At 41.1% G+C, this 121,896-nt stretch overlaps 1 protein-coding gene across 4 annotated transcripts; it reads left to right on the plus strand.

The window, feature by feature from the left end:
* Positions 1 to 58,866: 58,866 nt before the first annotated feature.
* Positions 58,867 to 116,457, plus strand: runx1t1 (RUNX1 partner transcriptional co-repressor 1). Of its 4 annotated transcripts, none has more exons than XM_065470905.1 (11): positions 58,867 to 59,404; positions 93,791 to 93,928; positions 95,383 to 95,624; positions 98,413 to 98,502; positions 102,639 to 102,820; positions 106,078 to 106,340; positions 106,910 to 107,007; positions 107,300 to 107,495; positions 108,259 to 108,327; positions 111,099 to 111,331; positions 112,151 to 116,457. In XM_065470905.1, exons 1-11 carry the CDS (start codon positions 59,377 to 59,379, stop codon positions 112,472 to 112,474), a joined length of 1,863 nt encoding a protein of 620 aa, XP_065326977.1. In that variant the 5' UTR covers positions 58,867 to 59,376; the 3' UTR covers positions 112,475 to 116,457. The 4 variants fall into 4 exon arrangements, with proteins under 4 accessions (XP_065326977.1, XP_065326979.1, XP_065326978.1 ...); XM_065470907.1 differs by having other exon boundaries at positions 111,141 to 111,331; XM_065470906.1 differs by having other exon boundaries at positions 106,910 to 106,998.
* The last annotated feature ends 5,439 nt before the right edge of the window (positions 116,458 to 121,896 follow it).

Consider the following 121,896-nt stretch of genomic DNA (forward strand, 5'->3'; position numbering starts at 1 on the left):
ACATACACATTAAGCAGGGAAAACGTGTCTGAGCAAGCATACGTGCACATACAAACACCGACACAGGAGCACACATTCTCTCCATTGCCCCAATGCTTCCTCAAAGCAAAACAGAAGACGTTTGACTTGTCTGCAGCTTAACGCCTGCTGTTGCCTCATTTGACAATTCCTCGTTGTGCAACAGATGATCTATATATTGTGACAGAGAACACACTTGGTATGGCTCACGGCTGTGGGTTGCTAGGGGTTGCCTAGATCAGACAGACGGTTCTCCAAAAAAGATCAAGTTGGTTTGCATTGTAACTACTTTTCAGCCAACCTGTGATAGCAATGCAGCATCCAAGGTCATATCTGCATCTCTAGATTTACGTGTTCTGCTCTAGCGTTGCATTAAAATCTTTTCAGCGTGGACCTTTCACAGTTTCACCGCTGTGTTTTGATTTGTGTAAATTAAATTCAATTTGATCAGACAAATCAAAGATTCATCTTAAAGTCTGAAGATTTGCACATCCCCTAAGACTGTTGTAACCTTTCTGGCCTCTGTTGATAGATACTGTAACCTCATAAAATCATTTTAAATTGCACTAACATATTGATTTACTGCTCACAAGGGGAAAAAGCTCGGGCTAAAGCCAATCAGCTGTGCATTTGCTAATCAGAACCCAGAGGGGGAAAAAAAAAATCATGTTAGAAAAGTGAGATGGAGACGTGGAGAAAGTTGCCTGCGGCAGCACCGCCACTCGCTCACCGTCTACTGACTGCATAATGCTAGGCTATAGATCTGTTTTTGCTGGCTCTGACTGACAGCTTACCAACGTTGTCAGCAACCTTGCAGGAGCTCACCACTCCTACATCTTTCACAGACCTATCAATGACCTTCAATTTCACACGCCAGACAAAAATATCAACTGAAAACTTCCTTTTATCAGGTGTCAGTCTCAGAGTGTTTCCCCTTGGAAAAGGATAATGCAGAAAGCATAACAGGTCAGGCTAGTCACTCGCTCCCATGACTCATTCTCTGCAGAGAGGACCATCTTTCAACCCTTGTGATGTTTCTGATGAAGTAGTCAAATCCTGTTAAGTGTGGGATCTTGCCTAGCTTGGCCGAGTCTCCCTGACCTCGAGAATTCATGACTGCCACATGTAAAACTTTTTCGTATACTCCAAATCCACACAGAGCCATCATTTGTGCCATATTCTCTTCTATGCTGTAGCGTGAAGAAAAATATTACACATATAGTGTTTTGCTCTTGATTTTGTTTTGGATTTTGAATGATGAAGAAACATCTGCATAAAAATACATCTTAGTTAAAAGGATTAAAGTCTATCTTACCCCTGAATGAGAAGTCCAGGTCCTCAGAGGAGTTTCTTCACTCTCCGATGGATGTCAAAGCAGATGAATGAAGGTCATCATTGTGCGCCTAGAAAATATAGAGCTCAGAAAGTCTGTCTCAAAATGCATACAGATAACTCCATCACTGTCCACCTGCATGTCGTTTTGCCCACATACTTTGTTGAATCATATCTGTCACTCCCGGCCCTTTTCCTCATCACTGTTCAAATCCACCTATTGTGCTTTTTATAAACCGGATATCGCTTTCACTCTCTTTGTCTGCCCTCTACCTGACTTTTCTCCCATCTTCTTCTTCTTTCCTCTCCTCTCTTCCCGATCCAAATATGTCCGTCCTCCTCAATAAGTGTCCAGAGGTCTCCAATGAGGGAACACTCCCATTGTCTGTTTCATCTCCAAGCATGTGTCAGCTTGCTTGAAATCACATGAATGGCCTTAAAATTGCTCCAAAATAAAAGCAGCTACAAAAGTACAGATTGTAGTAATATCAACGATTCAAACAGGGCTCACACATCCAAGGCTGCCAGAGAATTTATTTTAGTAATGAGATGGAGAGATGCCCTGCGCATATCACAGCTTGGGCTTTGATTTATGCCGCTGAATGAGGTGATGCTGTAATTTGTGCACGAGGGGAAAACACACACAGCCATTTAGTGATGGGATCCAGCACTGTTCAGTGGCACTCTCCCAGCCCATCTGGCTTCATTTACAATCCAGTTGGAGTCACACACGAACATTATACTTGGCTGTCTTCGTTTTTATTGGTCAGCCTTGATTTATGACCATCAAAGTCCAACATAATTGGCTGACACTAGATGTCTTTTATAAGTCATGTTCAAGGGGCAAAGCTTTGGCGGCAAAAAAAATGCTGGAAAATGAGTGAAAACAGAAGGAATGCATGACGTGATGCCTTGAGAAGGAGCAGCAGAGTCTCTGCAGCCGAGGTTCCACTTGTGTATTTTTATAACAGGCGCCTCCTTGCCCAGCTATGTATGGCTGTGCCAAGCACTTGTGTACACAGCAATGGCCAAGTCATGTAACTTGTAGACGAAAAACATCTTTGTAGGATAGGTTCAGTAAGTAGGGAAAACACAGAATATATGTACAGGAAATATGAACACTGGGAAAAAACATATTACCTAATGTCTAATTTATTAGTTTAACAGCAATTTGAAATCACCTTATAACCTTTTGTTTATGTAAGGCGACATAAGTTATGACACCCCAGATAATATTAATATTATAGATAGATAGAGATTGATTGATTGGTAAATGGCCTGTATTTGTATACTGCTTCACTTAGTCCCTAAGGACCCCAAAGCGCTTTACACTACATTCAGTCATCCATCCATCCATTCACACACTGGTGATGGCAAGCTACATTGTAGCCACAGCTGCCCTGAGGCGCACTGACAGAGGCGAGGCTGCCGGACACTGGCGTCCTCTGACCACCACCAGTAGGCAACGGGTGAAGTGTCTTGCCCAAGGACACAACGACCGAGACTGTGGGAGCTGGGGCTCGAACCGGCAACCTGACGATTACAAGACGGACTGCCAACTCTTGAGCCACGATCGCCCCATTGTTTATGTAAGGCGACATAATTTATGACACCCCAGACAATATTAATATTATAGATAGATAGATAGATAGATAGATAGATAGATAGATAGATAGATAGATAGAGATTGATTGATTGATTGATTGATTGATTGATTGATTGATTGATTGATTGATTGATTGATTGATTGATGTTTAAAAAAACATGATGACTTGGATGACTTCAAACTGTGAAGAAATGCCCCAAATGGGTTATTTGCTAGGCAATATGATGATGTCATAACATGCGATATATTAACGAACCTTCAGAGGCCAAAGATGTACCTGTGTGATAAGTTTGGCTGATCAGCTCATGATAGTCTAGGAGGAGTTCAAAGAAAGAAACACAGACAGAAATTTTGTGTATTATGATAAGAATGTAAGAAGTATTTAATTTCCAGTGGATATTTGATTTCATGGCACAAATTACCACTAAACTTTAGTCTCAGTCATGGTATTTTACAACAGGACCAGTGCAGGTCTGTCGCACATTATTCAAAGAATGGAGGAAGCAACTATTAGCTGTGTTTCACCTATGATCCTGTAGTACTGATGGCAAATGCTCAAAACTGAAAGATAGCGCTCCAGCTACAGCACTTCTAAGGAAATTAATATAATCGTACAGTATAACATACCTACTACCACTGAAAATACAAAGTGTTTACCATTGCATGCAGTATCTGTATATCAGTGATACTAATCTTAGGCCTCTAAACTAAAAACAAAATAATACTTGGTTTATTAATATGTGGATGTTCAGGATTTTGCCCCACATTTTTACTTTCAGTTTTACTCTTACTTGTTTACTTCATCGTTGTTGAGACATGACTGTGCATGGATACTACAGTGCAGTCCACAGTTAAAACCAAATCATCTACAACACAACTCAAAGGTTCTTACAGAGACCCACAAGGATTCATCACAGAGACTGATTGCTTGTAGCATAAATCAGCTGTGAAGTGAACCTACAATAATTGACGGTTATATTGAGTGTGACCAATGCCCGTCACATTCAAAAGAATTAAAGGTGGCTTTCAGAGTGCATGTTTAACTTGTGATTGCAGTTTTATGGGATGGCACATTCTTCTGGTAAACTCACCGAGGGAGGAAGTGAGATTTTGTGTTTCTGAACTTGTTTTTCAAATTCTTTCTGTTTTTCTAGTGACATGACGCAAAGTCAAGACTATCCACATGGGTGTTCCTTCTGCAAATCACAACTAAATGGAAAGCTGCATTATGTCTCTTTCAGGAATAGTAGAAGAGATTAAATGACAGAAGGAAAAAAAATATACAAAAAAAAAAGTAATAAGACAGCAGAATGAGAGCAGGCGAGTTCAGCCAAGCAGAGATTTTTTTTCCTTCTTTTGCCTCCGTCTTTTTTTAGTTTTTTGGAAGGCAGCCTAAAAATGTGCCTGTCGCAGATGTTTGGACAGAAGGTGTTTGCATGCTGTTCGTTTATACGCTGCCATACGGGACACAGTATGACCACCACAATAACCAGTAAGTAACACTCTCCATGTGCACAATTCCTCGCCAACTTCTACCTTCTGTTTTTGGAGGAATCACATACCCCCATGGATTGAGATGTACCTTGAAGCTCCTGACTTGCCCCATAACCACAGTTAATGATGCTGCACCCAGTAAATGATTTTTTGTGTTAGCTTGGCTTCGGGAAGGAAAACAAACTGTTTCATTGAGATTTCACTGAATCGCTTCTTGTGAATATGCGCACAGGTGTAAACTTCAGTGCGAGCACAGATTGCTGTAGATCGGGGCTTGTCAGAACTCCCACTCATGTAAACTTCTTCTTCATGACGTGGTAGTTTTGCTCAGCTATGCTCTACTGCAGAAAGCTACCCGGGCCATCTGTCATTCTGCCCGTGAAGGTGAACAGACTGTGTTCCTGAACCAGTTCCAAGTTTCTCATGCTACCACTCCCACTACATATTGCAGGGGTACAGTATCACTGTCACCAGCTTTGTGCTGCATATTCATCAGTTTCAGCACTTTGTCAAAGTTCTAGCGTCAACATCGCTGACTTCCTCTCAAAAAGACACCCCAAAATACAATCCTGTTATAAAAGGAAGAAAACTGAAGGATCCCGATATGCTTTGTGAAAATGTGTTGATTAATGGTGCAGACAAGTATCAGAAATTTGCAATGTGGGGAAACTACTTAATGAGAGTAGCAGCGTGTAAAGTGACAACTGTGCCGTACAAATCAGCTCGTATGTGTCCAGCTATCAGAACCATTTGTCTTGTGTTTGTTTAAATCATCTCCGCCATCACATGCGAGGAGAAAAAAAAAACTTCACTTCATTAATGCAGCTCACTGGTACGATGGAGATGAGGCAGACTGATGCAGCTCCAACCATATGCTGTTCATTTTTTATCCTTGAGCCACAGCTTCCTGCTTTTTTTTTTTTTTTCTTTTAGCAGAGAGGGGAAGAGAGCTGGTTTAGTCATAAATATGTGTTATTAAATCTATACAGTCTCCAACAAATTCTGCATGTGGGTTCCACAATTCCCTGGACACATAGCCTCATTTTGAGGCTGAGAAAACACACAAGTCTGCTAGCAAACATTTAAAAAGTAATTTTTCTTTGCTTGCCACCAGTTATTTGCTCTTACTGCTCTGCCCGACCGCTTTCAACGAGCTGAAACGTTAGCGATTTGCACAGCTCTCAAGTCTTACCCTGGCATTACTGAGTTGTGGATTCCTGGCTCAGTTGTTACTCTAACAGTTAGAAATAAGAAGACGTGAGATGGTTAAAGCAGCTGCTTCTGCTAGCACAAAAGTTCAGAGTCCTGCTCCATTGCACGTGTCCTACTTCATCTATTCATCCTGAAATATGGCTACATCTCTAAATCTTGTACAAACATAGAGAGTGGATACAAGCTACAGTAACAAACAGCTGGCTGGAGTTTCATATTTGCAGAAAAACCCAAGATCATAGCACAGATCACCTCATCTTACTGTCTGAAAATTGCATTATAATATTATTGTTCTTTTAAAAAAATGTTCCTTTAACTTGTTGGATTTAAGTAATGGGAGATTAAATTTACTGGGAGTCTTTGGACATTTGCCAAGAGATACAAATTTGCTGTACAGCACACGGCACAATATGCACTACTTCCTAAAAATGAAAAATCTACTGTATAATTCATATTACCAATTTTTTTATCATCTACAATTCTGTTAGGACATATTCCCATTGAATGAAAAGGTAAATTAAAGAAGAGGGGACAACTTTTTTCTCTCGTCTTAATCAGATGGGTAATTTTTCTCATTTGTTGGTTGGCTTTCAAAGCACTCAAGGCCAACTTGCAACACAAAATTTGGAACAACATTAAAAGAGATTTAAAACCCAGGAATAATATGAACAGATGAGTTTTGATTTGTGTCAAAGAGCCTATTTGATGAAGGTGAAGTGGTAATAAGTTCCAAAGACTTAAGCACAACTAAAGGCTCTGGCCTCCGTGGTGTTACGTCTGAAGAGAGGGGCCATCAGGAGAGAGCAGCTGAAGCTGAGCAGGGAACGTGGGAAGGGATGTTAGGATGAAGGAGGTCTGAAAGATAGATATGGGGGTACCAAATCATTGAGGGCTTTGAACGTGAGAAGTAAAATCTTGTATTGGATATGGGGTGATGATTTTTTGCTGCAGAATTCGGTGCTATTTGCTACAGAAAAGGTTTGCCTACCCATCCTCCACAACCTCAAAGAAACAACAACCAGAACTGGATTTTAAAAAATAAAAACTGACTGAGAGAAAACGGAAATCTTCAAAATTTTTTCAGTTTCTTCCATTCATGTATGGAAAACAAACAAACAAACAAACAAACAAGCTGTTGTTTTAACAGATTTTGAAAGATGGCTTTAAGGTGACTTTACTGGATGATTTAATATCACTGCAGTTTTTCTTTCTTCGCAGTCTTACTGAGCTCAGCATTTAAAGAGAAAAACCTACTATATGTAACTGAATAGACTCTGCCCTTGAACAACCACTGTGTCAGGATAACATAATTCATAATACCGTAGGTCTCTGAATATGCATGGCTCTGTTTTTGGAAGGAGCAAATAGGAGAGACAGTGACTAACATCCTTTGTCGAAGGAGCGAAAACCTCTCACAAAAACTTGTTTTCTGAATTGAATGAAAGACTTTGACTAGAAGAGTTAGCAAGTCAACATTAGGTAAGAGGTGATTTTTCAGCCTTTTAAGCAATGGAGAAAAGAGTTCATTTCAATATGAATCTATTTTATTAAGTATTCTGGGATTAAACATAAAAGCAGCATAAAGTAACATTTAGGTTTGAGCTCTGTGAATAATAACAGATGTATATGACCGCTGGGCTAATTTTTGTCAACAACACCAGTGTCATCATTTACCCACTTTTCCATAGGAGGAGAAGAAAAACAACCATCAGGACTGGACACATTGCTTATTTGTTTACCCCCACATATTTCATTGACATGCAAATGTGTCTCTCTACCCCCACTCTTCACAAAAAAAAAGAAAAGAGAGAGGAAAATCAGTTATTAAAATTCAGGTAATGTATTCCTGTTTCTGAATTCTATTTGAGAAACGTTATTAATTTCATATATCAAGTTTGGAGCGGCCATCTGTTCGCTGCGCACCGCTGCACCTCCTTCCATCTGCCCCTGAGTTCCCCACGCGCCGTTCTGCCGCCGCCAGCTCCAAGTTTTTATGCACTCTGGCTTTTTGATTTGTCACTTATCGCCACCAAGGCCCATGTGACCACCTGAGCGCGCTCGCTCCAGGATGGCAGCGGCCTGGCGGGGGCATTCAAAAGGATCAGCGATGGTGACTGCTGAGGTTTAATAAGTGACTTGCTGAGCCACAGCCATGGCTGCTACCTCCTGATGCTGCTAAAGCCAACTATGGCTTTTCTGTTCTCCTTCTATTTACTTCTCCATTATTCTCTGGATCCACAGCCCCATACCCCCCTCTCTGCCTGCTATGTTTTTGGGGGTTTTTTAATCACGCTTCTTCTCCTTTTCTTCTCTTCTTTGTTTAACTCTCTCTCTCCTCCTCAGTGTTCTCTCCTCCAGCTACAACACCCCTTTCCTCCCTCCCTCCTTTCTGTAAGTGGAGGAAGCAGATTGTGCAGTCGGCACAGTGCGACGTGTCCCTGCCACAGTTAATTTAGCATCTGTGCCTTCATGAATATGAATACATTTACACGTCCAGGATATAATTAGGTGGTGGAGTGTGGAGAGGGTTCATGACACTCCAGGTGGGGAGAGAGAGAGCAAGGGAGAGAGAGGGAAAGAAACAGAAACGAGAAGTTAAAATAAATAAATAAAGAGGAGCAGGTAAGGCTACAACAATCTCCCAGGCAGTGTGACCTCTGTTGCCCAGCTAAGCACTCACATCAATCACACAGAAATGGCTACAACTGCATGACTGAGGCGGTTTACATGCCTGGCACAGAAAGGTAGGTGCAGATGCAGGCTGTGGGGCCAGTAGTGATATAAGCTGATGATTACCATCAGTCTCCACGTCTTTGTGTCGCCACACTCGTATGTTTATGTGTACCTTCAGAAGCCTAATGACATATTTTAGGCTTTAGGTGCAGCAATCAGACTTTATGTTAGCACTACTGTGACATGTAAATACCCATGAGGACTCAGGGATGCTCCTTTGTTTTTTGAAGATGATATAGTCCTTTCTTTGTCCGACTGTGGCAGTCGGAGTGCACTGGCATGGGCCGCATTGTTAAATGGTTGTAATGAAGTCTGAAGCCAAAGGCAATTTGTTCTCACTGGACTGAAAAAGAAATTATCAGAGTGTAAAATAGCTCCATCAAGTGCATGCTGGTGGAGTTATATTGTTGTTTTCCTAGGCTGTTATGGTAAAGAAAATGCTGAGGTTGAATGTATATTTTGCAGTGCTCAAAGGTGTTCACGCGTTTTGAGCAATGATCAAGAGGAAGAAAAAAGAGTTTGCAGGGGGACAAGTCAGGGCTTGGACGAGGGCTCTGGCCTACCGCTCGATAAAGCAGAGTACAAAGAGGAGAAAACAGTAGAGATGGAATTGTGGAACGTTTCTGAAATTGTCAAATAATTTTTTGATTCATTTCTAAACATTGGCAAATAACTGCAGACTGCACAGGTGCTTACTCTTGAATCTCAGCAACAACCAATGAAAGCGCAGGATAATGGTAACTGACATATAATTGGATAGGAAATAACATTGCTTGTTACTTTTCTTAAAGTAATTTGGAAAATGACCTAATTATTCGCTGGAGAAAGCAATTTGTTAAACTACTCGTTACATTACTTTTGCATTACTTTGCAAAATGGACTGAAACTCACCATTTGTCACTCAGGGTTCTTCGCCAGCTTTGTGTTAGCATGCTACCTGAGGAGATGCTCGCAAAGATGCTAACATGTTAACAGCATGATGCAGCAGTTTCTGTCCTGCAGGGACTTTAACTTTAACATTGTGCTCATGTCGTTTAGTGCAATAAAAATAAAATAGTCACTGAAGGTGCAAAATGATCAAGAGTCAATGTCAGAATTCGACATTGAGCCAACTGAATTCAAGTTGAAAAACCACTGAACTGCTGTTGATCATCGGTCGTGGTTTCGATGTTTGCTGACGGTGCAAAAGTGAGTAAAAATCCATTTCAGACTTCAACACTGATTCAGTGAAATTTCATAATTGAAATTCCATTGAAGTTCAGTTCATTTTTTATTCATCATTTCAACATTATTTCAGTATACATCACGGGTACAAAACTGATGAGGCTGACAGTACAACTTCGATTTAACAGTTTGAAACATTTTTTAATTAATCTGGAACATCAGCTAGCTGTAGCGCGAGTGTGCAGGAAGAAAAAAGGGTGTTTGATGTTGTTTTCCACTTTCGATCGACCTGTCGTGCATAAGTGAAGATCCTGAAGAATGCAAGTAAAGATATGATTGTAATTGTAATGCGATTACTGAGTTTATACGAGTAACACGTTACTTTGGAACATATTATACCAACACTGCAAGGGGGTTACCTAGACAACCAAAGCCTAGAAATTAGCAATATACTGTAAGCTACAAAGCAATAAGGGGAACTCTTTCTATATGGAAGAGTCTTAAAGAGACAACTGAGCTGACCTCTGAGATAAGATTTTCTTATACTTTATCCTGAAGAATTTCTCTAAAAACAAAAGCGAAGCGAGAATGAATTTTGGATGATTCACACATATGCATTCATAAATACAAAGTCTATGTAAATCTGAACATGTGCATTTGCTGTAATTATATATTGTCGAAATATTTTTATATTAAGATTACTCACATGTGGCATGTGTGTACATTTGCATGAGTTTATAATGCAGATTGCTCTCATTTTATGTGTCGCTTTGTTTGTCTCAGTAAAATGAAGCTCAGCTTGGCATGTGAGTCCATAAGTCATTCACACTGCGTAATGGTTTATTTGCCAAAGCGCTGTGCTATTTAGGCACCAGGGAGGCACAGTCTCCAAAATGTTTAATGTTGTGTAGTTTAGCCATATGCCACTGTTTTACAGCAAGCATCGCCTGTGTCATTACACTCCGGTGCATTGGGTGCTTTCCATAATGGATCCATAACGAGAAGTTGCTGCAAATGAATAGCCAAACATCTTTGGGGATGTTTGTTTAACACAGGTGTTACCCTCATGCACTTAGAAATGATTTTGAGATTCTGCTAGCCTGTCAGGCAGCGGCTGGCGTTGGCGTGTGTGGAAAAGAGACTGCTTTTTTTCACCCTGCAGTTATTTTGTGGAGTCAGTAAGCAAGGATAGCAACTTGTGGCTTTAGAAGTCAAATTTTGCATTCATCCGTTGTCTCTGTTCCAAGCTGAATGACATGACAATCAGTTCTTCTAACCAGCTTTCAAATGAGGGGATGTTTGAATTGATAAAAGAGTCTCCTCATCCATAAAACACTACATCGCTCCATTATCAGAGATGTCCTTCAAAGCAAGAAAACAACATTGTCTTTAAGGTTAGAAGTTTGTGATAGAGGCTGCACACTGTGCCACTCTGTTCCTCGCCAAATGCTCGCTAGGAGACCATGCAAGGTAATTGATTTTGGATGCAGTCATGCAGTGGTAGTCCCACCAACTGTAGATAAGAAAGAATTTCAAATCAAAATTATGTCTGCACTATGCATATGAATCAGATCAGACCTAATAAAATAAAGGTATTAGCAGCGAGGGAGGTAGAGAAGTAATTAAAGCAGCTCACCAGGCACGTCTTTCGTTTCGCTCTGGAGGTCTCGGTACCTTGGGGTAAGTTAGAGAACTTGCAGCTTTTAACAGGAGGCACAGAGGTCATCTGACTTTGACTTCATGCCAACTTTTCAACAAGGGTTCATACTGTGGTTCACTGGTGTGCAACCTATATTATGTTTTATTAAATATGTTATTCCCCTTCACATCAAATGCTGTGGTACAAAATGTATAAAAAGACTTTCAACTCGGGAGTAAATAGAATAAGTATAAAACAGCTATGCCAAAAAAATTGCTGCCTGTCATTTCTCTATATTTCACTTCCAAACAGTCAGACTTTTTTTAAAGCGGTCTTGAGCAATAGTTTTCCATTCTTTCAGAGGGTCTGTCAAATCTATTTTTTGGACATTGGCTGCTTTTTCACTCATTTTCAGCCCAGTCCTTGTACCTGACCACTTTCAGAGGAATGCTTTTTGTTTTGTGTGTTGGTAAGGCTCTTAATAAACACACTTAGTGTCTAGACATAAGAGATAACTTAATAAGGAACCATGTGGCACATTATTACTAGAAGCCTGTCACAAAAACACAGACTTTGTCCCCATTTCTTTAGTTACATGTGCAGTATGTCCTTAAAAATGTTGAGGAAACTGGAAACATGGATGATGCAAGGAGACATGACAAGCTTAAAAAACATCTATAGTAGATGGACAGCATTTGATAGTCATGTCCTTAAGAAAACAAAAAAACAAAAAACAGAGATCCAGCAAAGACCTTACACCATCTGATTTTGATCCACCATGCAGTACCATCTGGAAAGTGTATGGTTGGCAGCAGCTTCATTTTTCAGCATGATAATGAGCATGACAATGATCCCAAACACGGTGCCAATGCAGAAAAAACACACAATAGAAAGCTATCAATCATGGATTGGCATCTTCAGAGCCCGGAGCAGTGTGGGATCATCTTGACAGAGAACAATACAAAAAGTTACGCAACATCCAAACAACAGCTTTGAATGTCCTTCAAGAGGCCTGGAGAACTATTCCTAAGACTACTTATACAAATTACAAGAAAGTTGCCTAAGAGAGTTCAGGCTGTGTTGAAGAATAAAGGTGGTCACACCAAACAGTGATTTCAAGCTCATTAGAATTGTACAAACTCTGTTTTCACCTTAGATGCTGTATTTCCACTTCAGTAAACTGCTGCACATATTTTCCAAACAAAGAAACAAGTAGAAGCTCAAGACCTTTTCACAGCACTGTACATATCATATGTAGAATATTGCATGCAATGCACACTCAAGGTTTTTATGCATTTGATAAAATAAAAGAAAAAAAAAGCCCACCTGGGCCTCAGCTGTATAAATTTATTTCATGCATGTTGAATAGACTTGAAATGAATGTAGACGGGAGTAATTAGACTCTTTGTAAAATGTTGACTCTAACAGACACAAGAACACAAACATTTCCCACAGCATGATATGCCACAAATTGACAAGCAACAGTGGCTGAAATGCCTGTGTCATTTTTCACAGTTCACATTCTCTGTCACACACATTGTTCTCAGCAATCTTTTGTGCACACTACATTACCAGAGCTAGTTAATCCATTTGGAACCAACTTGGGCCTGATCTCAGTTACCAGAAAGCAAGCGAAGTAATGAAGAAAACTAACAGACATATTGTTAAATGTATGCTGGGGGGAAAAAAACATGCTGTGTTTCTTCATTTACATACGAAGGATTTTGTCCATCCTCTACAGGAACACCAGGGGTCAAACTATAACAACAACCTTTGACCTAGAAGAAGTTAAAAGTTCAAGCGCTCTTGATAAAAACAGTAGCTACTTGATCTATGCTTCTTTAAGTCTGTGCCACCAGCCACCTCTTTGTAAAACCCACTCCACACACCCTGCACTCACTCTCTCTTCCTTTACTCTCTCCTATCAGAAGTTTAATTGAACAGCCCTTTGGCTGCATGGGTTGGGGTAAATCTGTCTGTCTCTGCTATGGGTTGTGGGTTCTCTGGGGGGAAAAGGATTAACCCCGGCAAAAACTCTGTGCCCTCACACACCTAAGGGCTTCCCTTTGAGTTTGTCCCTGGATGCTCTTTCAGTATCTTCCTTGATCTGGACCTCTCTGGGGTGCTCTCTCGTTCTCATTTTATGTAGGTGTGTGTGTGTTTTGGGTTTTTTTGTCCTTTCTTCCCACCAATGTATCAGTTTCTTGTGGTTTCTGCTATCCAGCTTTCAGTTTAAGTTTTTGGTTCCTGCTTTTCTAGAAAGAGGCATACACACAAAGACATACGATTTTATTTAGTTACTGAAACAGGTGCAGTTGAAACATAGCTTAAGACTCAGTCTTTCCAGCTGGAGGAACTAGTAGGGCAGCCAGGGTCGCAGAAATGGCAACATGACTATTTTTTAAAAACTTTTATTTAAACAGGAAGCAAAACTCTTTAAGATTTAGGATCTCTTTGGGGAGAGTCAGGAGACCAAGACAAGCAGCATTAACATAGCATGTTTTTTATGACTGGAGAAACTGGAGCTCGCAGTGAAAAACTGCACAGCACACGTACAATAAAACTAAGGATCCTTTTCCTGTGAAGAAGCAGTGCTAAGCGTCCACTGCATCCATCCAGTGATTTTCATCTGCTTTTTCTTCTGCTATCCAAGCTGTCATGTTGAGAGGTGTGGTACACCTTGGATCTGTGACAGAATCCTGCACAACTTACATGCACAACTTCCTGACTTCCAACGTCCTAACAGAAAAATAACTTGAAAATATTACAACAAAGAAAGATCAGCAGCGTGCCAAGATGTTAGGGAATTCTTGTATTTGCATAGGTATGTACATGTGTCTGTGGATGCAAAAGGCTGCAAGTTCCATTCCTTTTATTTACATTCAGCTCAGGGTTTTTTCTCACTTTCTTTTCTCTCACTCGTTATATTGCAAAATTATATTATGAGTGAGAAAAAAGGAAGAGTATATATACACACACAAAAACATGCACATCTTATTCTATGCGACTCTCCTTTTATCCCTGCTGGATTTTATCTGCTGGCTCCAGAATCAGTCCAATCCAATTTGTTCTGTCCTTCACCCTCACAGAGTCATTTACGCCTACTCTAATTTCCGTATCATTTAATTCTCCTCCCTATCTTCATCTCTCCAATCTTCATCTCTCTCCATTTTCTCATGACACCACATTTGGAGTTAAAAACAACTCTGCTAACAACCCCCCAAAAAACAACCAAAGACTCAATGAAGACAGCGTGGTTTATAGCTTTCAAGACAAGTGACCACTGAGAGGCACATCGGTGTCACAAGAGGTTTTACTGCTGATTTGATACTAAAAACTTCTTGTTTACCTTAATTCACTTGAAAGCTATCAATTTAGCAATCAGCTAGCATGCATGAGCATATGGAATCTATTTGCAGGTAAGTAAAGCTCAAAGAGGGATTTTCACTTCTTTCCTTTCATAATTCTGTACAGCAGCTATCACGATGGCACATTTAGGAAATCAGATATTTTGTTTCGTCTCTCTGACTCTAGGTAATTTAATTATCTCATTATTCATCATGACTACAACTTTTTTTCCCTATGTATTCATTATTTGCCTTTTATCCAAATATAATACACACAGTTTCCATCTGTATTTCACTTGTACTGCTATAATAACTAATACAATAAATCGTCTTCTTTTAGTGTCTCAAGATGCCGCTGATTGTACCTTTATACTGTTTAATGGTATATGACTGTAAGCTTATTTTTTTATAAAGTACAAGTTTTTAAATGCTCCTAGTCTTGGCAGATCTTTGAAACTGGCATGCAAACTCCCAGTTTGGTACAAGTACAGCTGGTCCAAGAACATTCAGATGACCTCCAAAAGTTGCGCCTTTGTCCTGAGAGAAAATGATGTGCCAAGTCCCCTGTCTGTATGCCCTGCAAGCAAACGCAGACCTGGCAGCGATGCCAGTCCAGATATGGGTAGGAGTTCTGCAAGCCATCTGGGAAAGCTCCAGGAGGATCCTGGGAGGGCCTGGCACTCATGAATGGGTTCTGGGACCTGAAAGTGCACCATAATCATAAACACAACTGCTTGAAGAATAATGGAGCACAGACACACGCCTTCAAGTTCACTTGTTTTGCTTAAGCAATGTTAAGATTTATTTTTCCTATTCAAAATATAGAAAACTCTCAAATAAAGCTTAAAAATACTAATAGAGTGAAATATTTTTATATATATATAAAAAAAGAGTTGAGGCTGATTCACTTTGAAAATACATCACTGAACAAAACTTACACCCCTGATCTACTTTGGCTTCCCAGTGCACTGTGGTTGTTTTTGCTTCATAGATTTTTTTCCCCCCACAAAGCCTTGCCTCAATAAATTGATCACATGAAAATGATTCAAGGGATGAAAGAGAATTTTCAAGATGCCAAACTAATTTTTTTTTTCTCTTAATGGTCAATTTACACAGTACTTACGACTTTATACCGCTTTGAAGTCTTTGAAATTTTAATGATGACCTTGATTCTGGTGTGGATCAAATGCTTTAACGAGTGTAGAGTGCACATCAATGCTTCACGCCCTGCACATAAACCAACGTTGGTTGTCCAACAATGTCTCCAAGGACTCCAGAGTGTGGTGAATATACTAATTAATCAGTGAAGATGTAAGCATTCTTTTAGAAGTCGTGTTTTAAGCAAAGCAGGCGTTTGTGTTTGTTTTGCCTCGATGGTTGCAGCTCATTCAGTTTATCTGACCTCTGGATTCAAAGGAGGCACTTTTCATTTTTAAAAAGGAATCTGTAGAAATTGAGAGCACACCTTTACTTTCCCAAGTGTACATGCATGACAGTCCCCTAGATGTTTTCACTCATAGTTACAGTCTGTTTATCTGTCCCATTAAGATGCCAAAGTTAAACTATTTGTGCATTAAATCTTAGGTTTACTCTTTCATCTCCCTCTCTCCCTCAAAGGGTATATTGATCATGCAGCTCTGTGGTCAATGTTACAACCATCCCACACCTCCCCGCCCCCTCCCACTTCTTTGCTTAATGTAGTCAATAATCGTAATGGTGTGATCAGTGCGTCCCCCCGTGAAATGGCTCCGCAGCTGTGACTGCTTCATTTGACTACTGGGTGAGCTGGAGGAGGGGAAGAGGAGAAGATCGGAGATTCAGAAGAGGGCAAAAGGCAGCAAAATTAGATTACGGGTGGCTGGATGGATGGATGGATGGATGCTGAAGTGACTGAATATTTGCACATGTGGAAGCTTGCAATTTAATTTTGAAAAGTGTGAAGTAATAGAAAAGTTGCCAGTTTACAGCATAACAGATGGGAGGATTGATGGAGTGATGGGAGCGTGGAGGCAATAAGGAAAGAAGGGTGGAGGAAGGGGGGGGGGGGGGGGGGTGGAGGACTCTTAAAGTATAGCAGCATTCAAGGCATCCCAGTGGAAGGAGATTAATGGCGTGTGGCTCGCCGTTGTGTGGCACATTGTGCTGAGTGCCCCCTCGTAAAGCGCACCCCACACATCTGGCACTGTTGTGGCATGGGGCATCCATCCCCACTGTGTCGCCCTTTCTCTGGAGAAACTGAACTCCTCATAGTACTGGTATACTGCATGTTTATGCTGCCATTGGAAAACTTGATACTGGTAGAAAATTGGTTATAAGGCCTCCCAGTTTTCAGTGTTTTAACTACATTTTGTAATATTTCCATGTGATGAGGACCCTCTTTGTGAGGTTTTTCAGCGTTCACCAGATGTACCTTTGTCAATTAAAGCACTTAGTAAACAACCATTTGGGAATGGCATTTCAGGTTACCCTTATAAAGACAGTAATACAATTATCTTGTTAGTCACTGATAGGATTACTCTCATACTGAATACAAATGAATACAATAACATGATTGGGTACAGCTGTATCTTCAATCAGCAGAAAGGATTCCATCTCGTATTTTTATACTCCTTATTTACTTTATCAGAGACACCTTTATTACCATTATTGTTGAGTTTTCCACTTGTAATATTCTATTTTCTTTCAGAGTTGAATGGACAACATACCACAACTAATTCACACTTTTACGGAGTGCCAAGATTACATCACAAGTCTACCTTAGTTACAATGCTGTTAGAGGTTCAAGATCACAGGTGGTAAATGTTTAAAAAGCCAGTGCATGATGTCTCCTGCTTCAAGAACTATTCAGGAAGGTAGTTTCTGAGAGGATGAAGTCACTTTTCAAGTTCAGACACACAATTCTGTTTATAGTTGCTCACAAGCTCAACGTGTTGACTCTGAACAAAAGTTGTGTGACAAAACATATAACGTCTGATAAATATGCCAACTTTAAATCTATGTCTAGCTCAGGAGAAGAATTTTTCAGATATGATGGATTCATAGAACCATCATATCAAGCATAGTGTTTAGACATATCCTCAGATCAGCTGATCTTAGGGTCAGTCTGGATCAGCTAGTGTGTCAGCTGAGATGCTTCTGCACATCCAGCTTGTAAATCGTATTGGGGGCACTAGTGAAACTGCTTTGATGTCGCTAAAATTCCTATGCACATGCAAGCTGCCACATTTTGCCATGATAATACAAGTAGTTTCACAAGGTGAAAATATTACCCTCCATACTATTTCTGAAAATTATTTTCTCTATTACCGTTTTAGTTTGTTTTTTTTAATTGTAAATGCATAGCTGTTGCTGTTGGTACTGTATCACCAGTATCCGACTAAGCCAAGTGATGCTTAATGATCTGAACTCTCTACAGTAGCCAAATGGCAACTTGTCATTTGAGATTTGAGTTAAATTCTGTACAAGAGGTGCTGAAATGAGTGTGATTGGTGGTGAGAGGTGAGCAAAGGGTTGCCTGTATACACATGTATCAGTGTTTGCATGTGTGAGATGGGTTTGAGGTTTTACAATACTAAAACACTTTGGATACTGAGCACAGAATGTGTGTGCCCTCGCGGCCATGTGTGCGTAACCTATCTGAGAGTTGGAGGCAATCAGTCTCTGGTGAATTCCTGTCGGCGCTGGAGAGCTGGAGCATTTGACGGATCGGCCTCCCCCACACTCAGGACGCTGCGTTCCTACACAGATGGCGTAATTAACGGGAGGCGAGCCAGGGAGGGAAATTTATCTTTGATCAGCACCTTCGCGCCAGATTGTCATCTATGTTAATATGATGATAGCATCAGTGCGCACGCGCGTACACACACTCACACACACACAGAGGTAGAGATGGATGGTGAGAGAGTAGAGGCTAGGCAGCAGTCAGCCCTGAGGATATAGGGTTATGTGTGCAGTCACACATACACCCACACATGCGCGTGCACACACACACATACACACACACAAATACAGTCTTCTCCTAGTCCTTTGTTCACAGCATGAGGCTGCGCTACCCTGCTGTGAGGAGAGCTGTGGTGATCTTTGGAGGGTGCCTCAGACAGAATCAAACGTACACACATACCACACTTCAGATATAAAATTATAAATGTGACTTCAACTTTCAAGAGAATTTCATTTGAAAATGCAACTTCAGAGCATCAACAAATCATGGCAAAAAATAACTCGATCCACTGCAAAAACAGAAATAATATCCATCAATTTTAAAAACGTTGCCTTGATATTAAGAATTTGAAAGTGGCGACCAGCTGAAGATTGGATCACACCAACACAGACACATAGAATCACGAGGTGACGTGATACCAGCAATGTTGTCATGACTGGTAAACATTAAGGTGAAAGCAACACCTTAGTATGTGTGTGTGTGTGTGTGTGTGTGTGTGTGTGTGTGTGTGTGTGTGTGTGTGTGTGTGTGTGTGTGTGTGTGTGTGTGTGTGTGTGTGTGTGTGTGTGTGCACATGTGCCTGTTACCATTTGAAAAGAGCTGTCACAGAAGAGCTTTGCCATGAGCGTGCTTTTGCCCCAGTGAGATATTAGGACTAATGGTGTGTAGGTGTAATGGCATGTGCTGTAACATCTGGGCTATTGGCAGAGAGAAAAGGGAGAGAGAAACACATGAAAAAGCTGGAGAGATGTGCGATATACAAGTTCCCCAGGGACTTTAAGTGCTGTGGAGGTATAGGAGGAGGATGAAGCAAGACAAGGAGTAAATTAGAAAGGTAATTGTGAGGTCAAAGCAGGAGAGGACAAGTTTAATAAGAAGAAAGGAAATTAATGAAAACTGGTATAAAAGGAAAAGGAGAATAGTCAGATGAGATGAGAGAGATGAGAACTAAGGACATGGAAAAGGAAATGTAACAAGAAGAGACAGGAAGAAAGGAAGCAGTGGAGTTTGGAATTAGCAGTAAACAAATGAAGGGAAGACATGAGTGTAAAAGAACATTGTTGGTGAGAGTTAAAACATTTCTAAATCAACCAACCAGCAGGGAGACAGACAGCAAGGTAGGGAAACAGTAAGACAAAAAAGACCGACATTAGGGAGAACAAAGGCTGTGTTCCTCCGCCTCGCTCTGCTGCTCCCCAGTCCATCTGCTGCTTCTGCACACAGCCTCCGATCTGTTTCACACTCATTTTCAGCTATCTCGCTCCCCTCCATCCTTCCCTTCCTCCGTCTTACACCTGATCTCTCCTTCTCTTGCTATACACACATTGCAGTTTGCTCATTTTCATCTCAAGCTTGTGCCATCTCTCTTGCCTTTTCCTTCATAGTTATGTGTCTCTTCTTTTTTACGCCCGTGTGATATTTATTTAAGAGTTTCTCACATCAAACGGCCATTACCTGTAGAAGACGAAGGCAATCGTGAGTCATCCGCGGAGGAATTCAGTTTGTAGTGTTTCCAATGCTGCTAACCAAATATTTCACTACATGAAAAAACAGCAGATGAGCTTGTGAAATGCATCGATTTAAAGTTTTAGGGCTTATCAAAAAGATGATCTTTGTTTACAAAAACACAGAGACACAACTTGCTTTTTTGTTAATATTCTTGGTTGAGTTTAAACATATATAACTTGGGTGTTTGTTTTTTTTTCATGTAGGATTTTTATTTTTTTTTCTCTCTTAGTTTAATAGTTACATGTTATCAAACCTCAGTCCTGATAAAGCTGATAAGCTGAACTGTGCAGTCAGTAAACAATTCAGACGGTTTTAAAAATGATGGAATTTTGCAAAAAATCTGGGCATACTTGAGAAGTGAACCCAAATTTCCGGGGATTTAAATAGAACTTCTTAAAATCTTTGCTAAACTAGATGAATTTCACAAGTAAGTTATCACATTTCATATTAACAAGACAGCACAAAAGTTGAAAAGTTCCCATCTAACCTAACTTTTCACTATAAACTCTAAAGCATCAAGACATTTATTTCTACAGTATAGTTTTATGTCCCCATTAGATGTATTTTGTCAACTCTGTAGACCCTTTAAGAAGACTTTTCTCTCTTTAATTGCTATGTCGTTCCAGTGTTTTTTGTGTGAGTAGTGAATGTGAAGTTATTCCAATTATATCTCAAAGATTAAAAAAAAAATGTCACACTGAGAAATGTCATAATTGCTTCTTTTTAAAGCTTCGCTAGGCATTCGGATGGGGAAAAAAAGCCAATAAATCACTGGTCAAAAAGAAAGAAGAAGAGCAAATGAAAAATTCCAGCTAACTGTAACAGGAGCAAATGCACATCAGTACCTTAAAATCCTTCTGATAAACACTTTGAACCATTTGCCTGTCGGGATACATTTGTTAGGTAATTTTCAGATGTGTTCAGAAAAAGCCTTAAGTAAGATAAAGATCACATGTAAATTCTAAATCAATAGAATAATCCCTGATTGATGTTTTAATCACAAACGTGTCTTCTACAAATTCCATTGTATATAACAATATTTTGACAGGAAATGGTTTTTATTGGACTCCTGCATTTCAGGACTCCTGTATCACCAAACATCACAGTTTTCCAGTGTAACATCTGTTCTCCTAGTATAATATTGCAGTGACTACATTTGAGAGAATGAATGCCAAGTACTCACCCAACACCTTACCAAGCACCCTTAGCAGATGTAAATCTGTGCTCTTGATTTGTATTGCACTTGTACAGTCCTGCTAGATTTGCAGCTCATTCCCACAGATTTTCTAAATCATGTGCACAGGTCTGAGGTGGCTTCAGGAAACAAGGAGTCTCCTGCTAGACTAAATGGAAAAAAGCTGTATTGGGGGTGAAAATCACAAGACATAGAATATTCAACAATGTAAGCTTTAACACAACTATTGCAAAACACAAGGCAGCATTAAAACGATTCTTTAAACAGAGTCAGTGTAACTTACTTGGCAACTGAAATGCTCCATATCTTGTTGTCTTGGGATACATACACATACGTTCAGGAGCACGGAAATCTAGAGTTTGGATTTACACATGACTCTTTTTGTCCGATAAATGTAGCTTATCAGCTTGAGATGGTGGTTGCTAACAAACCTTTAGTCACACAGCTGATAGCATCATCCTTTGTAAGGAGCACCAGCTTCACTTACATCAGTGCAAACGTTTGCATGGTTTGCATTGCAATATGGAGAGATCATAAAAAGCTGTGCATAATTCAGGCTCAAAAGTGTGTGTCCATTTTCATCTTTGTATATATTTGCATGCTTTTGCATCATTTTATTTAACTCCACTTATATTTATATAAAATCATTTTACAACAGTTATTTGTCATCACTTTACATTTTAAGTTAGAGATATTACAACATTACATAGCAAAAACCAGTGATTCCCTCTGAGCAAGCACTTTAGCATTTAGTTGTTGGTCACTCTCCAAACAGGGCTGCCCCAGCACATAATACAGTGTATAATAATGGAAGATTTGCTTTCATGAGCTAAGCTCTGGGAATGTTTGGACCTCCCATTAAGACTCAACAGGAGCTTGGCACCAACTCTGCACAGGTGCAGACTGAGAGAGAGAGAGAGAGAGAGAGAGAGAGAGAGAGAGAGAGAGAGAGAGAAAGAGGGTGAGTGAAAGGGGGAGCGACAATTGGGTCCTGTGAACAACATTCAACATCTGTGTCAATGGCTGTTGCACAAATTTTCACCAATAAAACAGAAAGCAAGGGGAAAGAAGAGAGTCAAACAGAGAGAGAGGGGGATAAGGAGTAAAGCGGGGATTCAACATCTGTCAGTGTCTGTTATACTTTCCACTAAATTGAGAGAGAAACAGAGAGAAAAGGAGGCAGGAGCTTAAAATAGCAGAGGGAGAAAGTTGGTGGCTGGCCAAGTCTGGATGAAGCATTCCACTTCCAGCTGTTGTAGTATTTGTGTATCAGAGAGAGCGCAGGAGGGGAGGCAGAGAGGACAGGGAAATAAGATGCTATTGAAGGTGGAGAATTAGAGAGTGATGAAGAAAGAGCAGAGTTAAAGTAATCACACAAGAGGTAGCAAGGACACTGTGGTCCTATAGGTTAGATGTACTGGTAAGAATAAGCAAAGAAACTACACGTTACATACAGTCATCTCACTCCACCCGTGTATGTGCCTAGAATATTCTGCATTCTTTCATTTTTAGAGTGATGTCTTTTCCAGATCTATGGATTCACACCTATAAGCATTTCGCTATTTAGCTACTGTGATCAGAATTTGTTACTTAAATTGAACAAACCAAAGCCTTCCAAGCTGAAACCTAAGTCAAAGTCTAGTTTGACCCTCCAGGCAACAAAAGAGTTTCAGCAGCTTTGCCTTTGTTGGATTCCAGTCTGATCTGCTCTTTATGAATGCACCTGACCAAAACTTCCAGAAACCTAATACCGTGCACTGCAGCTCATACAGGTAATGAGCTTTCACGCAAACATGTGCAAGAAAAAAAATGTAGGTGTGTAAGTGTGTGACAGGCAGAAGGCGTGAAAGGTATTTGTGAATAGATGAATGTCTAAAAGCATTCAGAGTGCTCGGTAAGAGTAGCGCTATATAAATGCCAGTCCAGTGATTATATAGTTTCATGGTTTATTTACAACTCTAGACTAATGCAAGGCAAAAAGCAACAGATTGGTGTTGACTATTGATTCAATAATGAAAAAAAACTGGTGAACTCAGCATGTGCATTGTATATGCACATCTCTCCATAAATAACATCATCATTAAATGTTTAGTCAGGCTATAGTGTAAACAGTAAGCATCAATGCCTGTCTTTTAAATTCAATAGAAGAAAATCTTTGAACTCTACATTAATTCCATGACTTTAAATTTAATTAGTACTTACTGAAAACTTCAGCCCCAAGAAGATAAAGTGATTTATCTAAGCAAATTGTTATTAGTTATTAGTTATTTTTATTGTATCAATCAACACACAATCTGTATAAATACACATGATTCCACCTTTTTTTTTTTACATCACATCCTTTATCATTTCCTTAAACACCTACAACTGGATATTTCCCTTATACAAGCGTTATCTGTGACTGATGTATTTGTAGATGTATGTATGGAATTTTCTTTCAGCTGTAGGTGTGGAGGTGGAAATGGGGGGTGTTGCTTATGCTGAAATCAACAGGCTTTTGAAATTTGCCAAATTGACAAGCCTGAATGTGGACCGAACAGGTGGGAAGTAGTGCACTCTTAATGTGATTGCATGCGTCAGAATCAAAACCAAGCCTTTTACATGAAGAGGCAATTTATTTGAGATGTTGCATTTTGCAGTCAAAAGGCTCAAACGAAGCAATTTTCAAGCCGCGTCGAGGGTGTGGGAAGGGGGGTGCGAGGGTGAGTGGGTAGCCACTGCAAAGAACAAATTCCCGCCATAAAATGCAAAAAGGCATACCCAACAATTTGCACGTTTTTATTGAAGTTACAACTTTTTAACTGGGCCACATCAACAAGTCAGAAAATACCAGAAATAATGTCTGTTTCGAGTCCCCCCTTTTTTTGTTTGTTTGTTTGTTTCCCCAGACCTGAAGTTGCTGTTGCTGCTCGGAGTCCAAACTTATTTTCCACACTCAACCGTGATGTTGTCATTTGGTCTCAACTCAGTCTGAACAATTTTCTTTGCTTCGAGCGCCATGCATCCACAATAAAGATTGCTTCCTGGCTGTTACCCATGCATAGAAAATGCTGCCGCAATGCTGTGGATCGCACCCAATGCATAGAAAGTAGATATGAATATTTTTTTTAGCATGTTTTGAAATCTGTCAATACCGATAATGATGCCAGCCTTTTGTAGTCAGAGAAAAGTGTGTTTGTGTCTTTTTCAGGGAAGCATAGAAATCATTTTATTTCCACCCAGAGCAGACCGATATTTGTCTGTGTAGTTTGTGTTTTTGCTTATATTTAAAGAACAATAAAACTGCAAAGATGAAAGAATTTTTTTAACCAATTCCAATACGGCAGGGAAAAAAGTTTTATTTCCAATAACTCCTGAGAAAAAATTCAAGCAAATAAAGAGAGAAATTGGTTGAGCAGTTGTTGATGGGCCAAATAAAGGATTTTTGTACTGTGTTGACAGTGGAGGAGGATAAAAGTTTCTGTTTTGTTTAAAAAGCCAAAAGAAAATAAATTGGCCTCATAACAACCACAAGTTCTACAAGTGCAGGGAAATGGATGGACTGATAGTCCAGAGTCATATGAGCTACATTGTATTACTTTGGGGGCATTTATGCAAGCACACAGACAGACCCGAACATGTCTCAAGTCTCACATCTCACTAGTACTGCCTCCTTTTAAAATACATCTTCATTTGTTTTCATTTTTTCTCTGTGTCAGTGTTTTATTAGGATTTATTTTCCATTTAAGATGCACATGGAGCAAATGGTAAATGAGCCCCGCCTCACACTTCATCAGTTTAATACACGGCCTCTCTCAGTAAGCAAGCTCATGGATCGCGCCTCGCTTTAAATGGAAAGAATTGGCTGAGTTCATTTTATTTTAAAAAACAAAATCTTATGTGTTATTTTACTGTTTTTTTCTTTTGCCAAATGTACATCCATAATATGTTACTTTGTCATTTCATGCACATGCTGATCTGTGCATGCGTGTTCTTTTCTAGTACACACTTCCTCCGGTCTTCTACTCAGGCTATTAACCTGTCTGCTTTCTGCAGAATATCTATAATTTGGCCGTCAGCAGCTAAAATTCTACCTGCTGGCACGTGGAGAAAGAAAGGTCCCGAGCATTCATTCTGGACACCGAAAGGACTGACTGCTAACACAGAGACTAATGTGAATGTGACGTCCTGGGTACTGGAGATTTGACACTGGGCTTAGCACACTGAGTGGATAATTGTATATGTGATGAGAGGGGTGGGTGAAATGGAAGGGTCGGTGTTTTTGCTTAACAGCACGAATGATGTAATCGTAGGCCAATAAAACAGCGACCAGTTGTGTTACTGTAAATGGGTACAGTCAGCCATTTTAATCTACACTGTACACATTTTGTACCTTAATTAAGTTTGAATATCTAAACGAAGGCAAAGTTATTGATAAAATAGATGTATGGGAAATTATATTTGCTAATAGTAGAGCTGTTCTTTCTAGTCTAAGGAAATTAAGAGCCGTATAAATATTCACTTTACCTGCAGGTGGCACGAGTACTAAAATTACAGCAGCCATCACTGTCTTTGCCTATAGAGGAAGCATCGACATGGGCACATGTGCATATTACTTTCTTTTCTTAAGGCTTGACATGACCAAAGAGATCCCCCACCATTAGGTGCTTTGAATGTAATAAAAGTATTAATTATGAGCGACTTACAGGCACAAAGAAGGGCAGAAACCTAAAGGAATACAGTACTTTAACATTACAGAAAAATGCTGTGACACCCCAGCGTTTCTGCAGCATATCATTTTAAAAAGTTTGCTTTTGGTACAGCTCAAACAATGATATATAATCACCCGTGAATTCCTTCCATAAAGCTTATCAACGTCTAAGTCACAGGGGTAGCAGTCCAAGCAGAGCTGCCCAGGCCTCCCTCTCACCAGCCACTGCCTCCAGCTCTTCCAGGGAAAATACTGAGGCTTTCCCAAACTAGCCAACAGACATGATCATGTACTGGGTTTGCCTAGGCTTCTCTCAAAACACCTGACCTTCAAGGTGTCCATAAGCATTCTCATCGAATGTCCAAATCACCTGAAATCAACAGCTTTAGGTCTTAATCTACACTAATGATGACCCCAACCCTAATTCTAGCCCTTGGCAATCACCTTGTTTCATCTGTGTTTTCATTCAGTTCCCCTCGTGTTGTGGCAATCAGGGAACAAACAAAAATCATCAATCTGACTGATGTACATCAAATATATATACACAGTTCTTCCAAATAAATCTTGTCCAAAGTAGAGCAGCAGCTCTACTTTGAGTTCCTCCCAAAAAACTAAGCTCTTCACTCTGTCACCAAGGATGAACCGTCACCCTTCAGAGGGAGTTCATTTTTGAATTATCTTATTCTATCACTACTGACAGCTCATAGCCACTAGCATCACTATCATTCCTGCCCTGATCTACCAGCCAGTCTCCATATGTCCAATATTTACAAACAAAACTGAGAGGTACTTCAGCTCCTCCACTCATCCCCTCATCTCATAAACATGAGATATTTATGCAAAGTAATTGTCAGCTCGTTGCTAAGTTTGTGCTAAGCTGGACACCTGCTGGCTTTAACCACAAAAAGCTAGAATGATAAGATTTATTCATGAAGTCTAAAAGCACAAAGAGAAGAAACATAGCTGACGTGTTTTGGAGACAAAAAAAAGTACATTTGGAAAAATAGTGTGTACGTTTTGTTTTGTGATAGGATAAAAGGTTGGAATTCTTTTTCTGACTGCCAAGACTTGGAAATACAATTTAAATGCTTAGAAATCACATATTCTGACAGCATAGATTTAGGACTTTGCAGTGCAGGACCTCTAAGAAAGAGATTATATGTTACCTGACTTTCCCGAGCTTTTCAGATTTGTGTGATTTTGTGCATATGTGAGTTTATTGTTTATTGATATGTTTGAATCTGCATTCATCATTCTCTACTCTGAAGTAGTGTGGCCATTTTAACTTTTCAGTCCATTTTTATATATTTACCAAGCTGAATTTTTCCCCAGCAACTTAAACAGCAGCAGGAGTCTATTGTGCTTTTGCCTTTGAATGGCAGATAGAAGTTGCACAAGTAGATGCGCCGAAGGAAAAGAAACGCAAGAAAAACATAATCTAGGCGAAACCTTAAATTGCTGAGGTTAGTGTGCAGCCTGTCAATATGTGTAGGACTGCGTGGTTTTTGTGATCATTGTGTTTCTATGTCTCCAAGATTATGCCAAAAAAAAAAAAAAAGAAAAACAGTACACAAACCCATTTTGAAAAGGATGAACATTTCCCTCCTTCCTTTCAGGCTAATATGAACCATACACTCACCCACGACAGCTCGCCAAGAACAAAATGGTAATGGTGGAACATTGAGGGGGTGCTCTTGATTATTTATTTGTGTTTCAACAGGGGTAACCGGAGCTCCGTCACCACTATGAGGCTATGAGTCATAAAAGCCTGTTTATTTAGAAACCAGAACTTGCTGCTCGACAGCGCGTTACATCTGGTGGCAATTATATCATTCAGCTCTCCGATCCAAGCGCTGAATTTAAGTCATATGTGGGAGAATGTGCAGCACTGTATATGTGTGTCCATGGGTTATGCATGACTCACGACACAGTTTAACTTGTGATACAAAAGCTAAACACATTTTGACTCGGTAGTTGCAAAGTCTAAAACTTCGTATTTTAGGTGTTTCTTTGAGGACGTCTTGTCTGAGTCAAGAATATTTCCAGTGGGTTTTGTCACCAAACTAACAAAGCCGAGCTGGTTTTCAGAAAAAAAAAATGCTGAACTTTCTATTGTGACTTCTTTTTTTATGGGGGCTCCAGTTCAACAGCTGCTTCCCACCTTCACTAAAACACCATTTTGGCTCTGAGATGGAAAACATCTTGTTTCATTTTAGCCGCACTGTTGTTGGGAGGACTTGGAGCACTAGCGCTCTCATCTTCTCTCTGCTCGTTCATCCTCCTCCCCTCTCTCGCCTTTTCCTCACCTCAGGTCCTGTCAAACCTCTCGCTGGGGGAGAAATGGAAGGTGTGTGGCTTCTCGACGCCGTGTGTGCTTTTATGCGTGCTCGTGAATGCCTGTGCATGCGCACACCTCGGAGTGCGTTCGTGTCTATTCGGTCAAGTGTGTGCATGCGTTTCAGTGTGACTCAATATGTGCCGTGTTTAAACCCACTGTCTCCAAAGCCTTACAAGACTCCCCATGTATAATTGGTGACCTATTACTTTCTGCCCATTGCATTTGACAGTTATGAATTGGAGACTGCCATGCAGACATGCTGATTAATGACAACCACAATTGGTACCTTTTAATTGCCAAGGATGAGGAGTCAGGCACTGCAGTGAGAAAAGGAGTCAGAATCACGAGCAAATGTATACTTTTTGCACACATCTATGGCTGAAGGGGTGTGTCTGAGTCTCATCTCTGAGTCTTTACAGGCAGGTCATTTATCCCTTAAATTGACCAATGGTAGTGTACGATTGAGCCAGCTGTTTGCATCCATGTGTCTGTGGGCTTTTTTTTATGTATGTGAACCTAGAGGCTTAGGTCTGAAGGGGGGTGGCAATAGTAATGTGTCTGATTTAGCACACATCTGGTCAAATGCACTCTGCATCAGAGGGGAGACTTATATTAGCACACAGCGCACACACTGGAACAGATCTCCACACCACCAATTAACCTGGTGTTTCTCAGAGCCTCTGGGCCCGACTTTGCTCCTGCCAAGACAGACGTGGGTGGCTTCTCGACCTAAATCAACCTACACTAATTGCTGGTCTACGTTCCCCTGTGTCTTTACCTTGCTGCCTATCAGCATCATATCTACATGCCTGATTTGACAAGTAGCTCCCACATATTCCTCTTCTTTAACTCAAAGGTTTTGGTGTTTCATTCTGTATTGTCAGCATGCTGCAGAACTGGCTGCATGCTTATCTAGGATCTCTTGCAGCCGTGTAGTATTTGAGTGAGGTGAAGTCATATGTTGCTGTGTGGATGGCAAGATTAGGACCCAATATGGAGTAATCGGAAGCGACACTGGGCTTAAAATACAGCTTTATTGCTAGACTCACAGGGATCAAAAATACAAAAGGACTTTAACTGGGTAGATACTAAGAATTTGCTAACTAGGAAACTAAATGTGGAGACGCTTAAGTACACAAGCTGAACTAAATCAGGGAAAACAAAACAGAGGGAAGCAAAGCAAGTTAACAGGTGACAGACACACAAATACAAAAACATAGACATAAAAACAGAAAGGTAAACAAACACAGAGACGGGACAGATGCAGGGGGAGAGAGAGAAGGATGACAAACAGGATGACAAAATATGCATATTACAAAATAAGATGAACCAGAACATAAACAGACTACTGTATGAACAAAGAATATATTAACTGCCAAACTTAAACATAAAAAATCCTTAAAACTAAAAGGAATCCCAAACTCATTAAAAACTTAAAATACTGGGTCAAAGACCAGGACCATGACAAGTAATGGATGGATAAATTCATGACTCCTTTCAGCTTGCAGTTGCTAAACTTTTCCTCTTCCTTTTCTTCTTTTTTTTTTTTTTACTGTATGCCTTTAGTGTATAGTAATTTCTGCCAGGGGTTCATGGTAAGGTTGCTAAAACTATTCATCATATTAAGAGCGACAAAAAGCCTCTCTTTTAAGTAGCACATTGATTCAGTGGTGGAAACTGTTCACTTAGATTTAGAGGTCAGGTTTGGAGAAGAATAAGCTTTTGGATTTATGGGTAGGTGAGTCTACACTCACAGTTTTCTGCCTCTTTTACAGCTACTTTGGCAAGCTAACTTATTCTTGTCTTAGATGTCTGTGATCACTTACAGTCACTCCATCCACCACTTGCAACTAGGAATGGTTTTGTCATCAATAAGCATGTTGCCAGAAACCTCGGGACCTAGAATAGAGGTGGAGCCAGCTGAATTTATATGTAGCTGAGCTACTCCTAGATACCAGAACCTTAAAAGGAAATGTGGATTAAGTAACTGCGCTGTGTAATTTCCACAAAAGCAGCCATCTGTCTTCTTTTGGCATTTCTCTCCATGCTGACAGAGGTCGTGAGTTTATGTTGTGTAAGTATGAAGTTAACGGTGATTCTGTCTAACTTAGTGCCATGACATGAATATGACAGGAAAAGCATACAACCTATAGTATCTGGAAATAACAAGAGCTCATGCAACATTAAGCTTTTTTATTGTTTTTTTATTGTCCACAGAAAGCCCTTCGTGCCTTTTCACCAATAGTATGATATATTTCATATAAGAACCATAAAAGAAAGGTCAAAAGATGAATGATAAAATTATACAGTATCATTTACCTGCTGGGAGCATAATTATTCAAATGTGTGTGATAGGAACAGTCTCCCTGCCATTGGTCTTTAACCCCAACCCTCGGTTGAAGCTGCACTTTAAACAGCTGTAGGAGGGTGAAAGAAGGGATACTGGCAGGTGGGAGTGTGGGCACCAAAGCAGAGGGAGCGAACTGTGTGAGCTGCAAATCCATCAACAATATTTCACTGAGGCTGGCAGCACTAATAGACGCATCTAATTAAAATTTTATTAAGTGTATGATTTGTGGCTCAGCTCAGGGACAAAGACAAGGGGTACTGTGATAGTCATACCAGGCAGTTAAACGTGGTTTGCAGTTCTGAGACAAAGTGTAAAGTGGCAAAAGATACTATGTTTTCTGTATTGCTGGTGCTGCAATGAAGTAGTCACTGTAATTAATGACTTGAACAATTTAGGGCCAGATTTATGAAACTGTAAAAATGCGCCAGTTAGAGGTGAAAGATCTGCAGCTGAACTAAAAAATGCACAAATTTATGAACACAGCATGCAGCAAGCTCATTTCAGTGACGGCCAACACAACTGACCAAGAGCAGCCCAAATTAACGGGTCAAAACCTGATGAAATAACACAGAGTCAACCACGCATATCTCTCCAGACGCATGGTGGTAATTCAGATCATGTGAGTCAATGTTCTAATATGAAGGCAAAGTCTGTTGATGGACACTGTGTGGCCGTGTGGAAAGCTGTTGTCTAGATAAATCAGAGAGCTTAGATGGAGTGCTGGATTCATAGATCATGGCTATTCAACTAAGAAGTTAGTTGGGCCAGATTTTCAAACCGAGGAATTTATCTGGGCCAGATATTTTTTTTGCAGCCAGTAAGCAGCAGATCATGATCAATTTCAAACCCACACAACTGTATTGAAAAACAAGTAACTTTTTTATTCCTTTTTCCCCTGTAAATCTGGTGACCTCTCACAAATGCACACCAAAAGGTCCATTTTAAAAAAAGGGAGCTATAACTAAACTATTTTTTTGCACATTTGAAATAATAATAATAATAAAAAAACATTTTGATAATTCCCTTTCAAATTAAAATAAATATTTTGCTGACCACTCACTTTTCCTGCCATGGATGGAGCCCCATCCATCACAAGTATACAGACACGCTTCATATCCAGACCATTTTCCTCAAAAAGAGCTGAAATCTTCTCAAACATTATTTCGCCAGCTGCGTGTCCCTCTAACGGTAGCAAGCCGAGCAATTTCCCATCCAAAAAAACGGACATATACGCACAACTGTGCATTGTGGGTGGCTGTGGCTCAGGTGGTAGAGCAGATCAGCTACTGATCGGAAGGTCGGTGGTTCGATTCTTGGCTTCCCCGATCTGCATGTCAAGTATCCTTGGGCAAGATACTAACCCCAAATTGCCCTCCGATGCGTTCATCGGAGTACGAATGTGTGTGAATGCAGGTTAGTTTGCACTGTGTTTAGAAGTGCTTGTACGAGTGGGTGTGATTGGGTGAATGAGGCATGTTGTATAGAGCGCTTTGAGTACTCCGGGAGAGTAGAAAAGCGCTATATAAGAATCAGTCCATTTACCATTATCAGTTCTGTCAGTGAACCCATCTCCTGCTATAGACATTGCATCAGTTTTCTTCAGGTCATCTAACAGCATTTCAAACTCGTCTGACACCAAAACTTCAACTCTACAAATATTTGAACTGTCTGACAGGGGCACGTTTTTAATAGCAGATGTCACACTTACTTTAATTTTTTCGTCACTTTTCACCGCATCCACCACGGCCAGCATGCAGTATTTCACTGTTTCAGAATCTGTGAAAGGCCTTTTCTTCTTCGCCAAGAAGCAAACACGAAGGGAAGCTGCTGCAGCTCTCTCTTGGGCTGTACAGGACCCTCACCATGGTAGTACAACTCCGGTTGTAAGATTATTAAACTCGCAATTAAACTGTACTTTTGCAGCCCTCTCCTGAGATTGCTCTGGAAAGTTTGTGTAGAAAGTCTGGTGTTTGTCATTGTGGTGCCTTCATAAGTACCGCAACACACTCACTGCAAATTAAACACATAGGTTTGGCATTTGGCGGTAAAATGAATAAGTATTTGTCAGTCCGGGCAGGGTTAAACCGACGGATTTCATTGTCAATTTTACGCTTTTGGACTGAGAAAGACATGCTGTTGTCGCATCATATATTACGATGATTGTTTAATATGTTTACATCACGGTGCATTGTAAGTTAAATATTGCTAGGCTACTAGGAGTGTTGCATTCACAGTCTACACTACGCTGTAGGAATTTTTTTTTTTTTTTTTTTTTTTTAATTAATTAATTAATTAATTTTTTGCATTTTCTCTGTGTTTCTGCCAGGACCACAGGCAGGGCCACTCGCAGGTTGCTTCTGGGCCGCATGTGGCCCGCGGGCCGCCATTTGAATAGGCTTGTCATAGAGAGTAAGACTGATTTATTGCAAACTATTCTACTGTAGAAACCTGAGATTTGTGTGTAAGAGCTTATCTATAGGATGCATAGAAGAATAGAAAATACTTTATACCATCATTTACTGATCCTGACCAAGTAGCTTGTAATTGAAGTTACTGCATCAGTGCCGCATGCATAAATTCACTATTCTTGTTTTTGTTTACTTCTGCAAGACAACTGTAAGATGTTTCTAGTCTAAATCATATTTGTTGCTGTATTTTGACAGACATTTCCAATGTTTAAAGAGATGCAGGTATTTTTGTGCCCTCTGCAGATTTCCTTATGGACACTTTTTTCTGGAGAAGAGTGTCTGAATTGTCTTGTTCTTGCTGATGCTCCTTATTAAGTTCCCCAATCTTTGCTCTGTTTCATCAAAATACAGTTGTGGATCAGGGCTCAGCTAAAAACATTTACAGCGACACGACAAATCCAGAACCTCGACACTTCACTCACAGCATGGTGCTAGTACATTGAATCATAAGCAGTAAATAAAAGATGGACATAGCCACTGTGATTCAGATTCAAATATCTTTATTGTCATTCAGTCAGTACATCATTGGTGAACGATATTATGTGCACAGAGAAAAACAAGAAAATCACCCAGCGGTTTAAGAACGTCCTAAAGCCTCGACCTTGAATGTCTTGTTGTTTTGAAACCAGAGATGAGCAGTAGGTGGGTCTGACAGGGACACTGAGGATAATGCATACTCATGTGGTAGCAGCTCATCAGTCAGAAAGTAGGCCTCTCCTAAAGTATATCCTCCTTTATGTCTCTGATGTCAACCATAATTTATGAATTTATGATCACCTCATTGTAATATTGTATTAACTAGATCCCGACTAGAGTTGCCACTTTAGCTCACCATTTACTGTGTGGCATTCCCAACCACTTGTTCCCTGCTTTCAGGTCTAATCTCTACACTGTGCTCACAAATAAAAGCTTAAAATGACTAAACTAAACTTTTAAAAACAAAACTATGTTTAAAAAAAATAATAATTTTTTAAATTTAAGAAAATTCTTGAGTGCAAGGTCATATGTGTCGACAGGTTGTTGTGCCATAGACTTTTTTACAGTCAGACTAGATTTTAACAATCAGATGAGTCACCACCAGCTGGATAACAATCCAGCATTTCCAGATTGGTTTCAGACTCAGATGGGACATCCATCTTTTAAATACAGTCTATGTGATGGATATAGTAAAATCGCCTGAGTCTTTCATGTATGGAGAAAAAAATCTCTCTCCCTGTGTGTGTGTGTGTGTGTGTGTGTGTGTGTGTGTGTGTGTGTGTGTGTGTGTGTGTGTGTGTGTGTGTGTGTGTGTGTGTGTACTCCCACATGAATAACATTGCCATTCTGGGCTTTTTCTGCCTCATAGACTCACAGCTGCTTTCTCCCATTTGAGAAGATTTGCCAGGTCTGATACATAATACAATCCATTTTGATGTTAATTCACAGTCCAGAAAGCCACATAAATAAGAAGGCAGATGACATCACAGGTGCATACATAATCACACTCCTATATCTCACATGAACGCAATCAGATTCACTTGTTCATGTAAAATTATTTGCAGAAATACAACCGTGCCATCATCTGCATGACAAGGGTGATGATAATATGGTAATACTTATAGTCACATTACAAAGAGTATAATTTGGGGACATATATGTTTTATGATTAAAAAACTTTATAAAGCAGTCCCCTTGTCCACATCATTGCCTAATGTATTATCATTAGCGGCGTATAATGAAACTGACCAGCATGGAGTGAGGTTATCCTCCATCAAACCACCTTGAGGCTGTCACAGTCCCAGAAACCCTTCTAAGTCAAGGGGACTGTGAACAGCTCGCATCAGGGGGGTCATGGATGGATGTATATTGACTCCAGAGGATGACTGGAAGGCAGAGAAAGACAGACGGGCTTTGATATGGACTCTGAACCGGTCCCTTGTCATCTACTAGATGGAGGCCAGAGAGAAATACAGGAGGGAGGAGGGGTGAAACAGAAGGAGAAGGGGAAAGAAGGCCTGGGGAGATTTTTTAAAGTGAATATAGTTGTATCACAATGAAAGAAAGGAGGAAAACAGAAGGGAAATAAAGGGCAATGAAACCACCAGATTTTTCTTTCTTATTTTTTTAACACATTCAACGTTATGAGATATTGCTAACTGTTTATACCTGACTTGCATTTTTTCAAACCTGAAAAAAAATATGGCATAAAAATTAGAAAGTCATAGTGTTATATTTAGGCACTTTGTTGCTAGTAGCATGTTCCCCAAAATTTCCCAGTTCTTTAACTGAATCTACAAAAACAGCAAAAATAATACAGTTTCACAGGCATAAAATGGTATTTTTGTGCCAACATGGTGATTTTCAAATGGCTGTTAGGCAAAAGCCTGGCATATCTTAGTATGGTGTGCAGTGTCTCCTTAAACTGATGAAAATGGACATGTGAAGGATAAAAGAAAAAGTGGCAAGCTGGGAAAAAAAATATCTACAATTAAGGAACAGTACCTGAAAGTCATGTCTTGAGGAAATAGAAAAAACATCCAGCAAAGACCACACACTGGACCTTCAGGTGAGCCACCTACTGTTTACTGAAGCCTCATCAGAAATGGCCTCTCTGGCAAGGAAGCTGTCAAGAAGCCATTCTTAAGGAAAGGAAACAGGGCAAAAAGGCTGAGGTATGGCTTAGGTATTACATAATAACTTTTCTGAAAAGCAGTGGCAGCAGGTCTTATCAAGCAGTTCATCCAAATTTGAATTTATTTGGTTCACATGAGGTCAGAAGAGAGTTAAAACAGTCAGTAACGTAATGTAAAACACAGCGGAGGCGCTGTCATCGCTGAGTTATTAACACAGAAAAGTACCATCAAATATTGAGCCACCATGCAATACCATCTGGAAAGTGTCTGATTGGCAAAAGCTTCATTTTTTTAAGCATAACAATGATCCCAAACACACTGCCAATGCCGTAAAAGCAAACCTGGATAAAAAAGCACATACTATTACACTCAGTCATGGATTGGCCTCATCAGAGTCCGGACCTCAATCCACATACCAAGCAGGTCTGGCCCGGATCTGGTATCAAGCCGGCACTGCTGGCTGACTTCTGGCATGATAAGACGTATGTCATCCAGATATGGGCCAGGCCTGGCATAGATGGCACTGTCTATGTAATGGCATGCCATATCTGGCTCGATTGTGGTTTGGTTTATGTGGCCCAGGCTCATAGAAAACAGGTCTTACTCATCTTCGGGTGGCTGTAGCTCAGGCAGTAGAGCAGGTCACCTACTGATCGGAAGGTTAGTGGTTCGATCCCTGGCTCTTCCAGTCTGTACGTCAAGAGTGTGAATGTGTATGAATGTAGTAAGGAAGCACTCAGTTAAGAGAAAGTGTGTGATTGGGTGAATATGGCATGTTGTATAGAGCGCTTTGAGTAATCCAGGAGACTAGAACAGTGCATGTAAGAATAACTGTCTGAACAGAGTTTCGTCATGTTACTTTTGCACTGTTTAGCATGTTCTGGTACATGTTGTTATTACATGGCTTGATTAAGGTACACATTAGGCTGACATCTCGGGCCAGAGTTGAAACTGTTCTGGTCCAGTACAGGGCCAGCAGTGTGTCTACACCTGGCCCGTGGCTGCACACCACTTACAGATGGCCCACATACACAATGACGGCCCTTTGGTGGCCCACATCAGGTTTGCCAGAGGTAATCCACACATGGGCCAGCACAGGACCACCAGTGTGTATGCAACTGGCCTTGTGCTGGCCCATGTGTGGGCCACCTCTGGCAAACCAGGTCTGGGCCACCAAAGGGCCGTCATTCTTTGCGGTATGTGGGCCATGTGTAAGCACATTGTGTGGGCCAGAACCGGACCATACCAATTTTGCTATGTGGGAACCTTATTGAAGCAATGTGGGATTTATTACTCTTTATATTTGCATGTTTCAATAATTCAGTAGTTGCAATTATTTCCCATTTTTTTCCATCTAGATATATAGAAATAAGTGTTGGCTCAAGACATTGAGCCAACTGATAATTTGCAGTCGTGAAAGGAACACCTTCGACTTTATGTTAAAACAAGCCATTTTCACTACGTCAGTAGTGTGTGTGTGTGTGTGTGTGAAATGGAGAAATCTATCACTGGTTTTCTGACATCTGTTTGGGGTGAGAGAGCTAAATGGGCCTTGGATGCGATCTGTGACCAACTGTCTGTCCCAAAGCACAGACAGCTTGACTCTGTGACCAGTAAGTCAGCTCCACTGAAAATATGTCATCTAGACTAGCCTGTGCATGTGTGTTTGTGTATCTTTGAGTGTGCTCTTTGTATTCTTTTATATAACCTTAGGATTCAAATCTGTCCATGTCACAATGGGTTAATGAGTGCCTTTGTTCCTATCTAGGGAAACAAGAGCGAGAAACTAAACAATTAACAAAAAATGCAAAGCTAATGATAGTGTGTCCCTATTTGACTTTACATAATATGAAATAAAGACGTTAATGGTAACGACAATAAATGTATATAAAGCAAAGAAAAGAAGGCTTAAAATTGGAGAGTATTCCTTAAAGAATTACACATGATTTCTCTGTTTAAATGCTTCCTTTTCTCTTGCCCCCTCTCTCATTTTCTCTCCTGTGCACTCATTTTCAGTGTGAGCAGTGGTGGTGGGGGAAAATGTGAGATCCAGATGTTAAACCCTCAGTGCAGATGTTCTCACTTAGACGCCAAGAAATGCTGATCGGCATTGCCGTGCACATGCACACACGGTGGCATCAAAGTGAACCTAAAGATTTAACATAGACCCATATTTTTATGAAGAAAATCAGATATACACTCGTGCAGACAGGAGTGTTTGTGAAATTAAACCCAAACAGAAAATAAATAAATAAATAAAATGAAAAGCGCATGTCAGATCAATGTAAAACTCCAAAGCAGACCAGCATACAAAGAAAGAGGCCTAAAGGCACAGCGCTCCCTGTACATCAATGATTTTGGTACAATAACTCCCTGCTCTGTTTTATTCACTTAACAGTCACTAAGCTCTCAGTACTTACCAGAATGAAACACACATGCATGCGCACAAACAAGCCTTAATGGTTTTCAAAATAGCTCCAAATATTAATGTTTCCTCTGTTCACTACTTACATGCCATGTAGCCCATTATTGTAAAAACAAGCTGCATTTGGAGGACCTTGACTATTCTTGTCCAAGGACTTGATGCTAATGAAATGAGGAGAGTGCCAGCATTGACCTGCTTGCATTAAGACCATTAGAGAGAAATAAAATATGGGAACAACCTGGCAGAGGAATCCAATTTCCAATTAAAAAAGAAATTATAGTGTTAGTGCTTCAGAGATTACAAAATACTATGTTTGGGTTTTTTTACATTTAACTTTTTTCTTCATCAAAATTATTTAGGAAATGTTACAGACTTTTTTTTACAATTGATGGCGTTGTTTTTTCTGTCTACGTTCATGCAAACCAAACAAAAAAAGAGGACATCTTTCTCTCTCTGTCTCCACATTTTTCTCTCCGTGTTTCCTTCCCTCTAATGTGTATAGCACATCCATTTATATGTGGATTCAGAAAACAACATATTGACATCATGTTCGTGTGTGTGTGTGTGTGTGTGTGTGTGTGTGTGTGTGTGTGTGTGTGTGTGTGTGTGTGTGTGTGTGTGTGTGGCATGCACACTGTTTGCTCATTATTTGTCCTTGTGTCCTCCCGGCCAATCGGTATTGATCGGACCATATTAAGTATGGAGAAGGCTGCTTATGGCGGCAGCCTGACTGAGTGTCAAGGGAGGCAAATGGATGGAGGGGGGAGGACTGGTGTGGGGATGCATGTGAATACTGGTGAAAATGTTAGAGGGTCAGCTTAGCGTGGGAAGATGCAGAGTGGAAGAAATTAAACTGCACATGTGTTAGAAGGTTTCAACATTAGACTTTCTGTGTGTGTCTGTTACAGACATTCATCAGACCTTGTACCCTCCCGTGCAAAGAAACACACCTGATGGGGCTCCAACGCAAGATTTAAGAAAACCCACTTTACTATCAATATAATGCAATACATCCAGATACCTAAAGAACAGAATAGGTCAATTGCCGATGATTGGCAGAAAGAACACATATCAAAATTTTTCATACTCTAACACTTTTAGCGAGGCAGTGTGAAGGTCAAACATTGCATTATGTGGTAGAGGGTGTGATGGCTGAATTACAGATGACTTGTAAACTCATAAATCAAGCAAACTGTGCTTTATATTACTCTAAACATTAGCTTACCTCAAAACTATCCAGTTTCACGGGCAACAAAAATAAATCACTTCTGGGGATCTTAGGAAGAAAAAATGTGTTGATATTTCATACAATAAAATAAATGCATGTCCAAAAAAACTTCAAGAAACAAAATGAACAAGAAGGAATGCTTCCGAGCAAAAATATAACTATGCCTAAATAACTGATGTGCAATAAAATGTAAATTGGAAACACAAATGTAAACTGGAAACATATTTTGTTTTAACACTGCTGTAATTATGGACGTTAATGACTTGCAGAAATTAATATTTTATTCTTCTGATTGAATAATTTCCAGCACTGTTTTGGGTAATGAGAAGCTAATGCTAAAACTATAGTCAAATGTCTCCACTAAATTTTTATCCTGGTGGGGTTTTTTTTTATGTTTTTAGTCAGTAACACAATTTCCAAGACAAATTTCCCCTTGAGATTATGGTTACTTTAGAGTAATTCATTTAAGCTTTATTTTATTCATTTAATTGTTTTGTTTTGTCTTTGTTTCTGAAGTACTAGCAGTCAGGCTATAGTTCATTTAACTTTCATGTTGGTGTACAAAAACACCATCCATGATAAATTTCTCTCAGGTTAAGTTGCTCCTTATAGCCTTTTGCTAAATGCTAAAAGCAAATAAATGCGGATTGCTGTACAGTGTGAGAGGGAGGTCTGATGCATGGTTGAAGGTGAAAATCAGTCTTGAAGCGCTGTTGTCAACATCGCTATTTGTACACTTGAACATGAGCTTGTCTTTGAAGAAAATGAGTCTCAGTATAAAGCAATTTATTTTTCTTGCCTCGGAGAATCTCTTTTAACTTGAAAACCTAAGCGCAAGATCTCTTTTGAATTGTTTATTTCTAAGAAAAAGCTGAATCTATTTATTGCATCTATTGAATCCATTTATCTCTCTCATTGTGGTTGGATTGCTACAGATAACAGCCCAGTATTCGTTCTGTTGGTTCAGGATTTGGAGTGCTGCCTGTTGGCTTGCATCAGTGCCCTCCTGTTTGTTTTCTCCACAAGAGTAGATGAGTCAACTGATTGGCAGTCAGACTACACGCTAGACGATAGTGCTAAACCTTGGCTGGGGTTAGCTGTTCAATTATTCACAGAAAGAGCAAAAGAAAGAAAGAAAGAAAGAAAGAAAGAAAGAAAGGGGGAGCGTGTGTTTCATGTCCGTGAGTAAAAGGAAAGAAATGAATGACAGAGTCAGGAAAAGAGAATAAAAGAAGATGAACAGGTGAAAAAGAACAATTCAAATGCTTAAAATCAGCTAATATAACCAATCGAAAATGTCCACTTCTTTTTATCACCCACCTTCAGTGGTGCAAGCTCTGCCTAATGCCTTAATCATGCTACTAGCCACTGTCACCCACCACACCGTAGAGACACACATACAATAAAGCACCGCTAGCTCTGCCAACACTACACACAAATGCACCAACACACACTCCAAGCACTCCAGCATATGGGTCAGATCTAATCGCAATAATTTCATTTCCCCCCTCATCAGCTCCAAGCCAGATAGACTAAGTCCCATTTGTAACCACTGCAGCGCTACTGGAAGGAAATATGACAGATAAGAGGACTCTTGTAATAAGCCGGCTGTGTGGATCTGATAAATGAAGAGAGCTTTTGCCAGTTAGCTGGAGAAATATATTGTAGAATGGTGAAAACCCGAATGTGGTAGCTTGAGGATTCATAAAAATAAATGAAGAAACAAATTAACTTTGTTGATTAGCGGCAAGACGGAGGAAGCCGCTTGGAAACAGCTCAGCGCCACTTGGGATATCTGATATCATGGAGAAAGCAAAAACATAGATGTTTAAGATACAGTAAATCCTCGAGGGCATCTTTTCAACAACAGTCGCTCCTCGTTCACACATGCACAAATACACACTTTCTGTCAAAAACAAAAAACAACCTTTTCAGCTGTTCCTAGTTAAAACAGATGTGCAAGGCTAATTCTGATGAGAAATTTTAATATTTGTTTCGAGCTTGGGCCTGCACCGTGCACATATGGTTTTCAGGGGTAGAGGTGGAGTCGCTCAAGCGGAATTTGAAACATAAATAGAACAAAGGATTGTGGGAGGTGGTTAATTTCAGCTGTTTCCATGGCAGGTAAGCTCCGTCGGCAAGGCTCTGATGTTTATTTGTGTGCTAATGTTTCTCTTCACAGCATGTAAAATTATGTTTGACATGCTTTGCACAGTTCAAAAATATGCATGAAAAAGGGGGGTTTAAAAAAGAATCAGCACTAAAGGAAAGTCGCACTTTGAGAAAATTGCAGTATCACACAAAGATTTTAATGGCTGGATTGTTTAAACGGGAGGAATTAGGGTGAAATGTGAAGCAGATTGAATGTTATTTGTGCAGTACTGTTCAACATCTGATCCGTTTCTCTCGTGACTGAGAATTTCAAACCTTTTCTGAAAGGCATATTCCAGTGAAATTAGGTCAAAAGCAAAGTGAAGGAGGTTATCCACGAGCCAGAGAAATGCTTCAGTGCATCTAAGAAAATCACCCATGCGAGACCCAGCACATAAACAGCCACCTTGTCAATCACCTTGTCAATCAGTCAGACACTAGGTCATCAACTCGGTAGGCCAGTTCTGCATTCACCCCGCGACCCAGTCATCCATCTTTGTATTGTTCTCTCATCTTTCCTTCCAACCTTCCTTTATCCTCTCACCACAACTAAGCTCCACAGACCTATAATGATCCACTGTCTCCTTCACTTACTAATGCTTGGTCGAGTCAAGCCAAGACCTCTCCCCTCCACCTCCTACTTATTTCAAGATTTATTGTTTATCAAGGATTTTTATGTTGTTGTTGTTCTCTTTTCTTCTGTGAAATTAGTTTGTCTTCTGAAATTTCAATAGGTTTTAGCTTTATTTGAGCTTGAGATTCTTAAGATTTTCTTTCATTAACTACTGATGTCTGTCAAACTTGCCGATTTAACGGTACATCGTCTTACACGTTAAGGTGCAAAATTCTCACTACTACAAATGAATAAAACCCTACCAAGCATCACCTGAGCAGCAGATGTGTTCCAGGTTTTATACAATAAACATTTTTACTATTTAAGGCGCTTTCCCCTCGCTGCATATTGATTCATCATCAAAAAGGAAAAAGGAGAAATTGTTTCTGCCTCTTTTCAGCTCTTTTGAAGAAAAAAAAATTAGTGTGCTTGTGAGGCCACTGAATTGGTATAATTACATGGGTTTAAATGCAAATTTACAATGTGCTTATTAATTCTATTCTGCTCATTTCAAATGACTGACTGCACTTAATTAAATCAGATTGATTAGACCTTTTCTAGACTTTCCTTTTACAACCACATAATTATGACAAATAGAGCCACTTGACACCAAATCTACAGCAGAGGAGTGAGCTTTCTTTTCTCTGCCATTCAGCGTCTTTCAAGTCCTGCGTGGGGATCTATGGGCGGGTCACAAGACGGTTGAAATGGGCCCGCCACATAATCCTGAGGGAATAGTGTTTATTTATACAGCGATTTAAGGCCACTGACCTGTTGTTCACATTTTACCAAACCATTCATGAAAACATTACATCAGCCATTACCTCTTCCCACACACCACATTTCAAACACCCCCATTTCAGCCTCAGTTCTCTGGACAGACTTTTCCACTTTATTAGTTCCTCATCAGCACACCCACATGACCTGAAGAAACGGGAGACCACACTAGTCAAAATATGTTAGTTATATGATGCTTAATCTTCCTATGAGCTCCTAAATTGAAACCAGGCTGTCAAAATAATACAGACGATGGCAGAACTACGTATTTCCTTTAATTTGATACACTTTCCCAGTCTATGCAGCTACAGTGGCTCCTTTGGCTCTGTCCTTAATGACACAGGCTGTCTGGACTCGTTGCATTTTGTTCCACTCGCGCTTCCTGAAGTCTAATGAGCACACAAGATTAGTTGTTTTTCACAGTGCCACAAATCTAGGTGTGAGACAGCACTAAGAAAATGGCCAAACTTGCAGTCGTCCTGTAAATATCATTCTTTGTCTAAGAACATGCAAGAACTGGAAGAAAGGTGATTATGTGCATAAACTTTCTAGTATTCTTTTGTGAATGCGTTTACTCAGCTTGAATATTAATAATTCCCAAAAAACAGTGCTAATGGTGCGTTGAGCACAAGGGGAAACAGGATTAATAATTAAGAGTGGGGGGAAAAAAAACAATATGCAAAAAACATATTCAAAGAAATGTAATATTTAAAAAGCAGCACCCCAGGACCTGGCGAGTTAATGGCTGAAAGAGCTCCTGCTCCTCAAGTGTTTTTCTGAGCTTTGATTGCAATTTGGAGAAAGAATTATCTCATCGGGGTGCGTGGGTGGAGGGAGGTCGGATCTGACTGTGAAGTGCTTGTCATTACCAAGATCTCTCCCCTTCTATTTTCGCTTGTTCCCTTTGTCTAACTCTTTCCCCTTCTCCCCTTTGTCTCAGTCGTCGAGGTTGCTCTGCCTCTGTAGCTTGGCAGAGTCAAAATATTAGCGAGTTTTACAGCACAAGACACATACAGAATATTTATATAGCTTTGTATGATCCATGCAAAGAAGACATATTTGGATAACTGTGCAAATTTACTAAACATATTTGGAAAAGCAAAACTTCAAAACTCAGACTGTAAACCTGACGGTCTATAGCTATTGGATTCAAATTTATAATCAGTGCATCAACACATCTGCAAGTCCATTTGTAGATGCACGCTGAAGCTACTTCTCTCATCACTCATGCACCCCATCAAGACAGGTTCATTTTCCACATTCCTTCTCCCTCCCTCTTCTCCATTGATTTGACAATCACTGTGTAATCTCGAGCTTAAATGACTCTTTTTAAAAATGCCGTGGGCACTAGGGTCATGATATTTCCCCTTAATTACTGTGCCACATTATCACCGTAAAGCACTTTCCACCTCTCTTGCACTTCTAATTACATTGCTCCGATTGCCATGACACATCCTTTCATTTGCCGATGCACTTTGCGAGCTTATGTGTGCGTGAGCGAGAAAGGAGTAGTGAAAGAGCAAGGGCAAAAGAGGGAGAGACAAGCAGCAGCGTGTCTTCATTGAAGAAATATTTTAAATCCTTTTTTCGCACTCACAATTCTGTTTGGAAGCCTTGACATTTAAAACAGATTAATACAATTTATCTGAACCATCGGAGATGAATACACAGAAAAGAGTTTCAAGCAAAACAAGTCAAAGAATAAGACCGAGAGCAAATACATACTGAGAACACAGCAGTGGTACGCCTGTGTGGTTGAATTTGTGCAAATATCAGTTGTGTATTATTGTCAGAAGCAGCAATTAATCTTTTTTTGGAGACATTTCCAACTGTCAAAGGAGTCTTTTTGCTTAAATATAGTTTCCTGGTATTTGTGCTTCATTCGTCAGTATTGGGGAGACGGAAAGGGGGATGAGATAAATGACTAAAGATTTGATATTAATTCGTTGTAATGGAATCACCTATATACATTCATAAAAGAAACTGCATTATATACATATATATATATATATATATAGAGAGAGAGAGAGAGAGAGAGAGATAGATAGATATACACAAAAAAAAGCATCAGAGCATCAGTATTCACTTGGCAGCTGAACGCAGCCATGCTTTCAGTGAAGTACCGCATCAAATTTTGCATTAGATGTGAAAAAAACAAAAGGTATAGTCAGTGTCTCGCTACCTTCTGATGGATACAGAGAGTTAATGAATTGAAAGGGAAGTTATGCACACAGCAGCTGGGGCCAGTAGGTATACTGTAACAATCACTTATACTAAATGGATTTACTGTACTTATATAGTGTTCCACTTAAGGGACTTTCTTAATTATATTAACATATAACACTTCATACCAGTTCTTTGTTCTTATGCCTAAACACTGGGGAGAAACTGAGGGTTCAGTATTTTGCCCAAGAATTCAAAGATGCAGACTGCGGGAGACTAGGATTCAACCACCAACCTTCCAATGGAGTTTTTCCAAAGGAAAAACTGAAAATAGCAATAATGATAATGCATTGACTATATTTGATATAGTGTGAAATTTTTCAAAAACAACTATTTTCATAATAATTTAATGTTTATATCTAAAATGTGTCTATAAGGCTGCTGGAGATATATCTAAATGCATTTGTTTCCCAGATAAGTAGTAGTAGATGGTAACCCTTGTGGTGTCCACGGATCAAAAATGGTCCCTAGGTGAATGGCAAACAAACATATGGGAATCCTGAGGACACCACAGTTTGATCTTAATGTTCCATTTTCTTATTCTTGCAATGTCTAGAAAAGACACAGAGATACACCGTATTTGTTTTATTGTAACAATAATATAATCGTGCTACAGTGGGATTTAGTTGATTGCTATTTAGCTTAGCATTGAAGGGTTTTGTTGAGAGCATCTCTGCAAACTAACACGTAGTGTACCAAAGGACAATGACCGATAAGAAATTCATCTGTGACTCATATTTTTTAAAAGCAGAAACAAAGCATGAACATGAAACATCAATTCAGAGCACATATTTAGCACAGCCAGTGGCTGAAATGTGCCCAGCCTTCAGCTGAGCTCCTAAGTGTAGTTTCCAATGCCAAATTTACAAAGCCAAAGGCATGCACCTCCAAAAAATGATCACTTTTTAACTCCTGTGGTCACAATTAGAGAATCTGCCTCAGCTTTTTATTCACACACAACTGCAAAGCTGTTACACCTTGCACAAGAACTGCATTGTAATGATCAAAAGCATTTGACTGTAATCAGAGATTCCTGTGCCAACTAATTCAGACCTGTTAAATGTCACCATAAAAAGTTACGACACAATGTGTACAAGATAACACAGTGTAACTACACTGATTCAATATTTGGCTGGGTTTTCCCATTTTAAACACCCCACTTCCTACCAAAGACCCATTTTACTTGTCACTGTGTTCACAAACCATTATGAGGTCTTTTCCACTGGTTTCAGAGTGGGATGGGGGAGGGGCACGGGGGATGCAGTTTCACCAGGTGGGCTCTCTGCTAAATAGCCGCTGCTCACTTAAGCACTTATTACTTAGATCTAGCTACACAGACAGTGTTACATCTATGTCCATTTTTGAGAGCAGGGCTCGGTGGTGTAAATGAGCCTTTTTACATGTAGTGTTTCATTTCCACTTTAAAACTGATTTTATATTATTTCGTCCAGAACTGGTCACAGTATGATCAACTCACTTTCAATGTTATACACTTTTACTGGGATCAATTCTGATCTTTTAGACACCTTTGATTAAGAGGTTAACGCATAGATTTAAATAAGTCTTTTACATTATTTTATATCATTTGACATCATATTTTGAATAATTCAAGGAAAAACTCGCTGGTGGTTGAGCTGACGACAGATTTGCATGCATGCATACAGCATGATAGGAAGTGTCTAATCTTTGTGCATAATCTGTAAGCAAAGGATGACTCTAGGCATTTTTTTTTTGTTTTTTGTTTTTTGCTTTCATTTATTTGAAGTTTGTGTTTTCTCAAGTCTATTTTCTGTAAGATTTTCATTCATTTCCCTTCTTGCTGAGGTGAACTCCATCTGGTACAAACATGGTGTCATCATAATATCTCAGGGAGGGATGTTCAATGATTAAACCTCCAAAGGAATGAACTGCCTTTCTCATGACTGAGTTTACAGTTTTCCTTGATGTACTTTGGATTTCCGTACCTCCACACTTGGCGTTCGTTGATGCAGGAATATATGATTGTCATGGAGGGGAACTTTGCATGCAGTTCAATCAGTTCTTTTTTCATTGCAAAGGAAAGTTCCAGGGCGGATATGAGTCCCAAGTCATTGCCGCCGGCATGAACGACCAAAATATCAGGTGGACTCTGTGACAAATATTTTGCAGAAATCTGTTTTATTCTTGATTATTTTAATGAAATACACAACTTTTAAAACATTGACTTTAATGTGCCCATTAAAGGCAGTGAAGTGGTGATACTGTTGGACAACCCTTTCCTGTGTGAACACTATTTGAACCCTGGTGTGTTTCCATTGGTGGTCTCCATTTCTCTTACTCTCTTTCAAGTCAAACCTATTATACCCTGAGTCCTGCAGTGTGATACATAAGTCTTCAACACTTTTGCCAGTGTGTTTGAAGTGCCATTACACAGTAAACTGATGTTGGTTTATGTTGTAGAGGGCAGAGACAAACGAGACACGCATGGTCATTTATCAAATAAAAACAAATTGTGGCACTTTGGATTTTAATAACCTGTATACTTTATACATTGTGGCACCTACACAGATATGCACAATGAGAAATAAATTAACGTAAAAACCAAAGTAAAGTACTTTAGGTGTTGAGCCATTTGCATTGTGCCTGAACAGTTTCACTGAGCCTTCACAATGATTTTAATGTGGAGTGATGGATCACCATTTCTCCTAAAGAAAGAAAGGTGGAAAAGAGTGTTGTTTCCTTCAGTGTTGATTTAACAGAAATATGATAACATAAATAATAGAAAGTAACAGAAATACTCTGACAATTGTACAGTAGCTGGAAGTGTGGGTGATGTTCAGGCAGAGAAGTGCAGTGGATGTTTTGTGGAGAGGTTTGTATGTGAATAAGATCAGAGAGGTAGTGATTGACTTCAGTAGAACAAGGGCAACTGCAGGGCGCATGGCTGTCCTGGGACAGGATGTTGTCTTAGTGGAAAAGTTGAGATCTTTCCACATGTGCACCGAAATGATGGAGTTTTCTGTTGCTCAGCTACAGCGAGCGTAGTGTGCATTAATGTGGTCTGCTGGAGGAAGCAGCATCAGAGCTGGTGATACTCTGACAGACCGAATAAAGAAAGGCTGGCTCTGTAAACAGCTGCAAACTTGAAGCTGTAGTGGACAGGAGGTCACTGAACACACTGTTAGCCATCAGGGATAATCCTGACCACCCCGTGCACCACTTACAGGACAGACACCGGAGGACCTTCTCTAACAGACTGGTACAGATACAGGAAACCTTTCATACTGTTAAATCTTTATAACACAACACATCTGTTTGACAGATCTGGCAGAGATTTTATTGTCATTTATAATTCAGTCTGGCTTTGCTTATTTAGAAATTTTTCATTTGTTTAGTCTTGACTTATTGGTTAACTTAATAGCTTAACCTGTCTTCATTTAGCTTGTCTTTCATTGCATGGCCAACATTCATTTCAACAACTAAATAAAAAAAAATGCAGAATCTGGATATATCTCCACTATCTCTTCTGTGAAAGCCACAACATTTGTGATTATTTCCATTTTGTGGTTTCGTGGGTGTCAAATAAATATATATTTAAAATATAATATGACTAACATAAAACTGGATGTAATCTGCAACTGACTGTTTCATTTCTACACTGTACAGAAGAGTGTAGAAATTACCTGTAACATAAGTGCATGCCATGTTGAATTAAAAAGAGGCAATCATCTCTCTGTTATTGTTAATGTGCTTCAGGTTAAGTAATTGACCCAAATATGGAGTATAGTTCCCTGAACGCTGGCCAATCATAGTTGACCTAAAGATAAACAGATTAAAGCTCATTATTTTTGCACAAGGCTAATTCTTAACAAGCATTAAGCAGCCTAATTAATGAGAAATAGAGTTCCTAACATGCTCTAATATTCCAAAATTCCAAGATTCTCTACTCTTACTTTACATCAAAAAAGTGTTATACAACAGATTACTTTAATTCCTTGGTCAGAGTGTCGTGTATTGTGTATCATCACTGGCAGTCTCATCTATACTGTATATCTGCATATGCTGCATATACTGTTTATATACTGTTTGTCTCTTTTTTATTTCTATGTGGTTGCATTTTTTAACATGTTCAAAATAAAGATTCAGTTCAAATTCAAATATAGTAACCAGTTATCCATCAACTGTAACAATTTATTCCAACATCTTAGCACTCTGCACGATTGCATCATTGCACATATGAATATGCTATACATGTTGTTATTGTGTGTGTCATGTTACTGTACTGTACTGTTTCTCTATTCTGTTTACATTGAGAGGAAAAACATAACTCGCTGCCCAATTCCTTGTATGTGAACACATCCTTGGCCAATAACGCTGATTCTCACTTTGATTCTGAATATGTATTTACTAAGTATAACCTCATGCCATGGGTACTGGTTGTATGCACAATCCCTTCTTCATATGATACAATCCTCCACTCACCACTTTTCAGTGTGCATTTTGGCAGAAATGAATCAAGATGTCTGTGTTTGGGACTGCGTGTGTTTCTGCATCTGTGTCAATGAATTTGAGTTGGTTGTGTGTCGCTTTCAGCCTCTGATGACCTTTGCGTGTTGCTGCTGTGAGCAGAGTGACCCGGCTGTACTCATTAAAACCAATGGAACGGATCATTCCCCGCTAATTGTTTTCCACTGACAAATGGCTCCTCTGACTCCCGAAGACTGCTGCAGGGACCCTGCCTGCCTAAAGCATACTCACTTCACTAATGAGAAATGCCTGTCTGCAAGTATTTGTGTGTGTCTGTGTGTGCGTGTGTGCGAGAGTGAGAGTGAGAGAGTGAGAGGCAATGTAAACGTATGTCTGTAAATGCACAAAAGTGTGCATTTGTGTATACGATATTCGTCGTGCCTGTCTCCCTCGCTGTGCACTGCCATGTGTAAAGTCGGAAACACTGCTACATTAGGCTCAGCATAAGCCATTAAGGCATTTTTCTCTTGTCAGTCACCCTAACACCGAGATATTATTAACAAGTAAAGTCTTGTATCTAACTGCTTAAAAAGTCAAGATTTACAGTCAGACGTTTCATGCAAGGTGTGGATGGCAATCATTTTAGTACAGCAAAGGCAATTTTTTCCTTATTTACACCGTAGGTAAAACATTTTCACCATGGCAGCTTTAACAAAACCAGCCAGTCTTTCTGTTATCACATGGTATTTTTAATTTGTTTCAGTAAATATGCAAACCATCAACTGTGTGCAACACATTCATGTAAACTAAAGGTAAACTCAAGGACAAAAGATAACTGGCACTTAGAATACAGGAATTTGTTTTTATTTATAATCTTAATGGCAGGACCAAAATTGGTACAAAATACTGTTTTGAAAGAAAAAAATCTTTCCTGACAAGGTTTGTTTAGCTACAGCGCTGTGCCACTAAATGACAGTGTTAAGGTTTAAAAGAAGGGCGCAGGAGGGGTTCTATAAGGCCACACCTGGTGCTGCTATTACAGCACACACACACACCTTTATTTCTCTCTGTTGTCCCTTTCTCTGGTTCCACCTGTTCCATGGTCCACTGGATGACTGTGAATCCTATTAGGGGACACCCTTCAGCACCCCAGCCCCTCCCCAGCTTCACTACCTGGCACTAATCCATCAGAGGGGCAGTCAGGCTGTGCGCCACCCCTCCACCACCCATCCCTGATTCCTGCCAGTGCCCAGTGCTGCAGCAGAAGCCCCAGCTGGGGGACCGCCAAAGCTTGGTCGTTATCAGATGACGGATAGCTTCATATCAGGTGGGTAAAGTGCGCTAGCATTGGAGAGGGCCATCTGGCTGATGATTTGGGGGAAGTTGGGAAGTCGAGTCTGCAAGTGAGGTATAGCAAGGCAGGTGATGATGATAAATGGGGTTCAGAGCATAACCGCCAATCACAGTGTTCTTTGGTAGCTATACATGTGTAGATGAAACAGTTTTACTACTAAGACCATGCAGGCATGAACAGTAGCACTGTAGCACTATTTATATTGTGTATAAATTTCTGCTTTCTTCTCTCCTTTCATTGCACTGACTGCTGCTGTCATGCAGTGTCAACATTTCAGAAGTTTGATGAATGTAAGCACAGCAGAAGTGTTATTTAGTAAGACAGTACAAGAATAGGAAGTGTGATGAGGACACTGACACATCAGCTGCTGATGAAGGCGTTATTGCTTCAGCTTTAGCATCAGTCTTGGATAGTCATCTTCTATGACGATTAAAAATACATTAAAAAGATATTTATTCACAAATATCATAGCTAGGCTCTGTTTTATGTACTCAAAATCTTTGCGGTTGTCCACACTGATATCTGCAAAATGGATGTGCGTGTCCAGATGCAACCAGTTTGTGTCTGTGTGGGTTGCTGTATTAATGATATAGAGATCAGTGAAAACAGCTATAGTGGTAAAGCGGTTTTCCAGAGGTCCTTCCATCGTTTCCTCTACAGAAGCTGCTGTTCTCTGTGCTGACCTCCACACTGCTGCTAACAGCAGCTTTGATTCTTCTAAGCACTTTATGGTTTTGTTCTGTATTACATTTCAGGTGGTTTTCAGTCTCTCTTTTTTTTTCCAGAAAAAAAAAAATTTGAATGGCTGCAGATTTGTGATGTTGTCACCGCTGGTGTGTCCAACAGCCAATGAGGTAACTATAAAAGCAGCTTAAGAATTACAGGGGTCAGCGTTCAGAGATGTAAAAATGCATGTATAGCATTTTTAGAAATTACTTTTATGTAACTGAAAACTATGAGTACGTTGTTGTCTCTTGTATAATTTAGCTCTGCATGTCCATTAACTATTAATGCATAGTTTTTTGAGTTATGGTGCCCATAAAATTTTAAGGATAGGTATCTAGGTTTTTTTGACTATACAAGAGAACTTTTCATATGAGATGTGTTGTAAAGTTGTCATTGAGCGCATTTGCAGTTGTTAAAACATGGTCCTGTCCTGGCAAATTAATCCACTCCATCATCCCAAGAGTAAAATCCAGTCTAAACTTTCAGAGGTTTTGCTTGCTTAAAAAAAAAAAAGCAGACATTCTGTCAGACCCACTGATGAGGAAAGCAACAGAACATTTCTCGCATCTTGTCTCTAGTCTTAGCTGTCAAGTCTTCTTTTTTCTTTCCACAACCAGAGGGAACACAGAAGTGACAAGAAAAGGAGGAGATAGATGCAAAGACAGAGAACGTGTGGTAGCAAACAAGCAGGGAGATGTAATCTTTTCACATGCTCAGATCAAGTGCACTTGGAAGACAATAGAAACTCAAAGGATTGTTAGCCCAGGCAGAAGTATGTATCTGCCATTTTGGGTGCTGATGCACACAAAGACAATACAATGATGCTAGCAGGATAACTAAAGGCAATTTAAAGTCCAATAGGCACTCACCAATTAAGACTTAAAAACTGAGCATACACATACACAAAATTTCAACCAATTATCACTTCGGAACAAAGAAGAATTCAGCCCACTCAGTGTGATCTGTGTCAACCATCAAACAAATTCCAGAAGGGGGAAAAATATCAACTGACACAGGAGCAGGAGAGGCACTCTTCATGCTTCCTTCTCGTGCAGTCTATTGTGTCTATGTGCACTGTCTTGGTTGACTCCAAGGGATTAAGGGCTAGGAGGCTAATAGGCTGGTGGCAAGCAACTTGGAGGCATCTGGGGTTCTGGTTAGAGGGTAGTTGGCTCAGAACATGGATGAGGCTTGTAGACTTGATGACAGTCTGCTAATGTGATGACTCAGGAGTTAGACCAGGCAGAAGACTAGTCAACCACAGTAAAGTACTTTTTAAGAATCTCTCATTTAGAGCCTTTACTACAGCTGACTAGTGTCGTGCCTGGTCTAACTCCTGAGTCATCACATCAGAGTGTGACCAAATCTGCAAGGCTCACATAGATTCTCAGACAAGGCTTGAAGGATGTTTCCCTGCAAAGTACTGTGGGAGCAGTTTCTTTGTACTCCATCCTAGAGGCCCCTTTACAATCACCATAAATAAACCCAAGGGCACATGACAACTCAAAAAAGTCTTTAAATAATGATTCTGCTCAGTCCACAACTGGCCACAATATACTGATACACTGTCACACACTGTGTGAGATGTCCCTTCTTTTTTATCTTTTCGCTACTATCCATTTCTTCCTTAGAGATAAAGATTGTCCTTTAATATACCATGACACAATGAGGTGTCAGTATCTGTTGTGTGATTTGAAAGTTACTGCCTTGAATGTCTGCATGCTGTCAGGATATTTAAACAGTCTCCCATAGAAGTTAGAGGCACTCATTTACAGTCTCATGAAAGAAAGTGGGGTTGTCAGTTTTCGCCTACTTAATTCTTCTCCTTGCTATGAGCCAGAAGGCGGGTAGAATTCCATAATACCCAAGTGAGTGTGTAAGATGCCTCTCTAGACAGCGTACCTGCATAAGATGCTGCACTGCAGCTGATATCCCATTATGCAGCTCTCTCTTTATTCCTCCCTCTCACAATGCACTTCCATCTCTATCAAAGGAGAGATCTGAATTTTGTTTGTTGGTTAAATTTAATTTAGCGTTTTCCAGTTACATTTTCAATTGCAAAATAATGTGCATGCCATGTCATATCTAAGTATTTGAATGTTTTGCTAAAGAAAAAATAACTCTGTGTGTGTTGATAAAAATGTGAGCAGCATCTAAATGATGGAGTGAAGGAGTCATGCAATATGTCAGTAATATTTCAGGTTTAGCAAAATATCCCAAAATATTTTAGATATTAAATTTGAGGCAGTTAACAAAACGCCTGACTCTTTTAATGTGCACATTCCAACCAATTAAACTCACGAGGGCATTCAACAAAAGCCATGTTCTTTTTTTGCCTTGACAAGTTTGCACTCCCTGCCTCCATCAATGCCACAAATTCATCAAATATTCACACGATGCTGAATCACTTGAGGACAACTCTAAAAGTTACTGTTACCTTGGACATGACTCTACAACAGAATTTACTTGCTCGCGAACCCATTATTTCTCCTGTAAAAGAATTGTTCACAACAATCCAATCTGCAGAGGAATTTTGCTATTCATAAAAGAACACAAATTAAATCTCTCTTAGTCTCCCAGTCTGATCGATGTTGTGTGAGTGATTACAGTACAAGTATTGTGCAAAACTGGACTGGAGTCCGTTTGTGTTGGTAACAACACAAGAAACTATATTGATCATTTCACTTACTTTGGATTACATTTGATGAACACATTGACATATATTTGTAGGTTTAAAGTTAAGGACTGTAGTTTACGTTATATAAACCATGGCTACAGCATGCTTTTAAATACACACAAGTCGTGCTGCTTCCTGCATTATCATCAAGTCTTGTCACTGTTACTCTATACTAATTATTGCTATTGTCAAACCAATGATCAATGTTAGGTAAAAACTTGGAAGGCTGTATGAATTTTACTTAACTTAAACTACATGAGAAGAAAACTGACCAACATTATACTGAGCTGATTATCTCAAGATTCCCTATCAGTCCAAGACTGACTTGACAGCAAACCTCCGATATCTGTCCATTTTATGCTCCTTATCAGGTCTCCAGATCATGAGGGTAGCAATTTAATCAGAGATACCCAGAAGTCACTCTCCCCGGACACCTCCTCCAGCTTTTCTAGTGGGACACTGAGGTATTTCCAACCTAATATTATCTCTCCTGAGCTTCCTGGGTAACCCTAGGAGATCCTTCTAGTTGAACATGCCCAAAACATCTCACCTATAGGAGAAAGCCACCTCCGCTGACTGCTTTTAGTGTGGAGAGGTAGCAGCTCTACTCCAAGCGCTTCCCAGATGACGGAGGTCCTCACGCTATCTCTAAGGGACAGCCCAGATATTCTTCAGAGAAAGCTCATTCCTCATTTGTCTATCTATCTATCTATCTATCTATCTATATAGATAGATAGATAGATAGATAGATAGATAGATAGATAGATAGATAGATAGATAGATAGATAGATAGATAGATAGAAGCCTTATAATCATCAAAACTGTTAACTTGGACTCCTTTGCTGACCCACTGTAGCTGGCTGTAGCTCAGGAGGTAGAGTATGTCATCTAGTGATCAGAAGGTTGGTGGTTTGATCCCTGTCAAGTATCCTTGGGCAAGATATTAACCCCAAGCTGCTCTCTGATGCATCGGAGTGTGAATATACTTAGAAAGCACTTTGTATAGAGAACATGCTTGTGAGAATGGGTATGATTGGGTGAATGTGGCATGTTGTATAGAGCGCTTTGAGTACTCCGGGAGAGTAGAGAGTGCTATATAAGAATCTGTCCATTTACCATTCACCCTACCTGCAAGACTGAGTTTGTCCAGTTATTTAAATGGAAAATGAAGCTGAAAGATAACTGTTTTGACTCAGTAGAGAATCATATACGGTGCATCATAGAGGCGAAACATGACTCAACAGAATCAAATAAAACGTCCAGAGAATGCACTGGAATAGCAGCCCCACTGGAAACTACCCAGACATGCATGTGAAGATGCCCTTGATGGAGAGATTGTTGAATTTTAAAGGGCCCCTTTACCAGAACATTTGGTTACCTGAACCTGATTGGATGTTTTGTGTTTTATGTGTATTATTGATATTTACATATATATATATATATATATATATATATATATATATGTGTGTGTGTGTGTGTGTGTGTGTGTTTTTTTTTATGTGTGTGTGTGTGTGTGTGTGTGTGTGTGTGTGTGTGTGTGTGTGTGTGTGTGTGTGTGTGTGTGTGTGTGTGTGTGTGCTTGCGGTTTGTGTGTTTATTAAGCAAAGCCATGTTCTCAGGAGAATTCTTGCTTTTCACATAATTTAAGCACATCCTTAACAAGCAATCCCATTATATAACCTTATGGTATAAAAGGCCCTCGCCCTCAACCTGTTTATGTTAATGATCCAAATAAGTCTAAATAAGTCAGCTACTTTCTTTTAATTGGTTGTCTTCCTTTTATCCTCTTGCCTTTGTCAGCAGCTATGTTAATGATGTTGACGGTGGCCTGCTTGGCTTCGGGCGTTGTTGATCAAATGCCAGTTAATAAATGGGATTTGAATAGCACTTGTTTACTGTCAACTCTCAGCTTATATCTGCTTCATTCTGTCTTTGTCCCCAACTATATGTGTGTGTGTGTTTGTTTGTAAGAGTTTGTGGGTGTGTGTGTGACTGTGTTACAGGTGGCCGCCCAGTAGGTGGGAAAATGCAGGAAGTCTGCTTGTCTGTGTCCACATGTATCAGACGCAGCATGTTTTTCCCTTTCAAAGGCGAGGTATCCTGTGTGAGTATGTGTGTGCGTGCATGTGTGTTTATGTATGTCGCCGATCACGCTGGGCGGCTGACTTCCAGGAACCCCTGCAGCAAAAACAGGCACTGTGTGTTTCCTGCTCTCGCACACCATTATCACAGGACACACACACACACGCATACACGGATCATTGCCCTATTCTCTTTTCCCTTGCAGGTTTCCTCAACGCCTATCCTTGTGCCTCCGGCTGTCAAGATGTTTCACTGTGATTGTCATGAGAGAACTTGCTCTTTGGGAGCAAACTAGAGAACACAAATAGGCGAGGAGTGACAGCATCCTCACAGCTCTGCCACTTTTTCTGACCACATTAGGTTGCTCACTTCGAGTGGGCACCTTTCTTCTGCACCTATTCTGACCTTTGGTGTATCTTATTCAGCTATGCGCTCACAACAGAACCTCCTTCCGTCATTTCATGTGTCTCATTATCATTCAATATCACTTCCTTACCTTTCCATTCCTCACCTTCAGCATATCTATTCGCACATCCTATCACTCGTCTTGGCCCATTGCCTTTGTCAGAAGCTTGTAAAAGGACCTAGACGGGAAAATGTAAGTACAGCACAAGTGCTAGTGACACTATCTGTCGATATTGCCTTTGAGAACACAACCCACTCCTGAGACAGTGCAGATGACAAGTGAGAGATGAGAGTATGAAGAGAGAAAAAAGCGAGAAAGAGAAAAACTCAAAGAAAAAACTATTGCAAACGATTGCCGTTAATGGCATCATTTTTCCCACACGGTGATTGCATTGAGGAATTCACGAGCTTCGCATTAACAATTCGCTAAATGCTTTACATTCAGCACACAACTGACAAATGTAGTAAGTTATGATGATGCTCCAAAATCCAGATGTTTGCCATTAAAAACGCACAGACTGAGATTTTGTTATTCAAGTGTAACTTCTGGCCCATGATTTAAACCTAAATCAGAATGTGACACAACACAACATTACACTGCACGTCATAACACACTGTCTTCCAATTAAGTGATGCATAGAAGAGGACAACAAGTGTACAAAAACTGCAGAATAAAATAAAATACAATGGAAATGATTACAAAAGAATGCTTTATGAGATGTTGTGAACAGGCAATGGTGCATGACTTGTTCAACCGTGCAGTTCAAGTCGCCCGGTTGTTATCACCGAGTTGTAAACGTAGCTTCTGCTCTGTACTTTCGCTGGCTCTGCGGGCGAGATGATTTCCAGATGGTCCCGGGAAAGTGTTTGCCTTAGGTTACTGCAGGCCAGCCAGCTTGTGCCTTTTTCAGCTGAGAGAAAGATGGAGGTGCAGTGTGTGTGTGTGTGTGTGTGTGTGTGTGTGTGTGTGTGTGTGTGTGTGTGTGTGTGTATGAAAGAGAGACAGAGAGAGCGAGAGAGAGAGAGTGTACATAAAGTGGAGACATGGCTCACACAGCCCTACTTTTTTTTTTTTTTTGGCTTCAGACATCCACACAATAGTAAACTAGGTCCTCGAGCACCCAGCTGGCTGGATTTGGTCCATGACACTCAACTGTGTGTGTAAGTGGTTCAGTGGTCAAAGGGCTCCCCAGACTAAAAAACACAAAACTAGATCATTTATTTAGAAGATAAGAAGAATTAATGCATGTTTCTATCCCCTACCGTTAATTGAATTTTGATTCCTCGCTGTGTGCCCTTTCAGCAGAAGAGGGCTCAGTGATGACTCAGTTAAAGGAGCACCTGCCAAACCTCCAACAAGCAAAAACAATGCAGAAACCCTGATGGAAATATGGTATTTATTTTGTGCATAAATTCATGAGAGCTCTCCTCATTGGTCGAAACATACCTAGAGTTTTAATGTGGAAGTTTCTGTCACTTTCCCTGTCAAACCAGTGGAACTATGTTTAGTAGCATTACAGAACATTTTCCACGTCAGTATAGCAAGATTTTTGTTTTGTTTTTTCCTTTTGAGATTCTGACATTTTCACTTGGGTTACATTTTACATGCAAATTGAAAATACAAATTCAAAGTATTTTTAGCATGGTATCCTAACAAAAACTCGGAATTTTAAGCACTTGGATGACGCCTCAGGGATATATTTTTAAAAGAGTAGCCTACACTGGACCGACTTACCCTTTAACTGAACTATGAAAGAAGCTAATCGTGACTGCAATGGCTAATGATGCTGTTGAATATACATGTACGGGCATATAAATTACGACAGACTTGGAAAATCACCTACCTATCCAGTAATGACTAAAGGACTTTAGAAAAGGGTTTTTAGGGGCTACCTCGCTTCAAGTGAAAATCCTTTAATGCCACAGACACTCAAGAAAACACTTCTGACCTGAAACTGCTTTTTCCAACCTGTTTAGGGCACACAGATGCTGGCTGCTGCCCAGTCGCCCCCACCTCCTCCTGCTCCCCTCCTCAGCAGCGCTTCAGTCCCGCCCATCGCCACCTGGCTCTGCTGCGCACCGCCGACTGGAGGCAGAGTGTCGCTACTCCTCTTCCCCACGCCAACGGAGAAGCAGAACACAAGGAGCCCGAGTCCGAGGGTGTGTGGATGATTTTTTTCTCACATATAAAAACTGATTTTTTTTTTTCCGGAATCGAAACTGACGCTTAAGGGATTTCGGAGGAAAGTAAGAAGACGGGTTTAAAAAAAGAAGAAGAAGAAGAACTCAGACAGGGTGCCCCTGCGCAGTACAGCATCCTCCCTCTGCATCTGTTTCTCATCTCTCCTCCTTTGCCTCTGCGCTTTTTACAAGATTCCCGATTCTCCCACACTGCATATCCCCAGTGACTGATCACTTATTGCAAGCCGAGAGGTGCCCTTTTTCTTTCTTTTGTCGGAGTTTGAACCACATTTCTGAGCTGCTGGGAGTATACCACCAGAGCCCCTGAGAGCTGGCTGGACTGTAGTTTTCGTCTTCCCGATACAGGCGGATCATCGAGGGGACCTTGCGCGGAGTCAAAAGGACTGGAAATTATTTAGCCCTCTCACATCGACGTGCCGCATGGTGGGAATTTCTGCCTCTTTTCAGTGTAAGTGTTCTCTCTATTAATAATAATGTTAATATTTCCCAATTCACGCCTTATTGGAGTGTTTTGTGACTTCGTATGCACACGTGTGCGCCCGAATTACGAAAGATATCACAAAATACCCAACACACCAAACTGAGATTTTGTTTTATTTCTACTTTGATATATATTTATATATTAATGTAAATTAAGCAGACTGCGCTGCAGTCCAAACCCCCCTAAAAATTATAATACAATAAATACATAATCGCCAGGGAGTGCATTTCTTTTTTGTTAGAGAAATATGTTTTTATTGTCCGAGATTATGTGAAGATCTGTTTCACATAGAAACAGTGCGTTTGTTTTGTGCATAATCGTGTTGTGTTGTTTCATTCTAATGGGAGAAAAAGACCGAGCAATCAGCGCTGATGTGTCTCACATTTATCGCTCAAAAAATTAGAGAAAGTGAAAATACTCCGGCTACTGCCTGCTAATTATCTAGTAATGTAATTAATGAAGACAGTTGGCTTTCTAGTTTGTTTAAGCAGCGTGCTGCTGTCTTAATAAAAAACAGCTCCCAGTTCACGAGCTTGTGCCCAAGATGCGCAGCTGTTCTGGGGCAACAGGCAACTTAAGTTTACGGACCTAGTCTAGTCATCACCTTCGTTTCAGGTGGAGCAATCTTCACATTAAGTGGTGATCTTCGAAAGATATTACACAACGTCTTGGGAGTTTAAAAAATAAAAAGTCACAATTTTTATTATTCTCACTGCAGAAACGGAGACAAACATTACAAACATTTCCTGCAAGTAGTCAGTAATAATCCTACTACTGACTACTTTATGTTTTTGTTTTTTTGTTTTTTTTTGGGGGGGGGGGGGTTGTTTTGTTTTACTTTTGCGTGAGGATTTTGAACTCAACCTGAGCCTCTCAGTTCTGTTCAGTGTAGAGCTGCTCCTTCTAATCTTTGCCTGGGAGTCCTGGAAAGCATTTCTAGAGAATTTGCATTTCAGACTTTGAATTTGGGGTACAAAAAAAAAAGAAAAAGAAAAAAAGGAAACATCATCCGGAGCGCTGACACAACTCTCAAACGCATCTTCTCAAACCCATGTGAAGTTTCCTTCTCCACCGCTGCGACTTTGTCATCATCACATAACCGAAAATCTCCAAAAACGGAAAACGGATTCCTTTTCTTCCCCTTTCTTTTAATGGAGTGGCATAGGGTTGAAATTAAAGGCTTTGGGCTATATTTACTCCAGTGGGAATCTTTTCCCCCGACTGGGAAAAGAACAGACATGCGGGTTAGGGAGGGAGGCTGCTATGGCACAACATGCTGTCGATGCCCGACTGTTCTCACGGCTCAGATTAGAGAGAGAGGAAAATATCTTCTGGAAAACCATAGGGCTTTGGACATTTTTTAAGGCATACCAAATGCTCCCACACAGCATCATACACATTTGTAGACGTCCAAGAGAGCGCTTGTTAAGTCCTGTCAAAGGCATGAAACAGAGCAGAGGTGGCTTTAGATGAGCTAAATAAGGGCGACCGGGTACAGAATGAGCAAGAGGCACTGATATATACTGATCAACAAGAAAACAAAGTATGGCAGCAGTTTAAAAATGCTCCTCTCGAAGAGATATTTTATTGGGATATCATGATGCAGGTGTATCCTGTGTCTGTTATACTTTTAAGTCATTGAAATGAAGATTCAGGATTATTTTTCATTCTGTCTTTCTTTCTTTTAAATCCTTGTTTAGTCTAATAATTTACTGCAGTGGCCATGCCAGGTGACGTGGTTGTTCTGGCTGTCATTTATTATGCCATCAGTTGTTTGTTTCCCATCCTTTTAACACTGGGACTTCCATTAAAGTAGTGACTTGACTGAAAAGACCATTACCTGGAGTGTGTGTGTTTACAGAGATAAGGGGGGGGGGGGGGGGGGGGGGGTAAATGAAAGGTAAACAAAGCTGCTGATGAGGGGAGAGTAAATGATAAGTGCTGTTTGCAGGTTATCTCTGCGTTTGTGTGTGTGCGCACGTGATTGGACATGTGTGAGTGCGTGCTGCATGTGTGTGCACTGTATAAACAGGCTTGTATTAACGATAGCTGCTAAGTCTCTGCGGTCCATGCTCTCCGGCATTGCACTTCCAGGGGCCATCTGCCCAGCCACCAGCCTGCCTCACACCTGTTCTCCCTCCTCCTCCTTCCTTCCTTCCTCCTCCTCCTTCTCCTCCTCCCAGCTCTTAGGCTATAGGGTCAAATGCATCAGGCCGCTGCTCACACACATGGACGGCCTTGCAAAAAATGATGGCAGCCATTTTATTCTCGCCTTCACACGCAGCCAGAGAATCACACGTAGACGTACCTCTGGTTGGCAGATTGAACAAGTGATGCTGAGAAAGGCTGTGTGTGTCACATGCACACTTTCACAATGTGGCGTGGATATCGTACACACACACACATATGCACACACACTCTTTGGTTTCACTGTTTTCCCTGTTTTTTTCATGTTAAGCACTGGTAATAGCTTCCTAGCAATTTATACTGCATATTTAAATCACAGCAACAAACAATGAATTACTGCTTTTAAAAAGAGAGAGCGCGAGAGAGAGAGATTTTTTTTCCTGTCTCGCACAGAGTTACACTGAGACTCCAGGGCTGTGATGTAGTTACAAAGCATTTCTTTTAAGTGTGTCACACAGACGTTTGGATGCAGTCCAGGTTTGCTATACGGTGAATAAGTGATGATGACTCAACACAGTTCATATGCTGACTGTCTCTAGTTTAATACAATCCACTTCAAAAGCAGCGCAACCCGGATCACCTGTAATTTTTTCGGCATTCTCAATTGGCTCTATCAGAGCCAGATTCTAGTATACAGAACTTAACACAAGCTCCCTCATTTGTATACAGCCTACAGTATATGCTCTAAATTATGTATGCTCTCAAAGATTTTTGGTTGTTTGGTTATTGTATAATTCAGTGCTTAGAATAAGTGGGCTTTCCTGGCGCTACTACTACTTGGGATTTTCACATAACTGCTGTGTCAATCTAGAAGGTCTGTTCTTATCTAACTCCACGAACAACATGAAAACTTTACAATATTCTTCATTCTTTTCACTGGGTTTTAGTGCACATTTACCTCAGCTGCTGTTACTGCAGAAATGTGTATAAAGATCGAGATGGTGGAGCCTTGGATACAGATTGGAACTGAAGCAATGCAGTCAGGGGGCAACTATCAGCTGCCGAACCGGATACTAAAATCAGTGTTGCATGCACTCCTTTAAGATGTATAGATCTCTTCTGATTATTCAGAGCTGTCTGTTATCAAGTCCCAGAGTGAATTATAGTGTGCGTGCACGTGCATGGGCATGCACATACGCATGAATGCTTTTGGAGATCGATAACCCCATTGATGGTTATCAGTGAGAGGGCAGTTCTCCTCACTGCTTATTGAATTTCATCGCCCATGAAAGAGCAGCGGTGGTATAAAAAGGACTTGCAGGTAGGTGTGTTTGTGTGTGTGCGTGTGTGTCCGTCTGCATTGTATACGCGGCGCTTGTGTGTCCACACTCTCTTGTGCTTACAGAAGCAAGAGGTCTTTGTTTTATTGTAGCTGTGAGATGGCCTTTACAGGGTCTGATTTAATGTCAAAGTGAACGGTGAGCGCCACAAACTGATTTTATTGGCCTTGTTCGTGTTTTTACTCTGGATAACATAAGACTTATAGGTCAAGTGAAGAAGAGGCCGACAGGGAAGGGCCTTATAGTTCATAATTTTTCATGGAGAATTTTACCTTTCTAGCATTTTTTTTATTATTATTTTAACTTAATTTTTCACCTAGCCAGAACTGATAATAGATTGGTTCCAGAGCAAATCTAAAAGCAGAAGTGTCATGGGAGATGTACTTTTTTCATATGTTTAGGGTAAATGGTTAGCTGTATCTATTGCACTTAGGTATCTGGGGCTTAAAGTACACACTCAAAATAGACACGTCCAGGACAATATAAACCCACACACTGTCACACATGCAGAGCGCTTCCTCAGTCTTCTGTATACAGATGCGGATTGAGTTGCTAATTAACTCTACTTTCTCTAACTGTATCGCTCACAGACAGACCTCCACACAAACAAATGCACACATATAGAACCTCTCTCTTAGGCTTCTTGTCATGATGTCTGTCCCCTTGCTCTCGCTCTCTCTCCCTCGCTCTCTCTCTCTTTCTCTTCCACTGTTTATTTTCCTGCCTCCATCTGGAGTCGGCTGATATTGTAATCGCCCTAATGCACATTGCCTTCCCTTCTCTCTCTCTCTCTCTCTCTCTCAGTCACACACACACACACACACACACACACACACACACACACACACACACACACACACACACACACACACACACACACACACTTACTCAACACACATACATACAATGTGCCATCCTGACAAGCCCCTTTTCTTATTTCAAAAGATAAGCAACTGGACGTGATTGTGTGTGTGCGTGTGTGTGTGTGTGTGTGTGTGTGTGTGTGTGTGCGTGCGTGCGTGTGTGTGTGTGTGTGCAGGTGTCTATACAGTATGTCCAATGAATACAAAAGGACATACCCACGACTGTGTTTCCCCCTACACTCTGCTAAAGGTAATGATATTGAATAGGCGCTTCTTAGTGATGTGGAGCAGCGATAAAGTGGCCAAGTGAAGATGTTACCCTTTATCGCTCACCTTCTCAATATTCACCTGTCGCCCAATTTACATTTAAAGATTAAACAGAGGACCTGGTGGGCTGGGGGTGGTTTATGTCTTCTGTAAAGATTCATCTGAAAAGGAACAGAGTGTACTGTATGTAAGAGAGTGTGAACTGCCATCTCTAAGCTTTTCTTCGTGATTCAGCAGAGGTTTGAGATGCTATACGGTGGGAATGTCTACAAGCACAAACAGACACACACACACACACACACACAAACACAAACGCTCGCACAAATCCCGAGGACACACAGACAGGTTTGATTGATGGGAAGTATGAGCTGTGAAGCTGTGCGATTAGGAGCCTTTTTTCTCCCCAGTTCACGAGAGGACAATTGCTGAAGAATGGACCAGTTTGCTTTGCTACCAGTCCATAAAACCTGACCATAAAAGTCGTTTTTGTGTGTGTGTGTGTGTGTGTGTGTGTGTGTGTGTGTGTGTGTGTGTGTGTGTGTGTGTGTGTGTGTGTGTGTGTGTGTATTTGAGAAAAGAGAGAGAGAGGCGGTGGAGTGGGCACAGACAGACAGCGCTTAAAACAAACAAACAGGCAGGCAGAAAATCAGACAAATTGACAAAGAGAGACACAAAGAAAGAGGAAGTAGATAACAAAGAGAGTGAGAAACATCATCTCACCCCTGTCACGCTTTAGCGGTTTTTATCACCTAAACTGAGGTTGCTTCCTCTGTAAAAACTTCACATTGTTAACGCTGACCTAAATGAACCCGTGAGAATAATTCTCTCTTTTTTCCTTTTCTTTTTTTTTTTTGTTTTACGAAAAAGGACTTATGTAATTTACGATCACCACCTCGGCTTATCAGCTTGGGTATTTGATTTACAGCTCGGTTCACTCTCATTAATTTTGATGTATGGATTTGGACAGTACATTTTATGAAAAGGGCAGCCGCTAGATTGGAGCCCTGGCTTGGTAAAAAGAAGTGTAATTAAGATCAGCAGACAGGGAGAGAGAGAGAAAGAGAGAAGTGTAGATCAATAGATGCAGACAGTGGACCCTCTGTTTTTTTCCCTCCGAGTATTGATTGCTCAGTCAATTACATCTAGAGAGTAGAAGAGAGAAGAAGAGATGGGGATGTGGGAGGCTGTGTGTTCAAAAATGCATGTTAGCAGACAGGAGCGTGTGCGTTATATATTGCGGTGGTCTACTCTGGTATTTGTATACAAGTGGAGGTGCAAACAGCTAGCACCAATCTGTACTGTGTTTCTTTAATATTCATAATGAAATACAATCGGCACCGGCAGAGCAATCACGTGCACGGCTGTTTTTTTGGACATCCAGTCACTGTCAGCCTTTTATGTCCCATGGGCAGACACAACTAAATCATTGTTTCCTCCCCTTGCTGGTTAAAATCACACCACTACAGCCAAATAATGAGGCCCTTTTCTTTTGTGCTTGAATTTGACTTGCATGATGGGTATTGTAGGAAGAGAGGGCTTCCAGCTGTTGTCAGTTAGTGTCACAGACAAACAGGGAGATGGGACAATGGGACGACGGCCGGTCGCTCCATCTGATTGTCTTGTTGTCAAACCAACAGCAGGTGCCTCAAATGATAAACGCAGAGTGTCAATTATTTCAAGGGAGAGCCATTTTAGAAATTGGTTCAAAGAGAAAGAGGGAGAGTGGCAGAAGGGACAGTGGGGGTTACATTAAAAAAATGGAAGGAGCTGGTCCATTTTCTCCAAATGGGGCCAAGTAAAAAGCCCCATTTTGTTTAACTTCTAGTGCGTCCTGTCCATCCTGTCCATAAAATTTCGGTCCCTATACATGACCGCTCACTGCAGTCTAACCTTAAATGGCCCGAATCATTGCTTCATTGCTAGCTGCCGTGCTAAGTGTTTGTTTGAACAGAAACAAAACAAAACCACAGTCGGTTTAATCTTAAAAAAAAAAAAAAGTATATTTAATGGCAGTTGTATCCACCCAAAAATTGAGAATTACACTTACAGGCTTCTACCTCACTGCTGTTTCTCTCAAAAGGGATAAATGTCCAGACTTTCTCTCTGAAAATGGAGAAAGCTCTCGCAGTTCAGTCAGACTGGGAGATTAGTTGTGAGGCTGTAGCTGTGTATCGATGAACAGATAGAGATCTGTAGAGCTCCCTCTTCTCACAAGTGTCCATGTGAATGTGTGTGTGTTTTTATATCTGCCTACAGTATAAAAACATATATCTTTTTGTCTGGCTTGCTCGCTGTCTGTAGTGTCATCTGATATACATCCATGACCCCAGCTGCTCTTATGGATTTGCGATTGACAGCCCTTTAATCAAGGCATCTGTTCCTCCCCTCTGTCGTACTCTAACCATATGGACATGCCATCCTCAGCTGCGCATTTCATACTAGCAATAGACGATGGGTCTCCATGGTAACCGAACTCCGCTTTTAGAAATGGGATATGAATTATATGTTTTTGGGCCTCACATGTGCAGGGATGTACACACATGCATCTATATTGCAATGTACCTTGACATTTATAGTGTTTCATATCGAGTTAGTCTGCATGATTGTGGACCCCATCCCGCGGCACTCTCTGAAGTTTTATGGCTCCAACAGTGTGCAGACGTGTTTGCCTTCTCTACATGATAAAGCCATTTGTGAAAGAATCCAAGCTTTTTTTTCCAAGACTTAAACAGCTCCAGATTGCGGCGAAACTTTTTAGTCCTGGTAACACTGAGAGCAGCACAGCACAGGAGGGAGAAATGCTCTCACGGAGCAATGAAAATCCAAGATAGAGGGAGAGCATAAATCCATCTCCTTTTGTAAGGGTACCTTTTTTTTTCTTCTTTCTTTCTTTCTTTTTTTTTTTGCAGATGTTTCAAGATGTTTGGCTCAAGTGATGGTAATTTTTTGCCCATCTGTCTTCTCTCCTCCCCCTATGTCTCTTTATCAACATCTGGTTTTCGGTGAGGCAGGGAAACAAGTATCCTTTATAAGCCAAGGGTTCCCAGTTCCCCCTCTGCTTGTGCTATTAACTTAACCTCAACTACTGCTCTCTCTCTCTGTGCACACATATTCACATATGCTAACCATTAGAAAGTCATACCATTCAGAAAATGTAATAACTTTCAGTTAGAGGCGGAGATAAAGTATTTTAGCTTTTTTTTTTTTGTTCACTCTTCACTTTTTCCATAGCTGCAAAGAATTCGAGGCTCTGGGTTTTTTTATGCCTCCCCTGAGGGAGGACAAATTACTGCCTAGATGTTAGTTTGAGGATGCTTTAGTGAGTGGAAAGCCCCTTCCCCTTAAGCATTTGGGTTGCACCCCTGGGTCTACATCTGCACCTCTTCTACACATTTAGGAGTGACGAGCATAAAGCCGCTACTCAGGGTGATAGCATCAGAGATGCACTGCATCGTTTCACTTTGTAGGAATTTTATTTGAGCATGGATGCACACAAACATTTTGCCAGACACTTTAGCAGTGCAACAAAAGTACGATCTTAATTTCCTGTTTCCTCCTTGGCAGCATTAAATTGTCCACATAATAATTCACAGCTGTGCAGGGATCATGTACTGGAGTGCAGCTGCAACTTTATGTTTGCTAATGTAGCTATCTCACACATAGGACTGAACTACACATATGTAAAAAAAAAAAAAATAATACACAGGTGTGCGCTTGCTAAATTGGTCTCTCATAAACTCAGACAGTAAGTGGCTGAATATGCAAACAAAGACAAAGCTCAGCACCATATGGCAGGGTTGTCAATCTAAAGTGAAGGCATGCAGAGCTCTCTTTGTGTTTGTTAGGTGGTCTACAAGTTTCTTGGTGTGCGTTTGATGTGATGAGTGATATTTTTAGCGTTATGTGGCATGCCATATTAACAGGCAGCCAGACACGCACACACACACAAACACATTCTTTTGCTGCCATTCCTCATCAGAATGAACACAACATACACGCACTATCCTTTCCCACCACATACCCTTGTCCTATTTCTCGTCATTTAGTCACTTAACAAAAGCATGCTGAGCTCATTGTTACTGCCAATTATGTTCTATTAAATCAGTGTTGTTCTTGTAACACAACACCGTCTCATAAAATTTCATGAAGTGAACATTTATACTAAAATACGGCATCAAATGCATTTTAAGACCACAGCATGCAACATTTTTACCACTTCGTCAAAATGAAAGGCGACTCAAACTGTTAAGAAAGTAGAGCTTTGGTTATTGCCAGCCATATGTAACAAAAGAGTGTAGACAATGAAGACAAGCAACCAAGTAGGGGAGTTAAAAACTACGCGCAGCAGAACCGGAGACAATCTGCATCTGTTTCTATATTTAGATAAAACACGACTCTTTGTATTTGCCACTTTGCCCCAGGCTACATGATGCAGCGACACAAAAGCATGTACACACACATGACAGATGCCCCAAACTGCTAAAGACACTAATGCATTAGTCGTGCACCGCCCCGGGCTTTTGCCTGGCAGGGCAATGACAAACCCAAGTCACCAGCTGATCAAGGGTAAGGGGCACACACAGCACGCATGCACGTTCATCCTGATCCCATCATAAAAAAAAGGATTACATTTCTACCTAAATGTAGCCAACATGTTTTAATAATTCAGTGCAACTCCTTAACACTTATTTCGTTGCTTTCTGTCTTCGACGATCTGTCCTGTATTTCAGCTTGATATGGTGTTTATTTAAGTGGTTTTGATTCGAATGAACGAAGATGTTCACAGTCTGTCTGATCCAACCAACGTGTAACAAAACATAATAATAGTGTGTTGAAATGATTTTTGATCCTGGTTTTGGTTGCTTTTGTGTCTTGCAGACATCTGTTTGCTTGGCGCACTGAGTGTGTGTGTTTGTGTGTGTGTGTGTGTTTGCCTGTATGTGTGTGTTATTTGGGTCGGGTAGTATCTTCATGGGGAATTGATTGCAAAGGATTAGAGTGTGATTACAAAAGGGGTGGGGAGCAGAAGCAGATACTGGGGTGCGAGAAAGGTGAACGGTGACAAGTGCAGCAAGGTGAAATGGGGAGAGGCGGTAGGAGAAAAATTAGATATCCATCATGTGAGGATATAAGGTGCAGACAGTGGAAGTGTCTTTTCTAGAATAAAAATATCTGCTATTTTGCTTTCTTTTGTCTAAAATAGAGACAGATATATTCAAGAAATAATTATTTGAGATGAAATATTCAAAACACAGCGGCTTGGCTAATTATTGTAGACTAAATGCATTTGTTTAGAGCACGTTTCATCGGATTTGAGGTGTCAGGGATAGAATAGCTGTGTTTTAGATTTTTAAAGAACACATTATTAGATGGGGAGAGTGAGGTTTTTGTGTTTGCAGATCTGATGTCACCCTGTTTGCCTGTGCCAGCTCGAGAACAAGAGTCTGAAAACAGAAAGTGGGAAACAGAGATGAGCTAGTAGGCCATAGCCGTGAGTTACTTTAAACTGCTAAAGGGCCAAAGCCAGAAGCCACAGAGTCAAGCAACCATGAGAGACGGAGACAGTGACAGACAAAGGACAGAGAGAAATGACTCATATACAATGTTAAATAACATTTATGAGTTTCAAATTGCTTAGCTCGGATACAAGCTTCTGCTTTTAGACCTTGAGCTGCTGTCTCGTTTTTTTCTTCTTCCTCTTTTAGACAGCCAGTAATGCTAAACTGCATTTGGGGAAAAATAACACATGAAATCATTCAAGCTATATTTAACCAGCCCCTGTCAAGGAGTTCACACAGCAAGCGTTTACCACAACTGCATGTGAGCACCAGTATATACTACACACATATATATATCTGCCCTACTGTAATTGAGAATTATAGTACAAGGGGGGATTGTGAGGTTAGGCGAAAATACTGCATGGTATGTGGATGTGGATGGAAGCTTGTAAAATGTGACATTCCCTGCAGCTAAGAGTACTTAGCTGAGACTGCTTTATTTCACGATAAAGAATAGTTGGTTGTGTGTGTGTTTTTTTTTATATAACAAGAACAAAGACAAAACTGCTCTTGTGTGTGTGTGTGTGTGTGTGTGTGTGCGTGTGTGTGTGTGTGTGTGTGTGTGTGTGTGTGTGTGTGTGTGTGTGTGTGTGTGTGTGTGTGTGTGCGTGTACGCTTCGTGAGGAAAGCAATTTTGAATTTATTGCTTCGTCTCATTTGAAATGTGTGCTTTCATTCCCACGCGGCAAATTAAATCAGAATCTGGAATATGAATATGACAGTGTAAGAAAATTCATGAATCCACCAATACCATAAAATAGCCCCTGCACTAAAGGAAAATTGATATGGTATTAATTTCCCCATGAAAGGATACACTGGTGTATACGTGACACACAGACCTGAAACAGAAGCGATCTATTTCCTTTCACCACATATCACACGGGTAATGCATGCGCGGCACAGACGGATTTAGAAGCAGAAATACGTGTAGGCTATACATTCGTGTAACGCCGTGTGACGCTGACATCCCTCTACCCCCTAAAAACCATCAATTCAGATGACGCTGAGAGGTTTAGATTTAGGACAGTCTGTCTTTGTCTCTATCTCGCTCTAGTGTCTGAGAACAGAAGTTATGGCACACTTGTGCTAGAGGAAGCAGCAAGGACACACTGTTTTATTTTACCAGCCAAGACGGTGACTCTAGTTCACAAGTTACGGAGGTAAAAAAAAAAAAAAGATTTCATACTTATTTTCAATTTTTTTCAATTCAGCTTTAGCAAAATTGCTTTTGGTGTCTGTAATCATTATTGGCAATAAAGCAGCCCCTCCTAAGAACGACTTCCAAAGCCAAAGTCGGCTTTCTGTGCAAAAATATATTCAGCATATTTTTTTTAAGTTCAGCAGCAGCTGTATCTATCCTGCATTCCTGGCCTGTTTCTTTTTTCTCTGTTTCCTTTTTGGTTCCTGCCATTGTCTCTTTATTCTTCAGCCTTCTTTCTTCTGTCACTCCGGCGATGACAGCCACCTATGAAATGCTAAAAAAAACACTTTAGTACAATCTTTCTTTTTCTTTTCACCGCACGTGTATATATATGTGTGTGCGCGTGTCCTTTGACAGTTGAGAGAGCATATCTGCTCCACTTGTTGTCATGGAAACAGTGGGCGCCATGTGCATGTGTCTGTGTTTTATTGAAGAGCACCCCCACCCAACCACCTCTAGCCCCCCTCCCAAAACAGAACTGGGAGCAGGTTCACATCACGACCTGCTTCTCACTCTTATGTAATTTACTTCTTCCAGTTTGTCCCCAGGGTTAATTCCCATCATTAGGTTCAGAGACCAATGCTCCTCTGGACTGACTCACTGTTTGGGGCTCCAGGCAGTTTAAGAAAGCCAGATAGGACACTTCACTTGCCAGGGTGGGTGCCGGGTCCAAAAGCCACTGATCCCATCGCCATTCTCCAATCCTGCTTCCCTCTTAATATATAACCACTCCCCCATGCACCTTGCATCCCACTGTTGCTGTCCCAGCGTTAATTACCTGTAAACAAGCTTTAACTTCCTTAGAGAGAAGAGTAGCAGTGTGTGTGTGTGTGTGTGTGTGTGTGTGTGTGTGTGTGTGTGTGTGTGTGTGTGTGTGTGTGTGTGTGTGTGCGTTTGTGTTATTTTTGTATGGGAGCAAGGCATTTATCTGAACAGCTCTACTTTCTTTCACACAGACACAAACATTGTCCCCTTTACACACATCCTGACCCCAACCAACCATCCCCACCCTTTCCCTGGCTGCTTGGGTTTGCATCCTTAAGGCTTACACATACACACACACACACACACACACACACACACACACACACGCAACCACCTCCTCTTCTCCCTCCCAGGTTTCTTCTGGTTCCTGACCAGCAGGGCTATCTCTGGATGGCCGGAGGTTCCTCTCATTCTGCTGGCCCATTGTGTGGCGAGCTGGGCTGGGCCCTGGGCCCCAGAGGCCGGGAGGGGAGCCAGGAATGGCCTGGTTCCTGTTTCTGTACTAGTTAAAGGAACTGTGGCACCATTTCCATTAGTCCCACATAACGGCTATGAAGCTGATTTTAGGGCTATTTTTGTAGAAACAGTCACATCCATGCAAGTTGTTTTCCTCGTTTTGGGGGAACTGTGGCTTTGATAAGGGGAATTGGGTAGCTTAATTGGATGCCTTGGGTGTTAAAATGACTTAATAACACAATTTGTTCCACAGCTGTTGCAGGACAAATCTGTGTTTTACATGTGCAAAATGCAGCCCCCAAAATGGATGGTTTTCCTCTTGAGCAGGATTTAATGGGAGAGACACAAATAGGCAGCGATGATATATAAATCTTTTGCTGGCAGATATTTTTGTTGTTTTTAAAAAGACACCACCTTTGAAATATTTCTTTATGATTTTTTTTGTTTGTTTTGTATAATTAAATCAGCAAACTTCTAAACCGATGCCTTAAAATTTTTAATTCCTTGCAACAATAACAGACACAGAGATTTGTATTTTAAAGGATAATTTGTTACCTTTGGCCCGACGCTGATTTAATCAGCAATGTCTGACCTCACCGGAGGCAATGATCCTCGAAGAAGCCTCAAAAAGTCCTTCTCCTTTGCCCACCTGTGTATGTGGCTTAGTTGACTGCACGCTGTCACTACACACACTATTAATCACACACACACACAGAGGCATGCACACACAAACATGACCATCATGCCTGGTGGCAGCTCTCACTATGAGCAGTCCTCTCTGTGCTTGGCTCACTGTGGTGTGTTGCATGGAGTGCTACACTAGCTAGTGCACTCGGTTAATTATGACTGCCAAGCCGGGCTGTCACAATGATTCACTATGGAAAGACGTAAAGGGGGAGGAAGAGGGGGAGGAGAGGGTTGGCAGGTGTACAGATGTATCGTTAGCGCCACCTAGTGATGCAGGACGAATGAAAAGCAGCTCTTGCTGAAGAAAGACTCAAAGGAGGCTCGGTTTTGACAAACTGTTTGTCATTCTGTCTGTATTGCTATGCATTTTTCTTTCCCCTTGTTTTCTCGCTATCATCTATTCTTTTCAAACGTCCCCTTTTTCGCTTTCCTCTCCTCTTCTCTTCCCTTCCCATCTTCTGTATTGCTCCTCAATCTTTCAGCACCCTGGCACTCCCTTTTCTTGCCTGCTTGTTTCTTATTTTTTCTCCCTGTCACCACTCCTCTTGCCGATGTCAGTTGTGGTGTCTTGTGTTCTGTTGCGACAAATCAAGTGCTCCATTCATCTCCTGTCATCTGTGCTACAGAGAACTGTAAATGTGCGCTCTCTCCCCTCCTCTGTCTCCTCTCCACTTTATCATCGCCGAGCAGATCAGATTGGAACTGGGCCAAGTCACTCAGTGGAGGATAAATAGAAGGTGGCTGGGTGTGAGGATATATAGGACTGGTGGAGGTTACCCTAGCTGGAATTAAATGCCATTGTGTTTATATGGTTTGTTTGCTATAGGTCCTTGAGACACAGTGGTAAATGCATTAAGACTGCGGATTCCTGAGCCTATGTTTGCGGTGCTCTAGAAATCAAGCATCGGTGCAAAGCAACATCAGATCAGGTGTCAGTAATCTGGAGCTATTTTGTGCCTTCAGGTGAGAAAACAAAATTGGTTTGTGCACAACCATTAACAACTCTTTCGACAGTTAAGCAAGTGGTTTGGAAACGAGCAGTAGAGATTGGAAGAATTCAGCAACCCATCCACCCACACACACACACACACACACACAGGGCCGCACACATGCATGCACCCACTGAAAAAAAGTCATTTGTTCTACCTCATTAGCATGTATTGTGGTGAGCGGGCGTAACACACTGAAAGGTGAAATGGGTCCGCCATGAATAGCACACCAGTCGGCAGAGGAGAGGGGAGGAAAAGGAGGGTGGAGGAGAATGGTGGGTGTGGAGGGCGGGGTGGGTTGAGGGGGGGGGAGTGTCCAGATGGCTGGGGACCTGCCGCACACACAGGGAGCCTCTTGCTCGCTTTTTTTTTTTCCACCCCTCTGCTGATTGCACCTTTTCGACTACACTCACTTTCACTCGCTCTCTTTTTGCAGTTCGCTCGCCTTTTTCTCACTTCCATCAACACACACACACACGTACAGACACACAAAGGCCAAGCCCATATGTAACCTCCCTTCCTCCAGAGTTGCTGCTCAGATGCAGCCGTCGTGCTTGCGCGTGCACGCGGACGCACACATCAAATATTCTCAGAGGTAATGCGTGTCCAGGAGGCAGAGAGCAGTTGAGTGCAGCCCAGTGGAGCGCCTGTTGTGCCCAACTGCACCTCTATACAAGCTGGTCACCTTCTTTCCTTTTCTCCGCCTTCGTGTCTCTTTTAACCACCTCCTCCTGCATCCTCTACATCAATTTTTCTGGCTTCCACCTTGTCATTCGACCTTTGTTTTTCTTCAGGCGTCTCTTTATTCCTTCTTTTCTCTTCTCCTCTCAAATGGGGTGACGCGTGTATGCCGATATACGCTTAATTAAAGATATACACTCGAGTTTGTTAGATAACACTAAGTGTTCACCTTAAAGTGTGACACATTTTGGAGAGATTTCACATATCCTCTCTCTTCAGTCTGATGACTGTGGTATGACTATGTTTGATGTGCAGCATTGAAACTGTTTCTGGCGAGTTACATCAGATTGCACTAAAGCTGAGGCCATCTTTGGTCGGTTTGCGAGAGGAAGAGAACTGACGTTTGCCCTGATGTTCCCTTTCCCTTTCTTTCTGTATTATGTAGCACTGCCAGAATATCTGTTCATTTATCTTCCCATCTGTGTGTGTCTGCGTATCAGTGTGCCAGTCTGTCACTGTCTCTTTCTCTCATCCTTCTTCTCTTGATTCTCCCCCCGCAGCCACCCCACCCTCTCTCTCCCCTTCTCTCCTCTACACTTTTGACTCTTTGCCTGTGTCTCTCTCAGACTATGTGTTCCCTCTGTGTCTGGTAGAGGATCACTAATAGTCTCCACTGGGGTGTAAACTGTGTGAGGTTCTGTGTATTCTGTAGCCTGTGCAGACACGCACACACACACACACACACAGGCACTCCTCACATGGAGACAGCACACAAGCAGGGGTTAGTGTGCAGGGAAGACAGAAAAGGGTGTAGCAGAATGGAGGCAGAACTGTCTAGCTTATTGGTGATGGTGCACAAACATAACCATGCATCGTTGTATAATTTTGCTTTCTGCAACTAGCTAACTCTGTTCTCTCACGCACATATCACCCTGTGCCATTAAACATGCAGATGCTGAGTGGCCAGAAGCTGTCCCGTGGGACTTTGCTTTGTATGTGTCTGTGCGTGAGAGAGAAAGAGATGTGTCTCACTCCATCAACTCCGCTATTCAAGTGCACCTCATTGACTTATCATTGAGTTGGCCCTCCAAAGCCCCATTGAGTTTACCAAGTCTTCCACAAAAAAAGTCACTTCAGTTCCTTCCAATAGAACCCCTCATCACACACACATACACACACCCTTCACCCACAAAATGATATACACAGGATGGCTCCACCCCACACAAAACAGCTTTGACGCTCCATTGAAATCTCCTTAGCAAAACGGTTTCTCCTCATCAGTATTGTGTGACTATTCAGTGTGTTAATGCGCTCGTATTAAGAAAGCCTTTTATTTGCCTGTTTTGAATTTAAGCACATATATTAACCCATATATAGAGAATGAGTCCTTATTAGCCTGCATGGGGGAGGTGTCAGGAGGTTGCAGGAGGACACAGAAAGAAGGCTATACAGTACAGTATATGCAAGCTTACTTAAAGCCACAGTATTGACTTGTTTAATTCTTGAATGAAGTAAGCCCCTGATGCTCATTCACAGACACACTCACACACAGAGAGAGTAATTTAACTCAGCACGGTTTGTATCCCAGTTTGCAGTGCTGGTGCCACTGATGTATGTGTGTCTTTATTTTATTTGTATTTTTTTAACAAAAGTGTTCAAATGGCAGGGGATGCCATTATAACAAACTGGTCAGATTATGGGTATTACAAACATAGACCAATGCAAACAACCATCAGTGTCTGTCTGCAGGGTTTTGCAAAGCTTTTGTTGCAGTCAGCTGGATTATGCGTTTTGGCAAGCCTCTCGACAAAGTAGTTGTTTGGTTGCCTACGTCGGTTGCTGTTATTACCTGCTTTTGTTGCAGATGAGACCGTGAAAGTGGGCCTGATTCCAGGCAGTTTTGGACAGAGGAGAACAGATGATTTGAAAAGAGGCTTTAGCATCCTGCAACACATATGAGATGATTTCATTGATGCTTTAAGCCGGTAAAACCTCATCAGGTAAAAAATCTGATCATGTAGCTTGACTGGTATGGGCTGGTGATAGTTAGGATGTTCCTGTTACTGCTGCCGAAGCTAATCAGTATGAGTTCTCTGATTGCAATAACTGGAAGTGGGATATGAAGTTATGCTCCCAACTGTTAATTGAATAAACTCAAATGCATTCTATCAATTCCTGTCTCTGAAATGAAACATGAGCTTAGAGAGAGAGACTGGGTTTGCTAGTGCTTTTAGGGGCCACGTGTCTCCGGAGAGCTGGAGCAACTATTGCTTTTGTTTATACGCTCCCATACTCACATCTTCTCTCTTTCATCTCATCTTTCTCTCTGTCCTAATATAATTCTTTTTCTCTCCTCCCTTACTGGCATTTTTAGCAGCTCACTGGGGGAACATTAGTGCTTGTTGTCTTGCACTAACATTAAGACGCTTTGTCTCTGATCCTCCCTGTTGTGGGCACGCATACGTTCACGCTCAGGCGGAGTGGGACGTAAATGTAGCTAAAAGGAGGATCGTGAAAATCTGCTGCCATTTTTGTCCTTTACACTCTTGAACCTGAGACACGGTTTACGAGGCTGCGTGAATGCGAGCGCCTCTGTTAGTTCGCATGTGTGCAGATGCCTGCAAGCTGACAGGGAGTGAAAGCCCAGACATATGTTAATCAGATGTTGCGATGATGGCAGAGCAGAAGGAGAGAGCGAGAGAGGGAGAAAGAGCACTGGAGGGAGGAATGAGGGGTAAAAAGAAAGGAAAGGCTCTTAAAGACAGAGTGAGAGAGGGGAGAGAAATGAGAGCCAGCTGAAGAAGAGGGATGCGGAGAGATGATTCCAGGAATAGTCTGATTTCAGGAGTAGTCTGGAGAAAATGACAGGAAGTGCTGCAGTGATTAATTTTCTTACTGCTAAACCATTGTTGAGAATCGATTAGTTTAACTGAAGGGACCCACACAATAAGTTTCAGGTCACTAAACAAAAGTGATTAATGTTTCCTGTAGGCACATGAGATATACATACTAACACACACAGTGCACAAGGAGGTGTTTTTTGTTTCTTTAGATTTTTAGTATGACATTGCTGCCCAATTTAAACCCAGTAGCACCATTTAATTGCCTGCCTTAAGGATCAGACAAATGAAGCTTAATGAAGGGCTGAACATTCAATATTAAAGCTGCTGAAATCATTTCTTTGTATTAAAAACTATATCTTCAAGTGAGCCTCCAGATATGCAGCTTCCCTTTGCACCATGGAAAGACTACTAACTGTTTGTTTCTATTCTCGTGAGCTGAAAACTTTATCAGTTTTAAATGTTTTAAAATTGTGATAACTTCAGTTACCAAAAGCAATAATTCAAAGCGATAAAATTAAAAGTAAAGGGGATAAGATAGAGTTTCAGTTTTATAGGTAGGATGAGTCTTATTTAACTGACAGCGCTGACACGAGTTGGGAAAAAAAACTTATGTGATTCTTAATTGCAGTTAATCGCAAATCTCAGCTGTCGTTTCGCTGCAGGTGTGTTCTGTGTACTGTGGTGAGTTGGTTGCTTTATTTTGTTTGAATTCAGAAGAATTCTGCACACTACCCAGCTTGATGTCTCATCTCAGATTTCATGAATCCAGTGTCCGCTGTTCATCCTAAGAACAGGGCTCTAACACCTGGTTATGATTCAGCCGTAAGCACGAGCGTCGTCGGGAGCTCCGGCAGCTGTTTTTGACATAGCTCGTGTATTCTGTGATGACTCTTGGATCATGAAGGGAACTCATGAGTTGAGTCATTGGACACAGTTTAAACTTTGTTTGTCCTTTGTTATGTTCATCGCTATCCATGTAGCGCATTTGGTAACGGCTATCATTTATTTGCTGGAGGTCCGCTGTTCTCTTCAAATACTGTCAACTGTTGCTAATTACCAACTAACCCTGCTGATTTTCTCCTTCGTGTTTATAGCAGTTTTCAACCAATGTTTCGGTTGAAGTAATGCCACCATTTGAAATATGTGTGCATGATCCAGGTATAAGGAATAATATAGATAGATAGATAGATAGATAGATAGATAGATAGATAGATAGATAGATAGATAGATAGATAGATAGATAGATAGATAGATAGATAGATAGATAGATAGATAGATAGATAGATAGATAAATAATACTTGGTTTGGTGTGAATGGATTATTACTTCAATTAATATCAATTAAAAAACTGAATAACTTCATCTAATTTTTCATCTATTTTACACTTAAACGCATGAATTGGTATTTAAATTCTACTCTGTATTGCAATATCGACACCTTACCTGGTTGTGTGAGAACACAGGGACCATAGTGGCGAGAGAGTGAGTTGCTTAGGAAACAGAAAAGGCAGAGAAACAGGGAGAAATAATTAGAGAGAAAGAGGGGAAATCCACGATGGAGAGGAGGCAAGAGCAGAGATGTGGGCCATTTTTACTCAAGAGAGTTCAGAGGGGGTCGGAGAAGCCTGCTCCAAATGGATTTTCCTTGTTTGTAATGAGGCTACTTCTTCCAGTGCATGTGGCGCTTTTGGAGGAGTTGGATGGAAAGAAGGACAGCGAGGCGAGCAGATAGAGGAGTAAGAGGGTGAAAATGGTTGGAAGTTGTAAAGAGAGGGCAGGGAGTAGGAAGCACAAGGAGGAGGGATTGCAACTGAAGGAGAAAGAGGCTGCAGAGAGAAAGAATAATAGGAGTGCAATAGTGTTCGGTCATAGATCTTTCTGATGATGTTATGCAGTTGCCAAAGGGTGGGGGGAGGGAGAGAATGGGGAGAAAAGGAGGTAGGAAAGGATAGATGGTGGGAGAAACAATCAGTTACTGCAGGTAGTGGTGACCAGTGAGAGGGAAAGAAATAAATGGAACATGGAATAGAAAGAGAGGGGAGATTTGTGACTGAAAATATTACAGCTGTTGTGCTGCAGAGGAGGAAAGGAATAGCTTGGTGGTATTCCAAATGTGAAGCTGTTAAACTGCGATGTAGAAATGTTAAGATGAATGGAACGGCATCTGGAAAAGTACAGCTATTTTTCAACAAATGAGCTAATTGTCTAAATCCCTTGTGAATATACTCCGACAGAAAAAAAAGGACATGAGCTGCATGTAGAGCACTTGTGTCTTTCTTTGGCCTTCATTTTCAAACAGTGGTTCAGAGGCTTTAAATGAGAAACATATGAGAGAGGTTCACCCAAGGAAAACTCTGGTAAAGACAGTGACCTGCTTTAGCTTCTCTTTGAAGTGAATTCCACAGTCCTGTGCTCATATTACCTTCCTACTTCTGTTCTCCTCCTCCTCTTTATTTCCTCTCCTCTCCCCTTTACTCTTATCAATTTAAACTGCTCTTGTCATTTCATTTCTTTCTCTACATTGGTTTTCACTCTTTTGCTCTCGTATTCATTCACTCTCCTCTGAAGAGGAACACTATGTAACAAGACTGAGATTGATATTTTTTTTTCTCTTGTTCTCACTTTTTTTAGTATCTTTCTTTGATTTTACATGACTTATGTGGTGTACTGAGAGATGGTTTGTGTCCTCAATGAAAGACTAATCCCGATTTTACTGCATTTGCACTTTTTTCAGTATTAGTGAATCACTTAAGGATATCTTATAGTTCCTCATCTATATATCTGATTGGCCCAGACTGCCCAACTCAAGTAAAAAACAGAGAGACTCGGTAGACTCGCTGTCTTGCTCAGTTCAACCTGAAAACAACCTGCCAAATAATGACACTTCCCAATCCTATACGTTGGGAGAAATCCAAAGAAAATACATGTCAAGTGTCAGTGCACAGGTAGCAATGACATAACGTAGGGATCTCTGGCCTGAAGAACTCATCTGATAAGACAGGGAACGGTGAGAGAAAGTGTGGAAAGGAGGAAAGGGACCGCGCGTTTATGAAAGCAAAAACAAGGGCAGAGAAAGAAGCAGAGGGAGAAGTCAGAGGCAGCGCACAGATGGTGAGCTGTCAGCGGCCGGCTGTGCCTGTGTGTGTGCGTGTGTGTGCCTTCATATGTGTGTGCGCTGTTCATACCATGCATATTTGTGGATGCTACATAAATGTGGAGTGCATGTCTGCCCTTGCTTTCTTGTGTGCATCCATGCATGTGTGTGTGTGTGTATCTGTGCCCTCTGAGCTGAGGAGAGGTACTGTATGTGCGCAGAGCTGTTCTTCCCAGATGGCACTGGCAAACAGACACTGCAAGGCTGGCGGAGCTGGCACGCCCACCTAGTGCACAGTTGGCACTGCCCGCCACCATGCTTTCCCCTATGTACCGGGGGCGAGAGTACCTGCTGCCAGCCGCCTAAGCTCATTGACTGGCAGGCTGTCTAACTACTGACTTTTTTCCATTGGTAAAGTTTCTCTGGCTTTGTTGGATCCCAAGAGAGCGTTCCTTTGACCCTAAACGAATGTAAAACCTCCTGGGTTTTTTTAGAATCCGCCATTCAGGAACAGCATTTCATGAGTATGTTACAACAGAAGCTGCACCCAATGGAGAAACACAAAGTCAAGAGATGAGGCAATATCAGACAACCTGTCACAAGAGTTCACGTCACAATTTTGTCATTTTAAATGGTTTCAGTTGCACGCTGCTGCATTCTAGTAAAGTCAGCTGTGGCAGGCAGAGCTTTCATTCATTGCATGTTTTAACTTTATTGTGCCCTGACTAAACAGCGATGTGTCTTAACACACTGCTATGATCATGCTGATCTATAGGCCTCTGCTGGCAGGTTTCCAGTACTGGAGGCTTTCCAGCTGAATGCCTTGATGTTTTCGCTGTGCGCGCGAAGAAAACAAGCAGAAACATACAACGCTGAATAGCTACCAACATTAAAGACCATGTTAGTGCGAATGCTCGTGTGTGTGTCTGTGTTGCAGATGCATTTGAATATATTTATCTGTCTATGTGTGTGGGCTTGGGTGATGCGGGAGTGATGGTGGATTTTATATTTCGCATGCCATAAACAGGACGTGTAAAGTAAGTACAGATGTATGCAAGCGTGTGTAACTGTGATCCTCTGCTGTGTGTACTCTGTGTGTGTGCGCGTGTGTGTGTGAATGAGGAAGCAGCTGTGCGAGCGGCAAGTGTGCGCCAGGTCGACAACACTTAAAGCAGAACCAAGGCACGTGTGTGTGTGCTTGCGTCTGCATGTGTGTCTCTATTCTGGAGCATATGTGTGTGCGCGTGTCACAGTGCGCATGTGTTTGTATTCTTGTGTGTATGCGGGAGGGGTGGGGAATTTGGCCACCCATCTGTGCTAGGCTATTTCGCTACTGTTTCTGCAGGCATACACACACAGACACTGTCACACACACTTACACACACACACACACTGTGGAGCACTGTGCCAGGCAAGCTGTTCACTAGCTGGCGCTGGCAACGCTCCAGAGAGAGTGGTGGCATCCATCTGTAGCACTGGAGAGCGGTTAGGCTGTGTCTGAGTCTATGCATGTGTGTGTATGTGTGTGTGTTTGTGTTGATGCCACAGAAAAGCAAAACAATGGGACTGTCTTGATGATGCTATTAGTAGTATCAGTCGTGGGTGTGGGGACAGAGTTCAGAGATGTGCTGGTTGAAAAACTGAGGCTGTTTGATGGACACGGGGGGGGGAGGGGGTGGATGTGGCGAGGATAGTGATCTGAGGCGCCTCCTGCTGAACAAAGACGACAACATGTGATGCTAATACCCAGAAATTCTAGAAAACTAATGGACTGTCACAAATAATATCTCACATTTGTATATGGAAAATTAAAAATAATGTATCAAACCTAAAATTTATGGCCAGTTAATGATTATTTTTTACTGAACTAAAGATTAAGATTAAGATCTCACATTAACACACGATTATTTAAATAAAATGCAGATTGTAGAGACTGGAACTGTACAGTCCTGTCAATGATGCTTCAATGGTATTGTGGGTCATGTTTAGCTCCTTTCTTCCCGCCTGTCAGTGGACTCAGATGGCTGCGTGCTGACAGGGATGCGAGACAGTGAAAGGTGAAAGAGCCCAGTAGAAAGGATGTAACAGTTAGATGAAAGGAGACAAAGACACATCGCTGACCTGAAATGGGCTGTGGTGACACTGGGCATGTGTGTGTTTGCGCGCAAGCAGAGGCCATCCCTCTGCCACCTTCGCCTCCAGCCATACTTTACTCACAGCCACTCAGAGCCATTAGCAAACCACAGTCACTGTGTCACCCACAAGAACACAGGTACACACACACACACACACATGCGATGTAAGCTTAGAAATGCCCCGATCCAAGGTCTCACCAACCACCGCTTCCTGCTCACCAGATGTGACTAAGACCCTGTTTTTAAACATCTTCCCCCGCAGGGCAGAGGAGGCAGCAGTGGGGGTAGAAGGGGAAGGAGAGTAAGAAGGCAAAGGAGTAGTGGTTTTCAGAGAAGAGGTGGTAAGGGCTAAAGGTTTTTTTTCCCTCTGTTTTGCAAATCTGGTTCTATTTAGCACAGCCCTGGAACACATTTCATAAATTGCAGACATATTTTTTCAGAGTGGTTTTGGGGAAGATAGTTAACCGGCAGTAATTTCCAACACATGGCAGCCGTCATGTGATATTTTGAAAACACCAGGCAGACAAGCTTGTTCCCTCTCCTACTGGCCCCCCAGGAACCCCCACTCTCTTACTGTTAGCCTATGCCCTCTTTTTTCTGTGCTTGTGCTCTGCCTCCTGTATTTGATTTCCCATCTGTCTCTCATATGCCCTAAATGTTATCGCTTGTTTTCAGGCTCTCCCTTCAGCATCCTTACCTCTCTTTTCTCAGCTCTTTCTTGATCTGTTTCCCACATCTGTTTTCAACCCTCACCCTTTCATCCTTGTCTGTTTTCCTACATGTCACACTAAATAACTGTACTCTCACTTAGCCTCCATTGTATATCACTCCACTCGTGCGCCCCCTTTATCCATCCTTCCTCTAACTGGGTGTCTCCGTCTCTCTCCACGTGGTAAGAGATAACTGTCATGTAAAACACGACGGACTTTACTGTCTGTTGAAAATTGATCTTGCTGCTGAGGCCTGGAATATGATTCCTTTCAGCATGGACACACTCACGGATACAAATTGGGTTCCATCTGGCTTACGGCTCCAACACACTGTAAGCTTTCAGCAATCTTATATATTTTATTGAAATCCGCACTGTGGATCTAATAAATCTGGGTAGGACATCAAGTTAGATGTAGACTGTGTGATGATAATACCAACTGAATCGTGGGCTGCAGTGCCCAGCTGTGCTCCAGTATTGCTACTTCCTTCTTGTTGCAGTCACGATAACAGCTGGGACACACATCATACAAACAAACGTAACGCCGCAACTGTTGGTTGGTTTGCTGGTTAGCAGACGTAGGTCATGGCAGCAGTCAAACTGTGAGATGTCGTTACCCTCTGGCCCAGGCCATGCAGTGACCAGCTTTGAACCTCTCTCGCTGTGCAACAACCTAAAACATCATCATGATTCCTTCACACTGGTAGCGAGGAACTCCACATATATTTATAATGAAGCCAGATGCCAGAGGGTTTGATACGGGAAAGGCCTCATTCACCCTGATACCTTTAAAGGAGGTTGGCAAGCAGAGAAAAAAGGGGCGCAAGAGTGGCTCATGGAAACAAAAGCAAATATGCGTTATTTATAGTGTCTGAGGTGTGGTCCAGCTCCTGAAATTCAGATGTATCATCTCCAATTGAGCGAACATTAAATGGAAATAATAAAAATGCCTGTTGGGCATGCGTGCGAGCCTGTATCATTGTGAATTAGTGTGCTTGTGTTTAGAGATGGAGTGGCTATATGAGTGATTTTAAGCTGTACTTGAGCTACAGACCTGAACAGTTCTCATAAGGGGTTTGTGTATCAATGTGCAGCCTGTTCATAGCGGTTATTGTAGCGCTGACATATATGCATGTCAAAATGCACAACCTATATCGAGGTTCAAAAAGCAATTTCGCTGCTCTACACTGTAGACTAAAGAGGTTACAGACTGGCTGTGTGGGAAGCTTTAGAAAATAAAGCCATGTGTCATCGGCATTAGGATGTGTGCTGAGAGTTTTGTGTGAGTCCTTTGCTGGCGAAGAGTCTTGCCTGGGAAAACGCCCAGACCCATTTGGGCTCACTTTGCTCTGTGTCAGCATGGCATCAGAAATGAACCAAACTGTATACAGAAAGCAATTTCCAATAGGCTGGCTTCCATCAAGTGACCAAACATGGCTCACCGAGGCTTACATCTGATTTACATCATTCTATTTTTTCCCCCCAAAACACACCATTTATATCATTATTTAGACATCATGTTGTTAATGAAAATGACAAGCCAGCTTTATATAAATAAACGATGTCTTTGACGGAGTATTCTAAATATGTTGAGCCCCGTTTGGCCCCGCTGTGGAAAAATGTCAGATGGAATTAACATTTCTAGTTCCACCAGCACTTTAATAATGGTAAACTCTGCTCATAATGGCGGTAAATCTCCCGAACTCGCTGTTTGTCACTCTGCAGCTCGTGTTGTCTTTACTTTTACCTCTTGCTGACCCTAGTCTTCTGTCACACACATCCATTGCTCATCTTTACTTTTAAAAGAGCTCGTAGTTCAGCTTTGCCTGGCAACAAGATGTGGCAGGAGTACTTTCGATTTGAGAGGATGCATAACGGGCACTGTGAATCATTTTTATTGTTCCTTAACACTTGCTTCCCCTCTCTGTGCAAGTGAGACTTTTTCTTTTCAACAGATGGGTAAAACAGACATTACTATAAATCTGACTTTAAAAAAAAAAAAAGAGCTTCTGATGCTATACACCACATATGTTTTATTGACCACTGTTTGTGTATGTGTGCAAACGTGAGCGTAGGTCTGAAAGATCAACGTGTTTTTGTATGCATATATGCACGTATATGTGTGTGTTAAAGTTTGTGTGGTGGAACAGATGGTGCTCAGACCTCTGTGTGCAGTTGAGAAATCTCCGTATGTTGCACTGAGAGAAAAATACAGATATGCTGGGAGATGAAAAAGACTGTCAGCATTGATCCAGAGCCAGTCTGTTTGCAAAGTTTTAGTGTACCACATTTTCACTGTTACACTCATCAACGGGGAAAGATTAGGGATGGGAATCCATATTGTTCAATTTCCTGGGAAGATTATCTTTTCCTTTAAACAGTGTTTTTCTTTTTTTAGACAGCTGTACAAATGTTGTCAATGTACTTCCTTCACATAGAAAGTTAACCAGAAATTGATAATACATGACCAAGCAATAATCTAATCGATATGGCATTGGTATCTATAAAATGATGTCCAAACCAACCCCTCCAGGCAGCACAAGCACACAAGAAACTGATAATTAATATAATCACAAAGGGTGGGAATGATAAATATGATTCAGTTCAGGTCCCCTATTCTCATCATTCAAATCTATTGCAAGTAAACACAACCTTTAACCCCCAAACTTCCAGAATCGCCAGTGAGCCATATTTCAGTGAAGCAAACACCCAGGTGTAACATACATCAATAGTAAGATGATGGACTCTTAAACTACTTCACCAGCTGGCCGGTCAGGACAACATTGGAAGTTATTAGTTCATTTTTTTTTCTTCACTGTGTTAAATTACTCAACTATCAGTCCATGTCTTAACCCCATCTCCGATTACACCGAAATATAAATGATGGATGTTTAACACGAGGGAAACCAACATCGCTTTCTTCATTTGTGACAAATGTTAAACGAACACGTAAAGCAATCGTTTAAAGCAATTAAACACATAATTGCTATTGACAGTTTGCTGACTTTAACAAGCAGAAACTACACTGTGTGCACTGGACATGCATAATTTAAGACAATGTTGCTGATATTAAGCGTTAAGCAAAAACCAACAGTGAACTTTCAGGAACAATACGTGATCACCAGTGAGTGTTTGCAGAGGGATTCACTGAAGACAGGAAGAAAAGTGGGGGGAGAAAAGCACAAAGGTAACGAAGGAAAGAGAAAGAGGAGGGAAAAAAGGAGGTGAGGAGCGAGAACAAGGTGGCGAGAATAAAGTCAAAACTGATGCGCTGATGGTGGTACTGCTTTCCTCTGCATTTGCATCCACTGCATCTGCTGTGGAGGAAAATAAATAAGACAATGGAGATCAGATGTGTGTGTGCGTGTGTGTGTCTGTGTGAGAAGGACTGAGAATTGTGTTGTTTTGCTATCAGTGTGTACATGCATCCCTGCAGCTGTGTGTCTGTGTATGTATTTGTGTTTTTGTGGGCTTGTGGTAGGGCGTTGCATCCATACATCTTCTTGACAAGCGGGTGGAGTTTGATGGGACATGCTCTGCATACTGCTCCATCTGGCTGTGCGTGCATGTATGTGTGTGTGCATGTGTGTGTGTCTGTGTCTGCGTGATATTCCACTTGCATACAGATAAGATTCCTCTTGTTTCTCTGCGTACTCTGTCTGAATCTCAATCATCCTACCTGTCGCCCAGCGCTGTTCTTTAACACATCTGCCCTTTCATTCTCTCCGTTTTTACCTCTCTTTGGTCCCCACTCCCCACATCTGTACCCAGCACACAGAGCAATCACCGCACACCACTATCACACCAACTCAGTATCGTTTCATCTCTTTCATTACTACACAATTACACAATCTCTTCACACATCAATGTGCGCTGTGTGCTGGAATAACCCACCTTGGAGGCTCTATCGTGCACAGCCGTGGGCACGTTGTGGAGACCAGTGGTCAAGCCACAGGCGTCCTGTGGCTTCAGTGCCTCGTGGTTTTCACTTCAGCACCTACACATCGCTGTGCCCAGTGAGGGTATTACACATCAAGATTACAGGGTTGCCGGTGTGTTCAAGGCACAAGTGGGCCAGTGTGCATGCACTTTTCCATGTAATGATGGTATCTTACAGTATGTCTGACTAATACAATTGTGCGCTCACGCAGGCGCCAGCGCACGGTAAATTGTTTATGCCACAGCCGCCAACTCTCGAAAATTCACCCAGCATGATTGAAATCCATTGTCGTTTTGAAGAATGGGATTTGCCTGTGTGAAGTAGTCTCGAGTGGCATATTACTGCCACTGTTATCACATCATTTTCTGGGTCTCCACTGGTATTCTCGGCGCGCACACATACACATTCGCAGAACCACACGTACACACGGAGGCAATTCTAGCTTATGAAGTGTGTAATGGAGATTGTTTGACTCTATCGCCTGATGATAGACTTTGAAGTCATTGTAGCCTCGATGAGTAATCTAAAATATCAAGGTTAGGCAATGTTGCTCTCATTTCGCAAGGTGATTTGAATACGAAATGACCTCCCAGTTTTGCGTGCGATGATGAAATGTGCGAGGTTTTGATATCACATTGTTTTTTTTGCCTTGAGTTATGGGTTAGCAAAGTCCTCCCTGTAACATATTGAACTGTTTCTCAGGGACCACGTTCCTCCTAGATATCGTTCATTGCAACAACCTTGTTTTAAGCGAGTGATGTAACTTGCGTGTAACCTTAGAAAAGGCATGTATCACAAGTCAGCGGGGGGATAAAATCTCCTTTCTTTGAGCTCGGCTGTAAGAGGGTACGGGCGAGAGGGAGAGAAAGACGAAGAAAGGAAGAAAAAAAAACGAGAAAGAGGGCGCGATTTTTGCAAACACTGAGGATCACGTAATCACGGACGATGCAAACGGGTGATGTAAGTGTGAAGACATCCCTGTGAGTGGCAGGTAGTTGTCCAGGGCTCTGCCTCATTTCTAGGATTGATTAAAGTTACAAACCAGAGCAGATCGAGCTTTGCTTTGTTATTTTAACAGGGGGGATGTTTGGCATGATTTGAAGAACACAGCATATTCAGTCACTGTTGTCTTAGTCTGCAGTTGTTGTTTTTTCAAATTTTTGTGTGCCTTTATGACAATGAACGACTATCCAAGTAAGCAGTGCTTAGATATAAAGAGCTACCAGCAGAATAATGGTGGCTTACACTCCAAGATGACTCACTACACAGCAGACCGTGCAAATATAAGGCTACTCCTTATGCAAAATCCTAATACAGTCAGATATCAGTGAAATTACCTTCGACACTTTCAATATAATACCACGGTAGAAATATGCATTTGTGCACACGTTCCCATTGGTTTTTAACTTTCTTTTTTTCAGGCCGCCTATATTACAAATATTTGCGCTAAGAGCTCCTTTAGGGTCCTTTAGATAAAACTGCGCAGGAAGTGGCTGTTGTGCGAGACATTAATCACCGTCATCTAGCGTGATCGATAAGCTCAGCACCTCGGCATGCATAAAGTGTGCTAGTGAAACAACACACATTGGAGAGACTCTTGTGTGCCTTCATAGCTAATTGGTGCCTCTTCAACAACTGTTCTCATCCTCTTCAATCCATTAATTCCTAGACAACAGCACTTCTGAGAAGCCGTAAAGTGAGTTAGCCAAAGTCAAAGCACTCATCACCCCCCTTTCCATTAGAGCTCCGCACATCAATACCTGTCCACTCCTGGAGAACCGTCGTCTGGCCACAGATCTGATGCTATCCCTACATGATGTAACTGGCGGTTCACTAACAGGCCTAATAAATGGACAATGCATGTGCTTTCGTCCATTAACTTCTAACATGGTGTATTACACTTGAGAAGCCCAACTTTTTCAAGGTTGTTTAAGGGTGCTTTTTGGATTGAATTATGCATGAGGGAGGGAGTACTTCCTATCGTTCAGCAATGTAATAAAATGAGCCTGTCTGATTGTCCTTCAGCGTCGATACATATTTTTTTAAATTTAAAAGTATACGTGACATATTGGCTCATGAAAATGGATAGCACACAGGTGTAGGGTTTGCTTTGATTTGTTTTCAGGAACGTGCTAGAGTTTTAAGATGTATCTGTATTTTTTCCCAAAACTGGGTAAATTACCTTGTGTAGGGAGAATTCCAATTGATTCAAGTGGCATAGCAATTGTAGAGTGAATAGCTGGATGCAGCCTTTGTTGGTTAGTATGAAGCCATTGATTTTATTCTGGTTATGTACTGTGCAGGGCTCTCAATCAAACCAGAAACAGACGATGCTGTTTGTAAGTCACATACCTGTAACTTTGTGTGTGCAAGAAACTGTTATTGCCTGGATACACACGTGTGTGTACGCATGTGTGTGTGTGTGTGTGTGTGTGTGCGTGTGTGTGTGTGTGTGCGTGTGTGTGTGTGTATGTGTGTGTGTGTGTGTGTGTGTGTGTGTGCAAAGGTTTCACACTAATTCATTCTTCATCCTTCATCTTCTTTACCTTAGGGACAGCAGATGAGTTTTGAATGCTTTCAGGGTTTGTTTCCCTCATCTCTAGCTGACGACTACCATCCAATCATGACACTGACCCAGGTGTTATTCTCCAATTACAAGCCTGTAACCAAACTCATCCTTTCATACCACCGCAGGGCCCACAGTTCCATGCAGGAATCCACGAGGATTTGAAGTTATGTATTACATATTGTGCATCAAATGGACATTTTTTAGGCTTGTAATGTCTAAAATTGTATCATTTTTTAAGTCATGATGCTGCAGCTGTAAAAATGCTCCAATTCTAGTTGTTCTACTTGGTGTAAAAACTGTGCATCCCATTATATCATAATATTATAATATGGATTTTTTTTAATAGGGCTTTACTAAAAGTCTATTTCAGATAGCGTTGTGCTGATGCGAGCCATTTTGCCTATCCATTTTCCTAACTAATCACAAAGATTCCTGATTTGCAGCCCTTCTATACAGAACTTATAGATGAAGTGAACTGAGCCAGAAATTATCACACAATTATAGAAAGAAAAAGCACCATACAGACCTTTGGAAAGCACGAGCTCAGAAGAGCCATTGAAACAGAATAAGCACAACCATGTGTGATATAGTGGCTTTATTTAATTTATGCTTGTTAAGTATATACATGCAGGGCCTTTTTGTTTGACTGGAAAATGATGAATTACCTTGGGCCCTGTCACCGAGCCATCTTTTTTAATGACCTTGTATTTTTGTAGATCATATTTTAGGAAAGTATAGAGGATATGATAGCTGGCAGCCAGAGGTAAGACTATATGTTTCCACTAGCTAAGTCTTGAGTTTATAAAATAAATAGTCCAGATTTTTTCATATTATGGTGAAATTGGAGCAGTAATGCTTTCACGGTCTGGGCAGGATGGCAGAATGAAGAGAAAGGTTGTTTGTGTGGGTGCGCAAGGAAAGAGGTAGAAAGAGAGTGGAAGCAGGAGAGTCAATGTAAAGGACAGTAAGTAGAAAGGGTTCAATAGACTCTCTGCTCGCTATACTTTTCTTTTCACATTGACTTTTCTTTAACCTCCCTCTGTTCTCTGCTTAGCTAATCAAATTTTTCCCACTAATATGCACTTTGTATCCATTCATAGTGCTCTGCTGTGCAATGTGCAACCTTTTCCTCTAAATTCCAATCAGCCTTCCATCACCAAGTTACAGCTAAGTCAGTAATAATCTTACATCTCTGTGTTCTGCATTGATGGTGTAACTGAATGTGACCCTAAAAGCATTTTAGGCTCAAGGTCATCTAGCCTAGTTGCCTTTCTGCATCCATAAGAGTCACATGATCTCTAATATGTGCCAGTGTGGTGTGAGACAAATTTATTCAATCCTCCCAGTTACTTTTCAGTTGACAATGATAGGACAGTTAGCAGGCAGGAGTTGTCTGATGAGAAGACGTGCTGTCTTTATCCCTCCTTTCCTCTTTTTTGATCATCTGAGAGTAAGAATCTTAGGAATTACTGGAAAATCCTTTACAGTTTTGAATATCTTGGGCAAAAATGACTTAAAATTATTTCTTTGTGATGACACACAATTACCCTAGCAGCTACAGCTTAATTAAATTAAAATAAACCTTTGTTTCTTTGTATGTGAAAGCCTGGAGAAGCTAATCGTTGTTCTTGAACAGGCTGCTGGTCATGATGATTCGCGCCGAAATGTTGTATGTCTTGTTACAGCATTGATTCTTTTATCGAGCTACCTGAAATTCCTTCGGCTTACTTTCCAAACATGTTGAATAAATAAAGAAGCCCTAAACGTTCAATCGCAGGCAGAGATTTGGAGCACTTTTTAGAATTTTGGTGACATCTCCATCTCTCACTCGCCTGCCTTCTAAAGTCAAGCTGGCGTGACTAAAATACTTCACACATACTTCGTCACAGTGCACTTTGGCTGCAGTGCTTTTGAGATTCGGGCCTGGCTAACAGGCTTAGGCTCTTCTGTCTCTCTCACGTCAGTATTTCTCCTTCTTTTTACCTAAACATAACATTATGGCACTGTGGATCCAAGCAATCAGAAAGCACCAAGGCCAACATTTACTATTTGTGTTCTGTGGTGTATGTAGTATATGCTTTACTTAGTTGAATGCACAAATGCTTTAAAAAATTCCAGAGGCACAGAAGTGAAAATATAAGATGATGTACCAACATACGAATTAAAAACATACTCACAAACACATTTTGGGATTTTTGTCAAATGAATGATGGGAAACACCCAGGAGGAGGGGGGGACATGCACAATATCTTTGCACTTTTACCACACTGTGATGCATTTTGGAGTCAAATCAGATCTATTCACACTGTGGTTACAGCAAAGTTCCCAATGTCATAGATAGTACTTTACTTGCAGCTCCTCCTTCCTCCTTTTCACACTGTGCCACAGGTACATTTGATAAGAGTCTGTTGACTTTGTGATAGGCTTGTTACTGCTGTTGCAGAGGGAAGTTGTATATCTTGTCTTGCACATTTTATATGGTCATTTAACTGGTGAGCACAAAGCAAATTTATTAAGTGAAAACGGTCATGTCCGAGAAAATGTTTTACTTAAAAAAAACTGTTGTCTTTAGTGTTTTGTTTGACTGTTTTATTTAATGTCTAATTAGTTTATAGGCTATCTGGTTGTCTGCTGTGATGCTGTCTCAAACAGATGTGAATATACTATCCAGAGATTCAAGCATTAAGGCAGTGTGAGAGTGAGTATGTGTATTAGTTTGAGTGTAATGAGCACTGCAGTCATTAGCTGGGACGGGGAAGGGGTGTGGGCTGCAGGATGGCACAGATGGTGGTGGAATGAGACCCGGACTCACTGCAGATTTATGCTTCTCTCTCAGGTGTCTGTCTGTGTGTCTGTGAGTCTCTGCTTGCTCACTCTCATTTCTCATTTCAAAGTCAGACACTGTGTGCCAAATGCGTAAGATGAGGGGAGCCATCTCTTTCCACATCTAGTCTCTCTGGGGCTCCTCACAAACATTTTGTCATCAAAATAAATTCTGCTGCCCTTTGTACTGTGCGTGCATTTGTGTCGTTTTTGTAGGCATACATTTGCACGATTTCCATTAATCAACAAGAATAATTCAGCTCTTTTTTTCTTATTGTAAATAGCAACAACTTATCAAGAGCATATGTTCTAACTGTGAAGATTTGGAAAAGTAAATGCTCATTTTATATTTGATCTCAGACGCATATTAAAAAAAATGATAGGGTCCTGTTTACCACTGTGTTGCATCACCTCTTCTTTTAACAACACGATAAGCGATCGGGAACTGCCATAGTTAGGAAATCAAAATATTTTCTCGTTCTCAATTGGTGTACGATTTCATCTGCTTGTAGGTTTGAGAGCTAATTTGTTGTATTTTTCCATATTGCGCCAAATCTTTTTATCTGGTGACACGTCTGAACTGCAAGAAGGCAAACCAATGCTGTTGTAAGAAAGCTAGAATCTGGTTTATCATTGTCTTCCTGACATGTCATCACATCAGTGCCATCTGGATGGCAGCATAAAATGCTCCAAAAACCTGTTCAGCATTAATGGCGCTCTCAAAAATGTATCTGTCTTAAATGAGCTTGGCCAAAGAAAAGTTGGTGGCTTTTTTGGCTCTTCTCTTTGTATCATTTATATATAAATACCTTTTATGATCCATCTATCTTCTGTCACGGGGAGAAGCAGCCAAAGCAGAGGCACACAGATCTCCACCCCTCCTGCCATCTTCACCAGCTGTTCATGGATTGAAGAGGTTGGACACCAAGTCGTTCCTAAGCCAGCCGAGAGATTTAATCTCTCCAGTGTGTCCTTGATCTGCCCCAGGGACTGTTCGATAGCACACATCAGGAAAAGCAAATTTAGGAGGTGCTCAGGAGGCATCCTAGTTACATGCTCAAACCACGTCAAGTAACTCTCTTCAATGTGTCAGAGTAGCAGTTCTACTCTGAGCCTCTCCCAAACAACTGAACTCATCATCCTATCTTTGAGAGAGAACCCAGATACCCTACTGAGGAAGCCACTTTTGCCGCTTGTATCCACACAGTATCCCATCTGGCTCAGAGTGCGAGGCAACAAAAATGCTGCTCTTTTCTACTTAAAGGTATTTTGCTTTAATATTTTCTGTCTTCTTTGTCTTTGCTCAGATCGCACTGGGAAGCGCTCCATCATGCCCGACTCACCTGCGGACGTCAAGACACAGTCCAGGTTGACCCCCCCTACCATGCCACCCCCACCCAGTACACAAGTAGCACCCCGTAACAGCTCCTACACACCAACTACATGTGAGTAAGCAAAGAGGACATGTTTATTGCTGATGGAGACATCCAGCGATATAAGAAAACCTACTTTTATTGCAAACCATGACCATGCTGCAAATATGGTCCAGTGTTACAGTGAGAGAAAAGTGACTACTTTTGCTATTAATGGCCACACAGCAACAGCCTGCTGATGAGTAGGAAGGAGGTCAGAAAATTATCTTCCTATAAATGTTCCCAGCATTGCTCAAAGATCACAAAGAAAAAAACAAAACAAATAATCTTAACACAGTCAATATTTTTACACTAATGTCAAAGCTCATACAGGACAACGCAGTTCCAGCATGCGAGTTATTAAGGTGGACGTGTGGGACTCGTGAGACCCTCTTATCAAGTTGCATTGAGCCTTTTCAATTCTTTCCCAACAAGTTCATTAACACCCATGCTTACAAACTGTTGGAGCAATGCCATGACGCGCACATAGCTTGTGACGAGCAAATTACACCCTAGTATTCACTCAGAAGAGCATACTTAACCACTTGCATGAAGAGCACTAGAATCAAAGAATCAGAGGCCCTGTGTGCTCAGAGCACTTGAGTCTGCATTGGTACTGCTGGTACTTTGCAACGGCTGAATTATTTTGTTCATTTTTAATCACATACCCCCTTTTTTTCATTTATGTTATTTACTTTCTCTCTCTCCCTTTGCATCTGTCTGTCTGTTTCGCTCTCTCTCTCTGCTGCAAACGCTCACACACCACAATTAACATTGGGGCTTCCGTGCAATGAGGGAGGAAAGGCCCAACTCTCTCATTACACATGCCAAAGGTTTTAACAAAGCAGTATGCTTTGATTTCCATCCGACGTAATTGTTACCAGATGCAGTTTGAGCATCTCGTCTCTCTCCTCTCTTTACAGTGGTGGGTTTGGACGGCGGCCAGAGGGGGAGTGAGTGGATCGCTAGTCACAACCTAATCTCATTAGAGAGAGAGCTTTATGCTGCCTTGTATCTCTTTGTACAGCAACTCCCCCAACACACACACAGACACATATAGCTTCCGCGCTGTGGAGCACAGGGGGGGGTCTCACTGTCACCGGCATGTGTAGAGCATCGGGAAGAACAGAAAAGGGAGACGGAGGTAGAGAGAGGCAACGTGTCTCCAAATACAGAAATATGTTTTTATGGGAGGATGCCGTGAAGGTTCAAAGGAGGCGCACTAATTGGAAACAAATGCGGACGCTTGCGGATGATTTTAGGGGAATGCACATCGTTTGAAATCACTGGTCTCCACAAAGCTGTTGTTTCCTCCATGATTTGTACGTAGCAGGAGGAAATCCAGTGTTACTTTAACAGTAATGTGATTTTATCAGAAACAAAATTTACAAAAATAATAAGAAATGATGTCAAGAAAATGCAATTAGCAAATGCCATGCTTTCCTGTCTGCTGCTGACATTATTCTCTATGTCCTTATCTCACACAGTAACCAATGGCAGTAGCCACTCCCCAACGGCGCTCAACGGCGCTCCATCTCCTCCAAATGGTTACAGCAATGGTCCTAGCTCATCCTCCTCATCGTCTCTGGCCAACCAACAGCTGCCACCAGCCTGTGGTGCCCGACAGCTCAGCAAGCTCAAGCGCTTCCTCACTACTCTACAGCAGTTTGGGAACGACATCTCACCTGAAATTGGCGAAAGAGTCCGCACATTGGTGCTGGGATTAGTGGTAAGAACCTTTGGTGTCTGTGAGCTGGAACAGTGTTTTTAGAGAGGAAGTAACTGCTTGGTGCTGTTAAAAAAAATGTGTTAATATGTGTAAATACAGTACTGTGCGACAATCTTGAGTGAATCTTTATTTCCTTATATTTTGATTCCAAGAAGTCAGACTTTCTTGTAATTTTTTAAAGTGGTCTTGGGCAGTAGTAAATCATTCAATCAAAAAAAGACACCTATCTCAAGGAATTAACCAGCATTGTGTCTACAGATAAACAACTTAGTGAAGAACACATTTTAAATTATATCTTTAGGCACTTTGTTACTAGCATCCTTTCAAGAAAATCTTGAATCTCTGAAAAAGGCCAATGATAACACAGTTTGACAGGTTTAAATAGCATGTTTTCACCAACAAGATGACTCTCAGAGGCATATTAGCGTATCTTGGAAGATTTTGGACAAGTAAAAGAACAAAAGAAGAAGTGGCAGGCCTTAAAAATATCTCCAGCAGACGAGGGTTGGCTCAAAACCTTTGTAGAGTTTCTGCCTTCAAAACTGACATCGATCGGTAACGTGAAACTCATTCTTGAGGATCACACAATGCCTGGCAAACAGAGAAAATACAGCAGTGACATGAGGCTGGCAACATCCATCTTTATACAGCTGATCTACAATGAATTTAACTACACTGCTGTGATTTCAACTGAAATGTAACAAAATGGAAACGACAGCGATATGGATTAGACTTCCCATTCCAGCATCAAACTAATGTTGTCACTAAGGGTGTGCAGGTGTCTGACAACCTAACACAACTCACCCAGTTGCATATTAAAACTGTTATTTATGTAGCTAATGAATAGATGTAATTGCAATCAAGTGATGACTGTGGCTTTAAGAGGATGCTCAAATTAAAGCATTACTGCTAATCACACTTCTAACCCTAATTAAGATCCAGCAAATAGAGGGAATAAAACAGCGTTTGATATTCAACATGTAAATCAGAATTTGTCTGAGTTCGTCAATTATAAGAAAAATGTAGGAAAAGATTGAAAAATATGAACACAATTGAAGGTATGAAGGTTTTAAATACAGCACGTTCTTTATTGGAAATTCACATTGGTACCACGAATGTCAATATTGGCATTTCGACAAAATATACATCGAGTACATTTGATAAGACAGATGTGTTTCCCAGTTTAGTTGACACGGTTATGCTAAGGATATATCAGGGAAAGGATTTGGTGTAAAATACAATGTGCAAATCTGAAGATTTACCACACGTCTGTGTGATCTGAGAAATTTTGAGCTTAATGAGCAGGGGAATACAGAAATAATGATTGAATGTTGTGCAGAAAAGAGGAGGAGGCGGAGGAGAAGGAGGGAGGAATTTTTTTAATTAGCCACATAGAGCATAACCTCCTTTTGGCTTCACTATGTTTATTTTTCTCACCGTCTGCATACGCACATGCCTCTCCTGTGTCCTTTTGGTTTGCATACCTCCCCGCCATATCTCCCCCCCCCAGTCTTCCTCTCTCGCTCACTGTCTCTCTGTCCCTCCCCCTGCCTCGCTGAAAAGAGTGACACCGTTAATTAGCTGGTTGTGTGCTTGGGAGAGGGAGAGAGGGAGACTCGGGAGGTTTCACTAGCTGTCAAGAACAGCCCCTACGCAATCTGGGCGAACAGATGTAAGACTGAATGTAACAAAATTCAGGTCTGGGAAATAACGCTGAGAGTGTTGGGAGGAAAAATAATATCTGCAGCTTTTTTTTATGTTCTCTGTGTTGCTTGATTCCCCCCCCCCCCCCCCCCGTTTGTTTTTTGTTTTTTTATAGAAGATTCCTCTCCCATGTGCAAGCACACCTTTTTCCATCTCTGCTTTTTTTACCTCTTCCTTTGTATTCTGGGAATACCTCATGCTGAAAATTAAAAATAGTGTCACTGTCTTGTCAGACACTGATGTAGCTTTCAGCAACTAGACTTTATTTGGGTGCCGAAGTTGGCAAATTGCAATGCGTAACCCACTTTTTGACCAACCCCCCCACTGCTTCAGACGCTCAAACCATCTCCACATTTGCACTATTACAGGAAAAAAAAAACACATGCTCAATAAAAGTGCACACACATGCACAAACTCTGTGTTTTTCTTCACAATCTCCTGCTGCTGAAATGTATTTTGGTTATTCTGCTCTGTGATCAGTAAAAAAAAAGAGAGAGTTCTTGCCATGCACACATATACAACAGAAAAGTTGTGTGAATACCCCATGATTAGTTTGTTTAGCATAAATTATTAAATCCAGTGCATTATTATCCATGTCCCCGATGTCTTCCAGATATAGAAAATCCTCATTGTGTTTCAGCTTCTGATTATAATTCACGAGCAGACATGCGGTAATGTGAAAATAGAGTGGAAAGCCACAAGCAACTATACTTAAATGATTAAATAAATACAGAGATAACTGTTTTCAAATGAGCCTGTATCTCACGTATGATAAACTCCATCAGCGCTCGTACAAAAGCCTACGTCCAAAAGTCTTTTTAATCAGACACATTTGTCCTTCATGCAGGATGTGTTTGGATGATGTGACTCCTGTATGTGCGTTTGTTTCTTTGATTGAAGGAGATGTGTGCCTTTGTTTTCTGTGGCTCTTTTTCGCTGTGGCCTGCCCATATGCTTCCTATTACAAAACCCAAAATGCTCAGTCCAGGCCAGGATATAGCTTAGCTTCCAATAAGTAATATTATCACTTAATGCCTTCCACATGGATTCATGTGTTTGTTTTTTGTGTCTCTCTCTTCTCCAGAATTCCACTCTGACCATCGAAGAATTTCACTCCAAGCTGCAAGAAGCCACCAACTTCCCTCTGCGACCTTTTGTCATACCCTTTCTGAAGGTAGAGGCATTTCAGTACACGTTTACAACAAGAAGGTTGCCCGCCTGTTTGTTTGATCAATGAAATCTGGAAACCATTTAGCCGGCACAGATTCCAGATGTGCATACTTATGTTCACGATATTTATCCCTGTTGTTGCTCTTTTTTTCTTTTCTTTCTTTTTTGAGTCTCTCTTCTTTTTTGCACTTTTATCCCATCTTTCATCCATCCCTCACTTGTTTATTTCTTGCTTCTTACTCACTTTCTCTGCTGTTGACGAGAAGCTTTCAGGGTTTTCTTCTTTTCTTTTGCTCAGTCTGTCTATATAGTACAAAACGCTGACACAAGGCAGAATTTTTTCCTATAAGATATACTTAAGCCTATGTTTGGATGGAAAGAATTTGTTGTTTTTTAAAGAGAAACACAGTGAATATACTGAAACAGAATGACTGTGGTTTTATCCCCACGGACAACATATCTGTTTATGTCATCCTTATCTTCATATTGGTCTTTGGCTTGTTTTTGTCATTATTTCCCTTATTCCCACTAAGCTGCATTTCAACCATTAGCATGGTATGTTACTAGAGGAAAGAGCACTTTCTTAAGCATCTGTGCCCTTCCCTCAGTCACAACAGCATATCTCTCATATCTCATATCACACTGTGGAAGATAAAAGTGAAGGAGGTGAAATTATTTCTATTTGTGCCCACAAAGGGAATAATGTTTATTTAATGTGTGGTTTGTGTGAGATAGGTGCATGTAGTGCTTTTTGGTGCATATTCTGAAGGCTAAAGTAGGGGCTGAGACTGGGGGCAGTAGCGTGATTTGTTATGATAGTCACGGATGACAAATGGGACTGAGGTTTATACTGAGCAGCAGCAGGTTAGACCATGTAATGGGTCCAGGTGAAGTGGAGATCAATATCAGTGAGCTACTGAAAGATGGAGAGCAGCGACGGGCGTAATATTTAACGCATCACTCATTTTTTGTTCTTTTGCACACCTCTGTAAAGGTAAAATGCTTTCTCATTTTTTTAAAGCTCCATTTTTTTTCCTGTTTTCTTCTCCAGTCTTCTTCTTGATTTGCATCACTCTTTCTTCACTTTTTATGGACTCTCTGCTATTTGTAACTGAGCAATCTGGGAACCCATCCGCTATTGTCTGATGACTAATCTCTGGGGACAATGGTGAATATTTCAGTGCTTCCAATGTAGCCAGCGGATATCCGGATCAAAACTTCCCGTCTGGGCATTGTTTATGAATGCAAATCAGGTTTTTTTATTCTGTTTTTTTTTTTTGTTTGTTTGTTTGTTTTTTAAAAAAAGCAAATAAAAGACTAAATCATCATCAGACCATAGGTTCCAGTACCAAAAATCTGGTTCCTTCTCTACAGATTCTGCAGGAATCGCTTTATAAAGGTTGGAATTATCTAAAAAAAAAAACTTGAATAGAGATTCTGAGTGACAGATGGGTAAATGTTACTTTTGAAAACACAGGCGGCATCTTTTCCCAACACAATATCCTCTCACTTTACATGGTGCACTCACATCTGCATTTGCAGATGTGTGCATGTGTCAACTGACATTCACAAGTTTATGTTATCCACCAAGGGCCAGCGTGGTTATGGGCAGCAGAAATTGGTCCCACTAGAACTGCCATTACTCTTTGTTAACGATACAAACAGGAGCTTTGTATCCACCCCCTCTCTTTCCTACATCACTCCCTTGCCCTTAAGTTTTCTTCATTTTCTTTCGCTTCTTGTGAAAGATTTTTTTTCTCCCTCTGCCTCCTTCTGTCCTTATCCCTTTCGTTTCTCTGTTTATCTACTGTTCTCCATCCATCCATCCTCCAGTCCCTCCTTCCCTTTTCCTCTCCTCGCCAGATGGTTATTGTATCACTGGGATGGCTGCGGAATCAAAGATGCAACTCTCTTTTTTTTTCCTCCATCGCTCCTTCTCAGCCCTTCTCTTTCTCCCCAGTCTAATTTTAGTGTCTTCCCACTGCGGGGCCTTTAATGCCAGCTACCATATGGTAGCAGAGAGCAACTGGAGGTGTGGGGGAGCTTTTATAGGTGCGTCGAAGCACAGCTGCAACAATGCATGTCAGGGCTCAGGGTTTTTCATTACGCTAATGTTATACCGAGTCAATCCCACCAACTACCCACCCCCTCTCAAATTCACTCAACTCCTTTTTCCTTTTCTCTTAATGCTAAACCGCAAATTGGTTGGGATTCTTTACTGGAAGGAGGCAATCATAAACCACACAATGGCTGTGACGTGATGTGCTGGCGAGATGCGGGCCACGCGATTCTTACGAGATATGAATGCGTCTCAGCCTTCGACTTAAAGTTGTGCCAAGTTCGCTCTTTGTTGTTTTAGTTTTTCTTGCGTCAGATTCAAGTGTGAGTAGTGCTGCGAGATGGGGGAATAAACACATACAGCTGTGTGTGTGTGTGTGTGTATGAGAGAGAAGGAGACGGAGAGAGTCTGTTGCGATAGGAAATAATTGAAATAGGGCAAAACAGACATGCAAAAAACGAAGTCACCTTTCTCTTCCAACTGCAAATTATACAGAGAGAACAGAAAGTTGATGAAGTGCAGCACATCCTAAATGTGGCATATTCTGAATTGTTTTTTGGCACCGTTTGACAAAATGACAAAAGCAGTATTTGAACAATAAATCACCCCAAGTAGAATTTAGCTGTGGCTGCTGAACATTACTTGAAATGTGCCTTTTTCCCCCCCGTTTTTTTGGTACAAGTGCAGATGTTGGTTAACATAAGTATGCGGAAGCAAATCGCCGCACTTTATCATATGAAAAATGATCCAGTCTCTTCAGTGGTCTGCATTTCTTGACTCAGTCTTTTTGTTAATGTATCCCACATCTCCTCTGGCAATTAGGATGACCTCTAATTAATATAAGATGAGTTCACCAGGGTCAAAGCAATTTATTTTATGCTCTCTCTTTTTTTTTCCTTTTTCCAGAGGGTAATTATGATCATAAACTATTAACGGACCATTAACTCGGGCAGGTAAAGCGAAGGCCAGCGGCTGGCATTTCTCTTACTGCAGCCAATTACTAGAGAGAGATTTTCATGTGATTACAACATTAATACTACTAAACAAAACATGGCCCAGTTCAGCTAGTGTTACTTCTGTGTGCAGCTGCAGGAAACAGAAGAACAAAGGAGTGAAGACTGTGAGGAAGATTACAACAAAAAAAAAAAAAAAAAAGGAAAGGAACCACAAAAGAAGCAGGAGACTTGCGAGAGAGATTATGATTGTGAGGACAAAGCAAAGATTAACGGACCTAAAACTTGCAAAGATGGCCTCTCCAAAGGCTCTTGTGATGTGCCTCGCCAAAATAGCCCCCACTCTCATTCTAAGCCTGCTTGACGCAACACTTTCATCTTCTTGCCTCATAATGCACGCCATCAGATGTCTTTGAAGTCGATGTTCGCATACCTGCATGGCCCCGTAACTCCACACAAGAAAGTAGACCCCCTTGTTACAGTATGCCAAAGAGTTTGAAAATAGCTGCTGTGTTTTTTAAAATTTTATGCCACAGAGAGACTTTACAGCCGCTAATGCACTCTGGGTCCCAGAAAGCTGCGGTGGTTCAGGAATAATGAGCAAAGAGGGGTGAGATGGTATGGAAGAAATGGATCTCTTCTTACAATAAAGTGGTATTTGGAATGAAAATCTTATAAGACATTGGCTTTTATGTGTGATTCAGTTCTTTGTGTGGGATGGTAACATGTCGGGTGTTAGGACTGTGTGTTGTCTACATTTCCAGAGCATTAATATGATTAAATTTACCTTTGTTACAACGTAAAGCACTCAGAGCAGAGCATAGTGTTGCTGTAAGTCATAAGTGCCACTTTTATTACTTTTAGTACATTTTTATCACTTTTTGCACCTCCAAAGTTTCAATATTGTGTTTCAGAGATAAGAAGTTTTAGTAAACAGTAACCAGCTCATAATCTGAATGATTATTCACCAAAGGAGACTTACCTGAAAATGTAATCGTCTTTATATATGTTGTGAGGCTGAAAGGCACGCACTGCTTAAATTCTTGCACCTACTTTGAGCACTCAGGAAACAGTCATCAGCATTCTTGTGAATTTCCCGTAATAATCAAGTGTTGTTTCCTCCTGCAGGCCAACCTGCCGCTCCTTCAGAGGGAGCTGCTGCACTGTGCCAGGCTGGCCAAGCAGAACCCGGCTCAGTACCTGGCCCAGCATGAGCAGCTACTCCTGGACACCAGCACCACCTCCCCAGTAGACTCCTCAGAGCTCTTGCTGGATGTGAATGAGAATGGCAAAAGGAGGACACCAGACAGGTGGGTGACTCATAAAACCAAACATCACTCTCAAATATTACTATTTCATCATTTTAAATGTTTAATAAATCTTGATTTGGGTTGGAATTCTTAGAGGATAGCTGGAATCAGTGGGTAAAGCTTATACATTTACCAGCTCCTGGGATGAAACTTTTTTTTTTACCCTCTATTGTTTGAGCTCATGCATAAATCCCTTTGAGGATGCCTGCATCCCCATGAGCCCCTGCATTACTCCACAGACACAAGCTGAGCCAACGCAAGGCAATAGTGTCATGTGCAAATGTATGTATGGGAAGCGTCTGCCAGTGCGCCACCGGGTCTCATGATGTGCTCCGTTGGACAGCTCAGCTCCTGGCTTCTGCTCTTAATGGGCCAGAACTGAGGAGAACATGAGATGGGAAAAGTAGACCTGGCTACACCCAGGCACACATACGCAGGGAAAAAAGACGGAAGACAGCTGTGCCGTAATGAAAAGCATGAATAGATGTGTCACTGAATGTGTATGAAGCCCTCCGATTTGTGTGTTTTTGATTCCAAACTTATAAAGTTATTTCCACGCTTGCTCGGGTGTGTAAGTACAAAGTGTGTGTCTGTGTTTGTACGAGTCTCCACATCACTTCAACTCCCCCCACCCCAGCCAAATCATTACATCCGTTTGCTGTCACGGACTTTGGTAATGACTCAATGTTCCTTGCTCTAATGGACAAGCACTGAGACGTTCCATCCAGAAACACACAGCGCCGTAAAAAAAAAAAAAAAAGCCATCTTCCTCTCTGTCTGGCACAGAAAAAATCTATCCAGACCAATGGTGTGTGTAAGTGCATGTTCAAGAATGTAGCTCATTTGCTGCCCCAGTAAAACAAATTTGAGGTGATAGAGCTCCGATATGAACAAACCATAAGATCAGGCTAAAAATCTAGAGTTTGGCTTTACACTCTTCTCTAATCAGAATAATAACAGAGGCTAACAAGCCTGCAGCAAAGTCTATTAGACATGTACAGACCCATACAGAACTGTTTGGGGTTTTTTTGCACTGGAGTTCGTGAACATATCTGATCTGTTGTGGGAGCTGTGGAGTACAATGTATGTATTGTTTTGTGAAATAAAGTCCCCGTGGGTCAGAATTTTTAATACAGGCAGGGGAGACGAAAATGTACATTTTATATTTGCTGAGGGACAAAAATGCTGAATGTGATATTAATAATTCTCACCTCTCTTTTCCCCAAACACTCGGATAGGCAGACTTTTTCTGTAATACCTGCACATTTGCAGGGCGTCTGGTGCATAGGGGAGTGAGCTTAGTGGAAAAGGTGCGCGTGTAAATGTGAGAGGGAATATGCGGAAGGGGGGTAGGTATCTGTATTCAGTGTGAAAACGCAGTCTTTGTGTGAATGCGTGTGTCTGTGTTTGTGCGTGATTCTGGATCCTGCGTGAACCTGTGAGCGTGCTTTGTGTGTACGTGCGTGTGGTGTATGTGTGTGTGTGTGTGTGTCTGCGTGAGCGTGTGTGTGCCTAGGGAGATGGGCTGATAACACATACAGATGAGGCTCCAGCACCAATATGGCTGGCTAAGCACCTCTGGTTTCTGCTTACCACTGCTCTGCATTCCCACTTATTGGAGCCTGTGTCAGAATATTGGAATTTGAATGAGCATTCTTAATTACAGACAACAATGCACTATCAATGCATTCTGATTAATACCATCGCCTGCAGAAAACAGACCAGGAAAATTAGAGTATAGCCTTAGATACTGTGTATGCTCAAAAAGCCAATATTTAAATATCATCTGAGACTACAGTATTACTGATCATCGTACTCTAATAGCAATGCCTTTTTGGAAAACACTGTGCGAATTACATTTTAGTGCATTTCCAGAATATTAATTCCATCCGTGGCATACAGCATAATCATACATAACATACTTCCTTCCAAGAGAAATAAAGTCAGTAAATAATATTCCTGCATTGTTTCAAATTTAAAGTTAAATGCACATATTAAAAATATAAATTGGTGCCTTTTAATCGCATCACTGTAAAGAAAATCTGAACTGTATTCAAAAATAAGCGCGCAAATTACCACGTGTGTATCGTTTAACAGGGCGTGCACACCGGGGTTTTGCACAGGTGACTGTAAATGTGTTCACACGCGTATACTTTAGTGCCTGTAGATATAAATATTGTTGCAGCAGCAAGGCTGGGCAGAAAAGAGTGGGGGGGTGGATGGATGAGTCGAGGGAGACGGAGAGATGGACGAATGGAAGGGAAAGAGCATATGGAGAGCTGTGGATGAGCATTAGGAGCCCATAAAAACAGCTCATTAAGAAGTTCAATCTGTTCATCGGAGAGAGAGAGAGGGAGATGGGAACGGAGAGGAGAGAGGCAGACAGAGAGAGAGAGAGAGGAAACTGGTGGACTGCAGATAGCGGGGGAGGTTGGCAAGTTGTAACTGTGAAGTGACAAAAGTGAGAACACACACACAAAGGCATACAGAGCACACGTGTGCGAGCGTGCTCACACAATAACACACCTGGCCACATTAATCTTTGGAAGCAGGCTAACAAAAATCCACCTGATCCCCTGAAAACTACTTGTGTGAGTATGCATGTAAGCATGCGAGCACACACATTCAGGCTTATTTGTGTGTGTGTGTGTGTGTGTGTGTGTGTGTGTGTGTGTGTGTGTGTGTGTCTGAATAGACATGTTTTCAATGAAAAGATTCCAAAAGGAATCCAGGAAAAGTAGCCTTTCATTGCAAGTGCTTTGTCTGGTAGGTTGGACTCAAATATTTCCAACAGCACAAGGGGGCGGACCAGTTGTTGTACTGATATGCTTCAGGTCTGGCTCTTGTATGAAATAACTGTAACAAACACATTTTGTATCACTTATTTTTACAAAATAGGTGTGATGTAAATATCACACTGATTTGTTCCTGTGTCGTCCGCTCTCCTTTCTTTTATTTCCTTTTCTCCCAATCCAATGCACCTCAGGAAGCCTTTTGTTATCTGCAGAGCTGTCACTAGAAATTGTTCGAGCTTGGTAATAACGGCAAAGATTTATGCCAGCTTTGGCCCCGTATTCTGTCTTCAAATATTAAAACGAGTGAAAAATTTTGCCGGTACTTCGGACACTTAAAAGAAAAAAGAAACTAAGAAAAAAATGATGACCTTATTAAAAAAGGAAATTATCCCACGCCACTGTTTGAAAGAGTCTAAGCAACAACGACAGCCACATTACTTATTTGTCTGTGTCTCCACTCAGAACCAAAGAGAACGGCTTTGAACGAGACAGCGCTCTGCATCCGGACGTTCACCCCAGCAAACGGCCCTGCACTATAAGCCCTGCCCAGCGTTTCAGCCCATCCAATGGACTCTCCTACCAACCCAACGGTCTGCCTCACCCAGGCCCACTCCCTCCACAGCACTACAGGCTAGACGACATGGCCATTGCCCATCACTACCGCGACACCTACAGACACCCAGCGTCTAATCATCGAGAGATCCGGGAGAGAGCAAGGCCCATTGGTGAGGATACTGAGGATTACATTTGTGTACACGACTGTAAATCTCAGAGCACAAGATCACTTTACATACATTTCACCGGTTTCTCATATCTTTATAATCCACTGAGATGAATAACTATTACGATAATCAGTCAGATTATCATTATAATCAGTGAGACTCAGAAGCCACAGACGTTATAAAAAGTGAGGCACATTTAGATGTGAGATCATCATATTAGATCCTTTTTTCTTTTTTTTTTTTCATAAAGCTGGCCTTGATGAAGCTGTAATAATGACTTGGGCTCTATTTTAAAAATAGGAGACACATTTAGCATGTCTCACCTTGTGATGGATGTTTACTGGAGGAGAAGCTCAGTCATCTGAGTCCTGCCCTCGGGGTGGGAGAGCGATATGGAGACAGCAGAGAAAAGGGGGAGTGTGGGAGCAGGGAAAAGAAATGAATAGAGAAAGAGTGCCAAACTGAATTCAAATGAAAAGGGAAGCAAGGGCTTGATGGAGTAATTGATTGTGTCATGCTGAGTTGCTGTTTGTTTATCTGTCCATCTATTTGTCTATCTTTCGTTTTTGCAGGTATGCACGCAGGCACGAGGCAGGAGGAAGTGATTGACCACAGGCTGACAGACAGAGAATGGGCTGAGGAGTGGAAGCACCTTGACCATGTAAGAAAAGTAATAACAATTTTATTACTATACTCTACAGTTTTGTCTTTGTAAGTTTTCTGAGTATAAGTTCATATGGAATTGTTATCTAGCAGATCTTGTGGTGAGTCTTTGTTAAAGGTTGGATGCTTTTAAGAGAAATGTTCTGTTTCTTTGTGAGCTCAGTCAAAACGATGTTTGAAATTACATGTATGTGAAGAACCCTACCCTTGACAAAGACACCTTCTTTGAATTCAAATCAGCCCATTTCATCCTGTCTATGTGTAAACTCAGCGCTGTGTCTGCTCCCTGTCACCTCCAGCTGCTCAACTGCATCATGGACATGGTGGAAAAAACAAGGCGCTCACTGACGGTACTGCGGCGGTGCCAGGAGGCTGACCGTGAGGAGCTCAACTACTGGATCCGACGATACAGCGATGCCGAGGAGCTGAAGAAAGGCGCTGTTAGCGGGCAGTCGAGGCAGCAGAGCCCTGCAGCACAAGAAAACACAACTTCAGGTATGGAGTCACTTACATGCTAGAAGTATTATTGTTAAATTATAATTAATATGTATGTCTGCCGGTTTAAGCTTGTTGTTCATCTTTTAAGACTAGTGATTTTCAGTTTTTTGGTGTAATCTGTGCAACTTTAATTGTTCTTTAAAGGTATCTATATTAAATACAGAATCTAAAGGTGTCAGCTGATGTGCATTACCTTGCAGTCTGTTAGGTCTCTTAAAGCAAGGATTATACTCTGCAACCTTCTGAGAGGGTTTGTGCAGACGTCCATGTGCCTGCCTGTTTTTGTGACCACACAGACTTATCCGTGAAGAATTTATATGACAATGTGCCAACTAGGCATGTGCCCAGCCAGGAGACTTCAAAGAAGTAAAACAGGAATGACTGTTGGGTCTCCAGCTGTCCCTGTCTGCAATGGAATATATCCGAGGCTTAAGGCTCGGAAGTTTTTAAACCACTATTAAAGAGGCTCAAATCTGAAATGAGTCCAAAATTAATTATTATTAGCTGTAAGATCTTTGTTGTATTTTCTAAATTAATAATATTGAGTGTGGAGTCCCCCAGAGTTCAAATCTAGGCCCCCTATTTTTACATTAAATATGTGTACACTGGCTGATAAGAATTCACTTTCATTGCACTGGTCTCAAAAAGTCCTTTGGAACATCAAAAAAAAAAAGCCAAAAGGTTACGTATTTCACAGTCTTGTGTACTATGCCATTGATGGATCTCTGGTTACTACGTTTGTATGTTTGTGTCTTTCCAGAAATTCACCGGGAGCTCCTGCACCGGCCTGTCTCTGGCTACGTCCCTGAAGAGATCTGGAAAAAAGCTGGTGAGCAGCACTTCCATGCCTCTGATCAGTGCACGTAAACACAGTTCCTCTATTTTTCCCCTAATCTGTCTGAAGGCTTTATGCTTTATGGAACTCGAGGCCATGTTTAGGTAGATGAACGAGAGAGGCTCCTTTAAACCTGCTCTCTCCCCTTTTCATCCCAGTGTAGTCTGTTGTCTGCAACACAAAATCTTGCTAGATTTGCCTTAAAGTCAGGTTATCTATATCTGATTCTGTAGGACGTTTCATCACTACGCACTGCACACTCCGAATATGATGTCAGGCCTTACAAGGATTTTATTGCAGTCAAATAAGGGACATAAGGAGCTTTTACAGCTGGCCCAGTGGTCTCCTGTCAAAAGTGGCAAGATTTGGTTTCAATTTGCTTTTGGCACTTTTTTTATCCCCTTAATGAGAGACACTGCAGCTATTCTACTTAACAAAATTGTAGAGGAAAATGCGTAGAGTTTAGAAACTCCTTAATGTTTTAATAACCCGATTAAAATCAGCACTTGCATTCATTTTTTATAGCTTATACAAACAGCATTGTGTCACTGTTATCACTTTGAAAACCTGAGGGTTCACTCTTTGAGGAGTCCGTTTTGTATTCTCCACCAGTGATACAGTATATCTGCCTTTTAAACCCCCTGGAGAAAAGAAATTGTCCCCTTGCTTGACCAAGCATGATGTGTGAGATACTCAGAACAAGTAATATGCATTTAAATTGAATTGAGTATCACCATCGGGACTCTGCCTCCTCTCCAGTACTCTCTTTCCCCTCACCAGCTTTGATCGATCTTCCATCTAAGGCATTTGGTGTGTAATCACAATTCCATGCACAAGGCATATATCACAAGGCACCGGGGCAATTTCCATGACTTCAAGCAGCACAGTAGGTTAAAGACAAAAGCACCCTGGTTTAAAAATTCGCCTCAATCACAGTGGAGAGAAAATGTTTCTGTCTTTATAAAAGCATGCAGTCGGTCTGATATCGAAAACAGATTTCACATTTTTAACGCCAGTGTAATATGTACTAAGAAAGTGAAGCATATTTGTCAGGCATAAAGCTGTATTTTATCTTTTGTCTGTCGGATAAAAGGGGCCTCTTACTTTTCACTCTATTTGCCTTATCCTCAGTATTTTACGTTATCCATTTCATTCATATTCTGGCTTAGGAGAGACTGATTTAAATGTGACCCGGGGAGGATTGCAAAATAGGATTTTTAACACAATGGAGTGCAGCGGCGAATACATCTGTTTGAAATGGGCAAAATGTTTACAGTTGGTGATAAATATTCAAGCACCTTGCACAGTGTCCTACCGGTTTCCCACTTCCCCTCACCACATGGGCCTCTGGGATCACAATGGAAATGCATAATTTAAATATAAATTGCCTGATTTGCATACACAATTAGTCAAGTTACAGGCTTGATGGGAGCAAACAAAAAAGCCCTCCTTTTGCTTTGACGTTCTGTAGGAATTCCACCGCTTAACACCCACGCGGAAGGTTATTCATTCCTCAAAACAAGGATAAAATAACATATTGCTCCGGCTGAAAAGCACGTTTTGTGAGTGATTACCTGCGATTAATCAGCTCATGTTCTTGTGAGAATATCCTCGGGATATTCTTTTCCAAATTAAGTAGAAGTAGTAAAATAAGTAGTAAAATTCCAAATCTTCCAGCAACGTTGAACTTTACATTAATATGTCACACACTGATGTAAATATGCTTATTTAGACATTTAAAAAGTTCTTTAAAGGAAATTAATCAATGTTTGTACTAAATCATAATAGTTTAATTAAATCAGCTGACGAGTGTCCCCGTTATCCTGTCAGTCTACAACATTTAGACTTGATGTGCTCTTAAATCTTGTCAGATATTAAATAAATGATAAAATACTAATATTAAATATTCTAAGCTGAAAGTTGGCCTTGAAATATAAAATAAACATGAATAGTTAAAGTAGTTTTCTTTGCCGTGTGAAATAATCCATTGCAGATTTTGTTTTCTAGTTTGCATCTTCTAGATTTGTTAAAACAGTGATGCAAGTTGTGTGCATTTAAAACATGCATGTTTGGACTGATGGAGTAATTGAATTCATTTGTAGCAGGAGAAATTTTTTTTTTGTTGTAATTTGTTGCTTGGTTTGATATTCCCATAAATAAATACAGACAGCAGGAGAGCTGAGTAGCAAAAACATTTGTGTGTAGTTGAGTTTAGCACGCGCTGCGGACTTAAACACACATCAAGACAAGCTCAGCCCGCAGCTCATTGAACGCGCTTTAGCTAGGAGAGAGCGCAAGAGAGGTTTTCTACTGAGATGTTTTTGCAGACTCCCATTGGTTGTTAAAGTGGGAGTGAGTTGCAGTCTCTGCTGTTGCCACATTTTGAGATATTGCTGTGGAGTCAGCCCTTATGGGTCTCTTGCAGTTGCCTGTCTTGCTGCCTCAGAAGCTGAGCATCTGACTGAAAGCATAACAGGAAAAAAAAAAAGCTTCTAGCCAGAATATGAAAACTGCTCATCCACGCAACTTCAGACTCAGCACTGCTCTCTCCTGAAGTAGACGGGATGAACGACTGGAGAGCAGAATGAAAACCTGACAGAGACACAAACAAGCACAATGAGACTGTGAATATGCTAAAGGGTTGTTTAGAATGGCATATAGCAATTTGGAATCAGCAGCAGCGAATATGTTATTCCTGTTTAAAAAGTGATGATGTACTCGTACTGAAAATACAGTCCAGTGAAAATGCACGCGCTACATTGCAGGTACGGGAGGCTTGACTTCCTCTGTCTCCACACTCTTTCCAGAAGAGGCTGTGAATGAGGTGAAGCGGCAGGCCATGTCAGAGCTGCAGAAAGCCGTGTCAGAGGCTGAGCGCAAGGCTCACGAAATGATCAGCAGCGAGCGGGCCAAGATGGAGCGAACAGTGGCCGAAGCCAAGCGCCAGGCAGCCGAAGAGGCGCTCTCCATAATCAACCAGCAGGAGGATTCCAGCGAGGTAGAAGCGAATGTACACATTCTCAGTCTTTCATCATCAGTGTCATTATTGTCTTTTTGTGTTTGACTTTTGATGCAAGCTGTGGTAGATTATACAGATGCTGTAGTTTTTTATTACTATTTTAGAAAAAATATTACATAGTGCACATTTTTGTAAAACCTAATTCTGATTATCCACCCCTTATGTGTTAGTGCATATGGAAGAGCAAAATGAAGTAAAGCAAGGATAATGAAGCACCTATTACCCCCGAGTAGCTACTTTACAATGCTTGGAAGGGTGTTACCTTTTGAGCTGAGAGGAAATAAGTAAAAGCATTTGGTAATCACCATTAGAGACCTGAAAGTTGAATCATTTAACTGAGAGGGAACTCTGCCGTTCATCTGACATTAATTGCAGGAGCGATGTTTGTAACAGAGAAGCGCCCCAGAGGAGAACTTTGGCTGTTTATAACTTTGTTCTCCTCTTTCCTCTGGCTATGCAGGCGCCCTGACATGCTCTCCTTGCGGTTTCCAAGATATATAAGTGGCCCTAAGTGTAACAAGAGATTTTTTTTTATCTGTCTGTGGTTTGGGTCAGGCTTAAGTGCCAAGCATAGAAGTAGAGGCTTGTTTCATGGTATCCTGTGTGGTGCACCACTTTCTGCTGCTAATCTTCACGTTGTATTTGCTAGTTCCCAGTTTAATGTGGAATTTTCTTTACTTTTGGTCACAACGTGTGATTAGATTTTCATGTGAAAAGAGCATTAAACCAATACAAATTGGTTTTTGTCTGACTGCTACTTTTTGGGGTTATTTGACTTTGTCTCTTTCTGTCCGTCAGAGCTGCTGGAACTGCGGACGGAAGGCCAGTGAGACATGCAGCGGCTGCAACACGGCACGCTACTGTGGCTCCTTCTGCCAGCATAAAGACTGGGAGAAGCATCACCATGTGTGCGGTCAGACCCTGCAGGCTCAGCAGCAGCAGCAGGCCAGCCAGCAGCAGGGAGGGGTTCCGGGTTCAGAGACCCCCGCTCCCATCAGCTCCTCCGCTTGCACCCCAAGCAGCGGGACCGGGAGTCCGGCTGCTACCCCCCCTGCTGCCACCCCTCGCTCATCCACCCCTAGCACCCCGTCCTCCTCTGCCCTTGATGGCACACCACGCTAAGAAACTCACACAGAGGTAGGAGGCAAAGGCTTCCCAGGTGTAACAGCCAGCCCTCAACCCGACAACTATCGTGGCTGTCTACATTGCCCTGCAAAGATGCTTAGATACTAGAATGAGACGGCAATACTTCTGTCTATCTTGCAGCGTAGTCATAGAAGGAGGAAGAGGAAGTCCATAATCAGGTCATATTGACTTGCCATGACTTTAAAGAAACACAAAGATATTCTTTGTTTTGAATGAATGAATTTAAAAGTTGACATTCTTTTACTGTTACACTTGCTATTCTTGTTGACTGTTTGTCCTTGTACCTGTTGTTGTTAAAGTTGTCGTCATTGTAGCTTATCTTATTTTCCCCTGTAAATATGAAGAGACTGATCAGAGATAGCCGTGAACTCAAGACAAGTATATCTGACCTGCCCTTTTCAAACGTTTTTATTTTTCATCCTGGAGTCAGTGGTTATTTCCTTCCTGTACACGAGACTAGTCAACCTCAGACATTTATCAAACAGCATATCACGGGGAATGTAACTGTCTCGGAGAACACTTTGGGATAAGAGAGATATTAGATTTAAGAATCCTGAAAGACACACAGAAGGATGAATAAGCATGTTCGCTGCCTGGAGAGGGGAGAGGGGATGGACTGAATCTCCGGCCCACAGACCGCCACGAAACGGGCAGATGTGCAGCAGATTGCCAGCTGTTCAACCAATGTTATTTCCCTCTCACTTGTAATAATATCCAGGTCAGTGGTCTGGGAAATACAAATCCATTTCTCTGATGTAAAAGGAAGAATTCTTGGATAAGATACAAAAACCTTGCCCACTGCACACTTGGAGGACGGACCAAATACAACTCGATCGCTCGGTGGGTCACAGACGCTCTCAAACAGGAAGTGAAGTCATCAACCCACTGGCAAGACTGTCAAATGACCTCGACAGCAGGCTCGGGAAACATAGACTCGCCCCAGACAACCTCCCCTCCTATCTCGACTCTGACAACATTTTTCATCTTTCTTCACATTCTTACTCGTTTTCTGTAGATGTCATGGTGTTTAAGACTTCTGTCCTGTGGTGTCACCAATGGTTATTTATTGTATATGTGTTGGACAATTGTGACAATGCATAGTACTTCAACCAGTCACAACTCTAAGTCCTTCATAACTCTTTCTCTCTAGCTGGTGCAAAAAGAGATAAAAAAAAGAAGTGTTATCTTTTCTTTTTTTTTCTTCCCCAAGCTGCTTCTTTTCTATTCTGTGTATAAGTGGTAGATTCCTTGTAGTTCTATAAGTTTTCCTTCCCTACGTCCTCAAGAAAAGACACAAGCTATATCTCAGAGCTGCTACTTGAGTCCGACCCAGATCTTTTCTGAGAACTAGCATGTTGCGCGGAATGCTAACCTAAATGTTTTGTACAAGGGACATACATAAATGTATTTGCACTGTCACAGAGGTTATCTCGGCATGCTTCTTTTCAGCATACTTGTGTTGTCGGTATAGAGCCATAACTCATCAACTCATTTTGTATGTAGTATTAGCATCTTCTATTCTCACTTTCTCTGGATGGGAGGAGATGGAAAAATGTAAACCACCAAACCCATTCCGTTCTTCTTTTTCTCTTTTTTTCGGTTTTGTTTTTTTTTTACTCTGCGTGCTAAGAAGAGCAGCCATAACGTCTTTTATTTCCATTGTTGTTGTTTAAATAGTTACAACAGTGCATGCACATTACTGAACGTTTGTTAAATATTTGTTATTTTTTAGAAAAAAATGAAAAAACAACCAAAAAAAATATAATAATAATTTAAAAAAAACAATACAAAAAAATTATTCTAACAAACTAACTTTCCAAATGCAGAGGTGTAGACTCCGATTGACAGCTTTAACACTGCAAAGCACCAGGTAACACGCAGTATTAACACAAGAGTTAAACATAAAAACACCAAAAACAGCCAAAGACTGACACCAAGGACCAAAATCCTGATTTAAACGATTTTTGAAAAGAGGTTTGTCCACTCAGACATTCGGGCATTCGTTTCTCCAGCTTTTGTTCATATTTCCATGAACAAAAAGAAAACGACGTCCAGCGCCAGAAGATTCATTTATCTTTACCATATTCTGGAAACCACGAGCACTCGTCTCACATTGTGGAATAAGAAGGTGTGAATTGACCCCAATGAGCGTGCAGAGCGGAGATACACTTTAACTGCAGCAATAATAGCTAATGTGACACAAACGCAACTTCTGAAACCATTTTTGAAGCGATCCTCGAGATTTCTTTCCTTTTTTTTAATACACATTTTGTCATTACACAACTGTCAGATTCAGTGCCCATTTCAGCTTTAAGCAGTTAAGTTTTTGATTCGCAGAGGTAAATGTGAGACTGGGCTTTCACACCAACGCCATTGTACTGTATTTATTTATTTATATCATTTGGGTTAATCCATCGCAATTTTGTCGAAAACCTTTAGCGTAAATCAGACAAACCTCTCAATCGCAGTACGAGAGCACTTACCCCGACACTCACCCCAAACACCTTGGTGCTACACAGAAGCGCGTTACAAATTCTGACCTCAAGGAACAAGTGGAGGCCCACAAAGGTTTCGGGGCAGTTTGCTCCCTCTGTACTTCCTCATCTCTCCCTCCTTGTCTAACTACAACATACACTTGCATTCTTGACTTTAAAGGGTTAAACAATCCAAAAAGGTGTCTGACACCCTACTAGCGACTTCTCAGAAGCTGTGAAGAAACAGCCAAGCTGTTTTAACACTAGTGTATTTAAAGGTATACAACAAATAATGTATGTGTTCATAATTATCAGGGCAAAATCTGGGTTTAAAAAGAAAAAAAAAAGAGAAAAAAAAGCTAGGAAACACGATCATTCAATGATGCTTTGAGAAGCGTTATTGTTATTTTTTTTTCTTTCTTTCTTCCCTCCTCTATGTGTGTTTTGCTACAAATTCCTCGGTGGCAAACAAGTCTCACTCTACCTCTTACAGCACGATAAGAGCATCAGTCACGGCGCTGATACTGGTCTAGTCGAAACCAAATGGGCACAAGAGAACAGGAAAATATAAAACCCAAAGTCGAAGCTCATACAGCTGCAAAACCATATCACTACTTGGTAACAATGCAGACCTCATAAATAAATGAAACCTAAATAGAAATGAGAAAAAAAAAACTTTTGTTATGTTCCTTTATGCCTGTGGCATTTCTAGAGTACATCAAGAGTTTGAATTGTTTGAACAGATTTGAGAAAATTGTGCTAATTTTAAAGAAAAGTGTTGTCGATTCCTATCTCGACGGCACAAGCTAAGGTCACAGATAAGAAATGTTTCTCTTGCTCTTTTTTCTTCCCTGTTTCCCCACCGCCTTTTCTCCTCTTTTTATATTGTTTTTTTCTCTGTTGTTAAGACATGCGGAAGTGCTTGTCGATTTGTCAGCTGGGGGAATATACAAAAGGTCAATCTTTGAAAAGAAAAAAAAATTGAGGCTATGAGTTTAGGCATGCCTGTTTTTCACAATGGGGGAAACGTTATTTAAATTTCCTACTTAACATGAAACAATAGGGAAATGGAGGGGCCGACAGCAAACAGCAAGGCCGTAGCATTAATTTGGGGGGGAAGGAGTTGAACTTCAGGGGTGGGAGGGTTTTTCCGTTCTCTTGAGAAAATTTATTGTGAGAAAAAAAAAACAGAGCTCAAATAATTTGAAGTTGTTGTGCAATACTTAATTAAGACATGAAAACCACAGGTTAGTGGTAGGCTGACGCTAAGCGGTCTTTCCATCGCTTACTGTCAGTGTCCTCTAGAGAGCTTTCCAGTCTACTATGTCAGAACTGTGGTTTCTTGTTGATTTTATTTTCTTTTTTTGTTTCTTAATTTTAATTCTTTTCTTTTTTTGGGCTGTAAACTATGGTCTGTCAGTCTGTGAAACTTTGCAGTATAATTCTGGTATTGTTGTTCTTTACGGTGTAATAAATATGTTAATTCCTGCCCAGAGAATTCAGAGTTGTGTTATTTCATTACAGCGGCAAGCCTAAAGGGGCGTCCACGCAGGAAGCAATATTTTCAGTGGTGTGGCGGCCACAGACAAAAAGTCAACGACATTAGGCGACTTTAACAGGTGAAATCACAGCTGCCGGTGTGAAGTTAAACTTTTCTCTGAAGCAGCTACCAGTAAGCGTGAAGGATGCCACTGCTTGACACATTGCAAGGTGATAACTGCATCAGAGGGTTACCTAGACGATCAGAGCCTGGAGTATCCGTTAGTGACTGATTGTCAGCATCACAAAGAGAAAATCGTTTCCTGTGTGGACATCTCCTTAAAGCGAGCTTTAACAAGCATTTTCTTTTTTTTATTAAAACAGCTGGTCTCCATAATGATGATCTTATCTTGGAGTAAGAAGTAGACCTTTGACATTTGAAAGAAGCAGACATTTAGATCCATTGTATTCCTGTTGTGTAGGGCCTAACAAACAGCACCATACAACAAAGCTGATGTCAAATTAAATTCCTGTCCACTGCTGTTTCCACGGGTCGTGCACTTCTTGATTTTGTAACCCAGCTGGGTTTTTAGCCACAGCAGGGTTGAAGACAGAAGTGTAGGATCATGTCGGAGTACAGAAGTTCAAAGATTCACCGATTATACAGAGGGAGATGTTGCACCAGTCTGAAAAGATTAGACTAGTGAAAAAAAAAGCTTGGACGTGGCTGTGTGATGATACGAGCGGTGCACGAGTATGCTGGGGTCTTTAGGAGGACGACTGGCTCTACGGGAAGACACTGCTGCACTGCTGCAACAGATGAGAAGGATGAGAAGGATACCGTAGGTCATATTCAGCATATTTTGAGTCATATTAGAACTATAAGGCAGCCGTTCCTGTCCTATTATAACATTGCGTCTAAAGTTCATACACAGCCAACTTTAGCTCAAGGTGTGCTTTACACGCTGCTAAAATATGGAGTGGAGGTCTAGAAGTAATACACCTGCCAGTGTATATCTTCTGTTCAGTACTTGACGCATTCAGTCTGCCCAAGTCACGTCTTGTGTCTTGAGTTTTCTTAGTTTATTGCGTGTTTTGCATCTTTGAGTGCCTGACAAGCTGAAACATGAACAGATTTGAGTGTCAGGGCTTGTATTAAAATATAAGCAATTAATTGCAGTTTAAAACCTATTTTGCTATTTTGTTAACTTTTAATTTGTTCAGCTGTCGTTTTTAAAGTGGAAATCCCAGGAGTGCAAAGTGGAAAAATAGTTATTTCTAAGTTCTCTGTTGCGAAACCCCAAAAGTGACTTCTTCATTTCTCCACACAGATGGTTTTTCGGTGGTTAACAAGGGGCACATTTCTTTTACTGTGTCTTTAAAATGTACATAGAAAACAACAGCTTGTTCCTACTTAATTGTGACATGATATAAATCTGTAAATATTTTTTGTTATGATCTTTTATTTGGTAGCTTGCAATTATAATATTTCACACGTTGGTTCATTTTATTTACTAGACGCTACAGTCACAACTTAACAGCGCCCTTTGCACCCACTCAAGACAATGCCACCACATACTCTCAAGTGCATTTCTGAGGCATCCAAAATAAGGTCAGTGGTCACTTAAAATAGCTTCAGTGTTCATTTTTACACACGCAACCTCAATTTGCACAGTGCAAATGAGGAGAACAGGAATTCGGGCAAAGTAGAACCTATCCAATTTTCAAAATAAAAGACATCACGCAGCCTAAACATGCTACACAGAGAAATACAGCAAATCAAACATTTCTTATAAATTGTGGTCCAACAGAATCTTTTTTTTTAAACTAAGGAAAATGGCCTGAAAAAAATGATGGTTCTCCTAGAAAAGATGGAATTTATTTCAGTGACCATTGCGGGTTTTTCTTCAGTAACCATCAGTAACCATCCTGAAGAGTTTCTACAGTAAATGTTGATACTGAAACAGCATACTGTTTTACTACTTGATCATAAATACAATATATATTATCAAAAACCTTTCTTATAATGTGTGTGATGGTGATGTCCATGTCATTTGTTAGAGTTTATCTGTCTGTATAACATCCACGACTCATGGCATTGTGTTTTTGGGGTATTCCTTCTTTGCATTCTTGCGATAACACCATATTTCAGGAATTTCTTCAAAATGGGAACAAATGTTTACATGGATTTAAGGATGAAACGATCAGAGAGTTCGTTGTGATCTTAAAGAAGATGATTTAGACTTTAACCCGATTCATGAATGAGATATGGCAGCAACACCTCGAGAATATGTCTTAAAATGTGGTAAATATGTCCACTTAAAGGTGGGCTGATTAGATTTTGGTGGTAAAAGGTCAAGGTTAGTGTGATTTCACGTGGCCATAACTGAAAAATTTATAGGCCAATTATGATGGGAAAAAAATCATACAAATGAAAAACTTTTAATATTCAAAAAGTGAACTTTGTAGGACATCACAGTGATTTATTTTATAAAGCACCACATAGGACTGTGACCATATTTACAGTTGGTCTGACACTGAAGATTCTGACTTGCAGATTCAGGGCATCCTGGTAAGATTGTTCTCCTGGTTTGCTTGAGATTGCCTTAGCCCAAAAGCAAAAGTAGAAACTGCAGTCAATAATTTAGTTTCATAAGTATGTAAAGCCAAAGGTTTTGTTATTAGAAGCTGCAGGCTAAAAAAAATAACATCTTAAGCATTTGCAATGTAATAAATCTTTTTTTTTAAAATCTGTCTACATGCACTAGTTTAAATATAACATTCTTGCTTTAATGAAGGCAAATGCTATGTGTAAACATAACTGGGTACTGATTTTGCTTTTTCTCCACTCTCCCTCTCTCATTTGTTAACACTGTTGCCGACAGAAATGTGTGTTATATCTTTCAGCACGGGTTCCTCCCAATTCAGCTCCAGAGCAAGAAAAGCAATAATATTTTAAAAGCAAACCTTTGGATTCTCACTTTAACCACAAACGTATTTTTATTTTTAGAATAAAGTCTAAAAAGACACAAAACAGAATAAAGTCAAGGCAGTAATTCTAGCCCTATCTTAAATGACAGACTCTGAGTGATGTGAGAAATCATATTGTGCTGTGTTTAACAAGTATGAAACAGAAAAAGCTTCAACAATTTTGTGTTTTTAAGCAACAAGTTTGATTTATTGGAGCTGGTAACTGATGACTCGTAGGTGTGGATGTGAACATGAGTGGTTGCTGGGCTGTCCGTGTCGGCCCTGTGATGGACTGGAGCGTAGGCTCCAGCTCCCTTGCTACTCCCATTGAATAAGCAGTTAAGAAAATGGATGGGAGGACTGAGGTGCTGATGTGAACTGGTCAGAAACAGGTGCAATAAGTAACTCATTAGACAGTAAGACATATGGTAAAAATTTTACTGACTCTAAACTAAACATATTATCTCCGCCTGCATCAGACTCTTGGAAGAACAAAGAGCAGCTGCTGCAAGTGACAAATGAGCACAAGTAGGTAAGAAAACGAAATGATTAATTTTCAGGGTGCCACGCAGCCTCGGGTGGCCAAGTGTTGGGGCTCACTGTGATGTTTAAAAGAGGACAAACAGTAATCAAAACCAGCTGGAGCCAATTTGTGGCCTTGTAAGCATTGATTATCATCCCATTAATATGTGACCTGTATATCTATGTGCTTATTAATACAGTGTAACAAACGAGCTGCAGTGATTATCCAGTGTGGGAGACAGAGAATCTCATCTTCTTGAAAGACTAATCAAACAGCTGGTGTAACAGCCCCCTCTGCTATGCATTAAAATGTCACCAAACATAATGACAGGGCTCAGTGAAGTGTTAAAACTAAAGTAGAAGGATATCCATTACAACAAAGAAGTTACCATATGAGCCTTTGGTGGAGATTTTTTTTATGTGCTGCTCTAACACCAGTGCAATTAACCCTGAGCTAACCTCAGGTTTTCACATGACACGATACTGCCGGACGTCAAAGAGCTGGAATCAGGTCCCATTCAAAACAAATGACAGTGAAGCCACAAAGCAGCTCGTCAGCTCTGGAAGCTCTTCCTTTTTTATGACCTCGTCCCCTATCCTTATCTCTGTGTTCAACCACTTTGGAGTTGATAAAGCTCAGGGATGAGTTGGACTGCTGTGATATTCCTGCCACATTCTTCTACATAAAGTTCATTGTGACCAGAGCTCTTTTCTTCTTCCCCCCACCACCCACCCACCCTCATCTTCCTCTGGCTCTTTCCCTGTCTTTTCTCACTCTCTCTTATCAAGCCAGGCAGAAGCAGTCAGCAACTTGAATTAAGCGCTAGTTGGGGGGGGAGCTGCTTGGAGCCGATAACAATACAAAATGGATTTTCTCAAACAGAGAAAAACAGCTGTCTCCATTATTTGAATGCTTCACCTTTCCCCGCTCCATTAATTGGCTCTTTGATCACAGGCAGAGGTGCACAGTGACTGATAAGGAGTAGGTTATTAGTAAAGTAGCCTGGAGGACCGGGAGGCGACCGGCCGTGGCAGGCTGCAGGAGATGAGATAAAGGCGTGGTAATGCCGGTGTGAGAGAGTGCCGGTGAGTGATAGGGCTGTGCCGCCTGGCCCTCTCGCCCCTGCTTGGCTCACGGGCGGAGGGAGAAAGACTAGCAGCAGGACGAAGTGTGATATAGCCGCTAATGCAGGATTGTGAATCAGCTCGTGGGGGATGGAGCGTGGGATTTGATTCTGGAACGGCTCGTTCCTTTAAGTGGTAGATCTCTCCCCTCCTGTATGTCCCTGCCCTGCACTCACCCACTCCTCACAAAATCAAACTGTGCGACAGGAAATTTCCTCTGCGCTTTTCACATTGCCCTGATATGTGGTAAATATTACATCTATGATAGGCCAGGAGGAAGAAAAATTAAGAGTGGGGGGTGACATTACCCCCATCTGAGGCCTTTAAAAAAATGGGCGGCTCCTTTGATGTTGTGCTGAGCTAAATTCACTGCATTAAATCTGATGGAATTTTCACTATAAGCCTGTTTATGTATTTTCTCACACCCATGGACAAGAGGCGATTTGACACACTTCTCAGCGGAGGAAAGGAATCTTCAAGAAGTCACTATCGTGTAATCCCCCCCTCACACACACACACACCTCTTTCCCTCCCTCCCTCTCTGTTCAAGAAATAGGACCGGAGGGGACAAGCAGGGTATTTGTGTGTTGTAAAGCGTGGTAAGAAAAGAGGGGAAGTGTTGATATTAAATTACCGAACACAAGGTTATCTAGTTCCTGCACATGGCTAGGCTGCCCTGGGCCAAGGGTAATCTGCTAATAGCGTTCACAACGAATGACATTATTAAGGAACTGGGCCCATGTGTCAGGCCTCTCTCTGTCTGTCTCTCTCTGTGTCTGTCTGCCGCTCGCTCTCTCTCAAACACACACACAAAGCAAAACAGCGGAG

Source organism: Pelmatolapia mariae, linkage group LG22, assembly GCF_036321145.2.
Source record: "Pelmatolapia mariae isolate MD_Pm_ZW linkage group LG22, Pm_UMD_F_2, whole genome shotgun sequence".
NCBI classification, from domain to species: domain Eukaryota; kingdom Metazoa; phylum Chordata; class Actinopteri; order Cichliformes; family Cichlidae; genus Pelmatolapia; species Pelmatolapia mariae.

Excerpts from the sequence above, each read along its gene's own strand:
- runx1t1 (XM_065470905.1), top strand. The coding sequence starts at position 59,377 with ATGGTGGGAATTTCTGCCTCTTTTCAGT. Across the intron at positions 98,503-102,638 it reads TTGTCATACCCTTTCTGAAG|GCCAACCTGCCGCTCCTTCA; the intron begins GTAGAGGCATTT and ends TTCCTCCTGCAG. Across the intron at positions 102,821-106,077 it reads AAAAGGAGGACACCAGACAG|AACCAAAGAGAACGGCTTTG; the intron begins GTGGGTGACTCA and ends GTCTCCACTCAG.